The 131,819-nt window shown below is 36.2% G+C and overlaps 5 protein-coding genes and 1 non-coding gene across 7 annotated transcripts in view; 4 read left to right on the top strand and 2 right to left on the bottom strand.

The window, feature by feature from the left end:
- Nucleotides 1-19,287, top strand: part of LOC113519129 (clavesin-1-like) — a 31,925-nt gene extending 12,638 nt beyond the window's left edge. Inside the window, exons 2-7 of one of the 2 annotated variants that reach the window (XM_052896347.1) lie at nt 1,570-1,722; nt 14,075-14,169; nt 14,805-14,949; nt 15,038-15,231; nt 15,499-15,650; nt 18,442-19,287. In XM_052896347.1, the coding sequence (XP_052752307.1) occupies nt 1,581-1,722; nt 14,075-14,169; nt 14,805-14,949; nt 15,038-15,231; nt 15,499-15,650; nt 18,442-18,586 (873 nt within the window). In that variant the 5' untranslated portion in view covers nt 1,570-1,580 and the 3' untranslated portion in view covers nt 18,587-19,287. Of the gene's footprint in view, nt 1-1,194; nt 1,723-14,074; nt 14,170-14,804; nt 14,950-15,037; nt 15,232-15,498; nt 15,651-18,441 lie in introns of those variants that run through there. The other variant, XM_052896348.1, reaches the window with a different exon arrangement.
- A 12,922-nt stretch (nt 19,288-32,209) lies between these two features.
- Nucleotides 32,210-41,380, top strand: LOC113515182 (clavesin-2-like). The gene is made up of 6 exons (XM_052896303.1): nt 32,210-32,360; nt 35,862-36,010; nt 36,875-36,969; nt 38,859-39,000; nt 39,805-39,998; nt 40,602-41,380. The coding sequence occupies exons 2-6, from the start codon at nt 35,869-35,871 to the stop codon at nt 40,899-40,901; spliced, it is 873 nt and encodes a 290-aa protein (XP_052752263.1). The 5' UTR covers nt 32,210-32,360; nt 35,862-35,868; the 3' UTR covers nt 40,902-41,380.
- Nucleotides 41,381-42,224: 844 nt separating this feature from the next.
- LOC113510222 (neuroendocrine convertase 1-like) lies at nt 42,225-85,614 on the bottom strand. The gene is made up of 15 exons (XM_052896314.1): nt 85,275-85,614; nt 65,402-65,506; nt 57,145-57,339; nt 56,300-56,446; nt 54,222-54,323; nt 53,853-53,970; nt 51,297-51,415; nt 50,343-50,422; nt 48,910-49,042; nt 47,752-47,852; nt 47,322-47,414; nt 46,138-46,260; nt 44,861-45,021; nt 43,684-43,817; nt 42,225-42,749 (listed from the first exon to the last, which is right to left on the bottom strand). Exons 1-15 carry the CDS (start codon nt 85,506-85,508, stop codon nt 42,420-42,422), a joined length of 2,175 nt encoding a protein of 724 aa, XP_052752274.1. The 5' UTR covers nt 85,509-85,614; the 3' UTR covers nt 42,225-42,419.
- Nucleotides 74,023-74,134, top strand: LOC113517683 (U5 spliceosomal RNA). The gene has a single exon (XR_003402269.2). It is a non-coding gene; the product is annotated as a U5 spliceosomal RNA (small nuclear RNA).
- A 13,134-nt stretch (nt 85,615-98,748) lies between the features above and the next one.
- On the top strand, nt 98,749-112,206 carry LOC113515857 (collagen and calcium-binding EGF domain-containing protein 1-like). The gene is made up of 9 exons (XM_052896315.1): nt 98,749-99,013; nt 105,030-105,158; nt 106,060-106,208; nt 107,300-107,445; nt 108,597-108,753; nt 109,362-109,441; nt 109,966-110,135; nt 110,424-110,575; nt 111,991-112,206. The coding sequence occupies exons 1-9, from the start codon at nt 98,883-98,885 to the stop codon at nt 112,197-112,199; spliced, it is 1,323 nt and encodes a 440-aa protein (XP_052752275.1). The 5' UTR covers nt 98,749-98,882; the 3' UTR covers nt 112,200-112,206.
- A 2,245-nt stretch (nt 112,207-114,451) lies between these two features.
- LOC113514117 (coatomer subunit epsilon) lies at nt 114,452-121,637 on the bottom strand. The gene is made up of 7 exons (XM_052896316.1): nt 121,482-121,637; nt 121,053-121,244; nt 119,915-120,006; nt 119,261-119,426; nt 117,757-117,868; nt 115,575-115,690; nt 114,452-114,658 (listed from the first exon to the last, which is right to left on the bottom strand). Exons 1-7 carry the CDS (start codon nt 121,581-121,583, stop codon nt 114,530-114,532), a joined length of 909 nt encoding a protein of 302 aa, XP_052752276.1. The 5' UTR covers nt 121,584-121,637; the 3' UTR covers nt 114,452-114,529.
- Nucleotides 121,638-131,819: the final 10,182 nt, after the last annotated feature.

Here is a 131,819-nt window from a genome sequence, read left to right as displayed (position 1 = left end):
TTCTTCAATATTGTAGAACATACTTTTGTCCTATCACCAATAGTTTCCGCAACGCACGCGACGAAAGATATTTTATAGCATTTTTTACACCTTGAGTTACGTTACTAAAGTTTTAGTAAGGATCCCTAATCTTTTCTAGCAATAAATATAGCCTATGTTACTCAGGATGAATTTAGCTTTCTAATGGTGATAAATTTTTGAAATAGGCAAAGTAGTTTTTGAGTTTATTCATCACAAACATACACACAAATATACAAATCTTTTCTCTTTATAATATTATTGTAGACTAGGTGTATTAATATAGAAATCTTATCCAAAACACAAAATGTAAAAAAATGCTAAGTCTCACAGCGTGATTCTTTATATATATATATATATATATATATATATATATATATATATATATATATATATATATATATATATATATATTCTTGTAAATTACATTGTTAATGCATTTATAAATATTGTTAGCAAGGGTGGACTTATCTCTGACAGAGATCTCTTCCAGTCAACCCAATACAGTTAGAAAACATATCGTTAGCTGGCAGCTGAAGTGCTACAACTATTAATATTTAGAATACATAAATAATTATACCTACAGTTAAATAAAATCATCTTCGTTTTTCCACTACAAAAAATTGTGAGATTTCATGTGAAACCATGTCAGTTATTTAGGTAGTGTCTAGGGAAGCATCTATTGAACAACTTTGTTATAAATGCTTTTTTTTATACAACTTAGAATGGCAAGCAAGCTGACGGCCCACCTGATGTAAAGTGGTAACCGTCGCCTATAGACATGAGCAGTACCGTGGACATAACAGAGTATACTGTTTCGCCCATGATACCCCCATGCGTTGCCATTCCTGAGGACTCAGACGTTATTCCTCTGTACCCAGTAAACTCACGCCATATCCCACCCTTCAAACCGAAACACAGTCATGCAAACACAACTGCTTCGCGGTTGAAACACGAATGGAACAGAGGTACCCAAGCAATCGACTTTTGTACAAAGTCATCAATTGCTTATCAACATTTATAATGACCGTATCAATATTAGATATCTTTATTTCTATAATAATTAAAATGACTTGGCAATTGCACTGCAACATATTCGAATAATAAAATAAAATTTTTCGTAATTGCACTGCTTAGATTTACTTAGTAATCGAAATAGTAGATATAGGCGACGGTTTTTTTTTTAATCGGTGTCAAGTAAGGATGAAGCCAGGTCAGTCGGCCCATCGTGAAGAATTCAACACGAATTAACCACGATGGTTTCGAGGGGCAACCACGTGAAAGTCGACCCGATACGGTATATTGCTAGCAATGCGGCTGTTATTACCCATTACTAATGATAGGGTATATAGCTAGCAATGGGGCAGTTAGACCCCATTACTAACAGTCCCTTTCCCCCTATAGGCGACGGTTAAAATTTTTTATCAGGTGAGCCGTCAGCTTGTTTGCCATTAAAGTTGTATAAAAATTTTTTTTTATTTTTATTAAAGTATTGACAGTTTTAATACAGGATTCATTCTTAACATATTAATCACCTTAATATCTTTACAGATGCGACAGAAATGATGTTCCAAGAGATAGCATTCAAAGCGGAGCTGGACCGCCACAACGACCCTGAGTCCGAGGAGGAGGCGAGGATACTATGCGACGAGCACCCCGCCACCAGGCAGAGGAACATCGACGAGCTGCGAAACATGATTTATGGTAAATTGAGGTCAATAATCCGTTATACCATAACAATTCTCATGTACTGTACTTAATTTATATTTAACACCTCATTAACTTCCCATTAGAGGCACGTGTACTTCTTTGCCATTATTTTTTTTTATATTTCCAAATTGACTAAAAAAACCGGTGAGGTGTGTGTTGAACTAACATGCCAAATAGGGGGGAAAGGGATTGTTAGCAATGTAGTTTGATAACCCCATTGCTAGCAATATGCCCTATTAGGTCGACCTCCACGTGGTTCCCCCTGGAAACCATCGTGAACAATTCTTATTGAATTCGTCACGATGGGCTAACTGACCTGCTTCATCCTCACCTATCATCCTTCACTGGTGCCCCGTTGGTGTATACCGATAGCGCGGGTGGGGTTACCATTCCATTATCACCCATTAAAAAAAAACATGCCAAATATTCCCGCTATGAGATAAAAACATGTTTTTAATCTTACTTTATTTTCTTGTACGAAATAAACACCCACTAGTTGCTATTTCAGATATTTGTTTCACATATTACCAGAGGGAGACATTGTACAAAAGTCGTTTGCTTGGGTACCACTGTTCCATTCGTGTTTCTACTCTGAAGCAGTTGTGTTTGCATGGCTGTGTTTCGGTTTGAAGGCTGGGACATGGCAGTGAATTTACAGGGTGCAAAGGCATAACACTTTAGTCCTCAGAAATGGCAACGCATGGGGGTATCATAGGCGACACAGTATACTCTGTCATGTGTATGGTACTACTCATGTCTATAGGCAACGGTTACTACTTTCCATCAGGCGGGCCGTCAGCTTGTTTGGTATTCAAAGTTGCATAAAAAAACCAACAAATTCAGAGATAAAGACGATGGAGAATTGTATTACATTTTTCATAAGTAGAAAATTATGCAATGCAAAAATAATGAAAGAACAGTTTAGCAGTCTACCCTAAAAAGTATTACGAGTAAATTATACATAGATAGATAGATACTCTTTATTGTTTCCTCCAAAAGATTACAATAGTAAACTTATTATAAATATAAACAATTACAAGAAATAATCACAATGAGAAAACAACGGGCGACCTTATCGCTAAGAGCGATCTCTTCCAGGCAACCTTTGGATGGAGAGGAGTAATTATAAACAATTTAAAAATTAAATTAGTAAATTTGTATTCACAAACATCATTTGTTTGACAGCAGTACTTAAAAGATACGTACAAAAAATAGTAAAAAGCACGCTATTCACAAAACTCTTTCGAGAACGCCTTTGAATAGGTATGATTTATAATAAATTACAGTAGAGATGCCTTTTCAAAATACATATACATTTTTAACTAATTTTAAAAAGCTAGAATACAGCATCGAAGCATTTGGCGGTCTATTGTTTCTGCCTACCCTAATGGCAGACAGGCGTGACAAATATGTATGTGGTCCCGGCATTGATTTTTTTTTATACAACTTAGAATGACAAACAAGCTGACGGCCCACCTGATGGAAAGTAGTAATCGTCGCCTATAGACATGAGCAGTACCATGGACATAACAGAGTATACTGTTTCGCTCATGATATCCCCCCCCCATGCGTTGCCATTCCTGAGGACTCAGGTGTTATTCCTCTGTACCCAGTAAATTCACGCTATATCCCACCGTTCAAACCGAAACACAGCCATGCAAACACAACTGCTTCACGGTTGAAACACGAATCGGACAGAGGTACCCATGCAATCGACTTTTGTACAGTCTCCCTCTGGAATAGAATAGGCCACCCCTTTCATTTTTGTTGTTGTCATAGAAGGCGACTAAAGAAACTTAATGATAGAGGGTAGGAGATAGGTAGATAGGATAGGTAGGTGGATAGGTAGGGGGTGGCTAGCAACGTCCCTCTTAAAACTGAAACTGAAGTCAAAATAACATTGTTCAAGGCGTATTTTCAATCTTTTTACACGAACAGCCTGTGTGTTGACTTTACACGACGGGCAATCTCTACGTGTTCAATACAATATGTAATGTTTTCAGGGTGTTGTTACGGTTGCCACGTTTTTGTAGTGCATCCACAATGTTTGCAGCGGCATCGGCAAATGACTTCTATGCCATCAGACGCAAACAAATTGCATCTCTTTCACACTGACTGCGTGTAAGCGACAGCAGTAACAGCATTCTGAGGGCATTAGGTGATAAATATGATAGCTCGATCCTCTCATTGTGGGCCTTTTAATTACTATGGGGGCCATAAAATGATTTGTTTTGTTTTTTTTACTAACATAGTTTAAGTCGATTGTTACTAACAAAAATAGACCTTAGTTATCTGTAATAAAAATTATTATTATTAGCCTAACTGCGGTTGCCAATCCGTCTGCCAAGCGTGGCAACTACTGGCAAAACTCCCCTTATGGAAAAGGCTTATGTTCAGCAGTGGACAGTTAACGGCTGAAATGATAATATCAGTACGATTGTGTCTCTACATTTTGCTTTTGTATTCTTGTATGTAACATAAGATTGATGGCATGAAAATAGAAGGAAAACATCGTTAATAACTCGAAAAATTGGGGGGAAAGGGATTATAGGGGTAATGGAGACTAAAAATCCCATTGCTAGCAATATACCTAACCAGGTCGACTTGAATGGTTAATTCCTGATGAATTCATCATGATGGGCTAACTGGCCTGTTTTCATTCTCATCGATCACCCTTCACTGGTGCTCCGCCAGCGTATCCCGTTAGCGCAGGCGGGGTTACCATACCATTATCACCCATTAGAAAAAACCTATAAACATCTGCAATACCAGAAGTATTACGCGCGCGTTGTCTTTACTGAAGAAACCTTTATCAAAACAATCTATCTTGAATCTTGAATCAGTCAGATATAAAATCGTAATATTTATTTTTGTTGACTACAGAACACAGGCACGACATCAAGGTTGTAGTTACGAAAAAAAAACTAACAAACAGATACACTTATAGCGAGACACTCACTGTTTACTCATTTCTTACTCAATTATCTGCAGTACAGTCAGAAACAAAGGTTGCTGGACATGATTAATTTAAAATTTATATATATGTATGTTTGTATGGATGTAAGACATGAACATTAACTCAGAAGGAAATGGATAAACTTAGAGCCATTAAAATGTGGTGTTGTAGAAGGATGGAGAAAATTAGCTGGAGGGATCGAATTAGCAATGAGGAGGTCCTGCTTAGGGTTGAGGAAAAAAAACAAATTATTAGAACTATTGAGGACAGAAGGGGAAAAATGTTGGGGCACTTGATACGACACGACGAACTTATGAACATTATAATAGAAGGTAAGATAGAGGAAAGGAGGGGAAGAGGGAGACCGAGACATAGTTACATCAGGCAGATCAAGGAAGAAGTTGGTGTCGTGAACTGGTTGATGGTGGAAAATCGTAGTGAGTGACAAAAGCTCCGCCGACAAGAGCGCAGCTCTTAAATAGGATATATATATATATATATATATATATATATCTATATATATATTTAATAATCATAAATTACTAATCAATGTAAACTAAAAAAAAAAAACTAATAAATAAATCCATATTAAACATTACTTACTAACGACTTATCAATGAAAAAATAATATTTCTTGGACATGATTAATTTTCAATCCATTTATAACAATCACGCCTGTCTCCCATTGAAGTAGACAGAAACAATGAATTACTTTTTAAATACATTATATCAATAATTGTAATCAATTTCGATCGGGGTTTCAAAGATGTTTCCTCCCACCAACGCTTAGATTATAGAACGAGCTTCCTCCTGTCGAGATTTTTCAAAAAAGGGGTAAAGGTTTCTTCAAGGTCAGCAACGCGCGCGTAATTCCCTTGGTATTGCAGGCATTCATAGATTACAGTGACTGTTTACCACCAGGTGGACCTTAGGCTTGTTTACCGCTACAGTGATATAAAAAAAAGACTTAATTTCAAGGGCTCTCCTTCCTTTGAATTCTAAAATTCGATGTCACTATGATATATGACTTATGACGAAACTGTAATTAGTATTCTACCATATTGGTGTTCAGTTATTTATTACTTTTAAATTAATTAGATTACGATTTTTTTTTTATTTATCGTATCTGTGGCATTGATAACGTACAGAGACTGTGATATAATGATCTGTGATTATCAGGTTTTTGACGCAATTGAATTGGAACCAATTCCATATCACCTTGAATACATATTAAATGGACGTAACCAATATATAATTTTAAAGTCTATTCGAAAAATTCAACCAATACTCGTATCTTTTTATTCGTAAAGTTTCGTTGCTGACTGTACTAAAGTGGGATTAAATTGAAATCGCATTAAATACACATTAATTGGACATTACCAGCGTACTATTTTGACATTTATTTATTGATTAAACTTAAATACGCCTCGAAAGTGTAAATGGAGGACTTTACACCATATGGCATTATCTAAGTCGACCGTAGACAGGAATAATCTATACTTATAATGAATCTGTAGAGAGGTCATATCTGTACATGAAATATATTTCCAAAATAACTATCAGGGGGTGATTAGTGATCGATACTGATGACAAAAATGCAATCAGTAAAATTTTTGTCTGTCTGTCTGTATGTTCGTTATAGAAACAAAAACTACTCGACGGATTTTAACGAAAGTTGGTACAATTATTCTTCATACTCCTGAGCAGGTTATAGTATACTTTTCATCACGCTACGATCAATAGGAGCAGAGTAGTGAAGGGAAATGTTGGGAAAACGGGAGAAATTACTCCATTTTTAAGCTTCCGTCGCGTGTGCAGCCTTATTGGCAACTTTTTAAAATGTAAAAATGTCTACCCGTGCGACGCCGGGACGAGCCCTTCTAATATAATAATTGGTATTAAATTAACAGTCGTATCTATGTGTCTTTGCTGACCGTACCTAAACAAATATTACCATCTTTGAATGCATGAGCACCAAAGCATTAAAATTGTAAAGCCCAAAATAGAGGGGAATGTTTGAATAGAATGGCGGACTCTGCCCTTGAGTGGAACACTGGGTAATTATAATCAGTGCATTGTTTTGGTCATTATGGGGTTTTGCATGTGAAATACATAGGGCTGCCATCCGTCCGGAATTCCCTATTTTATCCTAGTTTGAAGGGCGTCCGAGGGCCGTCCGGCAGGGGTGTTTGAAAAGTGGACACTTTTGTTGTCAGGGGAAATCCATTTTTTTTTATAGGTAGGCGACCAATTGAAATAAAACTTAGGTACAATACATCCACACAAAAAAAAAAAAAATCCACAATAACTCTGTTTTTATGTAACAATGTTTTTATTTTTGTTATAAAAAAAATTTTTTTAAATGTCCGGGGAAAATACCATATTTCGCCCAAATGTCCGGGATTTTAGTCGTGTTTATTCGTTTTTTTTTATACAACTTAGAATGGCAAACAAGCTGACGGTCCACCTAATGGAAAGTGGTAACCGTCGCCTATAGACATGAGCAGTACCGTGGACATAACAGAATATACTGTTTCGCCCATTATACCCCCATGCGTTGCCATTCCTGAGGACTCAAGTGTTATTCCTCTGTACCCTGTAAATTCACTGCCATATCCCACCCTTCAAACCGAAACACAATCATGCATACACAACTGCTTTACGGTTGAAACACGAATGGGACAGAGGTACGCAAGCAATCGACTTTTGTACAAAGTCTCCCTCTGGTAAATCGGTGTCGACAATTTAGATGATGGCAACCCTAGAAATATTATATATATACTCCATATTACTCTGTAAACAAAATTATGGCAATCGTTTTTTTTAATGGATGATACGCTATCGGTATACACTGGCGGGACACCAATAAGGGATGATAAATGAAGATGAAGCGGGTCAGCATGTTAAGGTTTCTTCAGGGTCGGCACCACGCACTTGACACTCCCAGTGTTGCAGCCGTCCATAGAATACAGCGGGTCTACAATGAAATGAAATTCCGAAATTTCGGACTCAATTTCGTCTTTTTGTTTATACCAAAATCGGACCTATAAATGGAGTTTAACATTTCGTTCGTCATACATCCTATCATAAAAGTCAAAAGGAACAATATTTTAATATTTTTAATATTTACAAACAACATGTATTATGTAATTTTAACATCAAATTTGTGTTTCGTTTGGCTCCGAAATTTCGGAAAACATTTCATGGTAGGCCCTCTGTGACTGTTTGCCATCAGACGGGCTGTTTGCCTTCATTGTGGTATAAAAAACTTAACTAATTTTATTATAATTCCTTCTTGTTGCTTGTATGCCACCGTTGTGTTTGTTGATTGCATATTAGCTGGTTAACACATGGCCAATGTTTGTTATTCACTTATCAGTAACTGCATGGAGTAATCTTGTAAATATCTGCATTTGTATACATTAACGCCTTTGTCTAAATCTTTATGGGCATTTGAGGTCATACAAATAACATACAAACAGATAAATAAGTAATAAAATAATATTCTAAAACAAGTACTTCAATAAAAATCAAACAGTGATTATAAACTGTACATTCACAACCGATATGGTTACAAACAGAGACAAAAAAAATAATTTTTAATCTATACTTGAAAAATGGGACGACATCGAAAGCTTAGTTTAAGCACAAATTTGATGTTAAAATTACACAATTCATGCCGTTTGGAAATATTAAAAATGTTAAAATATCGTTCTTTTGGACTTTTATGATAGGATGTATGACGAACGAAATGTTAAACTCCATTTATTGGTCCGATTTTGGTATAAATAAAAACACACGAAATTGAGTCCGAACATTCGGAATTTCGTTACAAGGTAGACCCACTGTTACTAAATAACTGTAGCGACATCTAGTGGACCGTACAGAAATTAATATGACAGAACAAAACAACGAAACAAGTGTGTCTCTAGGCACTTGAGGGGGGAAAGGGATTGTTAGTAATGGAGACTGAGAATCCCATTGCTAGCAATATACCCAACAAGGTCGACCTCCTCGCAGTTCTCCCTGGAAACTATCATGGTTAATTCCTGATGAATTCATTATGATGGGCTAACTGGTCTGTTTACATTATCATCTATCAACCTTCACTGGTGCTCCGCCAGCGTATCCCGTTAGCGCAGGCCGTTACCATGCCATTTGCACCCACCAAAAAAAAAACTAGGCACTTGAACAATACTTTTAGAGTTAAATTGAATCCATTTAACTCTAAAATTTCGAAACATTAAATTAACAAAAATGTGTTATTTATTATACTTCTAAACATTATTTATAATTATATTGTTATTTTTTTTTTATTTTTCTATTTGTTTGTTTCGGCATTGTGTAAAAACTGCTGTACCAAGTTGAATATAGTTTTTACAATTATGATGTGCCCGATGCTCCTAGTGTATGTTATATTTTAAGACGACATCTGATATACTCTTACTTGATAGACTTGATACTCTCGTATCAAGTTACAGGTAAAAATTAGTTATGTTAAAAATTAAAATATATAGTATTTTCTATATTAATTCACGCAAGCAAAGCTGTAGTCTGTTAGATATAAATACTGGAAACAAGGACAAAACTATAGAAAGCAGGATAAAACGAAATCAGTTCCTTTATTTATTTTTATTTCCATGATTCTAATGATAAAATTCTCAGTCTGAGAATTTTATTATATCTGAGAACCATCGAACATCGATTAAAACTCCTAATAGATAAAAACAAGCGTTATTGCGACGCATGACTCTCTATTCACCTTTCTCTATTTACATTAATTTGATATAATTACATAAGATAAATAAAAAGAGCTAGAAAAAAATTCGTCACTAGAGCGTCGCCGAAAAACGTGGTGAATGGCACGAGCGCGACTCTTGAATAATGATTAAATAATAAAATATCTCGTTTATATAATGTTTGTATTATGTTCAATGCGTAATCTAAGATCTCCATTCGCCGGCAAAATTCATCATTTATAAGAAGATATCAAAATATCAGTGTAGCAAAACTATCACTGAGCTGTAGCCTATTTGGGTCACTGCGACACACTTGGTGAAAACATATTTCCATACTTTATCTTTTGTTTTATATTTAAAAAAGTGTAAATAATTTGTAATTGTATAAACTCTATATATATATATATAATATACCAGAGGGAGACTTGGTACAAAAGTCGATTGCTTGGGTACCTCTGTCCCATTCGTGTTTCTACCGTGAAGCAGTTGTGTTTGCATGGCTGTGTTTCAATTTGAAGGGTGGGATATGGCGTTAATTTACAGGGTACAGAGGAACAACACCTTAGTCCTCAGAAATGGCAACGCATGGGGGGTATCATGGGCGAAACAGTATACTCTGTTATGTCCATGGTACTGCTCTTGTCTATAGGCGACGGTTACCACTTTCCATCAGGTGGGCCGTCAGCTTGTTTGCCATTCTAAGTTGTATAAAAAAAATTAATTTATTAATTTACGTGTGTCATAAATGGCTCTAATAAAGTGTTTATCTATCTATCTATCAGTGTTTTGCTGTTTAAGGACAAAGCAATAAACTGCTGCTGTTTTTTTTTAATGGGTGATAATGGAATGGTATTCCCGTCTGCGTTAACGGTATACGCTGGCGAGGCACCAGTGAGGGATGATAGGGGACGAAAGCAGGTCAGTTAGCCCATTGTGATGAATTTCACTAGAATTAACCACGACGGTTTCCAGGAGGAAACACGTGGAGGTCGACCTGATAGGGTGTATAGGAATACATGTTAGTTATGGGTCAGTTAGACTCCATTACTAACAATGTTGTTGGCCACAGATGGCCTTAACAGCTTCACCAAGCGCGTGTGCAGGGGCAAACGTGGATGGTACTCCAAGCCCACGAGAGGGGAGCGATAAAATATCGACTCTTACTTATGGACTGCGGTGTACGCCCAAAGGCGCCAGAGCGGTTCGGACCTCAGCTTACATCACCGCACTTCGACTCCCGTCGGTCTCGAGTCGATTTGTCGTAACGAGTGAGGAAGTGGAGTCGGTGAGATGCGCTCGGGCGTAAACGTGAGGTCTTCGTCCCCACTGGCGGGGACGTGTGCCGTGACGTGTGCTCTGTGTCTGTGTGATTACGCGTGACGAGTGTTCCGTGGTGGGGGGGGGGGGGGGGGGGCTTTTAATTATCCACTGTTGAACATAAGCCTTCCCCTTAGGCGGTTTTGCCAGTAATAGCTTTGCAGGTGGGTTGGCAACCGCAGTTAACCTTTGGTGATATTTTAAGAAGGATGCTGCTGTCTCTGTATCTGCTGGATTCGGAAATTTTCTTTTTTATCTGAAACTATAATATTTTCAAACTGATCTCATAGAAATTTTATCAAAAAAGGTTCAGTGGTTTAGTTTTTAAATCAAAATTACTGGTTTTGTCACAAATGAACTCTCTTTTTTCTGGAACACAATCTAAAATTATTTTCGTTTGTTGTAGTTTTATTAGTAATACGGAAACATAGGCCTGTGTGTCCAACTCGCACTTGACCGCTTCCTTTTATACTTGGCACACTTAGTAAACTATCTTGAAATGTCTTTCTATTGAAATAACAGTGCATTGAACAAAGTAGCTTAAACAAAGAGCTATTTTTCATTTTTAGTCTGTTTTATTTTTAAACTAGCTTTAATCCCGACTTCGCCCTTCCCCAGGTAGCAGTTATTCGTCATATTGGCGTCAAATTGCAGCAATGGGCAGCAGCGTCCCTCTTAAAACATTATCAAAAGCTAAACTGCGGTTGTCAACCCGGCTGCCAAGCGTGACAACTATTTGACCACCCCCCTCCCCCCGCCCCTATTATGAGGGAGGCTATGTTCAGCAGTGGACAGCTATTGGCTGATACAATACAATAAATGTCATATGTCTTCGGTCGACTGGTTGACAACGCTATGGCTATATGGGTTAAATCCACCATTTACACTTTCTAGGTATATTAACATCATCATTATATCAGCCTTTAACTGTCCACTGCTGAACATAAGCCTCTCCCATGGGGGCTTTTGCCAGTAGTTGCCACGCTTAACAGGCGAATTGGCAACCGCAGTTAGCTTCGATGTCTTAAGAGGAACGCTGCTGCCCATCTCTCGCCCTCCCTTAGTCGCCTGTTACCCACGGGAAAAGGTGGTCTATCTATGCCAGGATCACACAAAACTTTTTAGGTATATTAAAATTTAATAAATTAATAAATTATCCTCCATTACTCGACAAATCACAATAGTACAATATTTAAGGGAAATGGGATTGTTAGTAATGGAGACAGAGAATCCCATAGCTAGCAATATACCCAACCAGGTCGACCTCCTCCCGGTTCCCCTTGGAAACTATCATGGTTAATTCCTGATGAATCCATCATGATGGGCTAACTGGCCTGTTTTCATTTTCATCGATCACCCTTCACTGGTGCTCCACCAGCGTATACCGGTAGCGTAGATGGAGCTGCCATTCCATTTTCATCCATCAGGAAAAAAAAAAGTACAATATTTAATTGTTGTAAATATTTCTTATGAAATTTACATTAAAATAAGTAACAAGGTCGTTTGCAATTTCTATTTTATGGGGACTTGCGACGCGAAGCAATTCCAAACGGCTGTGTTGGGTAATACACAATCGATTGTAATTATTCGCTCGACTACGCTTGAACGCTGTGTGCAATCCATAATTTCATATCTTTGTTCTCAACACGATTCGTAGATTGAACTACGTGACGCATACGGCTCACCTTAAGATAAATGTTTAAATAATAATACAGGAATATTTTTGTAGGATGATAATAGAATGGTAACCCTGTCTGCGCTAACGGTATATGTTGGTGAATCACCAGTGAGGAGTGATAGGTGAGAATAAAAAGGCAGGTCAGTTAGCTCATCGTGATGAATACACTTGGTATTCAGCACGATAGTTTCTAAGGAGAACCACGTGGAGGTCGACCTGACAAGATATTATTGGAAGCAATGGGGCTGCCCAACGAATAATATATTTATTTATTTTACACTTTATTGCACCAAGTAAAAAGAAAAAAAACAAATACAGTAAATATTAATGAGAAGTGATACAAAAGGCGGCCTTATCGCTAAGCAATCTCTTCCAGACAACCTTTGGGTAGAGGACAGTGAGAAAAAGACAAAGGGTAGGTGGCGCACTATTATATAGATATTATCACATATATACACTACATATACACATACAAATATATACATAAACATACATATACTTAATAGCACACATAAAACAGAAGAAAACGATGGAGGAAAATGAAGAGAGAACACAGGAAAATAGTACTAAAGGGAAAGGTAGTAGGATTTAACAGAGGTTTTGAAGCTAGTAAGAGTTTGAGCGCACCGAATAGAGGTAGGCAGAGAGTTCCACAGGCGAACTGTCTGAACAGTAAAGGATTTAGAATAAAAGGAAGAAGAATGAGTGGGAAATTTGAGGCAGAGGTTATTGACACTGCGTAGAGTATGATCATTAGCCTCAGTGACTAGTAGGATGAAATAGATATACTTAACAAAAATCTAATAATAAGTACCTATTCGTATCCATGTTATTGTAAACTTCAAACTAAGAAAGTTTTTATTGCAGTTTGTTTGGAAATTTCCAAGTTGCATAATAAGGAAGCATTGTTGAAGTACGTACGTAAATATTTTTTCTTCTTCGTAGAAAGCGTATAGAGACTTGTTTACTTATTCATAAGAACAAAAACCTACTACATACCTATTTTATCTATAGATATGTTTTGTCACTCTCTTTCAAATTGAGAATTTAGCGCAAAAGCAAAAAGACCAATATAATATAATATGAATCGGGAAGTAAATACCAATATAGTACTTAATTAACAGAGGGAGACTTTATACAAAAGTCGATTGCTTGGGTACCTCTGTTCCATTCGTGTTTCAACCGTGAAGCAGCTGTGTTTCGGTTTGAAGGGTGGGATGTGGCAGTGAATTTACTGGGTACAGAGGAATAACGCCTGAGTCCTCAGGAATGGCAACGCATGGGAGGTGTACCATGGGCGAAACAGTATACACTGTTATGTCCATGGTACTGCTCATGTCTATAGGCGACGGTTACTACTTTCCATCAGGTGGGCCGTCAACTTGTTTGCCATTCTAAGTTGTATAAAAAAAAGAAAAACCCGCTCGTATTGAATCCGACTGGTATGGGCGATATTGCAATGTGTGGTCAGTAATATACAGAAGAGCTCGATATATAGATATCGGATATTACCCGTGATAGTACGTGATGTCCATGATGCCATTTCTAAGAACTGTAGTGTTACTCCTACACCACTATACCCTTTAATTTCACTGGCATATTCAAATCTTTAAATATATATATATTTTTTTTTATTAATTAAAAACCTGTCTCCAGAACGCGGCGAGTGCTGCCCCCCACGGACTGATGATGCATTCTTACTCCGGTTCCTGAGGGCGCGCCGCTCTGTGCCTGCGCGAGCGCACAGGCTGGTCAGTATATAATAGGATAACTACTTTATATAAAGATCATGTCAATCAAGTGTAATGTAAGACCTATTCTTTTTTATACCATTAAGGTGGCAAACAAGTGGCCCACCTGATGGTAAGCGATTAACGTAGCCTATGAAGGACTGCAATATCAGGGACATTACGCGCGCGTTGCTGACCCTGAAGAAACCTCTTTAACCTTTCTCTGAAGAACCCCATGCTGTAGTCTCTTCGAAAAAGCTCGGTAGGGAGGTCATTCCATAACCTAAGCGAGGGGAAGGGATTGTTACTAACTCCATTACTAGCAATATACCCTATCAGGTCGACCTCCACGCGCAAATCATCGTGGTTAATTTATTGTTGAATTCTTCACTATGGGCCAACTGATCTACTTTCATCCCCACCTATCATCTATCACTGATGCCCCGTCAGCGTATACCGATAGCACAGGCGGGGTTACCATCGCATTTTCACTTATTTTCATAACCTGAGCGTTCGTGGGAGGAAATATTTCCGAAACATATGTTCAGCAGTGGACGATAGATGGGCTGCAATGATGATTATGATATTATTTTAATAAAAAATTATAATCAAGAAGTCACGACGCAAACTGTCATATAACTACTTTTGTTTTTCAGTTAGTCCGCTACTGCAATTTCCGGGAACAGAACCCGCAACTGTGGCGCGACCAGGATTGGTTCAGATTCAGTCGACTGGGCAACGTCTTCGAGGGCGTACTATTCGACCGACCCGATGTTGGTAGACTAATTATTTGCAGACTCGGTAAGAATTTTTGAAAAAATTCGGTCCATTTCATTAGTTCAAAAACTAGTCAGTAATAAAGTAATGCCATAATTTGATATTGTTCTAGGTTTATGGGACCCGGATCAGTTACCAGCAGAAGATCTCATCAGTGCCTGTCTATTACTCCTCGAAGTGGGCATCATGCAGCCCAAACTTCAGATCTTGGGTGGTACAGCGTTGGTAGACTGCAAAGGGATCACCATGCATCATATAAGGCATATCACGCCGTCTATAGTGTTACAAGCCATTAATGTTATGGGGGTAAGTCCTAATATTCTAAGATTCCGCTACTATTTTCTGGAGGAATAATATTTGTTAATGAATCTTGGTTTAAATAAAAACTAACTGGGAACAGACAGACAGTTCTCAGTTAGTTGCAACCTAGGGTTGTCAGGTAAAAATAAGTAATATATTTGTCAAGTAAACATATATATATATCCCAACGAAATCTGCGGGAAACAGCTAGTCAACATATAGATTTTTTTAGTTCTGGTGTTATCTTTACTTTTTTTTTCAATTGCATTCCAGTTCGCGTTTCCCCTCCACCAGCGCGGGGTGCACGTCATCAACTGCTCCAGAGTATTCGAGACTTTATTTCACTTCTTCAAGCGACTGGCGCCAGCTGACGATCTATGGAAAAGGGTCTACTTCCATGGCTATAATTGTAACTCGTTACAAAGGTATTACTATTAGAAAAAAAATTTTGCTTCAACATAGATAAGTTCCAAGATACAGAGACATACCTAACATCTTATTACTAGTACGTGAATCCGAATGATTTTGTTATTCGAATAATTAGTAATTGGGGGGAAAGTAATTGTTAGTAATGAGGCCTAACTGCCCCATTGCTAGCAATACATCAGGTCGACCTACACGTGGTTCCCCCTGAAAAATTATCGTGGTTAATTCTAGTAAATTTATCACGATTGGCTAACTGACCTGCTTGTTTCATCCTCACTTATCATCCTTCACTGGTGCCACGCCTGTGTATACCGATAGCGCAGACGGGGTGACCATTTCATTATCACCCATTAAAAAAAAATTAGTAATTACAAATTTTATAAATCGGCTACTAAATTAACAATATATTCATTTTCGTATTCGAATGATTTCACCAATCACTAATACGATCCAAACTCTTCTTTTCATTCAAGAGTTTCCTCTTGTCGGTGCAACTAATTCATGCATCTTCCTCCAGCCAGCTCTATCCCAGGCCATATCCTTTATCTCCCTATACGACATGACGCCTAGTGTTTCCTTTATCTGTCCCATGTAGTTAATCCTCGGTCTTCCTCTTCCTCTTTTGCCCTCTATCTTTCCTTCTATTATGCTCTTAAAATTATTACGATCCAAACTACTAATAATAAAAACAACGGCGGTTCCCTGCATCTAAAAACATTTGTTTCGAAAATTGCTAAATATACCTACTTCATTAGCAACACTATCGACTGTTAACAAGAAAGAAGGACATTCCAGCCATCGGGTCAACTCGGCTGCGTTCGTACCTACTCGTACATGAGCAAACACATCGTACATGAATCATTTGTACAAAGTTTTATTATGCAATCATCATCATCATCATCATCATCTGCTTACCCTTATCCCAATTATTATATTTAGTATGTTTTTATCCATATTACAAAAAGATTTGGCCTATAGTTTTATAACCGGCCGCCTGCCTGACGTCCACCTTCTTTGGGAATTATATCCAATAATTTTATGCAATAAAGAATAAATAAATCAATAAATATCTTAGATCTTAGGAATGGTAACATATGAGGGCGTCATAGTATATTCTATTATGTCCATGTGCTATTCATATCTGCATATAGCGACCATAACTTTCCATAAGGTACATTGTCAGCTTACCAAAGGGAGACTTTCTACAAAAGTCGATTGCTTGGGTACCTCTGTCCCATTCGTGTTTCTACCGTGAAGCAGTTGTGTTTGCATAGCTGTTTCGATTTGAAGGATGGGATATGGCGTGAATTTACTGGGTACAGAAGAATAACATCTGAGTCCTCAGGAATGGCAACGCAGGGGGGGTATAATGGGCGAAACAGTATACTCTGTTATGTCCATAGTACTGCTCATGTTTATAGGCGACGGTTACCACTTTCCATCAGGTGGGCCGTCAGCTTGTTTACCATTCTAAGTTGTATAAAAAAAAAAGAATTCAAATTTGCTTTATTTATTTACTAACGTTTACGGACTGGAATAACAATATGCCTATCTCCTTATCCATCTCATATAATACGTATATACCAAATTTCATAGTGATTCGATAAGTCGGTAAGACGATATAAGATTACAAACAAACAAACTCACTTTTACATTTATATTAGTAAGGATTTTCTTTCACTAACATACAGCTATAACGCCTACAAGAAAGTTAATAACAATAATGTTTTACAACATTTCTGCGCATAATTATTCCTAATCGGTAATAAAACAAATAAACGGTGAAATAAAATAAATATATGTACTTTAATTTATATTAAAAAAACACACTTTTAATTGGGGCAAACCAATTATTTTGTTTAAAAAACTAAACTATTTTTAGTAAAATACTTACAAATAAAGAACCTTAATTTTGTTGTTAAAAAGCTTGTAAGTACATATTATGTGAAAAAAAAAAAAAACATTGAAGAATTTCCACTGGTTTTCAGTTCAGAATAATAATGTTCTAAGTTCACTGTTACAGTTTTTCTCAACCTGTCCCTTTCATTTTTACTTATTTTATATTTGTATTTTAACTTAATGACAGTTAGTTTAACTTACGTATAATTTGGTCGAGGAAGTTCTATTAGTTTCGAAACCATTCGGGGCCCGCCGAAGCGTGCAGTCAGACTCACGCTTGCGTCACTACCGCTCAAGATTAAGGGTTCCGATTGGTCGTGAAACTAGTCGAGCTAACTTGACCAAATCACTACATAGTACAAAACAAAGTTGCTGTCGCTGTCTGTCCGTCCGTATGTATGCTTAAATCTTTAAAACTACGCAACGGATTTTGAAGCGGTTTTTTTTTAATAGATAGAGTAATTCAAGAGAAAGGTTTATATGTATAATACATGCATAATATAGTAGAGGAACACTGATAATTTTATAGGTTTCTAATGTGATGTGATATAATAGGCACCCGTGCGAAGCCGGGGCGGGTCGCTAGTTACATATAAGTTAAACCGATAATTATTACATTAAAATGGAACCTCAATGATTTATCATCATCAACTGTCCACCGATAAACATAAGCCTGCCCCTTGGGGGGATTTTGCCAGTAGTTGCCGCGCTTGGCATACAGATTGGCGACCGCAATTAGGCTTCAGAGATGTTCTAAGAGGGACGCTGCTGCTCATTCCTCGCCTTCCCTTGGTCGCCTCTTATGACACCCATGGAAAAGGAAGGGGTGGCCTATTCTATGCCGGGACCACGCACCCTTAATTATTTATACAAACTTTTTTAATATTTCAGGTACATACATCCCGATTGTCTTCCGAAGAGGTACGGTGGTGTCCGGGACGAGGTCTCTTTAGAACTATGGCTCACTAAGATCAAACAGTACAAGAACAAGGAGTTTGATACCGATATGAGAACCCTGGGTTACTCCGTCGATTGACACTTAGTCATTATTGTTTATGGCACGGTTTAAAAAGGTTTATTGGGCAGAATTGGTAATGTCTTTATTATTTGTAAGAAGTCCTATATTAGAAAGAAAGAAAATAATATTTATTAATTGCTTAATTTCCCATTTAATATATTTTTTTTATTATTTTGTTTATTTATAAATATCAAAAATATTTATTAATAAACAAAATAGAAAATCACTGAAATTACTACAGTTAATTATATCCTACATTAAACAATCCTTCTTACTAAATTTAAATACAAATCATGTAGACATATTCAAAGAGATTTGTTTATAAGCACTTTTAAATCGTATTTTTTTTTATGAAAATTATACTGTACTTATTTTACATTGAAATTTAATAAAGTTAATTTTTTAAAGTAGCTTATAGCCGTTAATTCGTACACGTGCATTTCAACCGTGAAGCAGTTGTGTATCCATGGCTGTGTTTCGGTTTGAAGGGTGGGATATGGCGTGAATTTACTGGGTACAGAGGAATAACACCTGAGTCCTCAGGAATGGCAACGCACGAGGGGTATCATGGGCGAAACATTATACTCTGTTATGTCCATGCTACTGCTCATGTCTATAGGCGACGGTTACCACTTTCCATCAGGTGGGCCGTCAGCTTGTTTGCCATTCTAAGTTGTATAAAAAAAAAACTCAATTAAATGGACCACAAAACACATGCAAGATAATATAGACTATAGATACAACTGTGAATACCACATTCAATTCGATGCTAGTTCTTGCATGATGTCGAAACAATCATATGAACAAACAGATAGACAGATAAATTTTCTAATTTCTCCTATTATTCCCTCATGACAATATTTCATAAATACCTCCATATATAGACATTAGTTACGATTTTAATATATTATAATAAGAAATGAGATAAGTAATTTATTAGCACTGAAATTCTGTCAATAAAATACTTGTACTAACAGACCTTTATTAATAATTACAAAGGCAATTTCTATTTACATTACATTTATATTCTATAATTAAAGAGCAATAGAAATATATCTTTTTTTAATAACATTCATTAATATTAACTCGATGTATATTTATTTATTTATCCGAAGCTAAAAAGAAATTGTATAACATAGATACTATATAACAACATTATAAAAAATATAAATTAAAATTGCAGTTCACTTACAGTCAAATATAATTCAAATCGTTTTTCCTTTTTTATTTATATTATATTCAGTCTACTTCGTAATTTATATAACCAATACAGTTATATAAATAGATTAATCATTTCACACTTATTTTTATAATTACTTATTATTACTTGTATATTTAAAGCCACTTGTTAGATATTAGAGAGACTTATTTGTATATTTAGAGACAGCCACAGATAATGGAGATACTTGTATATTTAAAGCCACTTGTTAGATATTAGAGAGACTTATTTGTATATTTAGAGACAGCCACAGATAATGGAGATACTTGTATATTTAGAGCCACTTATTAGATATTAGAGAGACTTATTTGTATATTTAGAGACATCCACAGATAATGGAGATACTTGTACATTTAGAGCCACTTGTTAGATATTAGAGAGACTTATTTGTATATTTAGAGACAGCCACAAATAATGGAGATACTTGTATATTTAGAGCCACTTGTTAGATATTAAAGAGACTTATTTGTATATTTAGAGACATCCACAAATAATGGAGATACTTGTATATTTAGAGCCACTTGTTAGATATTAGAGAGACTTATTTGTATATTTAGAGACATCCACAGATAATGGAGATACTTGTATATTTAGAGCCACTTGTTAGATATTAGAGAGACTTATTTGTATATTTAGAGACAGCCACAGATAATGGAGATACTTGTATATTTAGAGCCACTGTTAGATATTAGAGAGACTTATTTGTATATTTAGAGATAGCCACGGATAATGGAGATACTTGTATATTTAGAGACAGCCACGGATAATGGGGATACTTGTATATTTAGAGCCACTTGTTAGATATTAGAAAGACTTATTTGTATATTTAGAGACAGCCACAGATAATGGAGATACTTGTATATTTAGAGCCACTGTTAGATATTAGAGAGACTTATTTGTATATTTAGAGACATCCACAGATAATAAAGACATTATCAACCTTCGGTAAAATAAGAGAGTATTGAAATCTTAGATCAAGTTGATGAGTGAAAAAAAATGAGGAATAGAAAAGAATATCGACTTGTATATTAAGAAAATTATTTGGAAACCATACACTTTTCTATTTAAAATTAATAATATATTTAGACACATTTATATATATAAAAAACAGGATGTAATCGAGAATTGAAAATCAGTTAACTTGAATACAAACTATTGTGATAACCTATTGGTGCTATTAATCTGATAACATAATTTTAAACTGTTAAATAGTATGCATTTATTTTGCTACCAATTGCATCCTTTATACATCTTTAATACCATTATACACATTTACATAATCAAGTGTAATTAGATTATTTATAATTATATTATTTAAATATGTGTACAGTAATAAAAACTATAATTCATTTCTGTTTCAAAATCTGGCACTGAAGTAAAAATATTGACTCGTGCCAATGTGATTTTGTACCTGGCAACACCATAACTGGATGTCGTAAGAGGCGACTAAAGGAACTTAATGGTAGACGGATGGGCAGCTGTGTACACCGTAGCTTTCTACCATCATACAGCTCGCCATCAACAGGGTGTTCACCTTCATACCCTAGAGCCTAGATGATCACGTACCCACGCGGTTTCAGAGATATTTTCTCCTACGAACGCTTAGGTTATGGAATGAGCTCCCTGTCGATGTTTTTCCAAGAGACTACAGCAGGGGGTTCTTCAAAATGAGGTTTCTTTAGGGTCGGCAACGCGCGCGTAATACCCCTGGTATTGCAAGTATTATAGGCTAAGGTAACCACTTACCATCGAGTAGGCCATATACTTGTTTGCCACCTCAGTTATATAAAAAGGCGTTCCTCTTAAAACATCTCTAAAAGCCTACTGCGGTTGCCAATCCGTCTGCCAAGCGTGGCAACTACTGGCAAAACTCCCCTTATGGGGAAGGCTAGGCTGCTTATGTTCAGCAGTGGACAGTTAACGGCTGAAATAATGAATGACGAACACCCCAACAACAGGTAGTGTCATTTTCAAAGTATAATAAAAGTATAGACTTGAATTCAAATTGTATTTTTATAAACTCGGGCTCAAAACGACTTGCATCCAGAGCCGTTAAACACATTAATAAAAAATAAATAAGCTCTCTCCCTTGTACAGCTCTTTGTAACGATACTCGCTCGAAATAAAATATTCATTGCCACTTCATTGCCAGATATGAAAACAGAAATGTGTTTCTAACATATAAGTGATATAACATTTTTTTTAAATAAATTCCTATTTTAAAATCAAACAAAATATGTTCCTAATCGAATCTATAATCATTGTACCTAATGGACAATATTAAATCAGGTAAATGTACCTCATTACGGGATGGGGAGCAGTATTGTAATTTGAGGAAAATAATTATACATATATTATATACATATATATAATATAATAGAAACAAATAAAAATTTCTTTTTTTATTTTTTATAATTTATATTTTTTGTTTGTCAGGAAATTAATTGTATATAATTAAAATAAAACATATTTTCATCTTAATTTTTAAAAATATACTACTAATTGTCTATATCTCTCGACTTTTCTCATGTATTTACGTAAAAAAAGAAAAGAGAAGCCGAAAGATACAAAATTAAAGGTACCTTAGTGGTTAAAATTAGTTTAAAGTAGATAGAATGAATATTAAGTAATTAATAATTTAAAATATGGTCCATCTATCTATTAAAATTCTAATTTGTTCGATCGTCCAAGCGTGACACAGTAACAAACAGTACAATTCACATTTATATTATAGACTTCAAAGGTGTGTTCTTATCTGTTCGTCACCAAATTTTTATGACAATTTAAATTTCCTACTAATTCTTTGGTGATTAAAAAACATCAATGAAAACAAAATCAATTCGATTGACAGTGGTAAGTTTGTCCCCAGCTACGTTTTAATACAAAGTTAGTCAAATTTAAACATGTTAACACTTATCACAATGACTACAGACAACAAATGCCTCCAACTACTCTATTATATTTTGCCTAAGTCTACTCTAGTCTCTAATTCTATGAGAAAAAGGCGGTCAGGTTCAAAATATATTTATAGTTATTCATAACGTACTTCTGGGAACGAATTAACTGGCAAATGATTATAAACGCTCCCGTTTTTTCGGGGAACTGAAAACTCTGTGATTATGAAGAATGAATTATGAAAAAGTATGAAGATTAATTTTACATCAAACTCATTAATTATGAATCAAAAATATCTTCTAATAAAATAGCGCTAATTTATCCAACGACGAAGTAGTTATAATCAACAGACTTGAATTTGTTATTAATCTCAAATAAGCCGCGATTTTGTAACAATAACTTGAAATATAAATCTTATGAAAATATTTTTTTAAAATAATAGTCAAAAACTTTTTGTTTTTTGTTATATTTATTTACCATATATTTATTTAAAAGAATATTAACGGACAGATATCACTTTTAGGTGTCGACAATTTTTTTTTTATACCCTTGAGATGTGAGCAAACAAGCATACAGCCTATCTGATGGGTATAAGTTAATAATAAACTTACTCGTTGTTGACAAATATTTTTAATACACTATCGGTACGTAACACTGAAAAATTTTAGGTAAATACATACTTGCTTTTTTATTGCCGACGTTTCGACTACTTTTTACTGCTACTTACTACCTGCAATTTTTCATTGCGTTAAATCACAACAGTGTATTTAAAAAGTTTATAACCAAAAGTAAAAAAATACACACACATCTCACTAATGGATTATGCGGAGAATGTAACACAAAAAAAAGACAAATTTTTTATAAAATAATTTTTGTTACAATCAACCGTTGTGATCGCAGAATAATGTACATTTACCTCTTTATTTAGATTAGCGAATTCTATACATTAGTGACTAAACGGATGAAGGTGTTTTTTAGTAATTATTTTTTAAATGCAATATGGTTTTTAACATGTTAGATGGAATAGATAGATAAAAATTTAATGAGCTTTATTGTGATGTTTTATGTACCTATATAATTATTAGTTTTGATGTTTTGTATTTGTAAATTAAAATAATTTAGGAAATTAAATTAAAAATTAAATATTACGCCGACTCCATAATAGTTTGGGGTCAAGGCGGAAAGGTAATTGATAAGAAAATTGAAACTAAAATTTTACAAAAAATTAAAAATTTATACGAAATAAAGAAATTATCATTTATTTATCATCCCTCACTAGTGCCCCGCCAGCATATACCGTTAGCGTAGTGGGATTATCATTCCATTATCAACCATTAAAAAAAATGGCAACGCATGGGGGACATCATGGGCGAAACACTATACTCTGTTATATCCATGGTACTGTTCGTGTCTATAGGCAACGGTTATCACTTCCCATCAGTTGAGCCGTCAGCTTGTTTGCCATTCTAAGTTGCATAAATATATATATTCACCTATCCAGCTGAACATAAATTTTGTTTTCTTGTAAACCAAAGTCTACCAGAATTGTTGTGAAACAAAGAACACATTACATTGAATTACAATGTATAGAAATAACAACGAAAAACTGATTATTGGTATACAAGCCGCCAAATGTTGGCCCAAGATATAAGGAATATCTTGGTAGAAGTGACACTTTCACGTATTCGATAAAACACTATGCGATGGAGACTGAAATGGGCTATAGATCCATAAACTACCACACTAGCCATACAGTTTCCCCTGGTAACAATCGTGATTGATTTATTGTTGAATTCATCACGATGGGCTAACTGACCTGCTTCATTATCATCTATCATCCCTCATTGGGATTGAGCAGCCGGGGTAACCATTCCATTATCATCCATAAAAAAAACTTCGAGTGTTGGCAGTCGCACGTATACTAATGCTTAATGGTAAGCGGAATTAAATACAATAATTGTAATCAAATAACCAGTGACATGAAAGATAACACCTGGTTCATTAAAAGATTATGCTTCTCGATCATGTCAAGTAGTCTAGCAATGACTGTCACCTCGCTACAAGCAATTACGATCGCTGTGGAATCACTATATTAATAATAATAATAGCAACCCATCTCAGACGTACTACCTAGCGTAGAGGTGGTTGCCGAAACGCTTTCAGAAGCGGATGCGGACGGAACAACTTCCCAGGATATAGAGCATATGAGGAGCATACTAGAGGAGGCGATTCTAGAGATCCGAAGAACTCCCCTCGAAGAGAGACCGAAGCTTCCCCGGATATATCCAAATGTGGCGACGCGGGATGCCATTGAGGCCACAAATGGACTGCTGCCTCAGTACCTTGAGGGCAGCGGTGACCTGGGAGAGACGAGTTCAATCCTGTTTGGCGCTGCGTTGGCAGTATGCCGATATACCGGCGCAAAAATGCCCCGGGCTGGACGTAATATCCAAAGGGATAATATGAAACCAGCCTGGAAAAGAAGGATTGAACGACGGATCGCCCAGGCCAGAGTCCTCATTGGTAGACTGCTCTGCTTCAGGGAGGGCAACACACGCCCGAGAATTATGCGCTCCGTAAAAGAGGCCTTTGCTGGGACAGGTGTACGTCTGTTCCAGCCGGACTTCGGGCACAAACTTACGGAGCGCATAGATGAACTGAAGCAGAAGATCGCTGCATGGGGGAAGCGACTCCGACGGTACTCTGAGAGGGTTGAGAGGTATCAACAGAATCGCCTCTTTATGAGTGATCAACGGAAGTTTTATAGGAACTTGGAGCGCCCAAAACTACAGCCCACAGGACAAAGACCCGAAACAGCCAATTTCGTCGCCTTCTGGAGACAGCTGTGGTCTGAACCTGTGGAACATGAGGAGGGCGCATGGATGCACGATGTTGAGGAAGCATGTGCTCGAATAACGCCGATGAACGCCATTGCCATTACGGAGGAAGACGTGGTTGCCGCGATTCGTCGGGCTCCGAACTGGAAAAGTCCGGGGATCGACGGATTGCAGCACTACTGGTTAAAGGCGTTCTCGGCCAGCCATGCGACCTTAGCCGTGCAATTCCAGAGTGCCCTCGAAAACAGGACGCTCCCGAACTTCCTTACAACCGGGATCACTCATTTAGCTCCTAAGACGGACGATACCGCGGATCCATCTAAATATCGCCCCATTACTTGTCTTACGACAATATATAAGACGTTAACATCCGTTCTGAGCGCTAAGATCTCTCGTCATGTGTACGAGAATAAGATCATATCTAGCGCTCAGAACGGATGCAGGGGCGGTAGCCGCGGATCGAAGGAGCTGCTCCTCATTGATGCTGTCGCTGGCCACGTGGTCAAGCGGAACCGTCGGAATTTCTCCGCCGCCTGGATAGATTATAAAAAGGCGTTCGATTCCGTGCCCCATTCATGGCTCCGGGGGATACTCGAGCTGTACAAGATCGACGGTACAGTTCGAGTGTTCTTGGAGGCATGCATGAGGCAGTGGACGACGATCCTGACTATCCAGGGCGAGCGATTGACGGATACCGCTGACCGGATAGAGATAAAGAGAGGAATATTCCAGGGCGATTGTTTGAGTCCACTTTGGTTTTGCCTGTCCCTGAATCCACTCAGTACTTTACTGGAGAATTCGGGGACTGGATTTCAGTATCGGAGAGGAGGTACACGAGTGTCTCACCTTCTGTACATGGATGACTTGAAACTGCTAGCTCCGAGCATCGAACGCCTGACGGAGCTGCTAAATATCGTAAACGATTATAGCAGCTCTATTAGGATGGCGCTCGGAATAGACAAGTGCGCGGTCCTCCATGTGCAGAGGGGACGGGTCACTCAAACTGAAGGGATCGCCACAGATCCCTCTAATATTAAAACCCTCTCCGAGGCTGAAACATACCGGTATATGGGCATGTCACAAAACATCGGTGTGAAGGAGACGGATATGAAACAGTCAGTCCGCGAGGAATTTTTTGCGCGCCTTACAAGAGTACTGAAAAGTTCTTTGTCGGGCGCCAATAAAATCCGAGCTTATAACGGCTGGGTCATACCCGTACTCCTTTACACTTTTGGCGTGCTCAGATGGTCTCAAACCGAACTCGAAGCCCTGGATCGGAAAGTCCGCACAACTATGACCCTCCATAGAATGCATCACCCGAAATCGTCAGTCATGAGGCTGTATATCCCGCGGAAAGCTGGTGGTCGAGGCTTGTTAAGCGTTAAGACCATGCACAACCGCGAGATTGACAGCCTCAGGACATATTTTCTGGAGAAAAGAGACGAGGGTTTGCATAGAGAGGTCATAGAATGTGACAAAGGATTCACCCCTCTTTCTCTGGCTAAAGAGGACTGGCGAAAACCCGAAGTTTTGGGTACCTCTCAGCGGGAGGCCGTATGGAAAGAGAAGGAGTTGCACGGAAGGTTCTTCAAAGCCCTTCACGGGCCGTACGTAAACACGAAGACCTCCGTGCACTGGCTACAGTTCGGTGATCTCTTCGGAGAGACCGAGGGTTTTGTCTGTGCAATACAGGATCAGGTGGTTAAGACGAACAATTACCGAAAGCACATTCTGAAGGATGGCACTGAGGACATCTGTCGAGCATGTCGCCATCCCGGAGAGTCACTCAGACATGTGCTTTCGGGTTGTTCAGCTCTTGCCAACACTGAGTACTTGCACAGACACAACCAGGTAGCCAAAATACTCCATCAAGAGCTAGCTCTGAAGTACGGCCTCGCGAATGAGAGGTTGCCGTACTATAAGTATGAGCCCCAGCCGGTCTTCGAAAGCGACAGCGTAAGGCTCTACTGGGACCGATCCATCATCACGGACAGGACCGTTCTTGCGAACAAACCTGATATCGTGGTGATGGATCGGGCACTCTCGAGGGTGTTTTTGGTGGATGTCACCATACCGCATGACGAGAACCTCGTGAAAGCCGAAACCGAGAAGAAGAGAAAATATCTCGACCTGGCTCACGAGGTGACCGAAATGTGGGGGGTGACATCTACCGAAATCATCCCAATCGTTATGTCGGTGAACGGTCTTATCCCAACCAGTCTCGAACAACATCTCAGACGGTTGGGATTCAGAGGCGGTTCACTTCCGGGAAAGATGCAGAAAGCGGTGCTCTTAGATTCTGCCCGCATTGTACGCCGGTTTCTCTCCCTGGGGCCCTGAACCCCGGCCGACTGTGCTTCTGCCGGGGGTTAGTTGCCATCTCCTCTCCTTAAGAGGGGAGATGAGAATTTTAGTGAAATTTAAAAAATAATAATAATAATAAAGCCTTTTATTTATTTCCATATTCCTAATATATATACAGTGTTGTTAGTATCTAATCTATTTTATATTTTTTCTTAATAACTAATTGTTAGTGTAATTTTTTCTTCGATTCTTGGATATGGACCCCTCTTTGGGTGAAGGCCTCCTCCATCTTTCTCCACAACTCTCTGTTTCTGCCTATCATAAACCAGTCTTTTCCTGTATATTCTAATATATCATCAGTCCACCGTCTTATTGGTCTACCAACGTTCCTCTTACCTCGTGGTCCTGTCCATTTCGTACTTTGAAACGTCCATCTATTATCAGTAAATCGTGAGATGTGACCCGCCCATTGCCATTTTATACGTAGAGCATGTATTATAATCTATAAATGCTAGGTATAAAGGTCTATTAAATTCATTGTATTTTTCTATTACTTGTTCTAATGTTTGTATATGGTCTATTGTGCTAAATCCTGAACGAAAACCGGCTTGTTCTATCGGTTGTGCTTTATCAATTTCTTTTGTTATTCGTCTTAATATTATAGATGAGAAGAGTTTGTATATACTCACAAGTAAGCTAATTGGCCTATAATTTGCTATATCTAATGGATTGCCCTTTTTATACAATAATACGATATCTGACATACACCATTGTTTTGGTACTATTTCAGTATCTAATATCATGTTGAAAAGCTGTGTAAGGTATTTAAGTAGAACAGGTGTGCTAATTTTCACAATTTCATTGCTTATTCTGTCTGGACCAGGGCTTTTATCAGATTTTAGTTGTTTTATTCTTTCATATATTTCATTTTCGTGTATTACATCGATAGTTTTTATTTTACTAGTGCACTTTATTTCTTGTTCTACTTTAAATTCTTCGTCCTTTTTTGTATAAAGTTCCTTATAAAAATTTGTTGCTTGGACTAATATATCGTCTCTGGATACTATTGTATTGGATTTGTTACCTAGCCTTTGTATCCATGTATTATGCAGGTTTAGTTCTTTAAAAGCTCGTTTAGTGCTTTTATATTTTTTTAAATTTTTCTTAATTATTTTTTGTCTATAATCACTATAGTCTTTCCTAATTGACTTTTTTGTTTCTTTATACAGTTGGCTTAATTCTACTTTCATGTCTTTTGTTTTATTTTTTGTAAATGCCAATTCTGTTCTTCGTTTTATTAGGGACTTGGAATTTTCACTGAATATTTTATTTCTGTTCTCTTTAACTCTACTATTTGTATTGATCGTTGAACTATATAATATTGCTTCTCCTATTACATCATAGTAATTTTGGACATTTGTGATTCCTTCTATTTTTGCTTCAATACGAGAATTCAGATAGTTCCTGAAATTTGTTATCTCCATTTCTGTTTCGGGAATCCTTGGTATATTATTAAATTTAATTCTGCTTTTTTTCGGTAATATTAATTGTAAAGTTGTTCTTACAAGTCTGTGATCAGATGGAAATTCTATATTATTTATAACTTCGCAATCAGTTACTAGTTTTGGCATATTCGTCAATATAAAATCTATTTCATTTTTTACTTTTTCATCTGGTGATTGCCAAGTCCATTTTTTGGACGGTTTTTTCTTAAAAAATGTATTTGTTATCGATAGTTTATATTCGAGAGCGTATTCTATTAGTCGTTCGCCTTGTTTATTTCTTTTTCCGTATCCATATTTGCCCATAATGATGTTTTCTTCTTTCTTAGGATATCCTATTTTAGCATTAAAGTCTCCGATTACAATCAGTTTGTTATTAGTTAAAGTATGTGCTTTCTCAAGTTCTTTATAAAATTTTTCAATTTCTATTTCTGTACTACTCTCTGTTGGTGCATATACCTGAATTATTGATATATTCCAATCTTCGAATTTTAATTGAAGTAGCGCTATTCTTTCAGAGACACCAGTAAAACTAACTATGTTGTTTTTCAATGATTTCTTTATTAAAAATCCAACTCCATATAAACCTTTTGATTGTCCAATATAACATAAAATATAATCTTGGTATTCTTCAATATTACAACCCATTTTTCTAACTTCAGATAGCCCTATTATATCAAAGTTTATATTTCTGAGAGCATATGTTAGTTGTAAGTATCTTTCTATTGATGACAATGATCTCACATTATATGTGCATATGTTTAGATATCTTCTTTTATCATTTTTTAATCTATTTCTTATGTTTATATTTGTAGATGAAGGGTGATGGTCTAATTTCCCACGAGGACCAGTCGGCTTGGGAAATGTTTTGCTTGTATTAGTTTTATTAATATACGGTATACTGTTGCGGTGACTGATGACTTTATCCTAGCTATTTTCTTTAAATGCAGAGTTGTAAGATGTAAAAGAGTTACTTCTTCCTCTCATTACGTCATATGCATTTATTTTGTTTGTTTTGGACGCGACGTACTGCTTTCGTTGTTGGGGCTTTGGAGAAGTTGATATTTCCCTTTTCCTTTTTTCTACAGAGAATGACTTTTCTTTAATAATCAGTTTATCATATTTTATAACTGCATAGTTTCCTTTGTTCCTTTCATCGGAAAGTTTCTTTTGTAATTCTTTCCTTGTATCAAGAACCTCCTTGGGGTAGTCATCAGAAACATATGCATCTTTAAGTTTCTTTTTATTCATCATTATTTCATTTTTAATCCAACCATTGACAAATGAAATCAATATCGGTCTTGTTTTCGGATTATTTATATCTTTCTTGCCAAGTCGATAGATAGCATCTATATCTCTATGTTCTAGGCCGATATTTAAATCATTCCCTAATTTTTGTTTAATTAAATCCATGAGATCGGTTACAGTTTTTTCGTTCTCTTTAATTCCATAAATAATAAGATTATTTTTTCTTTTATATTTTTCTAAGTTAGAAATTTTTTCCTTCAAGATTTTATTTTCTAGCTTCAATTTTTCTATATCGTGCGTAAAAGGTATTAATTTTTCATCTAATTGCGAAATAATTTCTTTTGTTTGATTTGCCATTTCGATTTTCATTCGAGTAAAAAGATCTTCGAAATTATCCATAATATTATTGTTATCTGTTTGTAAATGGATAAAAATTTATATTTGTTATGGCAACACTAAGTATATCACCTCTAGTAACACTGACGAATGTCAGGTATATTATTAGGTTGGTATTATGTGACACTTCAAAATAATTATTTCTAACCTCAAATTTTGCAGTTTTGTTACATTAGATTCCTTCTGTTATTTTCTGTTTTCTTTGAAATATTCACTTCAATAGATAAACAAAACACTATATTCTTCTTTAACAGTATTTTTAATGCACCTTGACAACTTTTGATATTGGATTGGAATTTAAAGTACACAGACAAGAACAGCACGTGTTGCGTCGATGACAGCTCACCACATATAGTAATCACTATATTAGTCGATTGCTATTTTGTCACTAGACTAGGATAAATATATATTTTCTCAAACATGCTTGGAAATGTAAGCATTATTTTGACAATCTTCTTTGAGATAAATAAAAAAATTGCCGTACTGGCCAGATACATGCGAGCAACGGCCGGCAAAAATTATATGAAAATCCATATCTGTCGTGTTTTGCGGCCAGATAAATTACTATGTAAACTCACATCTGTCCTGTAATTTAAAAATAACTTGACCTTTTACTTCGAAACATGGCTACCAAGGAGGTAACTAATAAAGGGTTTTATTTAAATTTCGAACTAGCTTGCAAATAGAAAGCTGTTTATTGAAAAAAAAACAAAGGAACATTATGGCGCGTGAAAAATTATCATTGTTCGTTATTCGTCATTGAACTTAAAAAGTAAAATTGTGTTTTTGATTTCCGCGCATTGTTTGAGAAAAGTACTTTACAAGCCTTGACTAGGCATTGTATGTGTGTCTCGGCTACGCCTCGGCCCACATTTGCACGTTCGTCCATCAATGCCTCAGTTGCTGGCCGGTGCAGTAATGTACTATTATTGAGCGTGACCATTCTTCATTAGCTTAATGTTACAGATGTTATGTATAGTCTATAACATATTAGACAGGGGGACAAGGGATTATTAGTAATCGAAACTAGCAACTCTGTTACTAGCAATATACCCTTCAAACTATTCAGAATCTTTATAACTATATAGAATTTCAACTCCGAATAAGACTTCATTTTGGCACATCAGTGTCACTTCCACCTGGATATTTCTCATATCCACGATGCGTTTCATCATTTCATCTCAATAATTACTCGTTAGTATAAGTGCAGTGGTGTAAGCGCACTGGATGCATTGCGACAGCGGTCTGTCGTTGTTCACTGCACCGGCGTCGGTTGCTAGTTGCAAGTCACACATATCAAGACTGATAAAAAGTTAATTCAATAGTTCGAAATTTGAAGTTATAAAAATATGTGTGCGCATTATTTTGGATTATAAGTGCAAGTATATTTGGTAAGTACGTTCAGAGATAGATAGATAGATAGATACTCTTTATTGTTCCCTCCAAAAGATTACAATAGTAAACTTATTATAAATAGATACAAACAATTCCAATAAATGTTCAAGAATAAAATATTTAATAAGTATAGCGATCCTTCTGTCAACACGTCCATTGCAAGTCATAAATGTCAATAGAAATGGCATTTTAATTCGATAGTTCGAAAATTTAAATTGACAAAACATATGTGCTTGAATTATTTCGAATTATAGATGCATGCTATTTATGACATCAGAGATATTGGATAAAGTACAACAATTTATCTGAGAATGTCAATTGCCATTGCCAGTAACATACGCCAATACAAATTAAATTCTGATTCGATAATTCGAAATTTGAATTAATAAAAAAATATTATTATATATTCTTTATTGCACTAAAACATACAGTAACAACAATAAGTTAATAACAATGTTAGCAAAGGCGAACTTATCTCTAAAAGAGATTTCTTCCAGTCAACCTAACATAGTGGCGTAGAAAGTAGTGGGTGGGCAGTAGTAGTGCTAAACAGAAATTAAAATAAATATTTACATGAATTATAAATAATTATTATATATATATATATATATATATATATATATATATATATATATATATATATATATATATATATATATATATATATATATATATATATATATATATATATATATATAACTGCTAGATATATATGTGCTTATACTATTTCTATTATGATATGTGATAATTTCAACAAAACATAGTTACGTTTAATTGCAATAAAAATCCACACGCTACAATCCTAACTTTTATTACTTCTAATTATAGTGGATATAATGCTACAATTCTTATTACAATATTTATTGTCTAATTTATTATTAGGGCAACATTGAAATCTACTGCCATAAAGCATATACATAGAGTCAATTACCTACAAATATATTAACTTTTTGGATATTTATTGCAACATAATGTTCGAGATATAGGCAGCAGCGTCACTCTTAAAACTTCACCAAAGCCTAGCTGCGGTTGCCAACCTATCTGCCAAGCGTGGCAACTAATGGCAAAGCTCCCCTTATGGAGAAGGCCTATGTTCAGCAGTGGACAGTTAAGAACTGATATAATGATAATAACAAAAATAATGCTGTTGTACTGTACCTTCAACCGGTCCTCGAAAATGACAGCGTCAGGCTCTACTAGGGCCTATCTTAAAGTAGAAATCGATTTAAATATCACTAAAAATTAACAGATCAGAGTCAATTTTGCTGTATATCTTTGTCCGGGTTATTTTCCTTTTTTTAGCCATATACATAGACATGAAAGAGTAATCGATTTTTATGAAACCTTGTCTCGTAGATCGATCTAAGATATATCAATTCGAATCGATTCATTCAGAAATCGATACTTTTGTAAGAAAACTTAACATTTTTACCAATGAAACAGGACGAAAAAAGAAATAAAAATTATTTTTAATAACATATTTTCCCGTAGTTGAAAGAATGAAATGTAATTTATCTTCTTGGTTGCTAAACTTTCTGGTTTGATGCCGTTATGATCGTCGTAAACGTGTTTTACGACACTGGAAACAGTAAATCTGATATTACTTTAGGTACTGTCCTTTAGTGTCTGTACGAATTCCTTCTTTTTTTAATCTTATTATATATATTTTTTTCTGCTAAAAAAGGACATATTTCCTGAAAAAATTACTTCATTCGTAAACCGACGAATGACAAAATGCTTTACACTGAATTTTGAATTTAGATCGCAAGTCTCCAGTTTCAATCGACACGAAATTATTATGAGACGTTCAGCGACGTAATCTATATATATATATATATATATATATATATATATATATATATATATATATATATATATATATATATATATATATATATATATATATATATATATATATATATATATATAAATTATTATAATCATGTCATTAGAATCAATAACATCGTATTTTATTTATTTTATCAATTAACTATCGACCTGCCCCGGCTTCGCACGGGTGCAATACTGGTACTAAATAGCGCCGCATTATTTGCCCCCCGACATTATTTTAACCTATCTAATAGGATTCAGCCAGCGTTTGCAATGTAAGCGCAATAAAATGTGTTTATATACGACATCACATTAGAAACCTCCAAATTTATTAGTGTTTCTCTACAATATTATGCATGTATTATACATATAAACCTTCCTCTTGAATCACTATATCTATTAAAAAAACCGCGTCAAAATCCGTTGTGTAGTTTAAAGATTTAAACATATATAGGAACGGACAGATAGCGACAGCGACTTTGTTTTATACTATGTAGTGATAATCAATACCCAGTGATTATTTGGCAACACTATTTGAACGATGAGAATGGTTGGTGAATAATTGAATTGAACTAGTTCAATTTATTTTCAGAATAACAATAAAATTTCTGTATTTAAATAATTTCCTGTGAATTGGGGCTAATCTTATTTTTATTGCTGGCAATATTACGTTACAAAAATATTTCCAAGAATAGTTTATTAGAAAAAGTTACTATTTCCGTAACTTTAAAGGTGACTGTGTAAAAACAGTAATTAAATTACAAATAAAAAATATATGTATTTGACTGTAATTTCATTACTGCATAATACAAGTATGTGATCCAGATGATATATCTTGCGACGTCCAATTTTGCGGTCATCTGTAGGAAAAGGCTAAGATGGCTTCCAAAAAGATAGGAGTGCTTAATAGAGTGTGACGGTATTTCATGCCGGAACACCGCTTGAAATTGTATAAAGCTCAAGTCAGACCACATATAGAATACTGTTCTGACCTATGGGCAGGAGCACCATAGTACCAGCTCCTTCCGTTAGACCGCATTCAAATTAGGGCAGTTCAAATCATTGATGATCAGCGCCTTACTGTCCGACTTAACCCACTGAAACTGCGGAGAGATGTAGCATCTCTGTGCATCTTCTACCGAATTTATCATGGGGAATGCTCTGAGGAATCGTTCGGATTGATACTTGCTGTTGACTTTCACCACCGCATAACCCGCTATAAACTTAAGTGTCATCCCAACTATCTGGACGAATTGCCGTCTTCAACTGTGCGTTTTTCAAGGCACTTTTTTCCACGCACAACCACTCTTTGTAGTCTCAACTTCAAGGAGCAGTATTCCCGAACCGATACGACATCATAACCTTCAAGAAAAGAGTATATTCCTTTTAAAAGGCCGGCAGCACACTTGTAATGCCGTTTGTATTTGAGTGATCATGGGCGGCGGTAGTCAGTTACCATCAGGTGAGCCACATGCTCGTTTGTCCCGTGTTGTAAAAAAAAAAACTGTCTATTAAATCCGACCACAACTAAGAAGATTAATATATTTTTAAGACCCCAATCGAAGTATTGATCAATGGTCGAGACCCAGCGATTGTTGGGCAACACTATCTCTACGATGAGAACGGTTAGTGATTAGTCGAACTGAACTAATCCACTTTATTTTCAGAATAACAATGATATTCCTGAACATAGCTTTCGAGGCAGAACTGAATCGTTACGAGGACAGTGAGTTTGAGGATGTGGCCCGCAGGCACTGCAACGAACACCCGGATACCAGGAATAAAGTTATTGAGGAGTTGCGCTCTATGGTATATGGTAAGACTAGTTTTTACCCGCGACTTCGTCCATGTAGCCAAGTTATGTTGATGATTGAGGTAAAAACTAGTCTTTCGTTACCTTAGATGAGTTTGTGCTTGATCTTACCTCACCTGATGGTAAGCGACGATAAGAGCTATGATGGAGCGTCTTTTTCCTTCTCTTCTTCCATAGATAAAGCGTTAGTATCTATGGCATTCTCTTTCTATGCTTACTTTATATCAAATACACGTAGTATTTTAGTAGTATGCCCGCTTTCATAATTCTCTTATATATTTTTTTACTTAGCAAAATTTATTTACGTTATTAAGTCTACGTTACACGATTTAGCCCCGGTTTTGAACTAATTTTAATAAATTATTTTTGCTATCTATTTGCGATTTACTTTTATGTCAATCCCATGTCCTGTCGTAACCACGACGCGGTGCAATGCACGTTGAAATGTTAGCATTAAAAAAGCAGGTATGTAGGTACTATTTTTTTTAATGGGTGAAAATGGAATGTTAACCCCGCCCGCGCTATCGGTATACACCGACGAGGCATCAGTGGAAGATGATAGGTGAGAATGAATGCAGGTCAGGTGGCCCACCATGATGAATTCGACAAGAATTAACCATGATGATTTCCAGGGGAAACCGCGTGGAGGTCGACCTGAGAGAGTATATTGTTAGCAATGGGGCTATTAGACTACATTACTAACAATCCATTTCCCCCCTGTAGGTACTATTTACCTGTAAAAGCTTTTACGTCGCGTTAAGTCCCGATTGTATATTAAAAATACATGTAAATTTTATCCGCGTTAAAATAATTTTTTTTGTAGAATATTTTTTTTTTTTTTATTTATTTTTATACCCCATATTCCAGAGCGTGGCGAATGCAATCCACGGCGTATAGATGACGCATATTGCCTTCGATTCTTGCGTTGCAGGCGATTCGTACCGGCGCTGGCATATCGATTGGTGAGTTTGTCTCCATACCAGATCTATGGTTAGAGTTTTTAAGAGTTGGAATTGTCACCCCACCTACCTTATTGATATATGCTAGGGGCTGAGGATAAATCAGCCATCGTGGCGAAATTGCCAAAAAATTAACCACGATTGTTTGCCGTGTGGTCCCGGCATAGAATGGGCACTCCTTGCTTCCCCGTGAGTGCTGTAAGAAGCGAATAAGGCAATTTAATGATCGAGGATTAGGTAGCAGTATTCTAGTTAAAACACCAAAGGGTAACTGCGGTTGCCAACTCGCTTGCCAATTGTGGCGAAACTTCCTTTATAGGGGAGGCCTATCTTCACCAGCGATATAATGATGATGTTTCCAGCATCACTTCATCTATTGGAGCTGCTTGAACTGCTACCTGATGAATTCATCATGATGGGCTAACTGACCTGTTTTCATTCTCATCTATCACCCTTCACTGGTGCTCCGCCAGCGTATCCCGTTAGCGCAGGCGGGGATGTCATACCATTTTCACCCATCAAAAAAAAATAGGTAGACCGTTAGCTTGTTAGCCAATCCAAATGGCATAGGATCTGCAACGTGCACTTGACATTCTTGGGGTTGTAGATGTCTATATGCTACAATGACTATTTAACATCGGATGAGCTGTATCGTTTACCACCTTCGTGGTGTGAAAAAAAAATTAAAATACTCGTACATTCCTTGTTATACTATTTTTTTTTTATCATGCCTAATGATATCTACAGGGGGGAAAGGGATCGTTAGCAATGGAGTTTGACAGCCCCATTGTTAGCAATATGCCCTATTAGGTCGACCTGCACGTGGTTTTCCCTGGAAACCATCGTGAACAATTCTTGTTGAATTCGTCACGATGGGCTAACTGATCGGCTTCATCCTCACCTATCATTCTTCACTGGTGCCCCGCCGTGTACCGATAGCGCGGGCGGTTGCAATTCCATTATCACCCATTAAAAATAAAAAAACCTGTCTACATCATTATCAGAGGGAGACTTTGTACAAAAGTCGATTGCTTGGGTACCTCTGTCTCATTCGTGTTTCGGTTTGAAGGGTGGGATATGGCGTGAATTTACTGGGTACAGAGGAATAACATCTGAATCCTCAGGAATGGCAACGCATGAGGGGTATCATGGGCGAAACAGTATACTCTGTTATGTCCATGGTACTGCTTATGTCTATAGGCGACGGTTACCACTTTCCATCAGGTGAACCGTCAGCTTCTTTGCCATTCTAAGTTGTATAAAAAAAAATATCAAATAGGTAAAATTAAATAGGGTTTTTAGGACCTTAAAATTGCCTTTAAATGGCGTACTAGTATAGATGTCTAAATAGCAGTTCTATGTAGGTAACTACCTAAATCTAGCCATCCGCTCACTACTGCCGTCCACCGATTTGGTCTCCTTGACATCAAATGTGCCTTTCCAACTGACGGAAACACGGATCGTCTTATAAAATTATATAACGCAACGATTGATGTTACTATACTATGGTATACTAATGGTAGCGGAATTAAACAAAATAATTCTAATCAAATAACCAGCGATCTAGACTTTCTGGATAAAATAGGCCACCCTATCCTTTCCTGTGGATGTCGTAAGAGTCAAATAAGGAAGGGCGAGGGATGGGCAGTAGCGTCCGTCGTAAAGCGTGGCAACTACTGGCAACCCCCCCCCCCCCCCCAAGGGGGAGGCTTATGTCCAGCAGTGAACAGTTAAAGGCTGAATGATGATGATGGACTTTCACAAGATAACACCAATTTCAGTAAAATATGTTTATTTAGTTGTACCTTTTAAATGTTATCTGTCCTGTAAACTCGTATATGATCCGTGGATGCTGTGTTAAAGTAAGAAATATCTATCTATCTATCATGTAGATGGTGAGATACGAAGATTTCCGTCGAAAGAACGCCCACCTGTACAATTGCGACCCATTTGAACTAAAGAAGGTGAAGCACGTCTACGCAGGCACCCTTCCGGAGAGTCCCGAACATGGCCGACTTATACTTATGAGATTTGGTAAGCCGCTCAAGCAATTATACTTAAACTATTAAGAGAATACTACTTTTAGTCCTTCTTTGCATGATTTTATTATTGGTGAAAAAATTAAGGTAGTATAATTCATGTTCAAAAGGAAAAATAATTAAAAAATAAATTTGACAGCTATGTTTTTTTTTTTCTGCAATGAACATTAAAAAGGTATCCGGACACGATCAACTTAAAGTGAACTTGTACTTTTAAATATTTTTTGAGCATTCAATGTTATGATGGAAATTTCCAAAGTTTTTATAAGTTAAATAAAATTATGCAAAGAAGGGTTAGACATAGTACATTTAATATACTTTTTTTTTTACACTACTTAGAATGGCAAACAAGCTGACGGCCCACCTGATGGAAAGTGGTAACCGTCACCTATAGACTGCACCATGGACATAACCGAGTATACTGTTTCGCCCATGATATGCGTTGCCATTCCTGAAGACTCAGGTGTTAGATAGATAGATAGATAGATAATTTATTTGCATCACTTACGTGTTATTCCTTTGTACCCTGTAAATTCACGCCGTATCCCATCCTTCAAACCGAAACACAGCCATGCAAACACAACTGCTTCACGGTAGAAACACGAATGGGACAGAGGTACCCAAGCAATCGACTTTTGTACAAAGTCTTCCTCTGGTTTATTCGTCACGGTGGGCTAAGTGGCCTCCCTTTTCATTTTCACCTATCACCCTTCACTGATGCCTCACTAGAATATACCGTTAGCGCAGACGGTGTTACCATTCCTTTACCATCCATTACTTTATTTTGGCTACATTTCAGGTCGATGGGACACTAATGCAGTCTCTATAGATGATGTGGTGCGCTGTGCACTGGTGCTGGAGGAGATAGCTGTACAGCAACCAAAACTTCAGATCCTGGGAGTGACGGTCATTATAGACCTCGAGGGGTTGAGTTTCCGCCATATCTCACAACTGACGCCGGCCATAGCCAATCAAATTGTCAGCTTAATGGGGGTAAAGATTTATTTTATTAGATAGATCTCTTTATTGTTTCCTCCAAAAAAAATTCTAAAAATTGATTAGCTTTTTTCCCGCTACTTCGTAGACGTGGTTTTCAGAAATGAAATGCGTCCAGAAATGAAATAGACTACTTTTAGATAGACTTTGACACTTAATACATATACCATATTTTAAGTTAGACCTTCAGGAACGCAACTATGGAAACCGCATCCAATTTGGCACAGTAGTTTTTACGTAATACCGGAACAATACAAAAAGAGACAAACTTTATAAAAAAAAATTGTTTTGGTTGTATTTATTGGTCTCTCTCTCTCTTATTTATTTTTATTTAATTCATATATGGACTATATATATAAAATATTATTTATATAATGTCACTCACACCATGACCAATTGCGCACACGCACGACGCATAAATTATAATTTCCTACGATATTTTTTTTTTTATTATTATTTTATTTACAGATAAAGTAATAATAAAATTCTTAATTCTGAGTATCGATGATCACTAATCATTAGACAAATGATTGAAAGTGATCATCAACTAGTTAGTTTAACGTATCGGACATTAGTTACTAGGAGAACATAACGTTACAGGTGGCTTTCCCGTTGCCACTGAACAGTATACACTTGGTCAACTATAACTGGATATTGAACACATTCTGGTACGTGTTCAAGCAGTTCATACCGAAACCAATCTGGAACACCATCCACTTCCATGGGTACGACTTGAGCTCTCTCCAGAAACAAATACACCCCAGACATTTGCCGGCGGCGTATGGCGGTTACTGCAGGCATGTTATATCGACTGAAGAGTGGCTTGGAAAAATTTACGAGTACAGAGACGAATACCTGGTACAGGAATTAAAAGATTTGGGTTTTACAATTAAAGATTAGTAATAATAATTATTCACAATAGTGTTTGATGTATTTACATTATTTTCACTGGTACCTTTTCTGCACTGGATTACCCAAATTAAATTATTTTCTCTCTAACTACACTGGGTTGGCTGGAAGAGATCTCTTTCAGAGATAAATCCTCCCTTGCTAACAAGTTGTTGAACTAATCCATATTGTATCAGGTAAAGGACTTCGTACCGATCGAATTCTGGTATCATCTATTTGTTATTGTTTATCTACAATTTGCAATATTTTCACCGCATAATTACATTTCTGTTTTGCCGAAGGTTGACTGCGAGAGAATGCTATAAAATCCGTATTAAATCCGTTTGTACCAAATATTTTTTGTAATGTGGTCAATAAAGTATCAATAAATATATAAATAAACTAGCTGACTCAGCAAACGTTGTTTTACCATATATATTATTTCGAGAACTATACATGAAAATTTATCCTACTCCAATTATTATATTCGCTTGCCATCTTGCTACCCTATTGCGGTATAGAAAAATCGCGATTAAAAAACAGGGGTTGATCATAAAAGCGTGAAAATATAAATTTGTATGTATTTTTCAATGCCAAATCGTAATAAAATAAAAATAAAAATCAGGTAGGTCACTTTTATTATTGAGGGGTATGAAAAATAGATGTTGGCCGATTCTCAAACCTACCCAATATGCACACAAAATTTCATAAAAACCGGTAAAGCCGTTTCGGAGGAGTTTGGTAACAAACATCGTGACACGAGAATTTTATATATTAGATGTATTTAATAAAAGTACTCGTATATAATTGTTTTATATTTCAATTTGTAAAACAGATTATTCCAAAAATAATGTCTTAAAGCCTGTAATTCATATAACAATCATTATTGCCATATTGAATTATTTAGTTGTAATTATATATGTTATATGCCAAAAAAGTTATTTTTTTTATACGACTTAGAATGGCAAACAAACTGATGGCCCACCTGATGGAAAGTGGTAACCGTCGCCTATAGACATGAGCAGTACCATGGACATAACAGAGTATACTGTTTCGCCCATGATACCCCCCATGCGTTGCCATTCCTGAGGACTCAGCTGTTATTCCTCTCTACCCAGTAAATTCATGCCATATCCTACCCTTCCAACCGAAACACAGCTATGCAAACACAATTGCTTTATGGTATCATGGGCGAAATATTATACTCTGTTATATGTATGGTACTGCTCATGTCTATAGGCGACAGTTACCACTTCCCATCAGGTGGGCCGTCAGCTTGTTTGCCATTCCAAGTTGTATAAAAAAAAAGGAAAATAAACAACAAAAAAATACAGATTAAAAACTATAATTGTAGCGTAGATAAGTATAATAAAAATAATAAATACAATATTTTTGTCAATTTGATATAGATTTTATTATATAATAAATAACATAACGCTATATCTTAATTTATTAATCCAATAATAATTACAGATAATTAAAAATAATTTAAATATTTTATACAAGATCAAATTCTAATTGTGTTAACCTTCAATTTACTCCAGATGTTCTTAAAATAATTCTATGATGAATCCTTTGCAACTCTTTCTCGACTTCCGCCAATATTGTTGGATCTATGTCATTGAACTCGTCCACTTCCCCAGTTTTATGCGCTTCTGGTACTTCTGGTGTTTCGATATCGTCGGACGAATTCCGATTTTCGTCTTCCAGCACTGTATCGAAGTAGTTGAAGACATCCTCGTAGTTGTTGTAGTCGTAATTATATTTCCTTGGTCCATTTCTCATATGCTCTGGCATTTCTTTAGTCCCATGCAGAGCTAAAGTAATTCGTCCAACCATGCCAGAATTTTCTTCGTCGGTCTGTAAAAAAACAATAAATAATAGACGTTTAATCACTAAATCTTCTAAATTTGAAAATATAAAAAATTGCCTGTGCTAATTCGAAGTTCTAAAATTTTACAGTAAATATAGAAATTAGCCTAATTTTTTATTTACTGTAAACAAGCTGACTGCCCACCTGATGAAAAGTGGTAACCGTCACCTATAGACATGAGCAGTACCATGGACATAACTCTTTCGCCCATGATACCCCCCATGCGTTGCCTTTACTGAGCACTCAGGTGTTATTCCTCTGTACCCTATAAATTCACGCCATATACCACCCTTAAAACCGAAACACAGCCATGCAAACACAACTGCTTCACGGTTCAAACACGAATGGGACAGAGGTACCCAAGCAATCGACTTTTGTACAGAGTCTCCCTCTAGTGAGACTTTGTACAAAAGCCTTACCAGAGAGAGTATATAGATATTGGCTGTGGTTCCGGCGTAGACCATCCCTTCCTTTCTCGTGGGTGTCGTAAGAGGCGACTAAGGGCAAGGGATAGGCAGCAGCGTCCCTCTTAAAGCATCTCCAAAGCCTAACCGCGGTTGCCAACTCGCCTGCCAAGCGTGGCAACTACTGGCTAAACCTTCCAAGGCAGAGCCTTATGTTCAGCAGTGGACAATTAAGGCTGATACAATAGATATTGTAACTAAAATATATAATTTTGGTACCTTTTTTTGCAGTTTATATACAAAAAAAAATCAATAATTTTACTTCTTTTCATTTAAGAGTTTCCTCTTGTCGGTGCAACTAATTCATGCATCTTATTCCAGCCAGCTCTATCCCAGGCCATATCCTTTATCTCCCTATACGACATGACGCCTAGTGTTTCCTAATAATTTTACTATTGAGATTAAATTTAAAAAATGCCATAGTTTTACATTAGACACGTTAAAAAAATTTTATTACCTTGTCCTGAATGATCAGCCTCCAGATACCTTTAGGATTTTCACCCCACGTGGCAACCGAAGTGAGCGGCCAGTTGACGAAGCCGGCGGTGGAGACATCTCTCGGCCGAGCACTGAGTACTTGCACCTTAGTACCTAGTGACAAATGTTGACTCTTTTAACATCAATCGCCAGAGGGAGACTTTATACAAAAGTCATCTACTTGGGTAACTCTTTCCCATTTTTGTTTTTACACTATAATAACTGTGATTGCATGGCTGTGCTGTGTTTCTGTTTGAAAAGCAGTAGTAACTTTTTCCCTAGAAAAAAAATTATATTATATTTACCTTAAATTAAAAAATATAATTTTCGAAAAAAAAAAGAATACCTGTATCTGTTGAACATACAGTAGACTGAGGGGAAAGGGATTGTTAGCAATGGAGTTTGACAGCCCCATTGTTAGCAATATGCCCTATTAGGTCGACCTCCACGTGGTTCCCCCTGGAAACCATCATGAACAATTCTTGTTGAATTCGTCACGATGGGCTAACTGACCTATTTCATCCTCACCTATCATCCTTCACTGGTGCCCCGCCGGTGTATACCGATAGCGCGGGTGGGATTACCATTCCATTTTCATCCATGAAAAAAAAAACATACAGTAGGCTAACTAAAATACTGATAAAAATCCATTGGAAATTCAGTAAAAAAAATGAATACCTATTTACCATGTTTTAAGTCAGATAAAATGGTTTTTATTTCGCCTAAATAATAGTATTTAGCTTTAATTCAAAAGAAAAATAATAAACTGTGTTTATCGTCATAATCGTAGAATACTGACGGATCTTTATATGTAATATTTGTCAGATCCGTCAGTATTCTACGACTATGACGTTATGACCATTTAGGGCCAAAAGCCAAAAATGTAGGTACAGAATTTAATTAGAGTAGCAGTCTTGCGTCATACTTCGAACACTTCAAGTTATAATTTCAAGTATATAATAATTATATATTTATATGTGTGTATGTGTTGATTATAGACTGGAGTCATTATTTGCACAGAGTAGTTTTAACGAATATCAGAGTAATACACACACAAAGGTCGACTGAGCACTTCACTAGTCCGGTGGTTACTCCAGCGGACGGGCTAACGTATCTAACTAAAATACTAGGCGCCCATAAACGAGCAGAGCTCTTACCTGACGGCGATATAAGATAAAGTTCTAGGGCGCCACGGCGTGTATATTGAACGTTGATAAATAACTCGACGTGCTCTAAATAATTCACTGCACAATTTCCAACTTCGAATGGAATATCCAATTGATCTCCAGAAGATATATGGCCGCCACCATCGTTGATCCTATAATTAATACAACATAAACAATGGGTAAAACGTTTCCGCAGCAAAAAAAAAAAAACATTAAAATTGTATATAAACATTGTGAAAATAAACAGTGATAAGTGATATTTTAAAAAATAAACAAATGCCATCTTCCTATAGGGGGAAAGGGATTGTTAGTATTGCGGACTTCCAGTCTCATTACTAGCAATATACCCTGTCAGGTCTACCTCCACGTGGTGCCTCTTGGACACCATCGTGCTTAATTCCAGGTGTATTCATTATATTATTATATCACTTTGATTATATGACTTTGATTTCACCAATAAAAAAAATCATGCAAAGAAGGGTTAAATCCATTAGCCCATAGAATCCGTATATCAGACTGTATAGGTGAGTGATAATAAATGGGAATGAAAAGGCAGGTCAGTTAGCCCATCATAATGAATTCATCAGGAATTAACCATGATAGTTTCAAGGGGGAACCGTGAGGAGGTCGACCTGGCTGAATATATTGCTAGCAATGAGATTCTCAGTCTCCATTACTAACAATCCCTTTCCCCCGGCATTCAATGTTATGATGGAAATTTCCACCAGTATGCAAAGAAGGGTTAAACGATCATTTTAAAAGGTTTTTGAATTATTTTAAGTGACATCATTTACCCACGTCAATTTTCAATATTTTCACCGCAGAATTACATTTCTGTTTTGCCAATGGTTGACTGCGAGAGAATGCTATATAGTATTAAGTCCGCCTTTTGACTTTTTTTTTTGTAATGTGGGGTTAATTTACGAATCTTCTTATTTATAAAAACTAACACCTCCTACAAACCAATTTTAGCTATTAAAATGTTCTGTCACTGTCTTTCAAATTAAGAATTGAACGCAAAAGAAAAAGACAAAAACACTTAAATAATAGCTGAAGTTGTTTTATAAAAGAGGTTTCATGTTTGTATAAGGTATTGGTAATTTAAAATTTTTGTCCCTTTTCGATTATCTATAATGTTTAATTTAACTAATAGAACATGCCCATACGTGGGACGTTTTATGGCCATTAAGGTAGATAGATAAGGTGCGATCCACAAGCGATCATGACACAACAGCTTGACGATACTGTTACCAAGGAAACATACTAACGATGAAGCTTCCACGCGGCAGATATGTTTTTCTGGAACAGTTGTCCAGTTCAGTGCCGCCAACACGAGGGCGCCAGCGTTCATAAGCCCGAATCCAAAACGTACGTCGAAGCGAAGTCCGACACTAAAAACGAGAAACAAAAAAATTTTTAATTTTTCGTTAATAAATGACAAAGTAAAGCAATAGTACGTTTGGCCACTTTTATTTTTGTTATATTTTTTATTTTGTTTAAGTTTATGTACATGTTTTAATGAACTAGTTGTTATTTTGTGGAAGTTCATATCACTGGTTAGTTGATTAGGATTATTTTGTTTAATTCCGCTACCATTAGTATGTGTGTGACTGCCAACAACCTCTAACTTCTGATAATAATAATAGTCAATCTTCGAGTACAGTGGTGGTAATCTCACATATACTAATGGTAACGGAATTAAACAAAATAATTCTAATTAAATAACCAGTAAATTTACGTCGTTAAAATTAACTAACCAGTAAGTTTACGTCATTAAACAGTTGAACCGATTTAAATGAAATTTTTAATTGATATTATAGTAACTCAAATACGACGGTTGCCAAGATAGTGCATCAATCATTATTAACTATCAACAAAATTTACGGTTGTCAACCTATCTGTCAAACGTGGCAACTACTGGCGAAACCCCCCAATAGGGGGAGACCTATATTCAGCAATTAACAACTGGTTTAATCGTTCATCATCATTAACTATCACAAATTTAACCTTTTCCATCATAGAACAAACATCAGAGAGAGCATTTTAAATACAAGTAAGTAAATATTTGCGGACTAACTTTAGTATAACTACAGAAAATATTTAAAACATTGTTTATTTAAAACATTGTTTATTTAAACAGTGCTTAACAAAGTTCCGTTTACTTGATTAAATATTGTTTAGTCGATATAACAAAGTTTATCGTTTATTTTTAATTTTATGCGCCAAAATATAGATGAATTTATTACTTTAAACAAATTTTATTTATAATAAACACAGATTTCCCTTAGATATAAACAGATGTTAGACACGCCTTTGTAGTAAAGTCAGCTAAAAATGTATTGAACGCCTATCTATTGCAAGTTTAACACTTGTTTCACCAATTGTTGTTGTTTGCAAAAAAAAAACAGTTACAATAAACTAGTCTTTAAATATGCTCATAGTAAAAACTCACCCATTGATCTGCCACCCAGGATTGGCTGATAATGGAGCATATTCAGAAGTCCAGACTATCAAATGTTGGACATCTCTCCACGTTAAGTTGGAACTAAAAACAAAATTTATTTAAATTTAATTACTAACGCGTGAGTTTAGTACACTGTAATATTCAGTCCTAAATATGGCAATAAAGTAGAGATAGCAAATGTAAGTCGAAATAAGCTATCAAAGTTAGGACAAATGTTATGCAATTGAAAGCATATATTTTTAATATATAATATATATATAATAAATATATATGTCATCAATTAGAAAGAGAGTTTGAGCAAAACTGACTCACTCCCACAATCATCACTCCCACAGGGTATTGAGACAAACAGACCATACAGATCCATCTACTAGGATCACATAAAATACAAGAGACATTGTTTAAAATAGGAACGCACTTGGCTTGCAGCGTGAGCGCTACAATACCGGCAGCCAATGGCGCAGCGGCGGATGTCCCCGTGTGTTTCAATGTACAAGAATCACCCGTGTCCGTAGTTGCCTGAAAGAGACAGATGCTCATGTTACACAGATTATTATTAGTGTACACAGAGACGATATCATATTGGTATTTCTAGTTACTTTAGTAAAACTAGACGATATCTGTACATAGATGATATTTAAGAAACATTGGTATGAGGAGTTCATAAGAGTAATAGAAGCCAAAACAATCATTTTGAAACATTTGTTTGAATATTTATTCCGGTATTAGGCAAAAACGACTGCACCAAATTAGATAAGGTTTTCACAGTTGTATTCCTGAAAGTGTATCTAACAATTTAGCATATTTAATCTTGACACATCCCCTTGAATTTTATACATTCAAAATACACCTTATATCCTTGGACTATTCCTATTCATAATGTGACCAACTATACTCATTTACTGAGTTTTGTACTCTTTTTTCACAAACCGTACTCTTTTCAAATCCTGTACTCTGAAAGTACACATTTGTACAATTTTATACTCATTTGTATTTCTAAAAGATGTTTTTAGATTATCTTATTTCAATTTTATTAATTAAATATTTAAACTTACTGGGTTCAGAGGAATAACACCTGAGTCCTCAGGAATGGCAACGCATGGGGGGTACCATGGGCCTGAGCATGAGTACCATGGACATAACAGTATACTCTGTTATGTCCATGGTATTGCTCATGTCTATAGGCGACGGTTACCACTTTCCATCAGGTGGGCCGTCAGCTTGTTTGCCATTCTAAGTGGTATTAAAAAAAAAAATAGTTTCCAGGGAGAACCGCGAGGAGGTCGACCTGGTTGGGTATATTGCTAGCAATGGGATTCTCAATCTCCATTACTAACAATCCCTTTCCCCCCGTACTCAGGTGTTATTCCTCTGTACCCAGTAAATTTACGCCATATCCCACACAAATACAGCCATGCAAACACAACTGCTTTACGGTTAAAACACAAATGGGACAGAAGTACCCAAGCAAACGACTTTTGTACAAAATCTCCCTCTGGTAAGGTATAAATAAATGGGTATAAATAAATAAATATTTTAAAAAACATGAAGGAAGTTGTTAAAAAAAAATACTTACTATTTTCTGATCTTTATAGGCACCAGAAGAATACGCAGTAGCTAAAGTGGATGAGCAAATCTCTCCATACCAAGGGAAGAGGCCATGTTGGGACGCGCTGCCTATTGATACCGTATAAATACTAGAAGAGTATCTGAAAATAACATAATTATAAATATACGTACAAACATACAGATTTAACTATAAATTTTGACATGAAGGGATTTACAATGCTTTGGGGGATCTACAACTCCACCGCTGGCAATATACCCTATCGGGTCGACCACGCAGTTCCCCCCGGAAACCATCTCGGTGAATTCTTGTGAAATTTTTCACGTTGGACTAAATGACCTGGGGTCTACCGTGAAACGAAAATCCGAATTTTCGGGCTCTATTTCGTGTTTTTGTTCGTACGACAATCGACCCAGTAAACGAAGCTTAATATTTCGTTCATCATAAATCCTATCCTAATAGTCCAGAGAAATGATATTTTAACATTTTTAATAATTTTAAACGGCATGTATTATGTAATTTTAACATCAAATTTCTGTTTCGTTCGTGCCCGAATTTTCGAAAAATATTTCATGGTAGGTCCTCTGGGGACTACCGTGAAATGAAATTCCGAATTTTCGGGCTCTATTTTGTGGTTTTGTTCATACCGATATCGGCCAATAGATGGAGCTTAACGTTTCATTGGTCAAAAATCCTCCTATAATAGTTATAAACAACGATATTTTAACATTTTTAAACGGTAAAACGGTATGTATTATGTAATTTTAACATCCAATTTTTGTTTTGTTAGGACCCGAAATTTCGGAAAATATTTCATGGTAGGCCCTCTGCTTTCAACCTCATCTATCATCCCTCACTGGTGTCCCGCAAACGTAAATGTTAGCGCAGGCGGGGCTACTAGAATTTTAATGGAATGCCATTATCAGCCATTAAAAAAAAAACTAAATTTTGGAATTAAAGTTGTGTCACAAATGGAATAAATTTATCAATAGTAGATATATCTACTTACAGATTCTCCTTTATCTAAGTTCGATGACGAGTATTTTATTACCATTTAAAAAAAATGAAAATTATCGCAATTGAATGCCATGGCAATCAGCCATTAATTTTTTTTTTTATACGTCTTAGAATGGCAAACAAATTGACGGCCCACCTGATGGAAAGTGGTAACCGTCGCCTATAGACATGAGCAATACCATGGACATAACAGAGTATACTGTCTCGCCCATGAGTTGCCATTCCTGGGGATTCAGGAATGGCAACGATACGACCTAAGTCACAGCGAGGCCGTTCAGACCTCGGCTCGAGCCGTCGTATCTCAAACTCCACCTGAGTTGATAAGGGGATCATTTTCCGAGGACAAAGCTGAGAGCTTTGAGTTTTGAGCTTTAATACTCTTTACCGATACTTGTACTTATATAATTAAGTACATACTTAATTACCCGTCACAATTACAGTTGTCGTTGTGGCCACCACCGTTGCCGTTTGCCCACACGTATATGTTTCCTTTGCCTCCCCGTCCCTGTAGGGTAGAAATAAAATATATATGTATATATATATATATAGTGTTCGGTTGACATAATAATTTAACAACATACCTCTGACTACACCCTATCACAGATTATAGGCGTGAGGATTTTTACTTAAACTGGATTAGTAAGATATTTAGTTGAAGAGACGACTACACTGAGAAAAGAATATAAAAGACACAGACACGTGTAACAGAGTTCTAATACTGGGATGCTATAGAAGTTACCTCTGTCCCATTCGTGTTTCTACCGTTTAGCAGTTGTGTTTGCATGGCTGTGTTTCGGTTTGAAGGGCGGGATATGGCGTGAATTTACAGGGTACAGAGAAATAACACCCGATTCCTCAGGAATGGCAACGCATGGAGGATATCATGGGCGAAACAGTATACTCTGTTATATCCATGGTACTGCTCATGTCTATAGGCGACGGTTACCACTTTCCATCAGGTGAGCCGTCAGCTTGTTTGCCATTCTAAGTTGTATAAAAAAAAATGGACGGATTAGACTAAAAAAACCAAAGATAATGGCGTTCTTTAAAAAAAAGGGGTAAAGATCTTTCTTAGAATAGAATAGAAAATATTTATTGCCAGAAAAACATGATTTCAACAGAAAATACGTACCTATATAAGAAGTGTCTTATATTATATTAGGCAAAATACTTTAGAGTCGACAACGCGCACTTAATACCCCTGGTAATATAGGCACTCAAAGCTTACGGTAACCACTTACCATTAGGCGGGCCGTATGCTTGTTTGTCACTTCACTAGTATAACAAAAAATGGAGATACTTCATCTGTGTATATATTCAAAAATAAAATATACAATGAAATCGTATATCTTAAATAAATAATCGATTGTGTTACGTACCTGAGTAACTCCTCGTCTGAATGCCTCATTGGCCAGACGCCCCGGACCTTCTACAGTTCGTCCGTCGTCATTAGGGCCCCATGAAGCACTGTAGATGTCAACCTTATCCCAAGCGTAACCTGAATAATTAAAGATTGTGTCCCACAAAAAAACTGACTTCAATTTGGTTTAAAACTGACGGAATTATGAGGTAATATAGATAGTAAAAAAAAAACTGACAACTTCCTTTTTTGAAGTCAATTAAAAAGTAATATTTGTTAGGTACGTAGATATAATATTGAAATATCATCTTCTCTGTCATTTCAGCCATTTTCCGTCCACTGTTGGACATTATGCCTGCCCCATAGACCGCCATAAGGAACGGTCCTAATCCACCTGCATTAACGCAGTGTAGGACGACCCCCCACTAGATAGAGTGACGACATTAAATGCATTTAAATACAATATTAAATAATTTAAATTTAACATTATTTTAATTCTATATATTTGCCTGTAGTGAACAATTTCTGTTATAATCGGAATCGATATTTTGTATTATTAATACTATTTTCAACCGACTTCGTATAAAGAGGAAGAATCACAAATCGGTTATTTTTATGTTTGTTACCACAAAATATTATACCGTAATATTATTGTCATTTAGAAACCAATATAAAAAATAATCTTTTTTTATAGGAAAGGATATCAAGTACATTCAGATTGGTCTAAAAAAGCTGTTCAATAGTTTAATTTTGTAAGTGAAAATAACTGATTTTGTCTCTACTGAAAACAAGATTTTTTGCAATATAAAATTTACTTATTTCTTATACATTTTAACTGTCCAAACTTTTTGTCCTTCACATACTTAAATAGTAAAGAAATTAGGTTGAATATAAATTATCAATATTGTGCCTATCATTCTGTTACTAATCACTGTATGCTTGCGTCACTTATGTATGCGTTACCAGTAACTACCAGTACTACGTACCACCACCACCACGAAGTAACAAAGGTCAACGCCATTGGATAACCTGACTACGTACTACACACATACACAATATAAAGGTTGATCGTGCTTCTCTGTCGTTCTTATAAGTTTATCCCTGTCTAAGCGAAGTGCAATAGCATACTACAGAACAATAGCATCTCTTTCCAATCTATGTTACCCTAGTAGAACGTGACGCAACATGACTTTCGGATCGTTGTTCGTTTCGATCGTGCGGCCGGCCGGCCCATTCGAAATCAGCAATCGAGATTGAGGTAAAAGATGGATTGGATGGATGGGGATGGATATGTTTTGTATTATAATTACAAAATCCTCTTTTTTTTTTGTTTGAAAATAAACTATTAGAATCCGTAAATAATATAAGAATATTTTGTCAAATATGAACAAATATTGCAAATTATTTCAAAAATAAACCTCATACTTTATTAACTAGCTCTTTAGAATTTAAATTACTGAATTTAACGTCTGGCAACGTTATAAAATCTATCTGTCAATTTTATAAAACAATTGACAATGTTTAATATTTCCATTTGATTTTATTTAAACAGTGCTTTGCATACAAATTTACTTTATAAATTTACTTTATTTGCTTTGGAATTTTTCAAATACTTTTTTGCATAACGATTGTCATATTTTTTTTTAATAATAGGTTAGTTAATATGAATTAAATTTATGTAGTTTGCTAACCGAGAGATTTAAATTGTTTTTATGATTGACAGGTAGTTACCACACTTTAACAAGTTAAATTAGAATACTCTTAATATTTTTTTTTAAGAAAGGTTTATTTTTATGACAAATTACATTCTTATATTTATTTATTTTTTTTTATAATATTTTATGGCCATCTTCTATTTTTTAAATTTTTACTTAGAATAATAAGAAACAGATGGTTTATATAAATAATCTTTCAATTATTTCAGTTGAGAAAATGGATATTTTTTTCGTTAATACATTTTTATTTATTTCTCAATCTGGATATAGTAAGATAAGTAACTTAATCAAAAGGTTATAAAAATAAATAAATTATAGAAAATATTAAATAAACTTCCAAACTTGGCCATGCGTTTCATGGTAAACGACGGAGTGAGGAAACGGATTCATAACAAACAAGAGGCAAGAAACAGTGGTGCAAGACTGTTACGTCACTATTCACCCATATTACTCGGATAACATGAATACAGTGGTGGTTCGCAGTATGTACATAATTGAATATTACTTGTGTAAAACACCAGTTAAAAAGAAAATGCTTGATTCATACATACATACAATACAATCATAATGTCATCATAACGTTAACGTTATGTACGCATGGAATTCAGAGCTGATAGGTAAATATTTCTTCCTCTAAATCAGCGAAATATTTCAAGTTGCAACCATCTTACATTACTATAGTTCATTACAATATGACACATGTGAGGTATTCGTTTTTAACTATGGTTCTACCTATATTCTCATCTCATTCGTACAGAATATTCTCTCTATCGTCATTTATTTATCTTCTAACAAACGACATTTTGAGCTCAACATGGCGATCGATGTACTAGGACGACATAAAACTACAGAGCTATTACCAATGGCCTCTCCTTCAATCCTGTCCGTAATTCGCCCGTCGAGCATACGAACTCCGCCTACTTTGGCTCCCCAGGCTACGCCCACACCGCATTTTAAATTATTCGCTGTCATTGCTATCTACAATAGAAAAATAATAATGCAATTTTAGTTTATTTTAGTTGTAGTATTTTATTTTTGTGTTGTATATTTAAATCTAATAATATGTTACAAAATTTTATTAATTTATAACAATAATTAAGATTTGAGAATAAAAAAATAATTTTTGGTTAACAATATCTATAATAAAAAAAAATTAATAACAGTGTTTCCATTATACTAGTGTTTCTATTTATAATGTTATTTAAATACTAATGTATTTCTGTTAATACCTCTCCAGCACATCTGGTCCCATGTGAATTTTTTTTAAGCTCCTCATATCTCGGTTGGGGATCGGAATCATTACCATTGCAATCCCAACTGATGTCCGGGTCCTGGAACCATGTTAGCATGAGCTTAGTTGTTTAAATAAATAATTATAATTATTATTTTTTCTTATAAGCATCATATGAAAAAGCAGAAGAGAGGTAAAAGACAACGGTCAAATTAAATAAATAATTTAAATTCGAAATCTGTGATTGGCCAATTGATTGTATCCAAGCGTTGCCCGATATGAGTAACTAATTGCAGAATCTAAAGTTTATATACCTACATACAAATGCCTTTCTGTAGTAGAAACATACATATTTGTATGGCGATTTGCTTGTTTCCTTATCTATTGTATAATGTGAGTACATTATGTGGCGATTTATATTTTTACTCGTATATTAATCACCTACAGTCTGTCGTGGTAAGAATTAGTTTGTGGTTGTATGATATGATCTATTGGACTGCACACTACCTACAAACTGTTGCTAGTCGTAACATTAAACTCTGTAGCAATGCTTACTCATTGCACACTAACCCAAATGGCACGCCGGACTCGCGCGGCGCGTCATGTCGCTGATTCATTTACTAGGTATTCAGAATGTCTTAAGAGATTGTTTATATAGGTTTATGATGAACAAATCAGAGTGGTAGTACCTTACAACGACTATGGTAACGAATGATGGAAACATCTTGATTCTGTTCTAATAGGATATCTGTCTCTCTCACGCCCATTACAATGCCTAAAAGGTAACTTGTGTCAATTTGTATATGTAGTATGAATACATATGAGAGTAATGTAACTAATAAATAATTATCTTAAAAAAAAAAAAAACAAAACAAATCGCTGAAGATAAGTTATAAATACGTAAAGACTGTCATTTCAAGACATTTGAAAATTTCTGCAAACTTTGTATCGCATTTATTTTTTTATCTGTGTACATTTGGTATAGTAAGTATACATTCAATATCCTTGTCAGTACAATAGTCTGTAGCTAGTAACAAAAACTAACAACAACAACATTAAATACACCAATACAAATTTGTAAAGTCAAAAAAGGCTGAACAGCTCGCGCACATTTGGTGGCGTTGCGTTGCATGCAGCACCAGCACGAGGTGCTGGCACGCCCGACTCGCGCGGCGCGTTGCGCCGCCGGCAAACTTACCAGGAGTTCAGAAGATTTTAAGAGATCATTTCTGTTATTCGTATACAGAATGTCAGGTACGTTAGAATTCCTTATTTCTCGTTAGTCCTTGCTGTGTTTTACCAAATACCTAATTACCAACTTTTATAAGTTAAATTAAAATAAAAAGTTATCAATTAGTCTTGGATTGTTAGATTTTTGGTGATATTTTAAGAGGGACGGTGATGCTCATCCATGAACCATTAGTTCCCTTAGTTACCTCTTACATTACTTACTAAATTTTACTAATATTGTTTATATGTTTGTTATTTAAACATGCTTGCTTATACGGCAAATTGATCTGTGTGAAATTTGTTTCACGGAACATGTCTAGAATATTTTTCCGAGCAAAACCGCAGATTACAATTAGTAAAAATCTAATAATTGGGTCGATTCTGAAGTACGACTCTCTGAACGTATCTCTAAATCTAATATTTTAATTTGATATTTTTACAAAATTACTATTTAATAAGGTAATCAATCATATTATACTAAATTTATAATCAAATTTGACTTACATCTGTAAAAAAAAATTGATAGAAAAAAATCACTATAATAAAATTGATATTTTAATTTAGATGTTTTAGAGTATGAAGTCTATTAATTAATTAGTCAGCTACGATACCGACAATTTAGGCAGGCAGATGACGTATGAAATCATCAAATAAAATTCGTAACCAAGTCTGTGGCGTAACCAAATAATCACTCACTATTTTTTAGTGTTCACAACAACGCGAACGAAACTCAGTTAATTAAATATAAACTGTAAACTGCCTGGAAATAAGAGTTCATTAGTGCCACTTGTTGCCAGAAAATTTTAACTAATCGCCTCATTGGTACCAGGACAACAGAAAACTTACGTAGTTCGCTCTTAAATCGGTGTGATTATGCTCGATGCCGTCATCGAGCACCGACACTCGTACCCCGCTGCCATTGAAGCCCATTCCGTATACTGGTAACACGTTTAAATCCAAACGAGGCAAATTCTTTGCGGTTCGTGTGTCTTGCTGAAAAAATATAGTTTTATAAAGTAATAGATAATTGAAGTAAAGATAAAAGGTGCATGTACCCGAAACTATGTACAGATGGAATCAAAACCATTGGCTTCCCTTCTGTCAGCTGTCAGTGAAACTGAATATTACAAAGAAACTTTGATCGAAATATGACAAAAAAATAATTTGACATTCCCTTTTAATTTTACAGATGGACACACAGTTTACGTGAGGTTCAGAATTTTAGTACTAATTAATTCTAAAAATTATTTGTTGACAATACAAAAGGGAAAAATATTTCCCGCAACCAAACTCATTCAAAAGTATGATTTCATTTTTTATTTACTTATTTTTAATGCATTCATGCACATAGGTAATATAGAGCTGTTACAATGTTTTTTATACAACTTAGAATGGCGAACATGCTGCTTGCCATTCTAAGTTGCGGCGTCAGCTTGTTTGCCATTCTAAGTTTTATAAAAATAAATACTAAAATAAAATTCTAAGATGTAATAATTTAAAATTGTATATAATATGCAAATACAATGATTAAGATTTTAAATTTTAATGAAAATAAGTTAAAATAAAAATAAAAAAGGTGTCTAACTAAAAACACCCCTACAGCGTGACAACTATGGGGTAAAAGTATCTATTTTCAAGCTTAGGTGAATGAATAAATTTATTAATAAAAAATACAAATTATTAGTACTTACCAAATACCACTCCTGGCTCCAGAGTTCGTCGTTGAACAGAGGTTTTCTTCCTCGTATTTCTGCAGCCCTCGTCCTCCGTGTTAAACTACTATTGGATTGTTCAAGCCTCTTCACCCGGTGGACCTCGGCGTCGGGTTCCGGCGTGTAATATCTTTTGACACGCGATTTAATGAAAACTTGCTCTGCCCAACGTACCTTTAAAAATATTGTATATATATATATATATATATATATATATATATATATATATATATATATATATATATATATATATATATATATATATATATATATATATATATATATAATCGCAGACGACTTCTTGCGTCTTTTCACTTCCGATACTTATTGCATCCCCCAGTTGCAGTAAAATTACAATTGTTTTGAAAGTGAATATTATTACTTTATTTCGTGCTAAAATCAGTACTCATAATTATATTTCTTTTAAATAGCAGATATCAATATTCAATTTTCCATATTTCTAGCCGACGTTCCGGAGTCCGTTCATAGCGGGAATCATATGGCACATTTGTATATTCCGTATATAGTTTGTATGTCATGCAAACTTCATGCGTCCATTCGTCTCGCAGATCATGCAGCACTCAGTATATTCGTATACTTATAGTATTTTGTGTAAATTTAAATGCGTCCTTTTAAGACAGATACTATATGGCGCACCGTATATTTCGTATGTTATGTATTCTATTTAACTAACTTTATGCGTCTCTTGATAATGGTAATCATACGGTATTTTACTTCCATATACTTTTTAAATTTGCATACATGCAAGGTGTACTATAATTAAAAGATTTTTTCTAAAAACACATTCTTGTTTTATTTAGAAAATTAGTACAGATATCTATTAAATAAAATTATTAATAACAAAGCAAATAAGATTTCTCATAATAACATTAAACAAAAGTATTTCTTTATTTGAGTCATATTATTTTATAAATTGTCTAAGAAAATCAGTTTTAAAATCTGTTAAATGAATGTAATGAATACAAATAAGATTTCTTACAGTAACATTAAGCATCAACATGTTTAAATCGAAGCACGTTATTATTTTATTTATCTAACAAAATCGGCACAATTCTAAACCTTTCATAGGTTTAGAATTGTGCCGTTGTAAAATAATTATTCAGAACAAAGCTTTTAATTACATAAAAGAACTTATAATTACAATCAAATATTTGTTTTATCTTTTAAAGAAAATCAGTACAATCTGTATACTTATAAAAAATGTTATAAAAACAAACAAGACCTCTTATAATAACAGTAACTAACAAATTTTTTAACAAAAATCACATTATTGTTAAATCTATAGTGTAATAAAATAAATGTCTATTTAATTTTCATCGCTCAACATCAGCAACATTAATAAATCTGTAAGCTCAATATAAATAATATTACTTTGAACACTTACACGCACATCTTAATTATATTAATATATGTATATTTTAAATAAAGGGTCATATTAAAAGATAAGCAAGTTTTTGGAGTAAGTTTGCTTCAAATAAACCAATGTAATGATAATTATCCTATTTTTTAGAATAAATATTTTGAATAAAAACTTTAATTTTGAGCCAGTCTTTATTTTGTAACAGTTCTGGGTATTGTCCTTTTAAAGTTTCGCATTCTAATCTTTTGGGAGGTTTTTTTTATTTTGTATATGGCTCTTGAAAAATTTGGTAACAATTTTCTTTTGTTCCATAGACCAGGGTACTAAGTTTCTCTTTTTCCCTTTTTCAGTTCTTTTATCTGTCATTGTCATCACCTGGGGATTAAGTTCAGATATTTTATTTTCAATCCAAAGACCAGGTTGTACACAAGAATTTTCAACTGACAATTGTGGTGTGGGTAAATCAAAATCTAAAATATCATCATTTACAATTTTTTCTCCTTCCTGCAATTCTTCATTTAGATCTAAATCTATTTCAACTAAACCTTTCCCTCTATAAGCATCTGCTTTTTCATCTTCCATAAGTATTAGAAGTTTTGAAATTTTAGCAGTTTGATACACATCATCTGGCAATCTATACGATTTCTTATGAGCTTCATTAGTACGCCCCGTGAACGTAGCTAATTGTTCCAGATAATTTTCAGACATACTAAATATTTGTGATAGCGTCGCTAAATGTTTTCTCAGTCTTGTGGAAGAAATTGCTTTCGGATTTTTTGCTCCAGATAACCTCGAGTACCTTTCCAAAACTTTATAACCATATATCGAGTTCTCGAATCCTGGGTTCCCAAACAGTAATTTATTTGTTGTAGAAACAAATTTGTCCCTTATTGTAAGCAAAAGTTTTATATCATCTTGAACTTCTTTATTAAATAACATGGGAACCCCACGTCCTCGTTTGCCTCTAACAACAACTCGTTTAAATGTTTTTACTAGAACTCGCTCAGATGCACTTAGCGTCCGATCGAATTCTTCATATTTTTCAGAAGTATTTAGGTCATTTTCCAAGTAATCATGTAGCGTAATTCTTTGAAATTCCTCAAGTCTGCGCCGATTCAGTAGCAAAACTCTGCAATATATTGTCCCTAATAATTGTATGTATACCCCAAGATGATAAGAACCTTCCTTAATTTTATTGGCAGCTTCTTCAGCGTGTTTGTTAGGAATTTTTTCTTTAAATTTTTAAATCATTTGCTAAAGGTATTATGGTAACTTTATTCCACTTTTTTTTGTTTAGATCGATCGTAGCCTGACTTGAAACATCATATTTCCAATTAGAATCTATAAGGTGTATCAAAGTTTTGAGGCCCGCTTCTATTTCAGCAGTGTTTACTTCCATGTATGGCCCTTGTTTTTTTTAATGCAAGCATAAATGCTATATTGCAGCACTGTTGCTTTATGCTAGTAGAAATATTCATTGCAAATGTAGGCGAATCAAATGTATCTTTTTCCGAGTCATATTTACCTACAACCTTTGTAGCTGACACTATAAGATCATAATATTTCGGATTAAGTGCACCTAATAAATCTTTCACCGATTGATCTTTTTTCTTATTTCAATTAACAATTTAGCTACTTCTCTCATTTTTCTAGAAATTACATTCACAAAATGTATTTGTCTATGATTTTTCATATATTGTGACCCAAATGCACAAATGAGCAAATCTGATTTAGCAACAAACGATATCAGGTCTCATTCTGGGGAATACGGTTTCTTTAAGTTTTTCATCGATTTTCAAATGTTTTATTAACAAATTTTGTGCTTCTGATTGCACATTTTTAGTATTTTTTCCAGTGCACTTCTTTTTATGTTTCCATAAAAGATTTCTTAAAGAAAATGCTAACCAATTAGTGCAAGGTAAATAATTAGTATATTTATGTCTTCTCATGGGCCTCGTCACTTCGACAGAATTTTGTATAAAATTTCCTTTTTTTCTTAGTTCCGTAATAAGTTTTTTTCTTGTTATACTTTTTTAGGTACTGATAATGTTTTTTGTACTTCTGTTTCAAGAGCATGGTTTCTTAGTAAATGTCTCGCAAAATTTAGAACTAAAGTTTTGCAGTAAAAACAAAAGTCTTTATTACGGATTACTTTTTTTTTTTTTTTTTTTTTTAGGGATTTGCATATTAGGTATTACTATCTCATTTTTATTACTGTCTCCAAGAACATTATTATTATTATCTTGTTTCAAAGGATAATTTTTATTGCATAAAGACCTCTCAATGGAAGTTATTTCGCCGCAAGAAGTATTATTTTTATTACTAATATGACGACTAGTACTATCTACGTCTTTTGTTGATTCTTGGATGTTTCTTTCTAATATGACGGGACAGTTCATATTCTCTTGTATGAATGATTCATCAGAGCTAGTCTGCAAAAAATACATTTTAATTTTTAATTCATAAATGCATGCAAAAATTTAATGTATTTAATCATTATGATTTTTTTGAGAAACGTAATATAAAGTAGAAATCAATGATATTTTTAATATAAGAATAAAGTATTTAACATTGAACATTGTTTCTTTTATAAAAGAACAAATGATGAAATAATTATACATGGCTTATAGAACAATGTACAGTACAGTACTGATAATACTGATGACATTGAACAATATACTTCTATAAATGTAGTCGAAACAAGAAAGCATTTGTTGAGTTTTTCACATAAATAAAATTAGTATGAAAATAAAAAATAATTTCATATTAAGATTATATTTCTTAGATGAATTAGGACTGATATAACAAAATATAGAAAAATCAAATTGAAAAGTATTAAAAAATCAATTTTTTTTTTCCACCACCCATCCATCCCACCCTTCAAACCGAAACACAGCCATGCAAACACAACTGCTTCACGGTTGAAACACGAATGGGACAAAGGTACCCAAGCAATCGACTTTTGTACAAAGTCTCCCTCTGGTAAATTAAAAAAAAATTGTCTACTTACGTCATGTGCTGACACAGTGTAGTTGGAATCTGTTCCCGAATTGTAATTAATTTAGTCAGACATTTCTGAAATGTGAATAAAAAAAACAATTTTTTTTATACAACTTAGAACGGCAAACAAGCTGATGAGATGGCCCACCTGATGGAAAGTGGTAACCGTCGAAATCAAATTAGGCAATAGTACATAACTAAATAACACAAAAATATATTTAATATGCTAAGAATGTCTATTATTTCTGCGATTATAAATAAAATATGTTAGGTAACCTTTTTAAGTACAAAAACATTCGTCTTCTGGGTAGTGATCGTAAATTGCATATTGACAAATATTACACCAAAAGAAGGAACTATTACACAGCTTTAGTATATCATCACGATTCATAGATAAAACAAAATGATTTGGAATCGAATCAAGATCTTTTGCAATTTTTGTGTCACAAACACAACATGTTTTATTTAACACAAAATGAGTGGAATACCACGGCCACAGTAGACAATGTTTATAATAACTTTTGAAGTCATTTCTATTAAAAAATCTGTCTACATCAATAACAATGATCATGATGAGGTCGTGCGATTTATAACGACGAATCGACTACTGCAACTGACTTGATTTTATTGTATGTTTAAGATAACTAAATTATCAACGTATGTAGGTAGGGACGTAAGATTATGTCCTTAAAATTTCCTTTAATTTTCTAACATAAGGTATACTTACTAATATAAATATTAGGTACTTACCTTTCAATAATTGTAAAATTCTCATACTCCTTTTCATTTTCGTTTCCAATATTCACTCCTGATATTCACTAAACTCACGTATATAACCTTTGCAGCGTCCGCTCATAAAGGACGCTAAATGACCATATGCCACACCGCTCTTAAATAAATAAACATTAAAACGCGCGAATTAAAACAGCTACCCCCTCCCCCTCCATCTCTACTCCTTGTCATACGTTCCCATATATACTTTACCAACGGAAGCAATTAAATAATGAATGTAGACAGATAAAAACTTGAAAATTGCCTATAGTATACGGTAGTAGCATTCGCGGAGTAATGTATGGAAAAAAAGTTGTATATACGATGCGCCGATATACGGCGCACAGTATCGCCCTCCAAATGTTGTGCGACAAACCGCGGAACTAAAAAATACGCCGAATTACAATAAGGTGACCAAATAGCGTCCATGCCAATTTTTTGGTAAAACGTTATACTAACAATAAGGAGTCTGTGGCATAAAGATCAATCTTGCGTCCGGTATACGGACGCAATAAGTCAGTAGGACGCAGTATCATTGGTAAATTCGCCCATATAAGACGCAAGATTGCCTCCAAGATTTATATATATATATATATATATATATATATATATATATATATATATATATATACACTGACCTATATCATGTTCAAATAGATTATGTATTGCTGTCGAACTCCATTGCTAACAATCCCTTTCCCCCTTTTGCCCTATTAGGTCGACCTCCACGTGGTTCCCCCTGGAAACCATCGTGAACAATTCTTGTTGAATTCGTCACGATGGGCTAACTGACCTGCTTCATCCTACACTAGTGCCCCGCCGATGTACTCGTATACCGATAGCGCGGGTGGGGTTACCATTCCATTATCAATTAATTTATATTAATTGATAATGGAATGGAATATAATTATTATATAATTATTAAAATATAAATATAATAATATTATAAAAATTGCAAAAAACCAAAAATAGAAAATTATAATAATACACATAATACATTGATAGGAAAAAAATAGTATATAAAATATATAATCTATGCTTATAATAAATCTGTAGAGAGGTCAATTCTGTACATGAAATATATTTACAAAATAACTAACAGGGGGTGATTAGTGATCGATACTGATGCCAAAAATGCAATCAGTAAAATTTTTGTCTGTCTGTCTGTATGTTCGTTACAGAAACAAAAACTACTCGACGGATTTTAACGAAACTTGGTACAATTATTCTTCATACTCGTGGGCAGGTTATAGTATACTTTTCATCACGCTACGATCAATAGGAGCGGAGCAGTGAAGGGAAATGTGTCTGTTACATCAAAACCGCTGAACCGTGAGGAGGGACATAGGCTACTTATTTTACGAAAAACGACGGAAACGCCGACGAAGTCGGGGGCAACAGCTAGTAATTTTTTTTTTTTGATGGGTGAAAATGGTATGGTAACCCCGCCTGCGCTAACGGGATACGCTGGCGGAGCACCAGTGAAGGGTGATAGATGAGAATGAAAACAGGCCAGTTAGCCCATCATGATGAATTCATCAGGAATTAACCATGATAGTTTCCAGGGGGAACCGCGAGGAGGTCGACCTGGTTGGGTATATTGCTAGTAATGGGATTCTCAGTCGCCATTACTAACAATCGCTTTCCCCCCCCCCCAGCTAGTAAATATTAAAAATGCAATTCTGCGTAATTTGTAACTTTTAACGAACTTCTCTTCTAATGAAACTAAAAGATTTTTTAATTTTTCTTTGGGAAAAATACTTATTACATTTCGCTAGTACAACTGTAGAACGCTTCCTTCAAAGAGTATTTTAATAATAACGATTGAAACTGAAAGTAGATAAATATGAATTAGTTTAAAACCTTCAATAGTAATTTAATTACCATTCATGCACAATATTAGTAATATTTGGTAATACCAGAGGGAGACTTTGTACAAAAGTCGATTGCTTGCGTACCTCTGTCCCATTAGTGTTTCAACCGTGAAGCAGTTGTGTTTGCATGGCTGCGTTTCGGTTTGAAGGGTGGGATATGGCGTGAATTTACTGGGTACAGAGGAATAGCATCTGAGTACTCAGGAATGGCAACGCATGGGGGGTATCATGGGTGAAACAGTATACTTTGTTATGTCCATGGTACTGCTCATGTCTATAGGCGACGGTTACCACTTTCCATCAGGTGGGACGTCAGCTTGTTTGCCATTCTAAGTTGCATAAAAAAAGTACCTACTATCTACTATAGAAAAATAGCAAAAAAATTACTACGGAATTTAATTCTTATCACTCGAAGGAATGTCCTACAATGATAAAGCAGTTATTAGACACATTAACAAACGTTTCGTGTCACACGACACCTCGTTAAATAAAAAAAAAATTATCCCATCTGCCAGGGTTACCACATGCTATTATTAATTTTTATCCAAATGTATAATTTTGGGGAGAAGGGATCGTTAGTAATGCAGGCTACCAGTCCCATTGCTAGCAATATACCCTGTCAGGTCGACCTCCACGCGGTTCCCTCAGAAAACCATCGTGCTGAGTTCCAGGTGTATTCATCACGATGGGCTGACTGACCTGCTTTTTTCATTATTCACCTATCATCCCTCACTCATCATTAAAAAAAAAATGTGTAATTTTCTCCAAATCGATAAGATTTCCGTTCACAAAACTTGTTTTGTCACAAAGTGAGCGACGAAAAAACCATGTCTTCTCGTCTCTTTTATTACTTTCATTGGTATATTTGTTACATTTATATATATAAATACAGTTACCAAAACTATTAAAAATATACCCATATTTCTCCAAAACTTTTTTTCACTTTTCTCCAAGAATTAATTTTTTTTTAAACATTTCGCAAACCGAATATTTTTTAACCAAACATGCGAAAAATTACACGATCTGGTAACACTGCCGTCGGCCCTTCCCCTGTTCAGTTACTAATAGCAACAAAGGAAATCTGGGGCAGGTGGCACATTGTGGGTCGAGTGCGACGGAATTGAAAAAGACCACGTGTATACCGGTTAAAAATTACCAGGGCAACATAGAATGCATGCGGTGCACGAAGCGGTGGGTGCGAGTGACTCACCCTTCTATCTTTGGTGAGCGTGGAAGTGTGCGCGGCGGCCGGGGCGCGCCGCTGCATGTCGTGTTCGTATTTGAGAAACGTGTATGTATTTGGGAAGCTGTGCACCTGAAAAAAGAGGAATTAATTTTTAATATACAGTATAATCGATATCGTTATTAATTTATTCTTTTGCACACATTTAAATATGTATACAAATAAAAAAAAAAGATGTATTTATTTAACAAACTATGTAGCTATAAACACAGAATTTATCATTGATTCCCACACTAGGCTAAGCCTGTTCTGTAGGAAACAGGATTTGTGTTACTATATATGTACATGCTTACAGAAATGAACATAGGCTTTCTTGAGTACTGATAACTGTTTATGTGGTATAAGTGGACTTAATGTCTGATGACATTCTCTACCAGTCAATCGTTACGCTAAACAGAGAGTAAATTGCGGTGTATTGGACTAAATTAATTTACAAATAAAGCAAATATTTTAGAGGATATTTACCAGAGGGAGACTTTGTACAAATGTAGATTGCTTTGGTACCTCTGTCCCATTCGTGTTTCAACCGTAAAGCAGTTATATTTGCATGGCTGTGTTTCGGTTTGAAGGGTGGGATATGGCGTGAATTTACAGGGTACAGAGGAATAACACCTGAGTCCTCAGGAATGGCAACGCACGGGGGGTATCATGTCCATGGTACTGTTTATATCTATAGGCGACGGTTACCACTTTCCATCAGGTGGGTCGTCAGCTTGTTTGCCATTCTAAGTTGTATAAAAAAAACATACATTTTAAGAAGAATGAATATACATATATATAGTGCCTATTATTATATGTACTTACAAAAATTATAAGTACTTAAAAACTTTGCATAATTTGAGGGAAATGTTTTGTAAGGGAAAATAAAAAAAAAGGGGCAATAATAAAACAAAAGTTTTTGAGTCTCTCATAAATTCATAGTTGAACTCACCATATTAATATCGAGGATTCAAAATTATTGTCCCAAGTATGACGAGCCGGGGGGAAAGGGATTGTTAACAATGGAGTTTGACTGCCCCATTGCTATCAATATGCCCTATTAGGTCGACCTCCACGTGGTTCCCCCTGGAAACCATCGTGAACAATTCTTATTGAATTCGTCACGATGGGCTAACTGACCTACTTCATCCTCACCTATCATCCTTCACTGGCGCCCCGCCGGTGTAAACCGATAGCGCGGGTGGGATTACCATTCCATTATCATCCATAAAAAAAGTATGACGAGCCAACTCTTACCCCCCTAATAGAGATACGTTAGTAGGGACAAATGGAATTTGCCATTTTTTTGGAGAAAAATTATCAAATTTCGTTTCATAATTACAATAATCCATTAAAAGTGAAAAAACGAGTTCGATTTCACACTATATGTAAAACAATGGATGCTGACAAGGTTTAAAACAGGTAGACAGGTTGAAAGTAATATAAATAATTTACAAAGCGATGAAATCACCAAGAGCACATATTTTACATAATGGATTCATTTTCTACTTTTTTTTCAATACCACTGAGGTGGCAAACAAGCATACGGCCCACCTGATGGTAAATGGTTACCGTAGCCTATGAACACCTGCAATACCAGAGGTATTACGCGTGCGTTGCCGACCCTGAAGAAACCTCTTTACCCCCCTTTTGAAGAACCCCATGCTGTAGTCTCTTGGGAAAATCTCGGCAGGGAGCTCATTCCACAACCTGAGTGTTCGTGGGAGGAAACATCTCCGAAACCGTGCAGTACGCGACCATTGAGGCTGTAGGACATGAGGATGAACTCCCTGTCGATGGCGAGCCGTACGATGGTAGAAAGTGGCCGTGGGCAACATATTGAACAATTCTTCTGAGCACAATCCATTGTAAAGGCGGTAGAACACGCAGAGTGAGGCAAAATCTCTCCTAAGACTTAAGGGTTCGATACTGTTTGTGAGCCTGGGATCATCGACAATTCTCATAGCTCATCGTTGCAACGAGTCAAAAGGTTCAAGCTGGTATTTAGGTGCTCCGGCCAATAAGTGACAGCAATACTCCATGTGGGGCCGGATTTGCGATTTGTAGAGTATTAATCACTGATCCGGCGTGATAGGGTGACTTTATAGGGTATTATAATAAAAATCTTTATTTAAAGTCACAGCCACCAGCCGTTCCTTTTAAAAGTAAATAGCAAATGTTCTGAACAAAACTATTGCTGTTACAGGTATATGCACATAGCAAGTAATCACTACATTATATATTCTTTATTGCACTTGAACAATAGATACAGCGATTAGTTTAACAACCTGTTAGCAAGGGAGAGCTTATCTCTAAAAGAGATCTCCACCAGCCAAGCCAATGTAGTTGAAGAGAAAATTGATTGGCGGGTAATCTAGCGCAGAAAGGTATTTCAATTTGGTTGTATTTTTTTACATTTGTTACCTCATAACTCCGTTAGGTCCAAACCGATTTAGAAAAATCTTTTTTATCTGTAAGGGTATACTTACATATTGGTTCTATGGAAATTTTATCAAAATCGGTTCCGTAGTTTAGCTTTTAATTCAAAATAATAGATTTTTTGCGGGACGCAATCTTTGACGCTATCGGTATACCAGTATGCTGGCGAAGCACCACTGCGAGATGACAAATCAATATAAAAGCGGATCAATTGACCCACAGTGACGAATTCCACAAGAATTAACAACGGTGACTGAGGGAAAAGGGATTGTTAGTGATGGAGACTGAGAATCCCATTGCTAGCAATATACCCAACCAAGTCGACCTCCTCGCTGTTCCCCCTGGAAACTATCATGGTTGATTTCTGATGAATTTATCATGATGGACTAACTGGCCTGTTTTCATTCTCATCAATCACCCTTCACTGGTGCTGCGCCAGCGTATCCCGTTAGCGCAGGCGGAGTTACCATTCCATTTTCACCCATCAAAAAAAAACCACGCTGACTTCTAGTATGAACCGCATGGAGATCAACTTTATATTGCTAACAATGGGGTTGTTAGAACCCCAAAATTCAAAAATGCTTGTAAATTAGTTTACTTGAATAAAAAATATTATTCGTGGAGGGGAAAGGATTGTTAGTAATGGGGTCTAACAACCCCATTATTAGCAATATACCCTATCAGGTCGACCTCCTCGCGGTTCTCCCTGGAAACTACATGGTTAATTCTTGATGAATTCATCATGATAGGCTAACTGGCCTGTTTTCATTCTCATCACCGTTCATTGGTGCTCCGCCAGCGTATCCCGTTAGCGCAGGCTTTATAATACCATTTTCATCCATCAAAAAAAAAAAATGGTCATGAATGGGATATACGAATTAAGTTTGACGTTATCTGAACATTGCCGTGTAGTCCCGGCATAAAATGGGCCACCAAATCCTTTCCCGTGGGTGTCGTATGGGAACTTAATGGTCAAGGAATGAACAGCAGCGCCCCTCTTAAAACATCACCAAAGCCTAACTATAGTTGCCAATTCGCCTACCAAGTGTGCCAACTATTGGCAAAACTCACCTTTATGAGGGAGGCCTATGTTTATAAGTGATCAGTTAACGGTTAATGATGATGATGATTTATTTAAGTGTATTTTATGTCAAATATTGTGATATAAATCAGAGGGAGACTTTGTACAAAAGTCGATTGCTTGGGTACCTCTGTCCTATTCGTGTTTCAACCGTGAAGCAGTTGTGTTTGCATGGCTGTGTTTCGGTTTGAAGGGTGGAATATGGCGTGAATTTACTGGGTACAGAGGAATAACACCTGAGTCCTCAGGAATGGCAACGCATGAGGGGTATCATGAGCGAAACAGTATACTCTGTTATGTCCGTGGTACTACTTATGTCTATAGGCGACGGTTACCACTTTCCATCAGGTGGACCGTCAGCTTGTTTGCCATTCTAAGTTGAGTTAATACCGTAATTGACGTGGACTATGTCGCTGGATAGTGTGAGCTAAAAACAAGTAACTTGTAAAGGAAACTTTATTACCAGTAGCGTGTGTGTGCATATTGTTAGGGGGGTCTATTTTTAGAGGGTGAGTGCCAAATCTGGTGTGAGGGAGGAACGCGGCATGCTGTGTAGTGCTGCTATTTAGAATTGGTTACTTTGATTATGATCCTTAGTTCACCATAATAACAAATAATTAAGTTTATCATGCGTATATATTTTTCTGTTGTAAATAGGACCGGATCTTTGGCACTAAATATTGTATTAAAGTTTAACTCACTGTATTTAGCAATTTTGATACTGGTCTGTTTAAAATCGGTAACCGATATCTACAGGTTAACATTTAGCATATAAGTAATGAGTATTGAAATTAATGTAATAAGTACCAACTTTTTCGTAAGTACTTAACCCTTTTGGAAAAAGCCAAATCACGACATCCCCACTCTAGTGCTTCCTGTTCAAAATAGACTTCTCTACATTTATTTCTTCCTGGTATTTGACGTCTAAAACAATAGAATGTAGGCGGCGCCCTGACGACATTTTGACACGTTTGGACCTGAGATTTGGGCGGATTGGGAACGCACAGCGCGGCCAAGGGTTTCGACCATAGATTAAGGATAGTATATTTTTGACAGAGTACCTACATATATAGACAGTCTCTGGTTTAGATACGTTAAGTTTAGGATAGCAAATTATTTAGAGAAAATAATTTGTCATATATTTTATTTTCGTCTGGAAATATATAAAAAAAAAGAATCAGGACGGTTAAAATTTTTAAAATTAATAACATTGTTACATGCCTGAAAAATATCTCTCAATTTTTAATTGTTAATGTAGTGTAAGTATAAATCATATATAAACCATATAACTAATAGGAGACTTTATACAAAAGTCGACTGCTTGGGTACTTCTGTCCCATTGGAGTTTATGTCGAAGCAGTTGTGTTTGCATGGCTGTGTTTTGGTTTGAAGGGTAACATAAAGCAGTGAAATTACAGAGTACAGAGAAATAATACCTTAGTCCTCAGGAATAGCAACACGTGAGGGGTATCATGGATGGCATAGTATACTCTGTTATGTCCATGGTACTGTTCATATTTTTAGACGACGTTTTTTTTTTATTTCAGGTGGGCCGTCAGCTTGTCTATCATTCTAAGTTGCATAAAAAAATAAGCATGAGACAAAAATGTTGTTAACATAGAGACATATAAGAAATCAGGGATTTCTTTTGATCATGTAGATAGAGTAATAGTATGAATATATTTTTTATATTTTAAACTAGCTATGGTTGTTACACTGGAGGGAGTATGCCCGGGATATCAGCAGTAAATTATAGAAAGGTTGTCTGTTTGAGACCTACAAATAAGTTAAAAGGCAATGTTACTTTTATTACTTCTATTTTGTTACTTCTATAAGAAATAATTTCATCAAATTACATACAGCAATACATACGTACAGCAATAATGTTCCGCATTAAATAGGACTCGCTTGGTGTATAATAATTCTTTGCATATCAGATGTAGTACAACTTTGTGTCTTTATACTGCATTCAAATAATTTGTAAATAAAGAATTGAAAGATATTTTTATTTTTAAAGAGAAAAAGTTTTTGCATTGTGTCGCTATTTCTCTAAAGCTGTCCCTTAACCCAATATTTTAATTTGGTAATTTCGCGAAATTTATGTTTTATACATCATTAATTAAAATATATAAAATATTGTACACCGCTCTATCCGCTGACATTGATGCTCTTGATTGATGACTTTGGGTGTTGCTGGAAGAGAACTCTTTTAGAGTTAAACTCGCCCTTGTACATTTGATTAGCTATATGTATAATTATTGTGTACAATAAAGTATTAAATAAATAAATAAAATTCTATTAATGTTGACTTAAACCTATTAGAAAATTAGTTTATATTAGTCCTTACAATAAATATTTCGTTGTAATATCAAATTGAAATTTTAATTTTAGAGATGGGTTTAAAGAAACGTCGTCTCAGAATCGGTCGGTTTTTTAAGTACCTTAAAATGGTAATTTGAGACATAAATACACCTTGTTCTGTACAGATTTTATTTATGCAAATTAGAATGGCAAACATACTGACGGCCCACCTGATGGAAAGTGAAAACCGTCGCCTGTAGACATGAGCAGTATCATGGATATAACAGAGTGTACTGTGCCGCCCATGATAGCCCTCAAGCGTTGCTATTCCTCTTTTCTTGAAAGTTGATATCGTATCGGTTCGGAAATACTTCTGCTGGAAGTTGATTTCAAAGAGTGGTTGTGTGTGGAAGAAAGTGCCTTGAAAAACTCACGGTAGAGAACCGCCACTTATCCAGATGGTTGGGATGAAACTTTAGTTTGTGGTGGGTTGTACAGTGAAAATTAACAGCAGGTACAAATCCGAACAATTTCTCGTCGAAAAAATTAACGGAACGGATTTACTAGCTATATTATCTGAGATTTCGTCCGTGTGACCGGGGTATGTCTTCTGAATGAGATAAAAAGTGGGATTAAAATAAGTAGCCACCTCCATCCCACGTAGTACGTGTACACTAAATTTCATAATAATTGGTTAAGCCGTTAAGACGCTATAAGGCAATAAACAAACAAACTCACTTTAACATTGAATAGAATAGAATAGAAATCATTTATTCAAATAAACTTACATTGAAGCACTTTTGAAAAGTCATTACATTTTTTTTTAATCTACCGCTCGTTCGGAAAGCTGTCTCATCACAAAAAGAACGAGCAAGAAACTTGCGTGTTGCTCTTTTAAATAATTTTATTATTACTTTACATTTTCAAGTTTAATTGTGTGAATACAAACCACCAATTAGCACTAATTCAATTAAATACTCAAAAAGAAAAAAAAATATTGAATACATAACCAACTGGTTAAACAATTAATAAGAGGAAATCAGTCATAGTGATTAGAGCAGACCAGTCCCTACAAGCAGCACCCGTTCACGAGTATGACGGATGAGCCAGCCATCACTGCGCTCGACCATATTTTAGGGAGCCCAATGACCCGGCCCACCACGCCGCCACAAGTCTGGACATTTTAGTGAGCATGACTACTCAAAACACTAGACCACGTCAAAGCTACTCACAATTGCCATCTGATAGTTATAGTATTCACATTTTACATAAGAATGCATGCGGCAATTAATACAAAAAACCGCTACGCTTTATTGATTTAAAATATCCGTCCATATGTCATTCACATCAGAAAATGAATGTCGTCATATGATGTCCCAAACTCCCGGCCCTACCAGAGTGACATAAATAAAAAGATATGCTGTGTACAACTTCACACATGTGATGTGAATAGGAACGTACTATAGCCGGCATATGGAGTTTTGTATACGTAGATGCAATATTAGAGTTGTATGCTCATTTCGATGTCTGTCTGTAGTGTGTGTGGTTGGCACACAAAAATATATTATATATTTATAATTATATCCTATGCAGATACAACCTATTCCATTTTTTACTCTTTGTATGCGTGAATAGAGTGAGAGTGATCGTTAAATAATCGATATTTTAAAATAAAGCTAAAAATATTAATTTATATTTCTGGAGGCTAGTTCATAGGTACGGTAATGTGTACACACGAATGTAAACAGTATAATATTATCTACTTACAGTGATACTCAATACTCAATACTAATTACTTTGTGTGTGATACTCACACACTCATCAATCCACTTGTCTACTTCTAAAACTACGTAAACTCACTAACATAATATAATACACACAAATGAAGCAGGAAAATTATACAAAGCATCACCACACGTGTGCACCTACCACCATATAGTGTGGTGTTATTGTCGTTGAAGTCATGTGAGTTTTCGGAGTCACACATGTACTAGGCAAGCCGAAATGCCGAGGAGGTTATAACCACATATGAGCAGTATGCATGCGAGAGGGGACTTGCGTAGGGTAGAGCACGTGGTCGCGTGGAGGGTGGCGCAATTCGTTACACTTATTTAATACCTAGTAACACACATGTATAAGTTTAATGAACTATGTAATGTACATACATAGTAAGTACACACTTTTAACTATTATAGGTACTTAGATATAAAAACATTGATTGCACTAACACTGATTAGTACTGTTTATTCATTCATGATTATTGTGCTGTGACAACGTACTAACATTCCACAAGTGGGAACGAGTCGGTAGAGTGGAGTGGGCTAATGTGTCCATCAACTATAACAGACTGACAGTGATCAATTTTAAAAATCTCTCGAGTTAATTTTCGCTAAATAGCCTAGTGTTTTTTTTTTTTGTTGTATCAAAATTGATTAAGTTAATGATCTTAACTGATTGCGTTCTACAAAACAAAAACAGACTATAGTACTCAAAACTTCAATACATTTGAAGTCACTATGATTTCAAAAGAAGGAGGTTCTCAATTTGGTTGAATTTTTTTACATTTTTGTTACTCCATAACTCCATCAGTTGTAAATCGATTTGGATAATTCCTTTTTTATATGAAATAATACACTTACAAATAGGTTCAGTTTTTAAATGAAAATTGGTGTTACCACAATTGAATTATGTTTCATTATTTAACCACTAGATGGCTCTGTATAATTATAAAACAGGCTATGGTTTCGTCACAGCAGAGCAATATATACTGTGCTCGGACTATTCACTTTAACTCTGGTTTCCCTTCAACAACGGATAAATCTTTCGCCTTTTACTAAAGATTTCCGTGGACGGGAACACTCAAATGAGTCTTTGAAATTTTTTGTCCCCATTCGGTGGGGCTTGTATTAAAAAAACAAACTAGTTTTCATGTCTAACATTCAATATATATATATATATAATTTCTATAATATATATATGTGTGTGTATCGCCGTGTGGTCCCAGCATAGAACAGGCCAACTCTTTCTTTTTCGTAGGTGTCATAAGAGGCGACTAAGGGAGAGCGAGGTATGGGCAATTCAAAACATCTGTAAAACCTAACCGCGGTTGTCAATCTACATGCCAAGCGTGGCAACTACTGGCAAAACCCCCCAAGGGGGAGGCGATGTTCAGCAGTGGACAATTAAAAACTAATATGACGGTATATATATTATTACTTTAAGGTAAAACACCTCTATGGAAGCGTCTTATAAGGAAAAAATCTGTCAGTCTGGCATTGGCCTTGTGACTTCTCTCTGCTGTTCTGGTCGACAGATCTTCCTCAAACCGTATATGCACGCACACACACATTCTTACAGGTCCTTCAGGCCACATACAGTTTAAAAAACACAATAACATATATTACAGGAACAAGCGCCCGCGCACACGTCTCCGTTTAGTCGATAATTTTTTTTTAAACTAAGGTGGAAGGAAAACAATATTGACGGACTCCAATATTGTAAACAATCTGTTTTATTATAAGGCGAGTAAAGTTTTATTTTGAACAATTACATTTGTGGAAATATGATAAAGGCTTTTTTATTTTTATTCATGAAACAGTCTTTTTTCTGTTCTTTAAAAGCCACCGAGGAAAAAATATAAAAACAAATTAAGTATTATTTGTAAATGTTTTTTTTTTTTAAGTAAATTTATGTAGTTTTTGTTATGATTACTTTAAGTCTGAAACGCATGGAGACGAGTCGTCTGTTCTGACGAGACGAGAATAGAGCAGTATCACTGAGAATAATAATACAAACGTTTCCTTCTTACAACTCCGCCCCTCGAACAGGTGGTTTCGGCTACTGCAACTGAATTTCAGTAAAAACATTTCCTAATGTCTTCTGAAAGCCTAGTACCGGCGACGCTTTGTCTACAGTTATCGCCGCCTGAAAAACTCGGTTTTCATGGAAACGGGTGTTGTCATGATCACTTCAGGTGTAGTGTAGTGTGCCCTGCCACAAGTTTTTCTTATTAATTTGATAAAATGGTAACTAGATTATATCTGTACATGACAGATATTTAAGAAAAATTAAGAGCAATAGATACTAAAAACAATAATTTTTTTTTAATGATTTTGTTTGTCTGTATGTTTTTTCCGGTATAATGCGAAAACTACTACACCAAAATATATACAATTTTTACAATTGTAGTCCCAAAGGTCTAATTTTAAATCTGGACTGGTGTATGTTTTATCTTAATGCTATATTGGTCACCCAATCGCGCATTAACGGCTGAACATATTTGAATGCAATTTGGTACACACATAGAACATATTCTCAAAATTTACACAAGATAATTTTATTGGAATCGAAGCATTTGACGTTCCATTATTTCTGCCTACCCTAATGGGAGATAGGCGTGACAGATATGTATGTATGTATGTATGATAATTTTATCTGCTCGCGTGTATAGAAGGAATATTAACAGCTGCTCTACGGCAGAAACATGAGTGGTACAGAGATGTCCATGCCATCTGCATGGGTACTTCTGTTTTACTGGGATGAGAAAGGACTGTTAGTAATGGGCATTGGTAATCCCATTGCTAGCAATATACTCTATAACCTCTCAAGTTGACCTCCACACGGTTCTCCCTAGAAACCATAGTGCTTAACTCTTGGATTCGTCACGATTGACCAACTAACTTGCTTTCATTCTCAACTATATTCTACCATTGGTGCCCTGACAAGGTATACCGATAGCGCAGGCGGAGTTATCATTCCATTTTCACCCTTAATAAAATCCTGTGTTGATCATTTATTAATTTTGTAACGATAGAAGCTGCAATTCTTCTTTGCGGAGCAAAAAACTGTTGCGTAGCAAAATTTCCTATTTCACGACTATTTACAAGACACGCGAATTTAAATATTTTTTATAGTAATGGGTTTACAAAACATGTCGTCGTTCTTCGGGATATGTCATCATATCGGCCATTCCGCCGTTCACTGCTGAAGGTAGGACTCCCCTATAAGAGGCGTTTTGCCAGTAGTTGTCACGTTTGGCAGACGGATTAGCAACCGCAATTTTTTTTTTATGGGTAAAAATAGTATGGTAGCCCCGCCTGCGCTAACGGTATACGCTGGCGGAGCACCAGTGAAGGGTGATAGATGAGAATGAAAACAGGCCAGTTAGCCCATCATGATGAATTTATCAGGAATTAACCATGTTAGTTTCCAGGGGGAACCGCGAGGAGGTCGACCTGGTTGGGTATATTGCTAGCAATAGGATTCTCAGTCTCCATTACTAACAATCCCTTTCCCCCTATAGCAACCGCAATTAAGCTTTTGGTGATGTTAAGAGAGTGACGCTGCTGTCCATTCCTCGACTATTAACTTCCCTTAATCACGGCACAGAAAGGGAATTCGAAATATGTGAAATCGTGTATAAAGCCTCTTTTAATTGTTTTATTTCGAAATTTTATTCGATAACGTATTTCATAACTACATGGGACAGATAAAAGAAACACTAGGTGTCTCGTCGTATAGGGAGATCAAGGATATGGCCTGGGATAGAGCTGGCTGGAAGAAGATGCATGAATTAGTTGCACCGACAAGAGGAAACTCTTAAATGAAAAGAGAGAGAATGTTTTTCAAGCTAAACTTGATTGCGAGTATAATACTGTTTATATTATCTGTGGTTATAAATTTATTCAATTAAAAAATAGCATGGCTACCTACGCGCGTCTGCCCCTTTATTTGTATTGGATTTAATTCATCGACAACCAACCTAATTGTTCAATGAACTCGGAAAAGAAATTACTGTTGTTGGTTATCATGAAATAATGTAAAAATACAAACGTTAAGCTGAAAATAACAGCTTAACGTTTGTATTTTTATTATAATATTTGAAAGAAATATAGAATAATGATCAGTGACACGAAAATACTAGTCTCGGATACTAAGATTTTTCAAAGAAATTTCACAATTAAATTACTGATTCGTTTTTGATAAAATTTCTATTATTATTCCATTACTAACAAACCATTCTTTACACCAGAGGAGATTTTGTGCAAAAATCGTTTGCTTGGGTACCTCTGTCCCATTCGTGTTACAACCGTGAAGCAGTTGTGTTTGCATGGCTGTGTTTCGATTTGAAGGGTGGGATATGGCATGAATTTACAGGGTACAGAGGAATAACATCTGAGCCCTCAGGAATGGCAACGCATGGGGGTATCATGGGCGAAACAGTATGCTCTGTTATGTCCATGACACTGCTCATGTCTATAGACGACGGTTACCACTTTCCATCAGGTGGACCGTCAGCTTGTTTGCCATTCTAAGTAGTATAAAAATAATCTTCAAATTCTATTGATATATAAAAAAATTTGGAAATTGGTTATGGATGTCGGATGATTGTAATGGGGACTAGCGTCTCCATTTCTAGAAGTGTACACAATCAGGTTGATCTCCACGTGATTCCCTGGAAATACGCTAATGTGCAGACGGGGTTACTGTTCCATTTTCATCCACAAAAAGGAGCACAGCAGTGGCATCTAGCTACCATTAATAGAATCATAGCGATCACATGCATAGTAGAGCTACAGCATTGAAATAATGTATTAGCAATAAAATGCAGGGCAACTTCGTGTTTTGTTGCATTTGCACCAGGTTGCGCCACTTACAAGATATGTATATATATTATTGTACTAATAAAGCAGTAGATTTAATGACTAGGCTTATTTATTTATGAGAAATACAATAATCATAAATAATTAAATAAAAAAATGTTTTTTATTCGTGTAAAATTAATTAGAAATAGAATTAGGCTCAAAATACCTTCCTAATTCCTTTCTCATTGTGTCAAGGTATGGGCGATAGGGACGCTGTTCCCTTTTAAAACATTACCATATGGACTATATGGACATAACAGAGTATACTGTTTCGTCCATGATACCCCCCATGCGTTGCCATTCCTGAGGACTCAGGAAGTATTAAGATCAGTTCGAAAGAGTGACGAAGACGTGCTCGCATCAGCTAAAATATATATTATATGTAGATTATTATTGAAATATAAATATACACAATTAGTTACGGAGAGATCGCACAAAGAGCAGCGCTGAGTCGTATAAAGGAGTAAATACATTTGTGATTGACTAGCAAACTGTAACAAATTGTTTTAACTAATTCCATAACATTTGTCATCATTAGATGGCGCGGAGGCGACGTGATGTCAGGGTTGTCGGATGCGTATTTTCATTTTTACCACAAACGTCAAATATTTATTCTCCAAGTCGGTATGATTTTCAGAACTTTTAGCCAATCACAAAGTTGTATCGTTTTTTACTACATTTTGCTATGTGCCACAAAATGAACAATGGAAAAAAGGTCATTCTATTTTTCCCTCTTCTTCTATTTCCTTTATGTACCTTCAGTTATATATTTTATTACAATTATGTATATACATATATTTCTCTAAAGTTTCGCGCAAAGAAAAAATTTTACATAAAATTGCGAAAAAAACACCTAACCTGGCAACCCTGGGTGACGCAACGCAGTCAAATAAGGCAATTCGTCGAGTCGTATATCCTTCGGATGGATTTATTTGCTTGTTTAGTAAAGGTTAATTGAAATGGACATTTTTAATATAATTCAATTAGAAAGAAAGAAAGAAAAGGCCGCAATCGAAATACCAATACGGTGAGATTTTTCGTGAAAATTGACTGTAAGAAGCAGAAGTGGGTAATAAATAGGTATGTAGGGGTAGGAACAACAAACAAATATATTTTAGTTTTTTTTATACCACTGAAGTGGCAAACAAGCATACGGCCCACCTGATGGTAAGCGGTTACCGTAGCCTATGAACGCCTGCAATACCAGAGGTATTACGCGCGCGTTGCAGACCCCGAAGAAACCTCTTTACTCCCCTTTTGAAGAACCCCATGCTGTAGTCTCTTGGGAAAACCTCGGCAGGGAGCTCATTCCATAACCTGAGTGTTCGTGGGAGAAAACATCTCTGAAACCGCGTTGTACGTGAACATTTAGGCTGTAAGGTATGAGGGTGAACTCCCTGTCGATGGCGAGCCGTACGATGATAGAAAGTGGCTGTAGACATCATATTGAGTTTTTTTTATACAACTTAGAATGGTAAACAAGCTGACGGTCCACCTGATGGAAAATGATGACCGTCGTCTATATGGGAGACTTTGTACAAAAATCGATTATTTGGGTACCTCTGTCCTATTCGTGTTTCAACCGTGAAGCAGTTGTGTTTGCACGGCTGTGTTTCGGTTTGAAGGGTGGGATATGGCGTGAATTTACTGGGTACAGAGGAATAACACCTGAGTACTCAGGAATGGCAGCGCATGGGGTGTATCATGAGCGAAACAGTATTCTCTGTTATGTCCATGGTACTGCTCTTGTCTATAGGCGACGGTTACCACTTTCCATCAGGTGAGCCGTCAGCTTGTTTGTCATTCTAAGTTGTATAAAAAAAGACAGCTAAGCGCCATAAAATCAATTTCATTTTCACACTATACTCAAATATTTCTTTTAATTAAAAGTTCTATTAATTAAAATTCAATTTTTTTTTACAACGCAGGGGGCAAACGAGCATGCGGCTCACCTGATGGTAAGTGACTACCGCCGCCCATGGTCACCCACAACACCTACGGCATTGCAGGTGTGCTGCCGGCCTTTTAAAAAGGAATATGCTCTTTTCTTGAAGGTTATGTTGTCGTATCGGTTCGGAAATACTGCTGCTGGAAGTTGATTCCAAAGAGTGGTTGTGCGTGGGAGAAAGTGCCTTGAAAAACGCACGGTGGAGGACAGCCACTCGTCCAGATGGTTGGGATGAAATTATTATTATTAATATTCTGATTTTCTTCAATCTGGTTTAAAATAAGAGATAAGATATATTTATTTAACAAAGTATGTTTGTATTAGCACAGAATTTATCATTGCTCCCTACACTAGGCTGAGCCTGTCCTGTAGGAAGCAGTACTCGTGTTACCATATACATGCATATAGATATTAAATAATATTAAATATAGAATATTGTTCCATATCCTTGACAAAATATTAGTTTTTTGTAGTTTCCTGAACATTTGACAGACTTGGATTTAACTGTCTGATTTTATAGTATGCATATGTGACACGCCGAATACAAAAACTGAACTAAGGAGTCCACACACGACCAAATAGAGCCGGACACGTTTCCCTCTGAGTAATTGTTTCGGCTTTATTCAGTGAATCGATCTAAATTAAAGTTCTAAATTTATCTTCTGTAAGGACCTTTATTTAGGCCACTAAATCTTTGGAAAAATATATCAGGAACTTTATAAAGTTTTTAAAGCAAACTAAAACAGCATTGTTCTTAAAACAAAAATATTTACGAATCTTATATTTTTACTTATAAATGTTTTATATATATTCTTTATTGCACTAAAGCATACAGTAACAACTATATGTTAATAACAATGTTAGCAAAGGCGAACTTATCTCTAAAAGAGATTTCTTCCAGTCAACATAACACAGTGACATATATATTATATATATATATATATATATATATATATATATATGATGGCCTGTGACGAATAACAGAAGAATTAACCGCGATGGCTTCCAGGAGGAATTGCGTGGATAATATATTGCTAGCAATATATAGGTGTATGTAATAAAAAAATTTTATTACTCAAGTAAGTTATATTTAATTTTTCTTTTTTTTTTTATAAAAAATATTGTAACCTTAAGATTTTTAATACTATATATTTAAAATAGATAAATAAATCCTATGTTTACGAATACTTTTTACACACACTGTAGGTAGATTGTCTTAACGTAACCCTTTTTGGCCGCAGTTGGATAAAAATATTTTTACACAAAACCAACTTCAGTATTAAGTCAAAATCAGTACGGAACCATCCTGAAAACATCCACCTGTGTCTAGTAAAATTAATTAGTGGACAGTCATTGAACTAACTAGCATGTGACGCGACTCTCTCGACCTTGCACAGAGAACAAAAAAGAACCTAATTACAACCAACACATGGTATTATTTGTTTTAAATCACTGCAAATTATTATTTCCAAGTAAGTACTTAGCTAATTATTTCTTGCAGTTGCTTTTCTTAGACACATTAGCTTTATTTGCTCGCTGCATTTTACATTTGCCAAGGATAAACAATGTTAAAAATATTTAAAGAAATAAGTACTTATTGCTACATAAAACACACACACAGAGAGAGATGCATAGACGCACACATACATATACATACATATGCGTGCGTAAACACAAACACTACATATATTTTGTAGACCATTTTTTATGCAACTTAGCATATATGGGCGAAACAGTAGGTATACTCTGTTATGTCCATGGTACTGCTCATGTCTATAGGCGACGGTTACCACTTTCCATCAGGTGGGCCGTCAGCTTGTTTGCCATTCTAAGATGTATAAAAAATGTCCTTCTTTTTTAAATCAGCTGAAAAACATCGACTTCAATTGTACCAGTCAATATGATTTAAAAACTAGAGTACTGAACCGATTTTGATAATATTTTTATGGGATCAATCTGTAGGTATATCCTTTCAAATAAAGAGGGAATTTTCTAAATTGGTTTAAAACTAACGGAGTTATGAGGTAACAAAAATAAGAAAATATTAGTAAATTGCCTCGCAAATATTACCTCCTCATTTTTGGTCGATGGAAAATTAACACAAAAACAAGACGCATAAATGCATCCAGAAGAATTTCCGAAAAGTCCCATTGCTCGTCTACTAGGCACTAGTGCCCCATAAATGGAGAAACTATCTCAGCTTGGGTACGCTTCTCCAATAGACTCGATCCTTCACCATACCCAGATAGGCATTTTTGGCGACGATCAAGGGTCTATTGACGATATGATATGACCCTCTGCGCTTGCTCATTGCTTTTGTTATGGCATAGTAATGAGGAGGGAAGTATTGTTGGTAATGGGGTTAAACAGCCTCATCAAATCTACTACTACGCGGTTCCTCCTGAAAAACCATCGTTTTTCGAATGGCAAACAAGCTGAAGACGGCCCACCTGATTGAAAGTGGTAACCGCCGCCTACAGACATGAGCATTACCATGGACATAACAGAGTATACTGTTTCGCCCATGATACCCTCCACGCGTTGCCGTTCCTGAGGACTCAGGTGTTATTCCTCTGTACCCTGTAAATTCATAGTGCTCCGCCAGCATATAATGTAAGCGTAGACAGAATCACCATTCCATTATCATCCCACTAAACAAATTCTGGCTGTCACCACATAAATATTTATCATTTCATAAGTAAATTTATTAATATCGTCAAATATAAAAAAGCTAAATGAACTCCGCAGTACACACAGCACTCCAGATAAGTTGAAATCAAAGCTATGACGCCGTTGTAATCTCGAGTGGCTGTTGATAAGTGATGGTATTGGGCTGATTGTTATCGGTTTAGGTAGGTGATGTACTGGTGACATCCACCAAGCGAGAGCTTTCTGACTTTTTTTAAGGAATGATATTTTTTTTTATGGATCTCGATGGCGTGGTGACCACGCATGCGTTACTCTGACGGGGCACCAGTGAGTTATGAAAACGCAGGTTAGTTAGCCCATCGCGATGAATATACCTGGAATTCAACACGATGTTTTGTAGAGGGGACCACGTGGAGGTTGGTCTCATAAGGTGTATTGCTAGCAATGGAATTGGTGGTCAGCATTACTAACAAACCCTTCCTCCCCGGATAATAATGGTTTCAAAGATGTTTTTTTCCACGAACACTCAGGATATAGAATGAGCTCCCTGTCGAGGTTTTCCCAAGAGACTACAGCAAGAGGTTTCTTCAGGGTCGGCAACGCGCGCAAAATACCTCTGGTATTGCATGCGTTTATAGGCTACGGTAACTACTTACCATCTATTGGGCCGTATGCTAGTTTGCCACCTCAGGGATATTTTTTACAAAGACTTTTGTACAAAGACTCCCTCTGGCCGCATGCTCGCTTACGCCCTGTATTTGTTAGTTAGTAAGCCCAATGAAGGATGATAAGTGAAGATGAAAGCAGGTCAGTGGGCTCATCGCAAAAAATTATAGTAAATCAATTAATACGAATCAAGAATCAACCATGATGGTTTCCAGAGGATACAGCATGGAAGTCTACCTGATAGAGTATACTCGTCTTGCTAGCAACAGCAATGAAGCTGCTGGATTGCATTAGTTACAATCCTTTCGTTTTTTATCCCTTTGTATTTGAATCGTTTCAAAATAACAATTTTGAATTTAGTTAGTCAATACGAATTCTCTAGGGAGGAAAGGGATTGTAAGTAATGGAGAGTGAGAATTCCATTGCTAGTAATATACCCGACCAGATCGACCTCCTCGCGGTTCTCCCTGGAAACTATCATGGTTAATTCCTGATGAATTCATCATGATGGGCTAACTGGCCTGTTTTCATTCTCATCTATCACCCTTCACTGGTGCTCCGCCAACGTATACCGTTAGCGTAGGCGGGGTTACCATACCATTTTCACCCATCAAAAAAAAATACGAAACTCCTTTAGTTATAAACCGATTTGGAATATTCTTGTTCTATCTGAAAGGATTTACTTCCATACCGGCCCCATAAAAATTTTATCAATATCAGAGTTAAGTAGTTTAGTTTTTTCTTTGCAACATAGAACTGCAAACAAGTTGACGACCCACCTGATGAAAAGTGGTAACCGTCGCCTATAGACATGACCAGTACCATGGACATAACAGAGTATACTGTTTCGCCCATGATACCCCCCATGCGTTGCCATTCCTGAGGACTCAGGTGTTATTCCTCCGTACCCAGTAAATTCAAGCCATATTCCACGCTTCAAACCGAAACACAGCCATGCAAACACAACTGCTTCACGGTTGAAACACGAATGGGCCAGAGGTGCCCAAGCAAACGACTTTGAAAGTCTCTGGAAAATCCTTTTAGTTTTAAAATTATAATAACAATAATTGCTTTTTGCAAAACAAAATTTACTAATCAGGGACAAAAAGCTTCTGCTGAATTAATGGACTCAAACCGCATGACTTACAAAGACATTATATCATTTATAAAGCTGATCTCCAGAGGTCAATTTTTCCTGCTCCTGACCTTTACGTCAAGTTAACAAAGCGAATTTTTAAAATTATAAAATGGAGGAAAGAATATGTTTTTTGTTAATTAAAATCATTGTCTTGTACGTGACTTAATTACTCAACATTTCAACCTCAGGTTAAAGTTGGTTGGTTTTTTTTTATGGATGATAATGGAATGGCCACTAAGCTTAATAATGGAATGGAAACCCAGCCTTTGCTATTGCTATACGCTGTCGGGACACCAGTGAGATATGATATAATATATATTATAGTATATTTTTTTATGCAACTTAGAATGGCAAACAAGCTGACGGCCCACCTGATGGAAAGTGGTAACCGTCGCCTAGACACATGAGCAGTACCATGGACATAACAGAGTATGTTGTTTCGCCCATGATACCCCTCATGCGTTGCCATTTCTGAGGACTCAGGTGTTATTGCTCCATACCCAGTAAATTCACGCCATATCCCACCCTTCAAACAAAACACAGCCATGCAAACACAACTGCTTCACGGTTCAACCACGAATGGGACAGAGGTATCCAAGCAAACGACTTTTGTACAAAGTCTCCCTCTGGTAGTATATTTGCCATTGTTAGTAACAGGATCAAATTGTCCCATTGTCAGTCCCATTGCTAACAATAGAGTATATCAGGTCGACCTTCACGTGATCCCCCCTGGAAACCGTCATGGTTAATTCTAGTGGAATTCGTCACGATGAGCTAATTGGCCGGCTTTCATCCTCACCTGCCATCCCTCACTGGTGCCTATACCAGCGTATACCATTAGCGTAGGCGGGGTTACCATTCCAATATCATTTCATTTCATTTCCTATTTAAAAGCTGCGATTTCAATATCGTCTATAATTAATTAAAGATTATGTCCCGCAAACGACTAGTGGAAATTACCCTTGAAAATTTGAATAATAAAACATATCCCTTACCGGTCCTCCGTACACGTATCCCAGCTCCAAAGCGATCAGCTGCGCTACTTCATCACCACCATCCACTTCGACCGTCCATTCGTTGACGAAATGTTTCGCGTGCTCAACACCGTTATGCACTCCGTGATACCCATGATCCCCTGGTACCCAAGAGTCATATACCAAAGGATAGTACAATACATCCTCTGCAGAAGTCAGAATTGTTTTCAAAAATAGAATGAGATAAACGAACATGTTTGAAATTTAAAAAAAAGAATGTTCAGTACTTTTATTTTTATTGTTATTTTTTAATTTGGTCAAGCTACGGCGGTGTCTACGTAAATACTAACGGTCGCATTGAAAACAACAGAGAAAAAGCGTGAATTTTCCCGGCCGCCTGCCGTTCTAGGCTATACTCGACTGAGGACGGAAACGCGTAATGTCGTCGTACACGTTACGTGCCTTCGAAAATTATTATCTATAAAATAAGTATAATATTTTTACCATATTAAATGTAATGTATGTATTGCATTATTTTTATTATATATATTTAATATTATGATGTATTGTAGTAATAATTACATTTATTCCCCTTACGAATATATTTCAATCGTGAAAGTATTGCGTAATGTGCTCATAAAATAAAAATCGGTAAAAAAACTTTTAAGTTAAACGGTTTTATTTTATGTGCACTGAAAACTACAAAATAAATAAATAGTTACTTACCTATCAACCTACGTAGGTGATCTCGGTCATTAATATCTCTGATGGTAGTGGTTGTCATAACATGAACCATGTCAGCGGCCGAAAGGCAGTTCATGAGAGAACACTAACACCAGGGTTTGCTTGGTAGGTAAACTAAGCAGCTCACACTATAACAAGTAGGTATTTTGACCTTCTAGTTCAGAAATATTTTAGTACTAGGCAGAATAGCTTTTAGGCATATTAGATATTAAAATAAAAACGTGGGGCCCATTAACTATTTCTGTATTACTTTCTACTATACTAAGTGTGGATTGCATCGATTTATTATAATCGTCATCATCATCATCCTAGCGGTTTATCCTGGTCGCATCCGAAACCTCATAGCTCCGGAGTCCAGGGTCCGCTGAATCGACTTACTATAATCGTAACTGGAAGTTTTGACCATCAATAACCAGCCGTTACGGCTTCACCAGCGAACGCCGAACTCATGATCTACCAAAGTATAAGATATGCTCTGCTATAGGTATGATTTCAGAGGGGCCCCACGTTTTTATTTTAGTCTAATATGCCTAAAAGCTATTCTGCCTAGTACTAAAATATTTCTGAACTAGAAGGTCAAAATACCTACTTGTTATAGTGTGGGCTGCTTAGTTTACCTACCAAGCAAACCCTGGTGTTAGTGTTCTCTCATGAACTGCCTTTCGGCCGCTGACATGGTTCATGTTATGACAACCACTACCATCAGAGATATTAATGACCGAGATCACCTACGTAGGTTGATAGGTAAGTAACTATTTATTTATTTTGTAGTTTTCAGTGCACATAAAATAAAACCGTTTAACTTAAAAGTTTTTTTACCGATTTTTATTTTCTTGTTTTTAGTATTTAGTGAAATTGTTTACCGAATATTCCTCATTCTATTTAATTCATTCAGTGCATCATTATTACATGGTTTCTTACCTGATAATTTAGTACAATCTAATTCCTCAATACATAGCCCTTCCAGAGACTTGACTCGACTTAGAGCCACGTATGCTTGTCCTTCCTCAAACCATTTTGAGCCCAAATATACTACTGTATGGTCGACGGTGCTGCCCTGCATTTTATAGACGGTGAATGCTCATGACAAAACTAAGGGTAACATCCTTTTTTCAGCCGTACCATAATTGAATTTTGCTGGAAACTGTATGGCTTTAGGGTAAATAACGTGCATGCCGTCTGTGCCAAAGTCAATTAAAACTGATGATATATCTGTTTCGTACATTTGGGTTCGACGGAACTGAGGCCAAAAAATTTCTGTAATGTGGCCTATAGCGTCATTTACCAATCCTTTTGTAACGTCAATGTTGGACTGCAACATTACTTTTGCATCTACAAATATTTCAAGTACTGATGGTAAGCCTCCAGTCTTATTTATATTTGTTGGTATTTTTTGTTTATTGTTACCATGTTGTTCCCACGATTAAGGGGCATTTTGACGGTCGACCCCCCCCCCCCCGCAGTCCAGTAAAGGGGCAAGGCTTAATATACAACAAGATGCGCCCAATCTTGAGGGGGAAGCACTTACGACATTACATTTTTATCCACCCTAATGCCATACAGTCCTCGGCACGTTTTAACCTATTACCTTAACTTGGGTGGTATAACTACCGCTTACTAACGAGGTATCTAATTACCTATTTTTTTTTATCTGCCCCTCTAACGTCACACAATCTTAGACGCAACTGTTCTCGATACGACGAATCATGCCCCCACCTAATACGCCATTTTGTAACAGCGTCCATCTTGAATTTGAAATTTTGACATAATGACAGTATTCTGCAGTGTAGTCCTATTATTTGATACCCATATTGTGGTGGTTGTGGAAAAATATGTACCTAGTCCGCCATATTGGAACGGCGTCCATCTTGAATTTTAAATTTTGACATAATCATCGTGTTTTACTAGTGTAGCCCTTTCATTTGATACCCATATTGCGGGGGTTGAGGAAAAATATGTAATCCGCCATTTTGTATCGGCGGCCATCTTAGATTTATAATGTTATTGATTTTATTATATTGTATTGTCATCTAAATTAAATGTGTGTACCAAATTTCAGATCAATCTGACAACGGGAAGGTGCTTAAATTCCAATTTCTAATTTTGACCCAAATAAATAAATACCCTACAGGTTGAGCTAAATAAAACCGTTTAAATACAGACAAATTGAAAGCTATCTCCTATTTAAAGTCACTTAAAAATATAACAATTTTTTTTAACATATAGTTAGTTTAGTGAAAGTATTTTTTTTATAATATTCTGAATGGCAAACAAGCTGATGGATAATAAAGTGATTGTTTATTACTGAGGTTATATGCACTCACTTTGAAGAGGAGAAATTTATCAACTGGACTGTATTAAAATATGGGTTACCTATTTTATTATATTGATACTTCTTTTCGATATCGATAGTGTACTGACTCCTATATTAGTTCCAATCCTTTTCACAGCCAACGACGTTCTTTTTTGCGACGCGATATTTTAAATTACCATAATAATGTAATTTAGTATAATTTACTTATAGACAACTTTTTTACATAGTAACATCTGTTAGAAAAAAGTTTATTAAATTCTAATTGTCGAATTATTTATAAAATTAAAAATCTTCAATTTAATAAATACAATTTAGTACTTACTGGCTTTTACAGGCGACTTCGTCGTGTGCCCGGGATATTTATAAACCGAGATAAAGAATTGCCTATAACTTTCTCTATCCCATACAATACGTGTATATCAAATTATATAGTAATTGATTAAAGCGTTAAAGGGTAACACACAAACTTACTTGCACATTTATAATACACAATCATTATTTAAACAAATCGGTTATAACCCAAAAATGTTGACGCCGCTACCCATGGGAGCATTTGCGCGAGTAAGCTAAGAGACAGGACAAGGAATACATTACATTACATTTGTAGACACATACAATTTTAGACACAATCTATTTGTATAGTATTTGTTTATATAAACAGGGTGAATGCGAAATCGTTAGCAGTATCTAAAACTAATTTCTTTTTTACAACACGGAGCAAACGAGCATGCGGCTCACCTGATGGTAAGTGACTACCGCCGCCCATAATCACCCGCAACACCAAAGGCATTGCAGGTGTGCAGCCGGCCTTTTAAAAAGGAATATGAAAGAAAGAAAGAAAGAAAAAAACTTTATTTTACAAGAAATATGCGACGGCACCCACACAGGGGTTAAAAAAAAATCCATATATTAAGAATTATAATAAAGAAACAACACAAAAAAATATTTATAAAAAAAAATATATATATATAAAATTATAAAAGAAAAATAAAACGATTCGTATTATAACAATTTCATCAAAAATGAGTGTGTGTGTGCGTCCGTCGCAATACCTGCAAAATGAGGCGCGTGCTCAGCATTATGCTGTAGTGTCAGGGACACTACAGCGCTGATTTTCAGCACGCGCCTCGCCAACCCGCGGAGTCCTAATAATAACAATAATGTTTGAAAACTTGACCAACACAGTGGTGTGCTTAAAGTGTATTGTGTAAAAAATAAAAATAAAATAAATATAATAAATTTGTAGTGGGTATATATTGAATGATAAATTGTGACGTTGTCAATGTTGAATAATAATAATCACACGAAAAACATAAAATACGTATAGAATAAGTATTTTCCTTTTACGTAGTAATACTACAGACGCTAAAGAAACTAAATATCGAATATAGTTGAATCATCCCCACATTCAATCGAGGAATATGCTCTTTTCTTAAAGGTTACGATGTCGTACCTGTTCGGAAATACTGCTGTTGGAAGTTGTTGTGGAAGAGTGGTTGTGCGTGGAAGAAAGTGCCTTGAAAAACGCACGGTGGAGGACCGCCACTCATCCAGATGGTTGGGATGAAACTTTAGTTTGTGGTGGATTGTGCGGTGGTGAAAATAACAGCAGGTATCAATGAGAACAATTCTTAATATGCCAGGTTGTCTGTAAGAGATCGCTTTTAGCGATAAGGCCTTCTGTATATGCACATTCTGTATAAATACTCCTTGTATACATCTCTACTGTGCGCAATAAAGAGTTTTTTTTAAGGTTTGCGGTACAATATTTAAGGCATCCCGTCCTCGCTATTGAATACGGGTGACGGAATGCCTATACGAGAGGGTACATGGTGGACGCAATTTAGACGTAATATTTGAGGAGCACTACCGGCCGGATACTGCAACAAAAAAAGAGTATGTGGTCGACCAATAAAGAGTTTATTATTATTATTAATAATTAAAATAAAACCCATGCTCTGAAACATCATCTCAGCTATTAACTGTCCTCTGATGAACAGGTAAAGGCTGATATCAAAAAAATAATGCCATGTAGCAGGGAATGCAGATAATTTGGTATCACCTTATATAAATAATAATTAATTGTCGAGCGTTACATACGTTTAGTGCGTCACTGCAGTATGTCTAATCCTTTTTAGGGTACAACTAAAAGGGTAGCACTAAAAGGTACGAAATAACTCTTCAACATCATCATCAGATCATATTAGCCGTTAACTGTCCACTGCTGGGCTTCCTATAGGCTTTCTTCCATAAGGACGGTTTTGGTAGTAGTTGCCACGCTTGACAGGTGAGTTGGCATCCGCAGTTAGGTTTTGGTGAGGTTTTAAGAGGGACGCTGCTGCCCATATCTCGACTATTAAGTGAAACATATATATATATATATATATATATATATATATATATATATATATATATATATATATATATATATATATATATATATATATATATATATATATATATATGTGGAACATGTTGAGATAGAAATTTCGTGAAATCAAAATTCAATAATTAAAAATTGTCCCACAAAAATAAACCGACATTAATTGTTATGAAACCAGTTATTTTACTTTTAAAAACTAAACTATAGTTTTTGATAAAATTTCCATGGTAACAAACTGTAAGTATTTACTAGAACCGCGAAGCAGTTGTGTTTGCATGGTTGTGTTTCGGTTTGAAGGGTGGGATATGGCGTGAATTTATAGGGTACAGAAGAATAACACCTGAGTCCTCAGGAATAGCAACGCATGGGAGGTATCATGGGCGAAACAGTACACTCTGTTATGTCCATGATACTGCTCATGTCTATAGGCGGCGGTTACCACTTTCCATCAGGTGGGCCGTCAGCTTGTTTGCCATTCTAAGTTGTATAAAAAAATCTAAGTCAGTATTATAACTAACGGAGTTACGATCTAAAAAACATTAAAAAAATACAACTAAATTGAAAACCTCCTTTTTTTGAAGTCGGTTGAAAATGTGCTATAATAATTCCTAATACACCCTGTATAAACAGCAACTGTAGGTACACAACACACAAGGTAGGTAGGTGCACGTTTGAATTCGACGCGTGAAAGATAGGCCTTAATTGTGGTATTTTTACTGTTATGTATAAATATATATATATATATATATAAATATATATATATATATATATATATATATATATATATATATATATATATATCTTTATTATTTCTTCCAAAAGATTACAAAAGTTAACTTTATATAAATAGATAGATAGATAAACACTTTATTTGAACCCTTTATGACACACGTAAATTAACAATTCCATCAGGTGGGCCATCAGCTTGTTTGCCATTCTAAGTCGTATAAAAAAAATGAGTTTATACAATCAAATTAATTATTCTTTTTTTTATTATAAAACAAAAGATAAAATACGAAAATACGTTTACGCCACGTGTGTCGCAGTGACCCGAATAGGCTACAGCTCAGTGATAGTTTTAAATACAAACAATTATAAGTAAATATTACACTGAGAAAACAATGGGCGGCCTTATTTACACTGAGAAAACAATGGGCGGCCTTATTTACACTGAGAAAACAATGGGCGGCCTTATAGTTATATATGTATGTTATTTTATGGGCAATGGTTTATTATATTACAACCTGTTTCATTGGTTTATTTTTAACCAATCGATTGGGGGAAGATATAATGGGGACTAACGGCCCCGTTGTACCGTGTAATCCCGGCATAGAATGGGCCACTCCTTTCTCGTGAGTATCGTAAGAGGTGACTAAGAGAGGACGAGGGATGGACAGCAGCGTCCCTCTTTAAACATCACCAAAATCTAACTGCGGTTGCCTATCCACCTGCCAAGCGTGGCAACTACTACCAAAACTCTCCTTATGGAAGGAACCACTTACTTTACCAGAGGGAGACTGTTCAAAAGTTGATTGCTTGGGTATCTCTGTCCCATTCGTGTTTCAACCGTGAAGCAGTTGTGTTTGCATGGTTGTGTTTCGGTTTGAAGAGCAGGATATGGCGTGAATTTACTGGGTACAGAGGAATAACATCTGAGTCCTCAGGAATGGCAACGCATGGGGGGTATCATGGGCGAAACAGTATACTCTGTTATAATATCCTTAGTATTGGTCATGTGTAAAGGCGACGGTTACCACTTTCCATCAGGTGGGCCGTCAGCTTGTTTGCCAGTCTAACTTGTATAAAAAAAAAAAGATACAGTCAAAATAATTATCATTTATATAGAAAAGTGATCCTTGTTGTGTACAGTGAACGTAATTAGTTGTGAAAGAAATACATGAATATTTTAAAAGAGATCTGATTATACTGAACGGATCTGTCGACGTTGGCAATTTGCATAACTTTGATGTAAGTACAGTCCGCGAAATATATAACTGTACACATTTACACGGCAACGCGAGACTTTTACGGCGGCACGCGGCTAAATCGAGTTAGTTGATCGTAAATAGGTACACGAGATCCGCGTCTATCTAAAATATTTACAGTAAGTTTATTTCAGTACTTATCTAATTTTATCGAACAAAAATATTGTATTTTATTGATTATTATTTTTAGAAAATTCACATCTCCCCTTTTAAGGAGAGGAGATGGTAACTAACCCCCGGCAGAAGCACAGTTGGCCGGGGTTCAGGGCCCCAGGGAGAGAAACCGGCGTACAATGCGGACAGTATCTAAGAGCACCGCTTTCTGCATCTTTCCCGGGAGTAAGCCGCCTCGGAATCCCAACCGTCTGAGATGTTGTTCGAGATATTTTCTCTTTTTCTCGGTTTCGGCTTTTACGAGGTTCTTGTCATGCGGTATGATTATTATTATTTATTTATTATTATATTAATCGTTAACTGACCACTACTGAATATAGGTCTCCCTCTATTGGAGTTTTGTCAGTAGTTGCCACGTTTGGCAGGTGGATTGGTAAGTACAGTAAGGCTTGGTGGTGTGTTAGGAGGGACGCTGCTGCCTATCCCCAACTATTACGAGTAAGCTCCCTTAGTCGCCTCGTACGACACTCGCGGGAAAGGAAGTGGTGGCCCATTCTATACCGGAGCTACACAGCATTTTATTCATTTCAGTTTTGTTGATGGATAAGCGAAATGTCTATTTGTATTTTAGAGCCATTTTTTTATTTAGAAAAAAAATTCTACTAGCTGTATCTTTATCCCTCGCCCCGATATGCTCTCGGTGAAGCTGTAAACGCTATCTACAGCTAACAGCAACAACAGATCGAAAAAAAAGAAAGCAAATCGAAACTAATTTTTATAACACGCACTAATCCAAAATGTGCCTGAGTGTACTCTAATAAGAATTGTAGTGGAACTTTAGTTTTTTTTTTTTTTGGATTTTTCCACTCATTATCGCGTATAAAAAAGAATTTAAATAAAGAATAAAAAGAAATGTAAACATATTTAAAAATGGAAACTGTATCAATGACAAAACGAATGTTATTGCTGATTTCGAACATATTAAAAAGTAAAAATGGAAATTTGGAAATATCTGTATCAATGACAAAACGGAAACTTTATCAATGACAAAACAAATATTATTGCTGATTTCGATTCTCTTTTTAAATATGGAACGACTTACACTTATAAAGAAGTGCTTGAGACCAAAGACGTATTGCAACATACTTAAGTTTTAATCTAAGCTTGAGTTTTGAGGAAGTCATTAGGCCAAATCGACAGTATAATTCCGGTCTTGATTCGTTCTCGGTCCGATCTCAGACAGTTCAAAATTGATCGTGACTGCAACGGAACTGCACTGGACTGCAGCATGAATACATACATTGGGTCGATTCTGAGGCGTCATTTTTTTTTTTATACCACTTAGAATGGCAAACAAGCTGACGGCCCACTTGATGGAAAGTGGTAACCGTCGTCTATAGACATGAGCAGTACCATGGACATAACAGAGTATACTGTTTCGCCCATGATACCCCCCATGCGTTGCCATTCCTGAGGACTCAGGTGTTATTCCCCTGTACCCTGTAAATTCACGCCATATCCCACCCTTCAAACCGAAACACAGCCATGCACAGACATGCATGAGCGTGACCCCGCCTGCGTTATCGGTATACACTAGCGGGGCACCAGTGAGCGATGATACGTGAAAATGAAAGAGCAAGTCAGTTAGCCTATCGTGATGAATACACATGGAATTCAGCAGGACGGTTTCCAGGGGGGACCACGTGGAGGTCTACCTGTCAGGGTATATAGCTAGCAATGGAACTGGTAGTCCGCATTACTAACAAGCCCCCCACCCCTCCAGCAGCACAGGCTTTTAGGCCTTCTTGTGTATTCTGCAAAGTCCACGCTTCTGTTCCTGACTATAGGCGACGGTTACTACTTTTCACCGTGTGGGCTGACAGCTTGTTTGCTATGTATATTATGAAAAAGTTTCAGGTAATAGACAGCTGATCGTTGCACAACAGCAGTGTGTCAGTGGAGCAACGGTCGGCGCGGAGCGGCGCGGCGGCCGTGAGCCGGCTGCGCGTGCGCACAGAATACAGTAAACAAACAATCTCACAGATAAACTAATGCGTCCGCACGCGGCATTTGTTTTCAGGACTATTTTGTATCCGGTAACGTACTTATATATATTTTTTTTTGATGGGTGAAAATGGTATGGTAACCCCGCCTGCGCTAACGGGATACGCTGGCGGAGCACCAGTGAAGGGTGATAGATGAGAATGAAAACAGGCCAGTTAGCCCATCATGACGAATTCATCGGGAATTAACCATTATAACTCCATTACTAACAATCCCTTTCCCCCCACGTACTTATATTTAAGATGGAAACTGAATAAGTCGTGCTCAACGCAGAATTATCTGATACTCAAACAGCTTTTATAACTATGTATAGAATAGAACAGAAATAATCTTTTACCAGAGTAAGACTTTGTACAAAAGTCGTTTGCTTGGGCACCTTTGTCCCATTCGCGTTTCTACCGGGAAGCAGTTGTGTTTGCATGGCTGTGTTTCGGTTTGAAAGCTGGGATATGGCAGTGAGTTTACAGGATACAGAAGAATAACACCTGAGTCCTCAGGAATGGCAACGAATAGGGGGTATCATGGGCGGAACAGTATACTCTATTATGTCCATAGTACTGCTCATGTCTATAGGCAACGGTTACCACTTTCCATCAGGTGGGCCGTCAGCTTGTTTGCCATTCAAAGTTGTATAAAAATAAATCTTTATTCGAATATTTTACAAGCTCTTGTGATCGCAATTTTTTAAGATAACTGTTGGAAAGAATCTGCAACTCTTTTCAAATTATTACGTGTAAGATAATTTTACATTTGCATGGGAATTCTGACTATAATTAGAATTAAGTTCTATTTATATGTTATTATCACCATATCGTCGTCGTCCAATGCTAAACATAAGTCTCTCCCATAAAGGGGTATTTTACTAGTATTTGCCACGCTTCGCAGACTGGTTGGAAACTCCAGTTGGCTTTGATGGTCTTTTAAAAGCTGTTGTCCATTTATCTACTATTAAGTTTACTTAGTCGCCTCTTACAACACTCATAGGAAAGGATGGGATGGCCCATTCTATGCCGGGACCATACGAACACGGGCGGTAGGCTCCCTCCTTCCACAGTCTCTACACAGTCTCACGTCGCAGTCTTCGTTGAAAGAATAACAGTGACAAATGCTGTCTACCCCGTTAAAAATTATAATCGTGAGCATATTCATATATTTTTAAATATACCACTGTCCTGTTCAAATCATGGTCACCCTACATACAGCGGGCACGTCCCTGACGGCCGAAATACTTACCCACCCTACATTAAATATATTTTCATAGTGGAATCTATTTACGGTGCGCTACCAACCACTTTTGACAGTGGTACTAAAACTTTCACCAAAATAGATAATAGGTATTCAATGTGAACTGCATTACAAATAATAATTGAATTTTGTATATATTAAACATTTTATAGTTTTTTTTTTATTAAATATTTTTAAAATGTCACGATGTTTGTTCACGTTAATCTCCGAAACCGCTCAATAGATTTTAATAAAATTTTCTAATTTGTGTTATTTATTCAAACTTGAGAGATGGGATTGTTTTTATTTCGATAAGTAAAATAGACGTCATGCCTCATGATCGCATGTCTATAGGCGACGGTTACCACTTTCCATCAGGTGGGCCGTCAGCTTGTTTGACATTCTATGTTGCATAAAAAGACTCTGTAGATCTCACTAGACGGCTGAATATTATTGTAAACATTTAATACCTACTGTATTTGTGCATACCGACAACTACCGGGATTAGTTTTTTATATTATATTCTTTAGGTATTGCTCCATATTTAAGTTCCAAATAAAATACTATACCAAACCACCTGGCCACTATGGGAACAACAGTTCATTTAGTTTATGGGTTGGCCGTGTGTTTCCGGAATAGAATAGGCCACTCTTTTTCCTGTAGGTGTCGTAAGAGAGGACTAAGGAAACTTAATAATCGAGTACGGGTAGCAGCGTCCTTCTTAAAATATCACCAAAGTCTACTTGCAGTTGCCAACCTACTAGCCAAGCGTGGCAACTACTGGCAAAACTCCCCTAGTTGGAGAGGCCTATGTTCAGCAGTGGACAGTTAACGGCTGAAATAATGATTACGGTTCATAAATTATTATTTTGAGATGCTTTCACACTATTTAGCTGAATTTGTCTTAGCAAAAGTGACTCACACGAGGATGTTTGTTTTATTTATAAAATTTAATTGGCATTCGAGGCCAATTGATATTAATTGCTTACCTAATAGTTTGTGTTAATCGCATATTTCATTTAAGGTTTATCTCCAACAACCAGGATATTTTATGAACTCTATAACTGAATAAGGCCTGTGACGAGAATGGGTGACATTATGAGTAATATTTGAGCTGTGTATTTGTATGTCACGTCAAGAGATAGTGCATTGGATGGTCTCATAATTTCGTTTTCCTGGACGACGTGGCGTAGTGACAAGCACATTTACCAGAGGGAGACTTTGTACAAAAGTCGATTGCTTGGGCACCTCTGTCCCATTCGTGTTTCAACCGTGAAGCAGTTGTGTTTGCATAGCTGTGTTTCGGTTTGAAGGGTGGGATATGGCGTGAATTTACTGGGTACGGAGGAATAACACCTGAGTCCTCAGGAATGGCAACGCATGGGGGGTATCATGGGCGAAACAGTATACTCTGATATGTCCATAGTACTGCTCATGTCTGTAGGCAACGGTTACCACTTTCCATCAGTTGGGCCGTCAGCTTGTTTGCCATTTTAAGTTGTATAAAAAAAATGCCGTACGAAATGAGATCCTGGATTCAATTCCTGGTCTACGAAGGAAATAAACATTTCTAAATTGACTCGGATCTGGGTGTTCTAGGTTGTGCTCCCTAATTCTCGTCGCCTGGTTCCTCACAACACAAGGTATATCTTTTTAAAACGATATCTTCACGAAAAAAACGAAAATTAACTTCAAAATTGATCTAGGACATATATATTTGCAAATAATTTACGGTTCATGCTATGCTAGTCTGTGGAACTTTTTTCCACTGCGCATTCGCGAAAGGCTATCGCTGAATAAAAGAGCATCTTCTGTCCTCGTAAACCTACTCGTATTATTAGTGTGTATGTATATGTACGTATTTTATATGTGTAAATATAATATTTTATACGCATTTATTATTATATACAGATATGTGTGCGTTTTAAATGTAAGTATATAAGTTAGTTTGTGTTTAGGTAAGCATATTGATTATTTATTAGCAGAAACAACCATACTGTTTCCTGTTCTTATTGTACGCACACTGCCTGCTGGTAATTAATGCTCTTTTCCTCTCAGGATTTGCTTTTTTTTTTCATATGACTTAAAATGGCAAACAAGCTGACGGCCCACCTGATGTAAAGTGATAATCGTCGCCTATAGACATGAGCAGTACCATGGACATAATAGTACACACACTTACTGTTTTGCCCATGATACCCTCCATGCGTTACCATTCCTGAGGACTCAGGTGTATTCCTCTGTACCCTGTAAATTCACGCCATATTCCTTCAAACCGAAATACAGCCATGCAAACACAACTGCTTCATGGTTGAAACACGAATGGGACAGAGGTACCCAAGCAATCAACTTTTGTACAAATTCTCCCTCTGGTAGAAGATAACTCTAACACAGTTATGCTCGCTTATTGTACATATTTATTCAAAATATACCAATGTAATTTTTTTTAGCAATAAAGTATAAATAAAACTAATGATGGTTTTGACTTCATTACTTATTTTCATTATTTATGATTTAGTAATATTATTTTTTAATGCATTATTTTTATACGAGAATAAACACTATGCTATTTATTAATAACATAACTAAATGTAAACTGCGCATGTCTACTTACAAGCATAGGACAATAAAGATGCTTCGCTATAAATATATTATATGCGTCTATCAAATGTTAAACGGTGGGCAGATGTTCCGAGGAATGCATCTATCGTGATCCGTGCAGCTGTAATTGTGTTCAACGCTGGTAAACTTTGAATACCTCTGTACAAACGCATATCAGCGCGCGCGCACCCGCAGTCGCGATGCGTGCGCCGCTCGGCTCCGCGGCCTGCGCCGCCTTCCTTCTCTTCTGCGCTGCGAGCCTAGTACTCAGCTACGATGACAGAGGATACCATCCAGAAGACGGGTCGTATCTCGACGACGCATTGGATGTGTGAGTGACCTATGTTTTCTCTAGTGTGGATAGGCAGTGACTTTGAAATATTTTTATATTTTACTCCAGGAAGTGAGTCTCGTAAAATAATGTCTTGTATGTATTATTTTCTTTCTTTATTCATGGTGTAATCTGAATTCTGAATTTTCAAGATATTAGATTAGTTATTATGAATGTAAATGTTTGTAAGCGCATCATTTAAAAACGGCTCGACGAATTTAATGGGATTTTGTTGTAATTTTTCGTAATAGTAAAATTGGAGAAATGAAATTAAACGGTATAATATTACTAGCTGACTCGGTAAACGTTGTTTTACCATGTACATTATTTCTAGAACCATACATTAAAATATATCGTACTACAATTATTATATTCGATTGTCATCTTGCAACCCTATTGCGGCATATAAAAATCGCGCTTAAAAAACAGGGGTTGATCGTAAAAGCGTGAAAATTGGATTTTGTATGTATTTTTCAATGCTAAATCATAATAAAATAAAAATAAAACAAATTGACAAATAAATACGAAAAATTTTTAAGGGTGGGTCACCCTTATCATTGAGGGGTATGAAAAATAGATGTTGGCAGATTCTCAGGCCTACCCAATATGTACACAAAATTTCATAAATATCGGTAAAGCCGTTTCGGAGGAGTTTGGTAACAAACACCGTGACACGAGAATTTTATATATAAGATAATCGATATAAAAATGAATGGACATGACATTTGTTAGTTTAGCTAGTTAGTAAAAAGTAACGTTTTTCACTCTACAGTTATAATAGAAAAATATCTAAGTAAATAAATTATTATGCCATTCATATAATAATTAAAAAAAATAACAATTTAATACCAAAATTATCAATATTTATAAGCATAAAATTAAATGAAACACTTTTTTTTTTATACAACTTAGAATGATGTTGTGTTTGCATGGCTGTGTTTTAGTTTGAAGGGTGGGATATGACGTGAATCTACAGGGTACAGGAATAACACCTGAGTCCTCAGGAATGGCAACGCATAGGGGGTATCATGGGCGAAACAGTATACTCTGTTATGTCCATGGTACTGCTCATGTCTATAGGGCGACGGTTACCATTTTCCATCAGGTGGGCCGTCAGCTTTTTTGCCATTTTAAGTTGCATAAAAAACTTAAGCACAGCTGATTTACAGAAGAAACACGAGTGAGACAGAGTTACTCACATTTAATAGCTTCTTATTTCGATTTATATTCAGAAATTAATAAATAAAATCAACATAATCCTAATGGGCAGTAAAATCCCTTTTAAAACAGCACCAAATGCTAACTGCGGTTGCCAACCCGCCTGTCAAGCGTGACGACTACTAGCAAAACCCCTTAACAGAGGAGACCTATGTTCAGCAATGGACAATTATTTATCTAAGTGCAGTAATTCATCTGAATTCTGTAATATGCTTGAAAGTGTAAGATGCCAATTTTAATCTCGAAAGCGTACTCTGTTATGTCCATGGTACTGCTCATGTCTATAGGCGACGGTTAACATTTTCCATCAGGTGGGCCGTCAGCTTGTTTGCCATTCTAAGTTGTAACAAAAAATAAGTTCCAATTTACAATGAATATAGAACTTTTCCGGTGCATTATCATTGTGAAGTGACGAAGCGCATGCAAAATGTAATGTAAATTACACTAATAAATACATACGTTATCATCATGAATCAAGGCAAAAATCAAGTTGTAAGGTCAATGACCGCATATGCATACGACAATATATCAGAATATGATGTAATTATACCAATATTACAATTATTCGTAGTAATGCATTATAATCGATTATTATTTTAATCGATAGTGGTTACTCAGAATAAACTACTGTATCTATGCAATTTAATCGACTATTCATATAAAGTCATAACCAATTGAAACATTTTTAAGAAGTCTCTTTTTTTTTAATTATTATATATTACGGTTATATTGAGGTTTAGCTAAATAGTATAAAACAATTCATTGGATTAATTAATATAAAATTGATAGTGTTGTTACGGTACCTGCTATTTATAATATCGATTTTATCGATCAATCGTTAGTACCTAACAAACCTAGTCACTCATAATCAATATATTTGTAACTAGCTGTATACTGTGGCTTCGCTTGCGTGAATCAATACACAAAGTATCTTATGTATGTGCTGAGTTAGGATATGCCCCACTCGTTTACCAAATTTCATTCAAATCCGTTCAGTAGTTTTTGCGTGAAAGAGTAACAAACATTCATCCATATTTATAAACTTTCACATTTATAACATTAATAGAATAATCGATTATACGTATTCGAGTTTATTCGATCATTTATGTTACTAGGTATTAATAATTACATGGATTCATGTTCAAATAATATATTGCAGTAAGATATAAATAGGATGCAAGAGAATCTCCCCTTTGATCTTGGTTCGTGGAACTGAAACGCGAGACGTGAATGATGAAACGCACTCTAGTAAATGATGAATGGCCAATAGATAAATATATACGAGTATATACATAAAGCTTACCCAGTTGTTGTTGTATAAATGAATAAATAAATATCTTTTTTTTTTTGTTCAATTCTGTTTTCGTTGCTTCATGTGCAGTGTCTCTATTTTGTTAGGTGGAAAAGGAATTGTTAGTATAAAGGGCTCTATTACTAATGTAATGTAAATAGGACTATTTTCCGCACTTAGCCTCTCATTTGGGCCGTTGTGCGTATGAGTTGTAGCTAGTACAGCCAACCTAGCTCCGCCCAGAAGCTTCCTGGAATCTTCACAGGCGTCACGGAGCGACCTCACCGTTCCGAGGATTTCTAAACGTTGCTGGACCACAGCTTCACATTTCAGGATTACGTGAGCAGCCGTTTCTTCGGCGTCGAAACAGCCTCGACATAGAGGGGGGCCCTATTATTAACAATATACCCTATCAGGTCGACCTTCTCGCGGTTCCCCTTGGAAACCATCGTGATTGGTTGATCGGTGATTCTGTTACACGGATAGGTTATATCCTAACCAAGGAGATAGAATACTTTTCTTCTTGCCTCATGGTTAACTAATAGAGAATGCCGTTAGGTGTTAAGTCCGGCATATGTACACTCACTTATATAATTGTGCATTAAAGTTTAAATAAATAAATAATTTCTACACTGATTAACGCAGACGAAGCCGCCAAAAACAGCTAGTATAAAAGAAAAGAAATAATATAAAACTAAAATTTGGATACATATTTCTACTAGTACGATCACGAAGAGTTTAAACCCCACATCATCACACATTTACCAATTTGTTCTTATTAATTTTATGACACGAGTGCATCATGAGTGCACTGCGCGTCAACGAATCGAATCAACGCAACGCTGCATACAAACACGCACACACAATATGAGATCACGTGTAAAGTTAAAAGGGTCTTTATGTATTAAACAGATTTCTACTGTTTCAATTCTCTCTGAGCACTTCGTAGCTCGGCATTAAAATTTCTTTGACTTGAAAAAGTTATAATAAGCTTGCGCATGAGGTAGTTTGAGAGGTTTTTTCGAACTACTCTAATGTTGGACTACTTTGAAGACCATTTTTTTTATATACAACTTAGAATGGCAAACAAGCTGACGGCCCACCTGATGGAAAGTGGAGTGAAGGATGATAGGCTCTCGCCTATCATCCTTGACTGGTGCCTTACTCATGAAAAGGCAGGTCAGTTAGCCCATCGTGATGAATACACCTGGAATTCAGCACGATAGTTTCCAGGGGGGACCACGTGAAGGTCGACCTGACATTGCTAGCAATGAGACTGGTAGTCTGCATTACTAATAATCCTTTCCCCCCTCCTCAAACGCATTGCAGGGAGTCACTGGAAACAGGTAGATCAGGGCCATTATTATAGCAGTGTATTGGGAAGGCCTATGTACAGCATTGGACGGACAATGACTGAAATGATGATGATATTGATGAGTCGTATTAAAAAGCTTTAAATTATAATTTGCATGAATTTAAATTAATTAAATTATCTAATATATAAAATTCTCGTGTCACGGTGCTTGTTACCAAACTCCTCTCAAACGGTTTTACCGATTTTTATGAAATTTTGTGTGCATATGGGATAGGTCTGAGAATCGGCCAACATCTATTTTTCATACCCCTCAATGATAAGGGTGACCCAACCCTAAATTTTTTTTTTTAATTTCTCGACAAAATTTTTTATTTTTATTTTACTATGATTTTTAGCATTGAAAAATACATACAACTTCAAATTTTCACGCTTTTACAATCAACTTCTGTTTTTTAATCGCGATTTTTATATGCCGCAATAGGCTTGCAAGATGGCGATCGAATATAATAAATGGAGTATGATAAATTTTCATGTATAGTTCTCGAAATAATGTATATGGTAAAACAACGATTGCCGAGTCAGATAGTTAATATATAAATAAAAAAAATTATTAAATTAATTTAAATTTTAATTAGCTGAATATGGAAATGTTTATTTATTCAATGAGAACTTTGTTATCACCTATTTAAAGCAAATAAAGAATTCTATTATTTTTACAAAAATATTAAATTTAGAAATAGAACGGCACCTTAGATTAGTCCCCATTATCTGGGCTTAGTACATTACACCATGTATATAACGCATAGGACAATGTTATTGTTTAATCGACCCCATCCTTCACAACGTAACAAGATAAGATATCTAATGTTTTCCACAATACTGTAATACTAGGACATGTTTGCAGATGGTAAAAGAAAAGTAATTTACTTGTAAATCATAAGACTTTCCACAAAAATATATTTACTTAATGGCGTATAAGGTGTCTAATGGGTTGGCAATACGCGTTGTTCTCTGGTGTTACAGACGTTCGTAGACGACAGTAACCCAGTTTGCCATCAGACGGGCCGTATAGTTAGTTGCCAGCATAGTTGTATAAATAAAAATTCAATCGCGACAAAACCTGTTAATTTAATTTAAAAACTAAACTACTCAACCGATTTCGATAAAATTTCTATTCCAGTATATGCATATTCAGATAAAAAATAATTTTCCAAATATGTTTATGACAGAATTACAAGAAACAAACATAAAAAAAATACAACCGAACTTGAATACCTTATGTTGTCTCTTTTGTTTATGCAACTTAGAATGGCAAACAAGCTGACGGCCCACCTGATGGAAAGTGGTAACCGTCGCCTATAGACATGAGCAGTACCATGGACATAACAGAGTATACTGTTTCGCCCATGATACCCCCATTCTTGTCACTGTTGAGGACTCACGTGTTATTCCTCTGTACCCTCTAAATTCTCTATCCCAAATACCATATGCTTGTCAAATTTCTCTACGTTTGGTAGAGCCGTTACAGCATCAAGAGGTAACAAACAAACACTCACTAACGCATAACTTCTCTGGGGGGAAAGGGATTGTTAGTAATGGAGATTAAGAATCCCATTGCTAGCAATATTCCCAACCAGGTCGACCTCCTCGCGATTCTCCCTGGAAACTATCATGGTTAATTCCTGATGAATTCATCATGATGGGCTAACTGGCCTGTTTTCATTCTCATCTATCACCCTTCACTGGTGCTCCGCCAGCGTATCCCGTTAGCGCAGGCGAGGTTACCATACCATTTTCACCTATAAAAAAACGCATAATTTCTAGTGAGGAATATTCTTGTAAGAAATATAATAAATAATACTAGCTTTTACCCGCGACTTCGTCCGCGTCACCGAGATATGTTTATTAACCGAGATAAAAATATATATCTTTCTTTATCATACATAGTACGTATATACCAAATTTCATAGTGATTGGTTAAACCGTTCAGACGCTATACAGTAACAAACATACAAACAAACTTATTTTCACAAGAATATCAATTACCTATTCATTAAAGGTACAGTCAGCAACAAAAGTCGTTGAACACATAAGATATAAGCATGCATAAGTCGCTATAAGGTAACAAATAAACTCACTTTCTCATTAACAACATTAGTAAAAATGAGCTGACAGCGTAATGTTATTTGCAGAGCGGACACGAGACTGGAGTGTCCGACGGACCGGCTGCTGCGCACGCGCCAGACTTGCCACATCAATGGCGCCGACATCGAGTGCATCAAGCTACAGTGCTGCGACACGCACGTGTACATAGCGGGCAGGTGAGCGCACGCGCATTAGTATAATATTTCAAAAAGGGTTTGTATTGAAATGTGGCGACATCACATTCACTTTTAATCGTTCACTGCTGACCACCCCCTAGGGGCTTTTATCAGTAGTTGCCACGATTGGCACGCGGATTGGCAACCGCAGATAGGCTTTGGAGATATTTTAAGAGAAACGCTGCTGCCCATCCCTCGCCCTCCCTTAGTCGCCACTTACGACACCCACGGGAATGGAAGAAGTGGCATACACTACGTCGGGACCACACGGGAAGGAAATGAAATGTGACAACGTAGCCGTTATGTGTTAATTTTTAAAAACAACTGATTTTTTTATACGACTTAGAATGGCAAGTAAGCTGACGGCCCACCTGATGGAAAGCGGTAACCGTTGCCTGTAGACATGAGCAGGACCATGGACATAACAGAATATACTGTTTTGCCCATGATACCCCTCATGCGTTGCCATTCCTGAAGATCCAGGTGTTATTCCTCTGTACTCTGTAAATTCACTGCCATATTCCATTCTTCAAACCGAAACACAGCCATGCAAACACAACTGCTTCACAGTAGAAACACATATGGGACAGAGGTACCCAAGCAAACGACTTTTGTACAAAGTCTCCATCTGGTAATTTTTTTTTTAATGAGTGATAATGGAATAGTAACTCTGCCTGCGTTATCGGAATACGCAAGCGGGGCACCAGTGAGGGACGGCAGGTGAGGATGAAAGCAGGCCAGTTGGCCCATCGTGACGAATTCCACTAGAATTAACCACGACTGTTTCCAGGGGGAACCGCGTAGAGGTCCACCTGATAGGGTCCATTACACCACATTACTAACAATCCCTTTCCCCCCTCTGGTAAAATTTGATTTACTATTGCATACTGCTATATTAAAGGTGCATCCCAAAAGCCGTGGACCCGTGCAGTTTGAAGTTGTGCGAGCAGGCGTGCGAGGTACGCGCCGACCGCGTCTGGTGCACGTGCCACAGGGGCTTCGAGTTCCACCCGGAGAACTACAGGAGGAAGACGCAGCCCTATTGCATTGGTTAGCGGGCAACGTAACTTTTTTACTACTACCATACTATTACATCATCGTCTTCCTAACCTTATCCCAATTATTTAGGGTCGGCGTAATATTTATTTATTTATAGCAAGGCAACAGATTACAAATTAATACATTTATAAAATAAATATTACATAAAACAGCATTAAATTTGCACTCCAATAACTGCTCTGCATAACATTCGATATTATATACATTAAAAAAATGACGACTTTAAATTTGAAGTAACAAATTCAAGGATTGTTGGAAAATATCAAGGTCCTTGCATACAAATTACAAATCGGTATATAAAATAATTTTTGTATTCTTTTATTACTTGTACGAATATGTTTTTTATCCATATTACAAAAAGATTTGGCTTATAGTTTTACGACCGGCCGTCTGCCTAACTTCAACCCTCTTTGGGAATGTATTTGTTGGTGGAATTGGTAAACAAGGCGAATAAGGGACTTATGTAGTAAAGGAAAGGGGACGACACTGCAGCTGCAAAGAATTGGGACACAGCAGCGGTTCGGAAAACCAGGGTCGCATACCCGTATGCTCTTTTTCTAGAATGGGACAGATTTCTAGAGAAGGACACACAAGATCTACTACTACCCTCTAACATAATATTACACACTTAAAAATTTCATGTTATAAGGATTCAGATGGATTGACTACATAGACATAATTGAATAATTTAAGATTTTGTTCAATCATGGTAACACCAGATATTATGATTTAAAAATTAAAGTACTGAACGGATTTTAAAAAAACTTCTATGGGACCTGTACATATTGGTTCAGATAAAGTAACTGTACCAATATTTACAGTTTCTTTATCTGTACATAACCTTACAGATAAAAAAACAATAATTTCTAATTATTCTGATAAAATTAAGAGTATAATTATGAAAAGATTGATGAATGTGGAAGAAGCGATAGAGGTTTGTTTGAATCGAAGCATTTGGCGTTCCATTGTTTCTGCCTACCCTAATGGGAGACAGGCGTGACAGATATGTATGTATGTATGTATAATTAATTTAAGTACCAGGACATCATAAATGATTAGCACATTTATACTAACGTTTCCAGACATAGATGAATGTGAGAATCACAACGGTGGGTGCGAGCAGCGCTGTGTAAATGACCCGGGAACATTCCACTGCGAGTGCCTGCCTCCAATGGTGGTGGGCGCTGATGGGAAGAAGTGCGAACCTCCCGTGCCTATTGCTATCCCAGTAAGTCATATGAACGTACATATATTTTTAAAATTAAATTACTATAACTTAGGGCTGCCAATCGTCCTGTTTTTCCAAAACAGGTTCTGCTTGATAGAATGTCCTGGGGTATCCTAGATAGTTTTTGAGCAACGTCCTGATAAGGTCATGTATTTTAAAATTCGCACACCTTTATTATTTAATTATCGCTACTCAATTATTACATCCTGTTTTTAAATTGTCCTAATTTTTCCAACTTTAAATCCTTGATATTCTAGAAACAAAAAGAAAATGTCTGACGATTCAGAACTATCCAAGATATTATAATAAAATACGATTCGAGAACGTCCTTCTACTACTGATCAGTAGGGGGAAGGAATTGTTAGTAATGCGGATTACCACTTCCATTGCTAACAATATACCCTAACAGGTCGACCTCCCCGTGGTCCTCCCTGGAAACGATCATGCTGAATTCAAAGTGTATTACGTGTAGTACATCACGATGGGCTAACTGACCTGCCTTCATTCTCACCTATCATCCCTCACTGGTGCTCCGCCAGCGCATACCGTTAGCGCAGGCGGTATGGTATTCCATTATCATCCATAAAAAAAAACTACTGATCAGTAAAAACTAGAACAAACAACATTAAAACTATTTGATTTGGGGGGAAAAGGATTGTTAATAATGGGGTCAAAGAGCCCCATTACTAGCAATATACCCTGTCAGGTCGACCTCCACGTGATTCCCCCTGGAAACCATCGAGACTAATTCTAGTTGAATTCGTCAGGATAGGCTAACTGATCTACTTTCATCCACATCTGTCATCCCTCACTGGTGCCCCGCCAGTGTATACCGATAGCGCAAACGGGGTTACCACACCATTATCACCCATTAAAAAAAAACTATTTAATTGATAGGAGCCGTTTTTTTTTTTGATGGGTGAAAATAGTATGGTAGACCCACCTGCGCTAATGGGATACGCTGGCGGAGCACCAGTGAAGGGTGATAGATGAGAATGAAAACAGGCCAGTTAGCCCATCATGATGAATTCATCAGGAATTAACCATGATAGTTTCCAGGGGGAACCGCGAGGAGGTCGACCTGGTTGGGTATATTGCTAGTAATGGGATTCACAGTCTCCATTACTAACAATCCCTTTCCCCCCTGATAGGAGCCGTTGCCATTGATACGTGCGTCGTCACGCTGCTACGCCACGTGCGACACCGTCTCCTGGCTGACGAGGAAGATGAAACAGCTCACCGACCAGCTGCACGCCACGCAGGCCGCCCTCAAGAAAGTGATGGACAGCCCTGCTTTTAAAGCGGACGGTAAAACAATACATACAATAAAATCGTAATTGATTGCCGTCTGTACATAAGAGATATAAAAAGACCTATTATTTTCATATAGGGGGCTTTATGAACACAATAGAACCCAAAAAAAATATTTTTTGAATTTTTGCCTGTTTGAACGTTTCTGCACGCTAATCTCAGGAACGACTTAACCGATTTGAATGCGGTTTTCATTAATGTGTTGCGGTTTGCTTCACTTAACACTGAGTGTTTATTTTATTTCAATCGGTTCATAAATAAAAAAGTTATATCAATCTAAAGAATCACATATAAAATGCTATAAAATAACCGATCAGTTGTATTGGCTGAAACATTATAAAGGTATTAGGTACGTAATTGTCATTTAAGTATATATTACAATATAAGATAGGATTCATAAAGAGTTCCAATGGGAATGATATACGGGAACTACATAGACGCGAGCAACGCCACGGGAAATGGCTAGTACTACACATGCATGAGGAGAGGATTTTTTAACCGTTTATTACATATATAATTGTTTATCATCTTTATGGTACAAAAAAAAACTATAATTATATATATGTTTATTACATGTAATAAATTAATAAATTAAATAATTTCAGATGGCACGTATACGTACAGAGTACTGGACTCAGTGGCGCCGCTAGAGGGCGGGTATTGTCGATGTGAAAGAGGGCCGAGGGTTAGTCCCAAGATATCTAGTTATAAACATTTGGCTGTTTACATATTTGTTCAAAGAAATCCTTCGGGCCGATTAACATTGGCATCACATTAGGCCGATTTTGGGTCGCCGATCATCCGCGATGGTGCACGAATACATAAAATTGCATACTTTGATACACTACCCGGAAGATCGGTTATTACGTCGAGAGAATGCTAGCGCTCGGCGCCTGATTCGTGGCGCCAGCGCGCAGATCTGTCGATGGAAGATCGGCAACACTGCATTGCATGATTTGTTATGCGATACTCCCGTATTTGGCGGACGGTTGCGTCGCCTATTCATGCGACGGAAGATCGGCGACGAATTACATTACCTTGAAATATCCGAACTTTCACATTTATTTATTTATTTAAATTTTATTGCACCGTTTATAAAAATAATAAACACACACAGTTAATTTTAATAAGAAGTGATAAAAAAGTGGCCTATAGGAGGAGAAATTATAGTGTCAACAGCTGGAATCAATTTCCCATTTTCTGGCACAGGGTCCACCTGGCGCACCGGGCATGGAAGGGCCGAAGGGTGCGACGGGACCGCGCGGAGCTCGCGGGCCCAGGGGACCTGAAGGGTCTTTGGACTTGATGCTATTGTTACTCGCAGACATGAGACATGACATCAACAATTTAGAAGGGCGTGTTTATAATAAAGGCGAAGTGTGAGTATTATCCACTTAATCTAGAAGTGCCATGTCTTGTGGATTTTTTTTAGTGAATGATAATGAAATGGTAATCCCATCTATGCTTACGGTATACGCTGACGGGGCACCAGTGAAGGATGACAGATGAGGGTGAAGAGGCAGGTCAATTTGCCCATCGTGATAAATTCATTCGGAATTCCATGGGAACCGCGAGGTCAACCTGACAGGGTGTATTGCTAGCAATAGGGTTACTAATCCATTACTAACAATCCCTTTCCCCCACTATACATGTTTGTTTCGTTTCAGACCAGAGAGATTCAATCTACAAAAGGCTTGGCGTCACCAGCAGAAGCAGGAGAAGCAAGAACGCGAGAGTCGCACAGAGCAAGCGCTGGAAGCATACACCGCCCCGCCGCTAGAGGGTGCTATGTATGATCCCGTCTTCATATCACCGCGAGGTCAATACAAATAGGTTCTATATATCAGATATCAAGTAGATTCTAAGGCACTATTACTTTAAATCTATTTCTTAGCCTAATATTTTAATTTAATAGTTATACCACAAAGAAGGCAATAAGCATACAGCCCGTTTGATGGTAAACGGTCACTGTAGCCTATGGACGCCTGCAACACTAGGGGCGTCACGTGTCAGTTATGTGAAATTACTGTTTAATGGGCCATCATAAATAAAATTTATAATAATTTTGACTTAAATCATTTAAACCAGAGGGAGACTTTGTACAAAAGTCGATTGCTTGGATACCTCTGTCCCATTCGTGTTTCTACCGTGAAGAAGTTGTTTGCATGGCTGTGTTTCGATTTACAGGGTACAGACGAATAACACCTCGAGTCCTCACGAATGGCAATGCATGAGGGGTATCATGATACCCCCCATGCGTTGCCATCGTGCAATTCGTCCATGGACGAAACAGTACACTCTGTTATGTCCATGGTACTGCTCATGTCTATAGGCGACGGTTACCACTTTCCATCAGGTGGGCCATCAGCTTGTTTGCCATTCTAAGTTGTATATAAAAAATAAAGTTAATTTGTTCTTTTATATAATTTTTGGGCATTCAATGTTATGATGGAAATTTCCACCATTATGCAAAGAAGAGTTAATAGTGAGAATGTCGACCTGATAAGACAGGGGTGGCAGACTCGACTAGACCCAAGATCCACTGTTTACTGAGGAAACCCTGTGCAATCTGCCAATTACATACTTCTTGAAATCTCAAACGAAACAACATAGTTCAGTAAACAATTATGTAGTATTGTAGTATTTTTTATTTTATTAAGAGGGAAAACATAAAATAGAAAATTATTCTTAGTAACTATGTACTTGTTTATTATTATTATTTTTCAATTTTTACACAAATTCTCATGTCCCCTCTTAAGGAGAGGAGATGTTAACTAACCCCCGGCAGAAGTACAGTCGGCCGGGGTTCAGGGCCCCAGGGAGAGAAACCGGCGTACAATGCGGGAAGTCTAAGAGATCTAAGCGCACTCTAAGAGCAATCTAAGAGCACCGCTTTCTGCATCTCTCCCGGGAGTGAGCCGCCTCGGAATCCCAACCGTCTGAGATGTTGTTCCAGACTGGTTGGGATAAGACAGTTCACCGACAAAACGATTGGAATTATTATTTCTATTATATATTTTTTATTTTTAGTAACTATTTGTTTTTTTTTTTTGTGTGTGAGCAATGCATCTGAGCATCTTCCGTTTGATTAGCAAAATATAATATTTTTTGCCTTGCCACGATCGACTGTACTAGTCGCGATCGATCGGTTGGCCACCCCTGTAATCTTAACAGTCCCTTCTCCCAACAAAGATAATGGATTATCATAAATGGTGAATTACCACTTTATTTCAGGTCTAACAGGCGAGATTCCACATGAGAGCACGACAGATTGGTCCCTGGTCAAGGGCGAAACGGACCCATCGGATCTGCCGATGGGGCTGACTGAGGACATGAGTGGCATGGACGAGAAACTCCGCCAGTTCTACATCCTTGCCAACATCACCAGCGCCGGTGAAGAGGACCGGACGGGTGATGACGATGATGATGATTATAATTATTAAGATCTCATTAAGGGAGTTTTATTGAACCCTATATTTATATTTTTACCAGTTAAACGAGATCGCTAGCATTTGGTTCTACCTGCATATGCTGCAAGTTAAAATCACATAGCTGTATAGCAGGGGTTCCCAAACTTATTTTGTCTACTGCCCGCCCACTTTGAGAATAAATTTTTTAGCGCCCCCATTTTTTCACCTACTTAAAAACCACTATTACTTCAAGATCAACAAATCACCCTCCAAGCCTCTAAACAACGCCCCCATTTTTTTTTCTGTGTCTCTTACCGCCCCCCTTTAGGCCTGCAGCGTCCACAAGGAGGCGTTATCGCCCACTTTGGGAAAGGCTGCTGTATAGGTACTAGAATATACTTTTTTCAATGGATGACAAAGGAATGGTGACCCCGCCTGCATTTACGGTATACGCTGGCGGGGCACTAGCGAGGGGTGATAAGAGCGAATGAAAAGGCAGGTCAGTTATCCCCTAGTGATTAATACATCTGGAATTCAGCGCAATGGTTTCCAGGTGGGATGACGTGGAGGAAGACATACCAGAGTATATTGCTAACAATATACCATTGCTAGCAATGGGACTGGTTGTCCGTATTACTAACAATCCCTTCCCCCTCACGAGGATGTAACTGTACTTGCCGTTTGATCCCGACATAGAACGGGTTACCCCTTCCTTTCCCATGGGTGTCGTAAGAGGCGACTAAAGGAACTTAATACTCGAGGGATGAACAGCAGCGTTCTTCTTAAAACATCAAAGCCTAACTGCGGTTACTTACCCGCCTGCCAAGTGTGGCAACTACTGGCAAAACCCCTCTTATGGGGGAGACCTATGTCCAACAGTGGACAGTTATCGGCTAATATGATGATGATGAGAGAACCCTTTTCTCTCTACGTATCTCTATTTTACCGTGTTAGTTGATTTTTTTTTACAACAGTGGGTGCAAACGAGCATGCGGCTCACCTGATGGTAAGTGACTACCGCCGCCCATGATCACCCACAACACCAGCGGCATTGCAGGTGTGCTAAATTAATTAAAATCGCTGCTCGGAATTTAGCAAAAGATGCCTCGTTTAGAAATGAAACACGTGTACCAAGACATGCGTAGACTGAATAATGGTCAGAGATTGATAACCAAAAGGGAAGGTTGTAGAATTTTTACTAATAATAATAGTAGTCAATTCTCAAATGTAAGCAGTGGCATAATTGCTAATGGTAGCAGAATTATACAAAATAATTCAAATCAACTAACCAGTGAGTGATATGGAGTTCCATAAAATAACACCTGGTTCAGTAAGTCGGTTACTTGGGTACCTCTGTCCCATTTGTGTTTCAACCGTGAAGCAGTTGTGTTTGCATGGCTGTGTTTCGGTTTAAAGGGTATGGCAATGAATTTACAAGGTACAGAGGAATAACATCTGAGTCTTCAGGAATGGCAACGCATGGAAGGTATCAAGGGCGAAACAGTATACTCTGTTATGTCCATGGTACTGTTCATGTCTACAGGCGACGGTTACCACTTTCCATCAGGTGGGCCGTCAGCTTGTTTGCCATTCTAAGTTGTATAAAAAAAGTAAAATATCTCTGTCTTACCTATTTATAATGATACCTGTACTATATCCGGCACTCAAAGGACCAGACAATGGCATTGAAATTATTCAACATCCTCGGATCATAAAGTGATAGGTACGTTTTTGCAAGAGTTTTTGAGTTTATAAATACAGGACAACTAACTCCCCTATTTTAAAATTACTTAAAATTCTAATCTGTCTTTCCAGATAATTGGCAAACCAATCAACGATAAAAATCGTTATTACTACCGAATCAATGAGACAGAATGAGATAACGATGTACACTGTCTTATTCTTTCTCAGGCAAGTGCAAATTGAAACATGTTTATCCATAAATTTATTAGCTGCTTGGTAAAAAAACATTCCATTATATTCACAGTATATAAAAAACTAATAACATAATTGTTTTCCATAAAAAAAGTCTTCAATTGTGTCAAAACGAATTATTTCGATTTAAAACCTAAACTACTGAACTAATTTTGATAATATTTCTATGCAAACAATCTATTAATATATCCTTTCAGATAAAAAAAGAAATTTCCAAATCGGTCTACAACTGATGGAGTTATGAGGTAACAAACATAAAAAAAAAACACAATATTGAGAACCTCTTTCATTTTGAAGTCGGTTGAAAAGATGTTAGAATAATCCAAATAGAGATAAATAAAACTTCGTGCTACAATATAAACTTTCAATAGATATAATTAGTAGATACAATACTTGCGACAATCGACTCTGTTACGACTGCGTAAGGTTTAACTCGCCACGGAGGGCTGGTACTGGGCCGTGAGCCGCTTGAACTCGTTGGACTTGGCATTGTACTCCTTGGTAAATGGATGCTCAGGGTGGCTGTCCAGCAGTTGGGCCATGTAACGGGAAGACACCTGAAATATCATTATTAAATATATTTCATATATTTTATTTTATGTAGTCCCAGCATAGAAGGCCGTCCATTTCTTCCCCGGAGTGTCGTATGAGGCGACCAAAGGAACTTAGTGATCGAGGGATGGGCAGCAGCGTCCCTCCTAACACATCATCAAAGCCTAGCTGCGGCTGCCTGTCAAGCGTGGCAACTACTGGCAACCCCCTCCCCCCCCCCCCTTTTAGGCCCGTATTCAGCAGTGGACAGATAACGGCTAATATGATGATAATCATGGTGATGAATGTAATAAAATTGTAACTAGACAATGTCTTTACATGGGACATATTTAAGAAAATGTAATATAAGGGATGGGTTTATTATATGTGAAATGAGTAAATGTGAAAAGTGTGTGAATATAAAAATAAGTTTGTTTGTTACCTCTCAGCGACTTAACTAAACCAATCATCATGTACTTGGAATCATCACTTAGTATTTCGAATGGAGAAGGCCATAGGATACTTCTTATCATAGGACCCCGCGGGTTGGCGAGGCTCGTGCTGAAAATCAGCGCTGCAGTGTCCCTGACACTACAGCATAATGCTGAGCACGGACCTCATTTTGCAGGTATTGCGACGCACGCACACACACACTTATTTTGGATGAAACTGTTATAATACGAACTTTTTTTTTTCCTTTTTAATTTTATATTCATTTTTACATACATATAAATATTGTTTGTAGTTTCGTTGTTATAATTATTAATATATGAATTTTTTTAACCCCTGTGTGGGTGTAGTCGCATATTTCTGTAGAATAGTAGAATAAAGTTTCTTTCTTTCTTTCTTATCCAAGTCCATCAAGATATCCTTCACGCGGACGATGTCACGGGTAAAAACTAGTTGTGCATACATATCTCAACAGTAAGGTGTGCGACGTACCTCGGGCGGTTTCCCACTGTGAGTGGCCGTGACCGCCAGCCCGAGGAGCAAGTCGGGTTGCTGAGGTACCCGAGCCATCGCCTCTGTCAACATCTGCTCGGCTTCCTCCCACATACCTGTACACAGTAATTGAAACAAATCGACAAATAAATAGGTACTCTCTATTTTTTCTTCCAAAAGCAAAAGCTTTTACTCTTTGGCTGAAGTTGTTAAGACTCGATGCAGTTCATGGAAGGTGGTAAATAACGAGAATAATTAAAGATATAAAATGTAAACTTGTATATTGAATAGACTGGCTAGCACAGAGCACAGTATAGCGAGTGTGTATAAGATAAAACGTTCAAGTTACGTTGATTAATTTAGGTCACTTACAAATTGGGGAACAGTGCAAAGTTCGCTTTGGCATTATGAATAATCATTGTGCATTTAATATTACATGTAGGCACAACTCTGTAGACGAATTTTTCAAAAAAGAATACATAAATATCTAATATAGTTGTCGATGCATAAATTAATCAGTTCCTATCAAAATGGGTCATTTGCATGCTATTCTGTAATGGTTAAATAGGCATGAACCTCTATGTAATAAAAGACCACCGATACCTACCCTATTTAATGCAAATACATTTATAGAGGGAGATTTTGTACAAAAGTCGATTGCTTGCGTACCTCTGTCCCATTCGTGTTTCAACCGTAAAGCAGTGGAGTTTGCATGGCTGTATTTCGGTTTGAAGGGTGGGATATGGCGTGAATTTACTGGGTACGGAGGAATAACACCTGAGCCCTCAGGAATGGCAACGCATGGGGGGTATCATGGGCGAAACAGTATACTCTGTTATGTCCATGGTACTGCTCATGTCTATAGGCGACGGTTACCACTTTCCATCAGGTGGGCCGTCAGCTTGTTTGCCATTCTAAGTTGTATAAAAAAAATATAATAATTACAACACACTAAGAAATCAGTGAAAATTTTGAATTTTTTTTTTCTAATAATCAATAAAGTATCTTTATTTAGTACAAACTAAAACACTACACTGATTACTGTAAAAATCTGAGAGGAGGCATTTACAACTGAGTCATTCATTCGGTAGATGGCGCAAAAGCGGTTTAGCTGAGTACTTAAAAAGTTTTAGTAGATATTGATGTAATTATCAAACAATATCGAGCAAATTAGACACAGGTATGGGTACATATCAGCCTTTAAATATCCACTGCTGAACATAAGCCTCCCTCTTGGGGTTTTGCCTGTAATTACCAAGTTTAGCAGGTGGGTTGGCAACTGCAGTTAGGCTTTGGAGATGTTTAAAGAGGGACGCTGCTGCCCATCCCTCGCCCTCCCTTAGTCACCTCTTACGACACCCACGGGAAAGGAAGGGGTGGTTTATTCTACGCCGGGACCACACGGCGACACATGGGACCGTAAAAATAGTTAAAATACTTTTTCTATACATACATGCGTGTTACACATAGTAAACATCCAGACAAATACAAACAGATGTGCACATGAATAATAATGTTTTTTTTTTTTTATACGGGAATCGAACTAGAGACTATTGGAAGGCGGTGTGTTAAACAGCTATATATATATATATATATATATAGATAAAACATGGACTTTCAAAAACGGGACAACTTTTTATCAGCTAATTGTCAAATTAGCAGACTCGTTTTTTTTATTAATGTTCTTTATACTTTTTTGTATATCACTGAGGTGGCAAACTAGCATACGGCCCACCTGATGGTAAGCGGTTATCATAGCCTATGAACGTCTGCAATACCAGCGGTATTACTCACGCGTTGCCGACCCTGAAGAAACCTCTTTACCCCCCCCCCCCTTTTGAAAAAGCCCATGCTGTAGTCTCTTGGGTTTTCCCAAAGGCAGAAAGCTCATTCTATAGCCTGAGTGTTCATGAAAGAAAACATCTCTGAAAACGCATTGTACGTACCATCTAGGCATACTTACGTACACAATGTATCTTGACGTATCTATATTTGATTATTTAATAAATAAAATTAGTTTTTGCACATTAAAAAGGTGCAGAATTTAAAAGATAAAATAAATATAGAAGTTATAAAGGAATCACTCATTTATTTACCACGTAAAATTGTATGTAAAAGCTGACCTGCTTTTCTCGAAGCATTTGTATGGAAACTATCTATATAATCTAAGGTTACAAGTTACCTCTAGAGGCGGCGGCGGCGGCGCCGACGGCAGCCGGTCCAGCGCCCAGCGCACCCAAACGCTCCGACAGTTCCATGACGCTGTAGTGGGCATCCTGCACGCCTGGACCACCCTGTATATGAGACATTATGATTTTTAAATAAGATTCAAAAGTGACAAGCAAGCTTATGGTTCTTGACATAGAAAGTGGTATATAGTGGAAATCGCCTATAGACATGAGCAGCCCCTTAGATATTACAGAAGATACCTCTTATGTGTTGCCATTCCTGAGAACCATGGTGTGGTCATACAAATGACTATTATGGGGAATGTAAAAGTTGGAATTTTAGCGATTCCTATAAATATAATTTAAGTGAATTCCAGTGATTTAAATAAAAACTTCTAGAAAACAATATAAATGTACAGAATATTTTTTTTTTTTAATGAATATTCATCCCTTAAGGGTAGGATATTTGCTTTAGAGTTTTTGTATCAAGTCATAATCCTTATTAACATAATAAATGTGAAATTTTGTAACGATAAGATTGGTAGACAGATCAACGTTTGTTATTCATGCAAAAACTACTGAACAGAATTGTATGAAATTTGGCATATGTGTAGGTTTATATCCTAAATTAATACAAAGGATAATTTAAACATTGATGCTTGCGGGCAAACCCGCGGGGAATAGCTAGTAATATTATTAATGTAAAAATGAATTTGTTCATTTCTCTTGTTGTTGTATACTACTCCAACTACTTATACTATATGAGATGGGTACAGAGGAAAAACACCTGAGTCCTCAGGAATGGCAACGCATGGGGGGTATCATGGGCGAAACAGTATACTCTATTATGTCCATGGTACTGCTCATGTCTATAGACGACGGTTACCACTTTCCATCAGGTGGGCCATCAGCTTGTTTGCCATTCTAAGTTGTATAAAAATAAAAAAAAAAATTATTGGTCAATAAAACATAATTATTTGAAAAAATGTAATAAAGTAGTTTAATAAATTATATGTATTTGATATTTTTGTGCATTACATGTTTTTGTATTTTATGCACGAAAATTATTAATTCACTCTTGCGCCACCTGCCCTTTTCTATCTGTTCTCCCTTAACTAAAGGTTGTCAGTAAGAGATTGCCCTAGCGATAAGACCGCCTTTTGTACCTTTATGTGTATATTTCAATCTGTATTTATATTACTGTATTTCATTTGAATTATTCACTTGTCATTGTATATTTTTATTTATGGCGCAATAAAGAGTTAAATAAATAAATAATACAAAATAGCAAGTGAAGATATATTTTACTAGCTGTACCCCGTGGCCTTACTCATGCGAACCAATATGTAAGGTATTATATGTTCTAAATTAGTATATAACCTGTTCATATACCAAACTTGATTTAAATCCATTCAATTGTTTATGCATGAAATAAAAAAAGACAAAAAAAAGCAAACATCCATCAGTTCATTCATACAAACTTTTACATTTGTAACATTAACAGGATGTCAGTAATACCTGTGACAAGTTGAGCCAGGCCTGTGCCAGCTGCGTCAGAGTGCCGTCATCTTCAATAGCCTGCAACAGCTTGAGCTGCTTGCGCGCCAGATCAGGCCTGTTCATAGCCAGCAGGCACTGCAGGGTGAACGCACGGAGTTCCAGAGACTCAGTGCCATGGAGAATCCTGGAAAAAATACAAGTACCATAACATATAAAATGGCAAATATTAAAAAAGATGACTATTTAAAAATGTTTAAGTGCAAGTTTACTTGAATAAAGATATTTCTTTCTTTTTATAACAAGCTGATGGTCCACCTAATGGAAAGTGGTAACTGTCACCCAAATACATGAACTGCAGTATGAACATAACAGAGTATACTGTGTAGCCCATGATACCCTTCACATGTTGCCAGAACTAAGATGTTATGCCTCAAAATACTACAATTTTTTTACCATATTCCATACTATATGTATTATATTTTTAATTTTTTGTCTAATCATTTCTAAATTATGCACCTTGAGGCTATAAGTTTAATTTCATCTTCTGAATGCTTTACTCAATATAATTAGCTTTATTAATAAATATAAAAATATGTAGACAAATAATTTTACATTTATTTCATACAAATTGAAGATTCCAAAATATATAATTTCACTTTCATTATAACTTACTTTAAGGCAGCTTCATAATTGTCTTCGTGATAATAAATTGTTGCTGCTACCAACAAAAAGATTTCATTTGTAAGTTCTGTTCCCTTCGCCACCTGGAAAAAGAAATGTATGTGTGTGTTTGAATGTATTTTTTAAAAGGATCATAATGAAACAGTAGCCCTATCTGTGCTAATGACATATTCTGGCGTGCTACCAGTTTTTTTTTTGATGGGTGAAAATGGTATGGTAACCCTGCCTGCGCTAACGGGATATGCTGGCGGAGCACCAGTGAAGTTGATTGATGAGATTGAAAACAGGCCAGTTAGTCCATCCTGACGAATTCAATTAGAATTAGCCACGATGGTTTCCAGGGTGAACCGTGTGGAGGTTGACCTGACAGGGTATATTGCTACCAATGGAACTGATAGCTTGCATTACTAATAATCCCTTCCCCCCAGCGTGCTACCAGTTTGGGACGATGGGTCAGGTAGCCCATTATGATAAATACACCTGGAATTCAACAGGATGCTTTCCAAGGAGACCTTGACTGGGATTATGGAAGTTGACCTGATAGTGTAAATTAAGAATTAGCACTTGAGTTGTTGGTCCCTATTACTCAGAATCTTCATCCTTCTTTTTTTTCATTTATATGCTTTGACCCACTCACTTATAACATGGAATTAATGAATGTTATTGATCCAGACTCCAATAACGACAAGAGATTGAGTACTGACAAGAGTTAATGTCAAATGTTTTTATATTTTCATCAAAAGTTTGAATCATGGACTAAGGCCTTGCTGAATTTCTTTTGCCGCCCGTTTTTCAGTCCCATTAGTTTTTCTATTTAATGAATTTTTAATTCAAATCACAAACATACATATTGAGAATTAATTATTAACTGCCAAACTAGTAATCATGTTGCATGCAACAGAGGTAACTGTAGTGATGCAGAATAAATAGGAGGGGAAATTTTAAAAGAAACTATTAGTTCTAGAACAATAAGGAAAGTAATAGATCTTTTACTAGTGGTGGTCAGTAGTGCAAATCAAATTATACTGCTTTCACAGATAAAAACTATAGTAATTTCAGCTAAATAATAACAATAAAGGAATCTATCACACTATCTTGAACATCACCATAGTAATCAAACAAATCATACCCTTGCATCAATATCTGCGACAATAGCTGGTCTATTTGCATCAGGTGCGAGATATTCCACCAAACTCTTCAATGGCTGAAGCATGGGATCTGCTGTTTTCAACTCTTGCAACACCATCCTGTGGTTGCCTTGAGCGATATACGAACGGAACAGGTAGGCATCGCGTTCAAGAGTTATTAGGGGTGTAGAAGGCTGCAAGAGATGTACTTAATATATATCTATGAAGCAATACTATTATATTGTTGTGTCAGACAATAAAAGTGGCATTAATGTTATCAACGCATATAAATTATGAAATACAATAGAATTATTGTGTAAAAATGCTAAGTATGAAAACATTGCTCATTCATAACATTATTAAAATGTAATAATAATATAACGTTACAAGTACTTTTCTTTACTGAAAATGACTGATATGGTTTCACTTACGTTAATACTCAACGCTTCGTTGATGGCCTGTTGGTAATTTCCAACATAGAAAGAATTTTTAACATCGAAAAGTTCATCCACATCTTGTTGTTGACGTGCCATTTTAGCATATTACTATTTTTTGACAGTTAGATATGACAACATGATTTCTTATTACGTGTCAACTTTGAATGACAGTTGACATTGACAACATTTTTTTTACACATTTTATTACTTATAAATAATAATAATAATAAGCGACAAAACTAAGTAAAAAAGTGATATTGTCTTAAATCATTCTATAAATAATTCCAAATTTGAAAACAACTGTACTAATAATGAAGCCAGATTATAGCGAACTAGATTATTCAGTATAGAGGCAACGCAAGTGCTTAATATTTTCGCGAGATGGCGCTGTATAAAAAAAAATACATTAAATAAATATTTCACACATACTTTCGTAATTTATGTAATTTTATTTTTAAACTCTGTTATATTTTACAAAATTTATGATGGCATAAAATTAAACAGTAACAGTTTTTAAAACTACATAATGTTTATTACTAGTTGATTGCAATTTGTAAAACAATATCCAATAAGCATAAAACAAGAAATTTAGCGATATGTATGTAGTCCATGTAAAATATATACTACAGTACGATTTAAGATTTTGTTAAGCGTGAAATCATTTCAGTTCATTTCCGATGAATTCGTCACGACAGCGCAGATGGAGTTCCATCCTATAAATCTTTTTATTTTTGTTCTATAAAAAATCGTCATGACAATAAAAAGAAACATATATGCAGCAGTAAATTCATTACCTTCTATCATAGAATAGAGTAGAATAAAAAATTCGCTAAAAACGAATAGATATCATCATAAACAAACAGAAAAACAAAAGAGACAATTTTGTATACAATTACATAATTATTATTAGCTTTACTGTTATTTCTCTTAAAAACATTGTGCCTAATACCTTCTCTAGTCTTTGATTCATTTACAAATTTATATATGCACAATATCTATTCAAAAATGGGAGGAAAGGGATTAATAGTAACAGAGACTTGAGCCTATATTGTAACAATATACCCTGACAGGTTGACAGTCGTGATTTGTTCTTGATATATTCGTTTGGACTAACTGGCCTGCTTTCATTTTCACCTATCATCCCTCACTGATGCCCCCGCCAGCGTATACCTACAGCGCAGGTGGTGTTACCATTCTATTATCATCCATTTAAAAAAAAATCTATTCAAAAAGTGAGAACCGAAGTAATACATGAATGGATAAGATATAAGTATTAACAATACCAACTTTTTATATGGTTCTATTATTTGTATGAACGTATTTATGTATGAAGAAAAATGTGTTTTTGTGCATTATGCAAAGATTGAATTGTTTAGTAAATTTTGTACTTATGTACATTTAACAAGTAATTATGTAAAGTAATAATATTTTAAAACAGATATTTTATGTATTATTTTTTTATGCAACTTAGAATGGCAAACAAGCTGACGGCCCACCTAATGGAAAGTGGTAACCGTCGCCTTTCTGTTTCGCCTATGACGTCCTCCCATGCGTTGCAATCCCTGAAGACTGAGGTGTTATTCCTCTGTACCCTGTAATTTCATTGCGATATCCCACCCTTCAAACCGAAACACAGCCATGCAAACACAACTGCTTTACGCCAGGTAAAACGAATGGGACAGAGATATACAAGCAAAGGGCTTTTGTACATAATCCTGTCTCTGCTAAAGTTAGCTTATGTTCATGATTTCTTGCAAGTAGATTTTGGAAGTAGATATACAAATGAAATAACTAGATGACATAGATATAAAAATATAGCAGATACGCCAGATTTCAAGTTAGATATTCTGGAATACAAATGTGAAAATTTAATGCAATAGTTTTTACATGGTGCCTTAATAAACACACTTATAAACGGGCATACAAACAAAAATTCTAAGAAATATTTCTTTTGTATTCCATAATATTCGTAGGCCCATAATTCTTTTATGTCTATAGGCGACGGTTACTACTTTCCATCAAATGGACTGTTGGCTTGTTTATTCTTTTAAGTTACATAATTATTCTATATTCTATAGAGGTACAGAATAGACACAAATTGCCATGTGGTCCCGGTATATAAAAACCAACCCTGCCTTTCCTATAAGTGACGTAAGAGGCAAATTAGGGAACTTAATTTCCAAGGGACGGATAGCAACGTCCCTCTTAAAACATCACTAAAGGCTAAATACGATTGCCAAGTCGCCTGCCAAGCGTGGCAACTACTGGTAAACCCCCTCTTATGGGGGAGGCCTATATCCAGCAGTGGACAGTTAATGGCTGATAGAGATACATACATAAAGATTTCTCTTCAATTAGAATTAATAATAAATTTTAATTTGATACTAAAATAAATCCCAAGAGTTAGTAGGCACAGAATAGAATTTTATTGCAATTCTGTGCAGTAGGTAAACAAATAAAATAATAAATTATAATATCTTTATACATACAAAGGCCGAGCGAGTCCTTTAATGCCATAAATAAATCAATATAATCAACATTGCACCCACTCTATTATTCGATTTAAACTCCAACCGTCGAAAAAAAAAAATAACGTCTTAAGGAGTCGCATTGAATGCCCGTTGCAACGACAGATGTGTTCCAAGGGTCTGGCCCTGAGGGAAGGGCGAGACAATGCACTACCTTCGGGTCAATGCAATGTGCATAAAACTACACCGCGAATTCGTATAGGAAACGGGGCGTTTTGTCGATGGGAACGTTTCTTTGGGAAATTTGCGAAATGGGTCATGGGAAAGGTATGTGTTTATGTTACAAATTACTAACATTTACACGCTGCTTCGCCCGCGTATCCAAGGTATATTTACTGATCAGGATAAAAGGTAGCCTATTGCCTTTTCCATCTCAAATATTATTTGTATACCAAATTTTATACTGATTGGTTAAATTATTAAAGCGCTGTAAGATAACAAAAAAGGATGGGAAAGGGATTGTTAGTAACGCGGACTACCAGTCCTATTGCTAGCAATATACCTTGTCAGGTCCACCTCCACGTGGTCTTCCCCTGGAAACCATCAAGTTGAATTCCAAGTTTATTCATCACAATGGGCTAACTGATCCGTCTGTTCAGTCTCACCTATCATCCCTCACTGGTGCCCCGTCAGCGTATACTGTTAGCGCAGGCGGGGTTATCGTTACATTATCATCTATTAAAAAAAAAGTTAACACAATACTTCACTTTCACATTTATAAAATTTATAAGGATTTTTTATCTTTGACTTTGTCCGCGGATTCCGGGCAAAGAAACAAACAAACATACTGTCATATAATATTTATAATATTATTAGTTTTAAGCTAAGACATCTTCCGTGTGACTGGAATATATAGACTGATCGTGGTAAGATGTAGCAGATGTCTATTTTTATCCCAAATAGTTACTACTTGTTCCTATACTAAATTTCATAGGTACTAATTGAGCTGTTAAGACCCTAAAAGGTTAGTAACAAATAAATAAGGAAGGAAAGAAGGAAGAAGTTCATAAAGAAGGAAGTTCCCAATTCGGTTCTGTGTTTCTTTATGTTTGTTACCCCATAACTCCGTCAGTTGTAAACCGATTTGAAAAATTCATTTTTTTATTTGAAAGGACATACTTACAGATTGGTCACACAGATTTTAATTTTATCAAAATCGATTCAGTAGTTTAATTTTTAAATCAAAATAATTGGTTTTGTCACAATTGAAGAGTTTTTTTATGGGACACAATAATTGTTTTTCTCTTTTACGATATTAATAAGAATATATATAATTATATATATATATATATATATATATATATATATATATATATATATATATATATATATATATAGTAGTATCTATATAATAGTTCGCTACCTGAATATGCAACCCTTTGTCTTTTTCTCAATGTTCTCTACCCAAAAGTTGTCTGGAAGAGATTGCTTAGCGATCAGCCCGTTTTGTATCACTTCTCATTAATATTTACTGTATTTATTATTATTTATAAATGGTGCAATCAAATGTAAATAAATTAAATACGTAATACCTTAAGAATACTATACTTATGTTAATATCTACTCCAGTCGATATCGTAATGTTATCAGACAGAGTAAGGAATTTGTTGTAGATGTAAATTTAATAGGTAGGTACATATTCAGTGGCAGAATTAGCGCAAAGTTCATTGAACCCGACCAGCTGCCGGGCGCTAAGGGCCGTGTCCCTATTTCTCGAGCCTCCCTGCAAGGGTCCCGGAATCTTTTGTGGCACAATCGTAAAGTTATAGATTCTCCGTAATCAGTAGCTAATGTGGTTTGGAATGAATTTTTATAATTTTACTAGCTGTGTACCGTGAAGTTATTCACACGAATCTAGCCGTGTGTAAAAATTTTATTCAATTCTGTTCAGCGGTTTAAGCGTGATTGTGTAACAAACATCTAAAGTATTTTTTTAAGAAGGTTTACTCTCACTTTTTTTTTTTATGCAACTTAGAATGGCAAACAAGTTGAAGGCCTACATGATGGAAGTAGTAACCGTCGCCTATAGACATGAACAGTACCATGGACATAACAGAGTATACTGTTTCACCCATGATACCCCTCATGCGTTGCCATTCCTGAGGACTCAGGTGTTATTCCTCCGTACCCAGTAAATTCACGCCATATCCCACCCTTCAAACCGAAATTCAGCGATGCAAGCACAACTGCTTCACGGTAGAAACACGAATGGGACAGAGGTACCCAAGCAATCGAAAAATCAATCGAAATTGTAAAAAAAAACACAATTTATTTTGATACTCCTTTTCCCAGCAATGGTACGTACCTGAATAATTTGTTAACGCAATGTGTCCAATTTAAAAAAAATATTGAGAGGGTTAAATTTACTCAAAGGGAGTAGTTGTCACACTTAATAATAATAAGGGTCACACTGTCCCATCCATCCTCATCATCCATTAAAAAAAAACAATTACAACATGCAATTCTTAAAAAAAAGGGATAAAGAGGTTTCTTCAGAATCGGCAACACGCGTGTACTGCCCCTGATATAGCAGGCGTTCATAGACTACGGTAATCGCTTACCATCAGGAGGGCCGTATGCTTGTATGCCACCTTAGTGTTATAAAAAAGCAACATAAAACTCGTCTCCTAAATTGACCCGACCTTGTATCGAATCTAGAACATTTACACTTTACGCACAGTAACGTGCCCACCACTGCACTCCGGAGGTCGTTATACACATTTTATCTTCTTTACCTCAATTTTCAAATCGCACAACCACTCTTTGGAATCAACTTCTAGCAGCAGTATTCTCGAACCGATACGACAACATAACCTTCAAGAAAAGAGCATATTCCTTTTTAAAAGGCCGGCAGCACACCTGCAATGGCGTTAGTATTGTGGGTGATCATGGGCGGCGGTAGTCACTTACCATCAGGTGAGCAGCATGCTCGTTTGCCCCTGTGTTGTAAAAAAAAAAAAAAGTTTTGCAGAAGTTCGAAAAATGGCGGCGCAATTAATACGCCATTCAAATAAAACCTGTAGGGGTTTTATTTTCGCCACGTGTACGTAATCCGCTCCTATCAATCAACAAGATGAATTCGTTAGTATTGCCGCATAAAATGAAAACAATGCCATTATGTTACATTTGTTTTGATGAATTCAACAAACTAATAGATTACAAAAAAAAAAACACTTTAATCCATCTGACCACTCTCGTTAGTATTTATTTATTTATTTATATGCTTTTGTACATTCACTTATTTTTTTTTATTTTTTTTTTTATTTAATACTTCATTGTACACATTAGTTATAGAAATATGACAGAGGTAAACAAAAGTACAAAAGCGAGCTTAACTCCGATAGAGTATATAATAATAATAAAGATAGAGTATAGCTCTTATAGTATAGATATGAAGTTATATCAAAATGTACACAAACGGATTTATCCGTTGAAGGGATTTCTACCAGTCAACCTTGAGAACCCGAAAAGAGAAAGTATTTATAGAGTTTTTATATAAAACATAACATATATACATGACACATATAAATATATGTATTTTCTTAAACCAAATAAGTATACAGCCCGTCTGATGGTAAACGGTAAACTAAAACCTATAGACGCCTGCAACACTAGGGGTGTCACGTGTCGTTTATGTGTCTTTTTTTTTAATAGCAAACAAGCTGACGGTCCACCTGATGGGAAGTGGTACCGTCGCCTATAGACATGAACAGTACCATGGACAGTACAACAGAGTATACTGTGTCGCCCATGATACCCCCATGCGTTGCTATTCCTGAGGACTCAGGTGTTATTCCTCTGTACCCAGTAAATTCACGCCATATCCCATCCTTCAAACCGAAACACAGCCATGCAAATTGATTAAAATAAATATATTTATTCCTTTTCTTGTGAGAAATTATTGCATGCCGTGGTAACCAGTAATTAAGCTAACACTATATACCTGAACTATTTGCAAAAGATAAAAATATGTATATAATTTTGTTATTTTATATTAACAAAATTTACTACGCATGAACGAAAAGAAAGGAAATTGTTGGTTTATATATTTTGCTTTTTGTTTTTTTTTTGTTGCTTTTTTATTTTCATTCTTTTATATCTTTTACTGTGTATTATGTGTATGTCTGTATTGTAATTTGTGTGCTGTAAGTAATGTAAATAAATTATCTATCTATCTATCTAAATTTAGAAAAATAACACCTCAGTATCAGCCCTACTATTCAAACGTCAAACAAAACATTGAATCGTGTAAAATTAAGTTCATTGGAACCTCATTTTTTTTTAATAAAAACGCATATAAAGCCAGCCGGAAAAGTTATAGAGTGATTACAGATACATTGTCCTGAATAGCTTTGTGTTATTCTCTCTGTAGGTAGATACCTTACCAATTGTTGTATTCATTATAATGGCTCTCACCAGGGTGACGTCACAAGGAGGCAAAATTCTAGAAAAGTTAGTAATAATAAGAAATGTGTAAATATTTACGAATTACTCATTCATGGGTTATGTTCACTGACCGGAATAAAAAGCCTATATTGTTTTCCATCCTATATAGTTCGTGTATACCAAATTTCATAGTGATTGCTTAAGTCTATTAGGGAGGATAGGAATTATATTAGGGAGGATTAGGCGACCACTTCCTCCCGTTCTACCTTTCTCGTGGGTGTCGTAAGAGGCGACTAAGAGAGGGCGAGGGATGCGCAGCAGCGTCCCTCTTAAAAGTCTAACTGCGGTTGCCAAGCGTGGCAACTAATAGCAAACCTCCCCTTATGGGGAAAACTTATGTCCACAAATAGGCAGTTAACAGCAAAAATAATAACAATAAGGGTATGGTTTAGTACATGAGTTCTACTATGAAGTAAAATTTTTGAATTCAAAAAGTTATTGCAGGTTTTCGTGACACTTATTGCATTAATAATGACATACACTCGTCAGAACAAACCAGAATCCAAACCTGGTGGGGTTTATTGTATATTGGGGTATTTTTTTACAACACAGGCGGCAAACTAGCGTGCTGCTCACCTGATGGTAAGTGACTACCGCCGCCCATGATCACTCACAACACCAAAGGCATTGCAGGTGTTCTACCGATCTTTTAAATAGGAACATAATCTTTTTTTGAAGGTTATGATGTCGTATCGGTTCGGAAATACTACTGCTGGAAGTTGATTTCAAAGAGTGGTTGTGCGTGGAAGAAAGTGCCTTGAAAAACGCACGGTGGAAGACCGCCACTCGTCCAGATAGTTGGGGTGAAACTTTAGTTTATGATTTAGGGTATGATTCCGTTTGATTGATTTCCCACTATCAATATCAGTTCCATTTATAAATACCACAGGTATAATGTGTGTGATACTATGTATTGTCCCCAGAAATATCTATGTACAGGTAACCTAACTGAATACTATATTGGGTCTAATAGTAATGTAGTCTAACAGCTCATTTGCTAGCAATAAACCTTGTCAGATCGATCTCTACGTGGTCCCCCTGGAAACCATCATGCTGATTCCCAAGTGTCCAGGTGTATTCATCACTGACTTGCTTTTTCATTCTTACCTACCACCCCTCACTGGTGCCGGGGCATCAGTGTACACCGTTAGCGCCGGCGAAGTTACCATGCCATTATCATCTATTGAAAAAGAACTAGATATTGTATACTAATCAGATATCCAGTTAAAATTTGGTATTATCAGAGATATTGATATTTCATTAATTTTGTTGGTACTGGACTACATTAGTAGAAAATTGAACCCTATAAATAAACGAAATAAAGTATTATTTTTAAATTTATGACCATTTTTCAATAATATAGATGTACCCCGGAGTGTGAGAGAGACGCTGCGACGTAAGCGTCGTACTCACCCTGAGCACGATTTCCGGATGAAGTTAACGAAACAATTTCCATTTGTAGGTAACGACAAATACACACACACACACACACACACACACACAATTAAAAATATATACATTCCCTTCCCCCTTCCTTTCCCGTGGGTGTCGTAAGAGGCGAATATGGGAACTAAATGGTTTAAATGGACTACCCTTTCTTTTCCCATTGGTATCGCAAGAAGCGACTAAGGGAACATAATGATCGAGGAATAGGTAGCAGCACCCCTTTTAAAAATTCTACCATAGGCTAACTGCGGTTGCCAATCCGTCTGTTAAACGTAGCAACTACTGGCAAAACCTCCCTTGAGGGAGAATTATGTTCAGCAGTGGACAGTTAAAAGCTGATATGCTGGTGATGATTAGAACTCGTTGTCTATTTCTATATAACATAAAAAAAAAACTATAGTTTTTAAATAATAAACCGCTAGAATGTAATTCAAATTTTACTAGGCCACAATATAGTTCATAACGTAGAACGTAATTCAAATTTGGAACATTGAAAAAACCGTGAGAATTATCCCCACGTCCCCTACCAGCCAGTTCACCCTACAAATCCTACAATACTCACATTTCAAGTTCACGAATAAGTACTTACTTACATCAAAGGACAATGTGAGATTGCAGGTAGTGATTTTTTCATCGGGCCCTCCAGACAGCTGCTGTGTCCCGGATAGCAGATGCGAGATGCCCTATTGTGCGTGTACTATATTTTTTTAAATTTTTTTTTTCGCCATTTACAAACTCTTTTGAGCTCACGCTCCCTCGTCTTTAAGATAAAACGGATGTGTCTGGAGAATCGATTTTTAAATATTGCATGTAGTTTCCGGTACCAGCACAATATCTATTATTTCCTGATTCATAAATAATAACAGATGCAATACCTCTATCCACTTTCTGTTCGCCTAGTAACGGATATAGTATGAACATAGATAGTACCAAAAAGTATATGCTCAAAATCATTATCGAGGGTAATTAAAAAAAAATACATATTATACAATTTTGTACACAAAAAAAAACATATTTATAGATTAATATAAAAAAGGTATTGATTAAAATAACAAACGGATACTTTTATCCCTGATTATTACAAGCAAAGCTGTGGGATAGTGCTAGTAACATAATAAATATGGCGGTAAAAGTTCTGAAAAATTTTAGTCTATAATTTATCGGCCAAATCAAATAAACGGACGCATAGCATATAGAAGTAGCATATGAAACGGAAATATTTCCACTAACAAAAATCTAATTTATGCGTAGAACAACCGCAATGCAGTCATTGCTTAATCACATAAAAAAATATATAGTACAAGCACCTAATTTTTACTAAATGACTAGAGACCAAAGTCCCAAAATCCAAAATGATCACCATCACTGACGTGTGGGCATTCAAATCTAGGCAGGTGACCACCCTCACAGTTCAAAGCTCCGGGCAATAACCCTGCCGACCCACTGATACCTATCCCACAGCCAATCGTCCCTCCCCCTCCCCCCTCCAACCCTGCCAGCTAACCTCGACCTACTCTGCACTGCAATAAAGACCATTTTAGTAATTTATAATGCATCAATCATTCGAAATTGTACCCTAAACAAATACATTTAGACCTCGTTGTAAAAATAAACAAATTGAATATTTGATTATTGGTTAATTTAAAGTCAAACCTACAACAGCAATAGGATGCATATAGTTAAACACATGTCCAATACAAATTTTCATCCCCTTTGTCCAAATGATTGGGATATATTTGTTATCCGGGATAAAAAGTAACCTCTCATCCTCCATCCCAGGTACTATATGATTACTCGATTTCATGACGATTGGTTTTGCCCAAAAAATGTAATATAAAGTAAGAAAAATTGTATTTCACATATTTGAAAACATATCACGAAATAAATAGAAAAAATTCAGACGATATAAATA

This window comes from Galleria mellonella, unplaced genomic scaffold, assembly GCF_026898425.1.
Source record: "Galleria mellonella isolate WM207_F2 unplaced genomic scaffold, CSIRO_AGI_GalMel_v1 utg32, whole genome shotgun sequence".
Taxonomy (NCBI): Eukaryota; Metazoa; Arthropoda; class Insecta; order Lepidoptera; family Pyralidae; genus Galleria; species Galleria mellonella.
The sequence above is the reverse complement of the archived record's forward strand: the minus strand, read 5'-3'. Positions and strand labels throughout refer to the sequence as shown.

Excerpts from the sequence above, each read along its gene's own strand:
- LOC113515182 (XM_052896303.1), top strand. The coding sequence starts at position 35,869 with ATGATATTCCTGAACATAGCTTTCGAGGCAGAACTGAATCGTTACGAG. Across the intron at positions 36,011-36,874 it reads GTTGCGCTCTATGGTATATG|AGCGTGGCGAATGCAATCCA; the intron begins GTAAGACTAGTT and ends CCCATATTCCAG. Across the intron at positions 39,999-40,601 it reads AAATTGTCAGCTTAATGGGG|GTGGCTTTCCCGTTGCCACT; the intron begins GTAAAGATTTAT and ends ATAACGTTACAG.
- LOC113510222 (XM_052896314.1), bottom strand. The coding sequence starts at position 85,508 with ATGTTCGTTTATCTCATTCTATTTTTGAAAACAATTCTGACTTCTGCA. Across the intron at positions 43,818-44,860 it reads TTATCTTATATCGCCGTCAG|GTACTAAGGTGCAAGTACTC; the intron begins GTAAGAGCTCTG and ends ATTTGTCACTAG. Across the intron at positions 42,750-43,683 it reads GGCTGATCATTCAGGACAAG|ACCGACGAAGAAAATTCTGG; the intron begins GTAATAAAATTT and ends GTTTTTTTACAG.
- LOC113515857 (XM_052896315.1), top strand. The coding sequence starts at position 98,883 with ATGCGTGCGCCGCTCGGCTCCGCGGCCTGCGCCGCCTTCCTTCTCTTC. Across the intron at positions 105,159-106,059 it reads CACGTGTACATAGCGGGCAG|GTGCATCCCAAAAGCCGTGG; the intron begins GTGAGCGCACGC and ends GCTATATTAAAG. Across the intron at positions 110,576-111,990 it reads CGTCTTCATATCACCGCGAG|GTCTAACAGGCGAGATTCCA; the intron begins GTCAATACAAAT and ends ACTTTATTTCAG.
- LOC113514117 (XM_052896316.1), bottom strand. The coding sequence starts at position 121,583 with ATGGCACGTCAACAACAAGATGTGGATGAACTTTTCGATGTTAAAAAT. Across the intron at positions 120,007-121,052 it reads TCGCAGATATTGATGCAAGG|GTGGCGAAGGGAACAGAACT; the intron begins GTATGATTTGTT and ends TTCTTTTTCCAG. Across the intron at positions 117,869-119,260 it reads CCTGGCTCAACTTGTCACAG|GGTGGTCCAGGCGTGCAGGA; the intron begins GTATTACTGACA and ends TCTCATATACAG.